At 42.5% G+C, this 144179-nt stretch overlaps 7 protein-coding genes and 1 long non-coding RNA gene across 20 annotated transcripts in view; 3 read left to right on the forward strand and 5 right to left on the reverse strand.

Moving 5' to 3' along the window:
- Window positions 1-1469, reverse strand: part of LOC119018654 — a 4258-nt gene extending 2789 nt beyond the window's left edge. For 2 of the 4 annotated variants that reach the window (XR_005074812.1, XR_005074810.1), the window contains exon 1: window positions 97-1469. This is a non-coding gene — a long non-coding RNA (uncharacterized LOC119018654). The remainder of the gene's footprint in view (window positions 1-96) is intronic. The other 2 variants (XR_005074811.1, XR_005074809.1) reach the window with 2 other exon arrangements.
- A 2309-nt stretch (window positions 1470-3778) lies between these two features.
- Window positions 3779-8661, reverse strand: LOC119018652. Its single transcript, XM_037096490.1, has 6 exons — window positions 7466-8661; window positions 6762-6904; window positions 5732-6658; window positions 5169-5367; window positions 4931-5048; window positions 3779-4621 (listed from the first exon to the last, which is right to left on the reverse strand). Exons 2-6 carry the CDS (start codon window positions 6803-6805, stop codon window positions 4260-4262), a joined length of 1650 nt encoding a protein of 549 aa, XP_036952385.1. The 5' UTR covers window positions 6806-6904; window positions 7466-8661; the 3' UTR covers window positions 3779-4259.
- A 12158-nt stretch (window positions 8662-20819) lies between these two features.
- On the forward strand, window positions 20820-54365 carry LOC119017526 (transmembrane channel-like protein 3). Of its 4 annotated transcripts, XM_037094231.1 has the most exons (23): window positions 20820-21216; window positions 22041-22192; window positions 26131-26277; window positions 29387-29462; window positions 32053-32134; window positions 32468-32574; window positions 35556-35654; window positions 36630-36772; window positions 37280-37427; window positions 37863-37906; window positions 39145-39292; window positions 41187-41296; window positions 41385-41463; window positions 42236-42490; window positions 42926-43054; window positions 44140-44207; window positions 44607-44735; window positions 46869-46979; window positions 48211-48336; window positions 48479-48557; window positions 49043-49085; window positions 49166-49439; window positions 53184-54365. In XM_037094231.1, exons 1-23 carry the CDS (start codon window positions 21214-21216, stop codon window positions 54175-54177), a joined length of 3546 nt encoding a protein of 1181 aa, XP_036950126.1. In that variant the 5' UTR covers window positions 20820-21213; the 3' UTR covers window positions 54178-54365. The 4 variants fall into 4 exon arrangements, with proteins under 4 accessions (XP_036950126.1, XP_036950127.1, XP_036950128.1 ...); XM_037094233.1 differs by lacking the exons at window positions 20820-21216; window positions 22041-22192; window positions 26131-26277; window positions 29387-29462 and adding exons at window positions 29806-29821; window positions 29991-30139; XM_037094232.1 differs by lacking the exons at window positions 20820-21216; window positions 22041-22192; window positions 26131-26277; window positions 29387-29462 and adding an exon at window positions 29782-29821.
- Window positions 54366-54772: 407 nt separating this feature from the next.
- On the forward strand, window positions 54773-65758 carry stard5 (StAR-related lipid transfer (START) domain containing 5). Of its 3 annotated transcripts, none has more exons than XR_005074575.1 (7): window positions 54773-55337; window positions 55867-55916; window positions 59488-59620; window positions 60076-60193; window positions 61338-61444; window positions 61857-61950; window positions 62088-62230. XR_005074575.1 is itself a non-coding variant. In XM_037094932.1 (7 exons), the coding sequence occupies exons 1-7, from the start codon at window positions 55248-55250 to the stop codon at window positions 62236-62238; spliced, it is 717 nt and encodes a 238-aa protein (XP_036950827.1). In that variant the 5' UTR covers window positions 54775-55247; the 3' UTR covers window positions 62239-65758. The 3 variants fall into 3 exon arrangements, 2 of the variants coding, with proteins under 2 accessions (XP_036950827.1, XP_036950828.1); XM_037094932.1 differs by having other exon boundaries at window positions 54775-55337; window positions 61338-61418; window positions 62088-65758; XM_037094933.1 differs by lacking the exon at window positions 61338-61444 and having other exon boundaries at window positions 54778-55337; window positions 62088-65758.
- Window positions 65759-65856: 98 nt separating this feature from the next.
- On the reverse strand, window positions 65857-102288 carry il16 (interleukin 16). Of its 2 annotated transcripts, none has more exons than XM_037094931.1 (26): window positions 102071-102288; window positions 98461-98704; window positions 97963-98242; window positions 93503-93642; window positions 92583-92664; window positions 89349-89486; window positions 89126-89231; window positions 87188-87336; window positions 85861-85971; window positions 85356-85470; window positions 84135-84208; window positions 83553-83802; window positions 82974-83091; window positions 82623-82755; window positions 82233-82329; window positions 80738-80964; window positions 80391-80528; window positions 78774-78920; window positions 75257-75350; window positions 72828-73999; window positions 71403-71551; window positions 71002-71167; window positions 69040-69141; window positions 68563-68794; window positions 68247-68375; window positions 65857-68002 (listed from the first exon to the last, which is right to left on the reverse strand). In XM_037094931.1, the coding sequence occupies exons 1-26, from the start codon at window positions 102081-102083 to the stop codon at window positions 67836-67838; spliced, it is 4773 nt and encodes a 1590-aa protein (XP_036950826.1). In that variant the 5' UTR covers window positions 102084-102288; the 3' UTR covers window positions 65857-67835. The 2 variants fall into 2 exon arrangements, with proteins under 2 accessions (XP_036950826.1, XP_036950825.1); XM_037094930.1 differs by having other exon boundaries at window positions 75257-75353.
- A 16291-nt stretch (window positions 102289-118579) lies between these two features.
- On the reverse strand, window positions 118580-122081 carry tlnrd1 (talin rod domain containing 1). Its single transcript, XM_037096165.1, has one exon. The coding sequence runs from the start codon at window positions 120225-120227 to the stop codon at window positions 119163-119165; it is 1065 nt and encodes a 354-aa protein (XP_036952060.1). The 5' UTR covers window positions 120228-122081; the 3' UTR covers window positions 118580-119162.
- A 2658-nt stretch (window positions 122082-124739) lies between these two features.
- On the forward strand, window positions 124740-128269 carry mesd (mesoderm development LRP chaperone). Its single transcript, XM_037094540.1, has 3 exons — window positions 124740-124918; window positions 126348-126580; window positions 127484-128269. The coding sequence occupies exons 1-3, from the start codon at window positions 124763-124765 to the stop codon at window positions 127749-127751; spliced, it is 657 nt and encodes a 218-aa protein (XP_036950435.1). The 5' UTR covers window positions 124740-124762; the 3' UTR covers window positions 127752-128269.
- Window positions 128270-129737: 1468 nt separating this feature from the next.
- The window catches only part of LOC119017678 (cell migration inducing hyaluronidase 1), a 161323-nt gene continuing 146881 nt past the window's right edge, over window positions 129738-144179 (reverse strand). For all 4 annotated transcript variants that reach the window (XM_037094536.1, XM_037094537.1, XM_037094539.1 and 1 more), the window contains 9 exons: window positions 143307-143487; window positions 142803-143018; window positions 141380-141591; window positions 138186-138371; window positions 136498-136702; window positions 135631-135717; window positions 134868-135025; window positions 134639-134739; window positions 129738-132812 (listed from right to left, as the gene is read on the reverse strand). In XM_037094536.1, the coding sequence (XP_036950431.1) occupies window positions 132685-132812; window positions 134639-134739; window positions 134868-135025; window positions 135631-135717; window positions 136498-136702; window positions 138186-138371; window positions 141380-141591; window positions 142803-143018; window positions 143307-143487 (1474 nt within the window). In that variant the 3' untranslated portion in view covers window positions 129738-132684. The remainder of the gene's footprint in view (window positions 132813-134638; window positions 134740-134867; window positions 135026-135630; window positions 135718-136497; window positions 136703-138185; window positions 138372-141379; window positions 141592-142802; window positions 143019-143306; window positions 143488-144179) is intronic.

Here is a 144179-nt window from a genome sequence, read left to right on the forward strand (position 1 = left end):
TAAATAAAACAGCCATAAAATAAGACCACACACAAAAACTTATATTGTTACAAGCTGCATCAACATTCAAAATTGGGCTGCATCTGTCAAAAGCACCTTTTATTACGTTATGTGAGGCTACACTTTTCGATGTCTGAACTGGGCCTGCAATGTACTGCCTCTGTATGCTCTGAGCTGGTGGTGCTGGTAGACTGGGTCCTTGTGTTTGACTACACCGACTGGCCCGGCTAGCGGGAGGTTCGGAGGTTCTTTGGAAAAGGAGTCTGCAATATCTCCCTTCTCCTTCATTGCCATCTGTCCCTAAACAAAATAACACAGATTGCGCCAGGAACAATCTTAAACCATTTGTCCCCACGGTCGTGCTGTAACTTAGTTTAAAATCAACTACCAGCCCAGCTATTACGAAATTAAACTGGATCGTGTAGGCTAGTCAGCGCCAAGTAACTGGGCATTAATTTCCACCTTCACAACAGCAAACAAGCTACATGGACACCGAGACAATCTCCGAGCTTTCATTACAGTGTACTTTGCGCTTTGGTAAGACATGGGAGCGGACCGAGCTCATTTAAGAAAAGCTAATTATGACGTGGCTTCCCCACACTATCCTAACCTGGTGCGATTAGCTTCAGGCTAACGTCACGTTTGCCACTAACGCTAGGTTATAGCCTTTCATAGCTTTAGCGGCTAACGGTTAGCCCACTCGCACTGTGGAACTACTGGGGACAAAATCTCTTCTCTAAATGTGCAGTAACACTGTCAATATTTGAAAACACGTAGTCATCAGGAAGCCACTTTAAAACCTACTTCAAGATGACGTATTCAAAGTCGGTCCACTCGACCCATGCGTGTTTTTAAAGCCTTCTGCCTCCCGCCTTTGCCTTTCCGTAATGCGGTGCTTTCAACGAGACGTGCAGTGACCTGTCAATCAACTGGGGCACCTGAGGTGTCCAATCAGGTTCCAAGTTCCGCTCGTGTAGCCCCGCCCCGGATGCTCATCACAGCGACATGGAGGCCAATAATGAGCAAAGTACAGCGATTTGAAAAGGGAAACCCGATGGTGGGCGAGGATCTGTTGTGGCTGTGTGTCAGGCACAGTCTTTGGCAAAAAAAGAGAAAAAAAATGAAGTCGGTACCATGAATGCAACGACTACGACGGTGGAGGCCTTTAAATAGTCCCGTAGAACCTTTAGCTTACCGCAGTTGATTCCACATTGGGCGCTTGTCGATCACAGTGTGTGAACCACCCAGCTCGCTGGGAGAGGGAACGCACCACGGCCGCCGTCACATTGTGTCTGTTAGTCGGCTTAGGGTGACACACCCCGCGGTCACCACACAGGTGAACCACCCAGCTCGCTGGGAGAGGGAACGCACCACGGCCGCCGTCACAATGTGTCTGTTCGTCGGCTTAGGGTGACACACCCCGCGGTTCCACACAGGTGGTATGTGCAGGCTTGTGGCCTCAGCTGTGTTTTTAATAGCTACCCAAAGCATCACTGTTGTTGTACATATAAATGTCACCACATTTTCTTAAACAATATTGTATTATGTCAAGACTTTTATCAACAAAAACTAAATTTTTTTTTTTTCACTACACACTACACTTTTTTCACTTTCACTATCATGTATCCATGATTTCAGCTGTAACACCTGTAATTACAGCCTGCAGGCAGGTACCTGATAACTGAGGCAGGTGGACATACCGTCCTTACAGTGTGTTGTTTAATCAGTGCCCTAGGCAATACATTAGCAGGCGCTAAGCTAACTCTGACGCTAGCATGAAAATGGCTATTTTTAAAACATTAAGAAGGCTCGACACAATATTAAACTTTGCTCGCAGAGTGAACAACAAACGTTAATATTCTCGTCTTTAGCTACAGGAACTCAACATAATGTCTGTATTTCATGCTAGAAGACACGCACCTCTGTCCTCCCTCCATTGTTGTTTGTGTTTGTGTTGTTGCGTGGTGTTACACATGAGTTGTGCTCATGCTGAAAACGTGACTTGTGGCACACGTGACATCACTCCCCAAGACAAGAAGAAAGCAGAAATATCTATTTTTAATAAGGAAAATGACAAAAATAATGATAAGTGACTTTAATGTGATTACTGGTGTGTAAATATTGACGTGTTAGATTACTCGTTAGTGAAAAAAGTGGTCAGATATACCGGCATCACAGCGCAGACAGAGTGTTTTTCTGAACATTGGAAAATCTTGAAAATTGGGCTGTTTAAAGATGCAATTTCAACATAGTTTGAGAAGGAAAGGAAGGCCAGTCGTTGGGTCCTCATGGTGATATTTTAATCACAAATAAAGCTAACTGATATTTATGTTAAGTGATGTTTACGTTAAAGATATTATAGCCCATAATAAGACCTGCGCTGTGTGCATAGGCAATTACAGCAGGTGGAACATTCCCTATTATAATTTCTTGGCTTCATTGTCTATCTGCCTACAGGAGGCTTTGAAGGGTATTAAGAGACAAACAATGTCATTTAACATCATCAATAAACAGCATTTAATGTAATAAACCCACAAATGTACATTTTCCACAAAGGTTAGCCGCCGCCGCCTACTACACACGTAACATGCTATTTCCTACACATGTAATAACTATTAGGTTTACAATGATTTATTTTTGGGGACGTGAAAAGCACCTTTATTGTAATAACTTCCCACAAATGTAATAATACAATGAATAATGATGGGGGTGGTTGCTGTTTGTTTGTTTGCCGTAGGTGAAAATCCAGCTGCTGACTCTCCGCTGTCACACAACGGATCCCCCCCCGACCAAAGTGTCCGTTGGACTTCAGAGGGGCCACAATTCAACAGAACGGCCTTAAGCGGTCATTTGGACTGCTAGATTTAAACTCTATAATCTGTCATATAAATACCCAGCTGAGTGATGAAGGCATTCATTGTTTCATGATATTTTTTTGAAAAACAAAAAACGAAATAAAACCACAATGAACATGTTAATAAGTTTAATTACACATTTATCAATATTCACATCATGGCACATAGTAAACCTTAATTACTGCATATTTATACAAGACTTTAATGGAGATAAGTCAGAACAAGAAAATTAACAATTAAAAGTAACTTATTTGACTATGAAACATTTTATTTTAACACTTAATAATATATGATAAACGATTAATAATAATAATGGAAACAGCTTGAAACGAGCTGATCTAAAACAAACAAAGAGCCGCTGTGATCACTGGTCACAGTCTACAGATTTACCAGTTGCCACACACGGGCTTGTGGCATTTCAAGTGTCCGATGTTTGGTTCCGTTTGCAGTTCTTTCGGACAAGCACTGCCTCCGTGTGTGTGTCAGCAAAGATGGCCAGTGTCTTGTATAACATCCTCGACCTGGCTGGGATCAATGCCCGCATCTTATTCAAGAAGTGCTCAAAGTGACCGAAACGGCTCTTTGTTTGTTTGTTTGTTTGTTTGTTTGACATCAGCTCCTTTCCAGTTTTTTCGATTATTATTATTTATTTTATTATATATTAAGTGTTCAAATAAAATGTTTCATAATCAAATAAGTTACATTTAATTGTTGATTTTCTTGTTCTGAGTTTTCTGTATTAAAATCTTGTGTAAATATGCAATAATTACAGTTTACTATGATATCGATAAATGTATAAGTAAACTTAAAATGTACACTTTGGTGTTATTTCGTTTTTTTAAAAAAATATCATGACACAATGAATGCATTCATCACTCAGTTGGGTACAGTGTTGTATAAAGTACCCAAAAGCCATACTTGAGTAAAAGTAAAAGTACCTTACTGGAAAATTACTCAAGAAAAAGTGAAAGTTGCCTGCTAGAATATTACTTGAGTAAAAGTAAAAAAGTAGCTAGTATTTACTGTACTTAAGTATCAAAAGTAAAAAGTGCTGTTAATAAACTGCAATCAGAAATTTGAGTTGTAACATTTTCTTTATTCCTGTTTAATTTAGTTTTTAAGTTTTGTTTAATTTGCAAAGTGTCACAAGACACTTAAACACTCAGAATAAAGGAGCTTCAACGCCTCCTTACATAAACCCAACCATATACAAAAATACACAAACATATCCTTACAGACCCGCATGCATGCATGCCTACCAACGTTCATACCCACTTGCATTCAATATAAAATAATTCCTAATGAACTCTTGGTGCTCGAAGGTGATGCAAACAAACAAAAACTTGATTGGTTGAACTTTAACATGACTTCAGTGCGACAGCACTTGAACTGTCCATCCAGTCATTACTGAACCCTGAGAAACTTTTTGTTCAACCTCAAAAGAAGTTGGTTCTCAAAATGGCGAGAACTCAGTCTCACTCTTCTTGGGCTGAAGACCAGACCAGCAATGCTAAACAGCCTTTCACATGCTGCTGAGGCAGGTAAAGGTGTGTTTAGCTTCAGAGACAGCTTGCACAAGGATGGGAAGGACTTCAGTGATTCCATTCTATCTGATGAGAAGGCCAAATATCCCTCCAGTTCTTTGGAGCTGTCTGTGTGAGGTGACTGCAGTGAGGAAAAGAAGTCTTCCTCATCAGAAGAGCTTGGGTTGCCACCATCAGACTGCAGGGGAGGTGCTTCAAGGTGTTCTCTGATGTAGTCGACTCCTGAATTGTGGTGAGGATGAAAATATGAATGATAAATGATAAATGAAATATAAATAATTTCTAACATGTTATCATAGTTTTGTACAAAATAGTTTGGTTTCGGTTATGACAACTATGTTGCAGTGTGAATTCTATGTTTGACATATGTGAATCATTGTTCATGCCGAAATAAAACACAATCAATTTTATTTTAAGGAATATAAATCACGCATTATTAATGCAACTATAACTGATCATTGAATTGCCAGTATTACAAGTCATACACCCCATACACTGTTATTTTTGGATGTTATTTGGATGTTGCCTTACCCATTCCGATGGTGGCATCATCCTTCGTCCAGGAAGTTCTGAATTTTGGGAGAAGAATCGCGGCTGCAATTAACTCCGGGTCTTGTGTCGTGTGGCCAAAACGAGTCTTCAATCCCGCCTGTATCAGAAATCAGAAACAATTGCATTACCATGTAAGCTTTCTCCTACTAAGGAGCGCAATAAAACAAGCTCTTGTTTTTTGTGATATTCCTTTGGCTGTTTTGCCATCCAGTCTTACCTGTAGAGCATCCACCAGAGGCCTGCAGTATTTCACCGTCAACTTGACTCGGTCAAGTTTAGCAGTCAACAGGTTGCTTGTGGGTAGTAGCCACCCCATCTGGACATTTTCTTCTGCCTGCAAGATGTTGGTGGCCTGGGCAACTGGGCTCATGACAGCGTTATACTCTGCAAGAAATGCAAGTTCAGCTGGATTGAACCTGTAATAAAAAACAAAAACATCACCATTCAATAACACTTCATAATCTGATGCAGAAAAGAATAACAGGATGAGTAAATAACTAAAATGGTAAGTGGAAGTAGGAATACAACTGCGATATAGTTAATATTTGAGCTGGGTAAACAGAAAATTTCACATTTTCAATTTAAAATAGGCTTTATTATTGGACAAACTGATTAATCCAGGTGTGTCTGACCTCACAAAAATAGTCAGACACACCTGGATTATTCAGTTTGTCCAATAATGTATGACAGGAAATATAAAAACTGGCTTAAGTTCAGGAAGTAGTGGAGCTGTGCATAAAGCCTATTATGAAAACAATGATACTGTACATTATTACTTACACTGGAAGTTTGAACTCTGTGCAGATTACTCTGATGGCCCCCTCTCCCTTGTCTTTGATGATCCTTAGTAGTCTCTCCTCTGCCAGAAAGAAGGAATTCCACCTGGTAACATTTGGGCTGAGCAGCTGGAGGGAGCACACATCTGAAACAGTTTCAGCTCCAAGTGTCGACCGGCAAGATTTGTTCCAGAGGGCACTGCACTTGCCAAATGTTGAACGGTGCATTTTCTTGTATGGCTCGTTGGACATTGCTTTTGCAGCATCAACTGTAGCGATGAGGTTGATTAGGTGACAAGCGCAGCGCTGGTGCTTTGGCAGCTCGAACTCCAAACCATCATCTTCGCTCAGAAGTCCTGACACATCCACAAACACCACTTCTTCACTCTCCTCTTCATCCTCTTCAGCCTCTCTTGGTTGAGATCGATCACCATCACTAACTGCTTCCACTGCACTGTTATCTTCACCAAAAACCTGGAAAGCTTTGACAAAATTAGAGCCGTTGTCTGTTGTTGTTCTGACGATCTTTCCTCTAATCCCAAACTCAGAATGGATATCATTGAGGGCATTTGCCAACAACTCGAAATTGTGCGAGCCTCTCAGCTGTTTGCAGGCTAGGGCTACCGAGCATCTTTTGAGAGTGTCTGCGTCGATCCAGTGGGCAGTAACACCAATGAAGCTTCGTCTTCGGACAGACCAGCAGTCAGCGGTGGTGGCGATATACTCAACTCCCCTCATGGCCTCAGTCACCGCTGTCTTCATCTCCTTGGCGGCCTCGTCCATCCTGGAGCCCAGCGTCACTCTTGTCATAATTTTTGCTCTGGCATTAGGCAGCAGATCCTTCATAAACTCTATAAATGGTTCTTGTTCAACCAGAGAGAGGGGCTGGAGTCCATGGACCACATACTTCAAGACAGCTTTATCAAGTGACCTAAGATGAGAGAAGATAAGAAAACCAGGGATTTTTTCTTTTTTTTTTTTGCTACAGCAACAGTGACAGAGGAAGTACTGCAAATAAACAAGATAAAGCTTACCTTTGGGACACAGCAGAACAGGTGGTGGTCAGAAATGTGGTCATCTGCCTGTTGGTGCTGGTGGAGGGAGTCTCAGTTACAGGCCTCTTTCTTTTTGCTGATGTCAGCTCTTCATATTTTTTAAGTTGGTTTGGATGTTTTCTCTGGAGCAGTGAGAGAAACACATTGAGAGAGTGAGGATCTCACTGCCTTTTTGTCAGAGGGGCAGTAAGAAAAAAAAAAAACCAAGCAAACAAACAAAAACGTAATCCTCGACTGTATAGTTTCACCGCGTGGAACAACACACTCTTTGCTTCACCATTAAAGTCTATTGACAGTGTCATGTCAATTTGACACTGACCTTCACACAACAACACTGTTTATTGCACTGACGCTTAATAAATGAATGAATGAATGAGAAGAAAGTCATTAAAAAATGTGACCACTTGGAAAGATCATCACTGATAAATATGTCTAACTCCAGCGTTATATTTTTACAGTTGATTAACATACATGGCTAAATCATTAAATCTCCCTTCCAATCCATCCATGACTAACATTAAGTTACCTTGCACTGGATAACGTTCCTAACGTTACTACTACTAACGTAGCTAAGCTAGTAGCCGTTAGCGTTAGCTAACTAACACTATGAAAAATACAGTCAGTTAACGTTAACTAATAAAAATGAATGTTGCAGGTCACAGGATTAGTCTTTTATAACTTACCTCAACGTGTTTCCTAAGATTGGATGGAGAGTTTTTGTAAGCCAATATCTCACTGTTTTTAGGAAGGCACAGCAGTCATTTCATCCGGTAGGAGGAATCTTTCACTCCGATGTAGCTGAACATTCCCCGCAGGTATGGCCACGGGTGTTCATCGTCATCGTCGTCGTCGTTGTCGTCTATGCTGGTTGTTTCAGCAGCAGGTTCAGGTTCAGTCGCCGATTCAGTCACCTCCATCTCTGACATTTTAGGCTTCTCTGTCTTCCTCCTTCTCTTCAAATAACATTAGAGACCCGACTTGTCTGAGACTACTGACATGATAATGCGACCATTAATTTGAAATGTACCCGCTGGCCGCTGATTTCATCCGCCGCACAACGGGGTAAACCAATGATAACGTCTTGCGGTCTGTATCTCCAGCATCATTGGCTACTAGTCCCACTACAACAAAACGAAGATTGTCCATTGGCTATCACGTTCCTTCTTATTTTGTAACGAGTAACGAGGATGCTCAGATAAATGTAATGGAGTAAAAGTATTGATTTTTTTTTTCGGAAAATGTAGTGAAGTAAAAGTAAAAGTCGTCAGAAATAGAAGTAGTAAAGTAAAGTACAAATATAAAAAAATACTACTTAAGTATAGTAACGAAGTATTTTTACTTCGTTACTATACAACACTGGTTGGGTATTTACACGAGACATTACAGGGTTTACATCCAGCGGGCCAAATGATCGCTTACGGCCCTTATAGTACTGATGAATTCCGGCCCTTCTGAAGTCCAACTGACACTTTGGTCCAATCAGAAACATATAATTTGCCCCGATCTAACCCTAGGGTCGTGGAAAGCCTGCTGTTATCCATCATTGAGATTAACTGAATCAGATCTGACCTGAATTAACATTTTTCAAGGGATCGCGGGATGTTTTTTGTGATGAAATGCTATAAATAAGATCCACAACTGCGACCAATCACAGGTCGGAATTTAAAAAGTGCACGTTCTATAGATACTTTATGAAAATTCTTTTTAGGCCATCTCAGCCAAATGGAGGCCAGTCATTTGAAAAGTAGAGCAATTTCAAATATGAAAACTGTGTGGTGAGGGAGTACCGGTTGTGACTGTGTGCCAGGCGCAGTAACTGGCAAAAAAAAAAAAAGTTGGCACCATGAGTGATACGAGGACGACGGTAGAGGTCTATAAATACGTGTGGAACGCTTTGCTTGTTTGGAGTGAGATGATACTGAGGGCACGTGTCACGCACTGCCCCCAGATGTGTCAATCATGCCCACAGACACAGTGTCTCTCGGGGGATGAACCCAAATACCGTATAACAGACATACCAAACCGCAGCCGAAGAGAAGTCCGGCGTCAACGCTGTCGACACTGAGTGTGCTGACGTCAAAGGATGTCTGCGGATGCAGTCATGCGCATAGAAGGATGCCGGCTCCAGCTGACAGCAGGGTACATGCTGTGCCTCTGACACGAAGTTGATCACTCCCCGCTGAGAGGTGCAGACGTGCACCAATCAGTTGGACCTTTTTTCAATGTTAAGACCTGTATGAGAACTTACTTTTGAAGACTTTGACGACATGAGAAAAATATAATCAATATTTCATTTTTGTTTGTTTCTTTGTTTTTTCTCCCACATCCTGACTTTGAAATAATGCTGGACCATTGAGGTGAACAGGTGCACAAATCTGGCTCTTTAAGACCCCTTTATGTGTAAACGGTTCAGAGGAGCGGATATGTTTTATTGGGACATTACAAAGAAAAAAAAAGAAAAGAAAAAAAAGAAGCATCTGGAGGGAGAAAGCGACGCGAGATCTTCCGTCCCTGAAGTTACAGCTTGTAGGCAAGTAGCTGCTACATGTGGCAGGTGGACATAACGTCGTTACAGTGTGGTGTTTAATCAGTGCCGGCCCTCAGTCATTCGGTGCCCTCGGCAAGATTTTAGCCGGCGCTAAGCTAACTCTGAAAGCATGAACATTTCTATTTTAAAAACATTAAGAAGGCTCCACACAACATTAATCTTTGCTCGCAGTATCACCAGGGTGTCTACACATGAACACGAGCATCGCGTCAGAGTGCCACTGCGCTCCATTGAATATTAGCTTGCTCGAAAACTAAACTAAGATAAATCTTAAAAGTGCCACTTTCGTCGTAATTATGCATTTACAGAAAGGTTTGACTCATATACATTCACAAATAGGACCTACAGGACCTACAAATACCTGGGGCTGCAGCTGGATGACAGGTTGGACTGGACAGCAAACATGGACGCTGTACACAGGAAAGGACAGAGCCATCTGTACTTCCTGAGAAGGCTGGGGTCCTTCAACATGTGCAAAAAACTGCTGCAGATGTTTTACCAGTCCGTGGTGGCCAGTGTCCTCTTCTACGCTGTGGTTTGCTGGGGAGGAAGCAGCAAGAAGAGGGACGCTGCCCGACTGGACAGACTGGTGAGGAGAGCTGGCTCAGTGGTGGGCACAGAGCTGGACTCTCTGGTGACTGTGGCAGAGAGAAGGACCCTGGACAAACTGCTGTCCATACTGGACAACACCCACCACCCTCTGCACAACACCTTCAGCAGGCAGAGGAGCGTGTTCAGTGGCAGACTGCTGTCTCAATCCTGCTCCACCAACAGACACAATAACTCTTTCGTCCCCCTGGCCATCAGGCTGTACAACAGCTCGCAGTGATGTCAGGAAGCACAATAGACAATGGCCAAATGCACTCAGAAGCACTCATCTTTTATAGCCCAATTTAATTTAATTGTACACCGTCCCCTGTCCCCTTAATACTCTTTACCTCTATGTCACTTTATATTTTTAATATCACTTTATATTTTTAATATAGCTGATAGAGGTATTAAATGTATAAAACACTTAATCTTCTACAGTCACTTTATGTAAATAGTTACAGTTGTACAAAACATTTTTATAACATTTTTATTCCACATTTTTATTTCTACTCTTTCTTTGATATTGCATGTATGTTCAATGTTTGTTATTGCTACTGGATGCTTGAATTTCCACCGGGATCAATAAAGTATCTATCTAAATAACGCCTTGGTTGCTTTTTGTTTCACTTTAAGTCTATATTATTCTGGAGAAAACATTTAGCAGCAGAAGCAGTGCAAGCTATCATTTCTGTTTGAGTGCATCAGCCAGCTTCTTTTGATTTTTTCAGCATTGACTAAGACTCTGCTACAAAGTCATGTTGACACTCTCCCATCTTTGTTTTGGGGAAATGTGTGACTGCTTTGTTATTTGAACTGGTCCTCTGTGAACTAACTCTCATCTCACTTGGTCAGTTAGAAGAGATGCTCAGTCAGCAGGTCTGTTGGTGCCTTTAGTCCTGATGCTGTGTCAGTCTGCTGTGCTGAGGTAGAGGGACAGCAGCACCTGATGCTGTGTCAGTCTGCTGTGCTGAGGTAGAGGGACAGCAGCACCTGATGCTGTGTCACTGGGCTGCTGCTGAAATATTTTAAGAGTGCATCTGAAGAGAGGTGTATATGCGACCACTGCATGTTACATTTTAATAAAAAAAATAATTAAAAAACAAAAACACATGCTTGATGTGTGCTATACATAATGCTAATATAGACAAATAATGAAAATGTGGTGAGATTTATTGTCATAGCAATACAGTTCAGTCTAACCAGAGTGCAACTGAAGTATGTTTCACCTATGAATGACATGGGAAAGCTAAGGTGTGGAGTATTAATGTTACACCATTGTACAGGGGAATAATAAATGAGACACATGGACACGATGTTGCTTCAGTCACGTCCAGTGTTGTAATGCACTTTTTCAAAAATACACAATTTTCCCAACATTACATTGCTATCAAATCAGCAACTGTTATAACAACTGTCATCTCCAAAGATTGTTCAGTTAGAAAAATAAAACATTGTACTGGAAACATAAAATATCTTTACAATGGTTTAAATCAGAATTGACAAACTGTGCTTTCAAATGGACAGCAAACTGTCTAGTAACATCAACTCATGTTTTACATCCTGTTCTATTCAAATATAAATGAAAGTACATCACATCTGTTATGTGTAGTAGTCATAACCAAAGTTATATCCTGCAAAATGGAAGCTATTAGCATCACTCTTTTACCCATACAAATAAAAGAATAACAGTGCTACATGGCTATCATCAAGTATTCTCATTAAATGTCAAACATTGCACACAAACGGCACAACTACGCCTCTGAAACAATGTCGTCCGCTCCGCACAACGCAGCTAGCAAGAAAGCTACATTCAAGTGAACAAAACGTGTTAGCTCTCAAAGTTACTGCAAACTCCAGTATTTTACTTCCTATTTATCTTTCACGGCATAGAAAACACAGAAACATGTCAAAACCCGATTATGTTCACTTTTTTTTTTTTTTTTTTACCTGTAAAGAGGAGTAATAAATGAGAAACGTGGATACGACGTTGCTTCCGTCACGTCCAGTGTTGTAATGGACGAGTGAAAACACCGTCTTCCCCTCTACCGTCTGGGCTCAGACACAAGCAATCGAAACCCGAACACCAGAGGTGATTTGAGGATTAGCTTTCAAGAAATAACTTAGAAGAGGCAGCACTTTAGGAAACAATATAAAACAGTAATCAGAGAGCTCTTCCAAAATAACAAGGAATTAGTTATGTTTTAAACACAGATATCCCTTTTAGCTTATCACTCTATGCTTGTTTGTCTAGAAGACCAGAGTAACAGATAACAGATCACTCGATCAGCAGATCACAAAGAATTTCGTCTTAATCCACTTGTTTTAACCTTTATAATTACTTATGATGTTGTGTTTTTAACCATGTACTTTCATGAATTAAAGCATTCTTTTGTTTACTATTCTTAGCAAAATAACACAAGTTTTAAAAGCACTTTAGCATTTTTAACAGCACTTTTTTAACCATTACATTAACAGTAATACACTTTAACTGCACTTTAACACTGATTTAAACTTTAAGAAACATAATCTGTGACACAATGAACTAAAGGCTTACAACGACCCTATTACAAAGGGGATGGAAAACTAATATCATTTTAACTGACAAACAAGCAGGACAGACACCTGCAAAATAACACCTGAACAGGCCAAACGTTAACTTTCCAAATGTCCCTGATGAATTTAGGGTGGAGAAACATTAACACTCGTCGACTTAGCTATTTATTGATTATTAAACAATGCTGCTATCATCCGAAGTAAGCTAGCAAGCTAACACTCTACTCCAACAATAGTAACTATGATGCATTAAACTATTCATTTCCTTTCACTTCATCACATACACGTTACTGTACCTGTATCTTCTTCTTCACGTCTTCCTCTTCGTTCCTTCTTTCCTTTCACTGGTTGCCGGACGGTTGGTCTTGGGGTCTCGGTCCAGTCAGGTTCAGGCAGCTGGCCTCTCGACCCGCCCCCTCACAGAGGACAGGTACAGTGCAACCAGCCAGGAAACCGGAAAAAAAGGCTTCTCCGTTATTCAATAGTCTTTGCTATGACGTTATGTTGCTGCAGTGCACCTAGCATTTGCCCATCCACCTTATTCCTGACTGCGTGAGTTTACCCATGATTCATAGCGGTATTCGGTGATGCTCTTCCGGTTGAACTGGCTGACATCGGTGTTTATGCTAGCGTAGCTGTCATGCTTGTTCTAAAATCCGGCTTTTAACACAAAGAAAGCGACAGAATGGATAAAATCAGAGGTGGATACACAGTACTGATGTTTTAATAAGTTGTGAGGACAGTTCTCACAGTGCTTCACCCGTCACTTCTCAAGGAGTGGGCAGATGACATGAAGCATTAGCCCGACGTTAGCTACATCAACAGTTAATTATCTTATATTTTGTGGAGGTGTTGACGGTGGAGAATTACGCAGTTAGTAAAGCACAGAAGCATACAGCTACCTGCACAGTAACAAAATAGGGAAATTACTGTTGAAGAAGGCAGCGGTAAGGTTAGCGCCCAGCCACAGCGTCAATCAAGCTTAACATACAGCGTGGAAAATGCTGAAGGAAAGTGGAGTCGTGGACACAGGTGGCTGCTCGGACATTGTCGGGTCAGGGAAGTCATGCAGCAGATACATGTGGAAGATATTCACAAACCCAAATATTTATTTTAATGTCAACGCGACGAGCAACGCTAGTCCCCGTTCCTCCTTCCTCAGCATGGCGTTTAGGGCGCAGGGCACGGACATGTTTGTCTAAGTTGTTAATGTACTACACGAGACGTTTCTGAAAAAAACTTCAATTTTCAGGAATTGTTGTGGCAACCAACAACGGCACATATTGTACCTGAGCTCGTCTTAAAAACTATTTAGCACTTATGACCTAACGCTAGTTGTTCAGGGCTGGCTTGGCGGCAGCGGTCCATCATGCAGTTGCAAAGCAACCGGAAACAGAAAACTGCTGGTGGAAGTAGTTATCTGTCATGGCAGCCCTCCGCACTTGTAGTGTGGTGATGAAATCGCTCTTCCATCATTGTCAGTCATGCAAGTTACATGTTAACACCTGTGACTGAGTTACATTCACTTTATAACCGTTTCCACAGATTTTGGCGAAACTGTCTCATCTGGGCGTATACGGAGTTCCTGAACAGATAGTATCATTAATTTGTTCAAATCAGTTAATAAGCAAATCACTGCTATGTTCAATTGCTGTTAGGTCATTAACAAAATTGGGTTCGAGGACAGGGGACGGAGATCAGCCAGATGTCGCAGTGCACTGGAGTTGTCAACAGCTTTATTTGGGGCAGAAACTGCGAGAGTAGGGAAAGTTTGCAGCAGTAAGAAATCAGTATTGAATCCATATTTTCCTCATTAAAGGTGACCTCTTTCACCCACCCACATTCCATCCCTTAATAATTAGAGCACCTGTGCATAACATCATGCATGCCGAGATGCACCACAGCCCTCCTCCTCCAGTTAGACAGAACATTTTGCTCATACACAGTCAAACAGAATTGTTGTTATCATCGTTATTGATTACTGATCACTATCAAAGTCAAATTCCATGTGGTCATGACAGAACTGTCAGCAGCTGTGCTGGGCAGCTTGTATCCACGGTGCCTCCAGCTGATCAGTGAGAAAGGACGCTGCCTCCAGAGGGAGGGCAACTGATTTTTTCCTCTGTACAGCCCCCTGCATTTTAAAATGTTTGATCACAACTTAATCAAATTGTGTACATGAAACATTAATGAAGATTAATCATTACAACGCAATAGTGTTGTCCCCCCCCCATGTGCCAGCAACACACTGCCGTACAAATAACCTGGTTTAACACAGTTTGTTTGTCTATAGAATGAAATATTTTCCATGAGGGGGTAGAGCATCAGGTTTGCACAGATTGCATTCTGGTACTTGTAGGCTGGCTGTGCATGAAGGAAAACACAAAGAACCTGACTTTCTCTGTCAAAACACAACACAGTGGCAAATTTATTGCTTCAATTAACTACATATACCATCAGCATGTGGGTATCCACATAAAACATGGTGAATTTCTTTTAAAGCTGAATAATACACTCTATCTTCAACCCACTGAAACTTCAACTGACTGACAGTTGAACCACCTGAGACCCACCAGAGAGCGCCATATAGCTGCATCACACATTATCATGTTATATCTGCACTGTGGAAGATGCATCCTGGTTTGGTCTGCACACAGTGCACCAAGGGCCAGATCAAATGTAGTGCCTGTTCTAACAGTGTAATGCTTCACTGATTAATTGGTCCTAAAAAATAATATGCACACATAATAATGTTCACTGGTCTGTTTCTTTGATTTGTTTTTACTACCTGATGTGTTTTGACTGACACCTTTGCACAGCTTGGTTGTAGTGTGTCCCAAATCATTTCATAGCTGGGTTTTACTTATATTCAGCATGTTTGCCTTAGACATGAATAATGCAGCAGCATTATTGTCAAGCTAATGGATATTCACAGATCTCCTAGAGTTGAGTTTGTATTATGCATACTGGTTCAAATTGTTTGCAAGTGAGTTGTTGAACAATTGTATTGTTTCTTCACATCCCTACTCAAACAGGATGTTAACAGTTGATGTCAGTGGCCTCTTAATGTTGCATTTGGACTTGGCGACAGGTCCCAAGGTTTCCCAGCAGAACATCGTAACAAGATGGAAAAACATTATTCACATTTACCTGTCAGTGGTTTTAATGATATGTCTGAAAATACAAGTGCACTTTTGCAATTAGGCACACTGATCAAATATGTAACAAAGCATCTGTTTTCATGTCTAAATGTGAGCCTGCTGGTCACATTTTCTTTCAGATACCCCAACAGGAGGCTTACAAACGAGAGGACACAATCCTATTTTTACTGGTCAGTTTAATGCCACCGTTCTATTTTAGAATTTTAGAGATGACAAAAAACCTCAAACAACACTGAGCAAAGCTCTCATTGTATCACTTTCACAAGGAAAATGCAGTTTGAAATGATTGTTAACCTCTCAGGAGAATTGAGCATAACTGTATGACTTACGGTAAAAGTGGTTAATAATCCATTTTAAGTGTAATGGATCTCTAGATAGATGGACACAAGAAAATTGCATAAAACAAGCATCCAATAATAGTAACATGTCACATATCTTCGACAAAAATTCAAATATTGACTATAGTGTTTCCACAATAATAGCAAGGGTAATATAAATCACAGCCGGCAGGACTAATGAGTGCGATTGGCTGGACAACCTTTATTCTTCAACGCAAAGTAAGAAAGGCAAGTCGATTCCGTTTGGTCCTCTGAGCTGAGCAGAGACAGATGTTGTCATCTGTGCCGAGGGTCAGCTTACATGTGTGGGTCAGGACTATAACTCTGTAACACAATCAAGCAAAAAAACAAAAGTGAATCACAAAGCCGTGAGACATGATGGATACTGTCTCCTTGGAAAGTCAACACAGCGTGGTTATTGTTTATTGGTATATACAGGATGATCTTTAGCAGCATGACAACAAGAAGGAAAACTGCTTGACTGTTGCACCATTTTCTATCTGGTCTGTAAATAAGGTACAAAGGCAGAATGGATGGTCATCATAGTTCCACCTCTGAGCTGGCAGCAGAGGTACTAACGGAGCAGACTCATCGCCTACATAACATAGTCAGCAGCATGTGATTTGAACAGCTGCAGTGGAACATTAAGTGCACCAGACATAAAATGACCCTCTGGGTAAGTGAGGATTGTTACATTTGGTGAACTTTTGATGACACCTAGCTGACAGACATTAGAAACACGGGTGGGACTAGCCTTTAGCCCTGTGCTAACCTGGTTGCCTGAGTATACTTCCTCTCACCCATGATGTTCTAACTCCTGCTACCCTGCAAAGGATATGTGTGCTGATTAAAATAAGAAAAAGATAAATATGTTGATAATGTAAGCAATTGCTGTAAATTTACTGCCAATTTTCAACACTAAAATACTGTTTTCATGTTAAACAGATTAGTACTGTAGTTAGCAATGCTTTGTGGGCTGCTTAACTTGGAGCAACAGGCCAGAGGCACTAAACAGCATGCTGATGTTTTAGATTACAGGCACTACAGTATGTTTTGGAAACTGAGTGTTGACTGGAGAATTTGGAGCACAGTCAGAGGTTTGATACAACGTTAGTCTTTTAAATTGAGGCTACTGCTGTTAGTCAGTTTTCTTTAAAAAATACAGAAATAATTTGCCATCAACTCTTGGAGGGACTTCAGGAACCATCATTTGGTTAGGAGATTTTCCAGAAGAGGAAGCACAAGTTAGACGACATGTGCTACACATCATGGAGTGTTCTTCATCAACATACACTGGGTCTTGCATCCATTAATTAATAGCATTAGGCCACTGGAATAATTAGCCTACATCTTGCCTGGTGATTAAGGATTTATTTCAACCAAAACAAAGGATTATTGGAATATTGGCTATCTGAGATGGTTTTGGTGAATTTTATTTTGTTTTTGATGACTTTTAATGAAGTGTGATTTACAAGGAAATTAAGCTCACTGTAGTTTGGTTAAAGAGAGACACTGGAAACCTTAAGGCTTAGGGTTGCATTCTTCTGTTTAAACTTTCTGGACTCTTAGTGAATGCATTTCATTCATTCATCTGTCGCTGTGCACAGCCTACTTCTCCCAACTAATTTAAAGAGGCTTTGTCAAACCGTTTTGCATCATCTGTGGCTTTTCTTTCACACCTTGGTTAAGGTTAAACATTTCTGACTGATACAATGTCACTACAGAGCAGCCAGCAGCTGTACTTAAGATTAATGCATGTTTGTTGATGAAAAGAAACTTACCATTGAGCAGTAACAAAATGTTCCCCGGTCAGATCTGTTGACATAACTGTGCCACAGTATTGACACACGTACAGCACATGGGGATTCATAAAAATACACCTAATTTAACTTTTAAGTGTTTTGCCAGATTGCAGTCAGACTTTTCAAAACTTTTCAACGTTTAAGTGTCACACTTACAGACATAACAAACGTGTAGTTAGGCCTACTTTGTCTGGAGTTGAACTAACATGACATGTTGGTTTCTGCAGTGCAAGGTGTGAGACTGACGGCATTTTACTCTCATTTGAAAACACACATCAGAGAGGGAGAGTTATAAGGAGAGTTAAGTAGTACCTTTGGCCAAATGTCTGCAGTGACTCTGATATAGCTTATTAATTATATGCCCTAATTCTTTTTTTGTTTGTTTTTTAGAAACTGAGATAGTTACATTGGATTTTCAAGTCATTCCAACTTAGTCACCACTGATTAGTGATTAGTACATGTCTGGGTCTTCAACACCATCATTATGCACTCTGCCTAATTCTAGGTTTTATTTGGTGTGATATTTTTGACTTAAGAGAAATGAAATCTTGAATACACACATGCAGTGTCTCTGTGAGTGTATGAACACTGATTGTGAAATTGACTGCGATGCAAGGGGGCGCCAGCTGACATCTCGCCTAGCACACCTCATTGCTCGGGGCCGGCACTGATTCCTACCTCATGTTTGAATATAAGCCTTGTGTTCCAACAAGCGTTCAGCTGTCCTCATGGACAAAGACAGGTTGGTCAAAAGTACTCCTCTGAGTGGAGTCAACCAGCCACCAATTAAAAGGAGACATCTGTCAGGCTTCCATAGTCGCATCCAGCTCGATGAAACTGCCTCTCAGCTTCAACAATAACTGAACAGAGTCAGGAGCCAAGTGAACATAAGGCTCCCACACCTCAGTGTAGCAAAAAGAAGTCATGGATATTCGGTTGAATAAAAACATAAATAACCCCATTCTTTCATTTAGAGAAGGTTTGAAAAGGGATGGATCTGAAATGAAATCTAGAGGAAAATATCTTAGAAGATGATTTCAAGTGTCTTTTCCTGAAGGTCTGTACACTTTGCTCTAGAGATTACATACATACACATTCATGCTCCCCAGAGGATGAACCCTATAGCTTTTGGTGCCACTTGTGGCACTTCAAGCTCTTGCACCACCCATCACATCTCACAAGATTGTTGAACACGATGAAACATGCTGATTGGAATTACAAATGCAAAGCACATTTATAATGCCCTGAAGATCAAAGGTGAAGTGCTGCTGGAGCATATTGGAGTGCTGTCCCGCCACCTCCAGGTGAGGAAATGAAACGTTCACAGTCTGCATAAATCGTCTGAATGTTAAACTATTAAAGTGATGAAATATTAAAACTAGTTTGTTTGATGGCATCTTGTCATCAGCAAAGCTGAACAGCTCTGCATACACAGCATGTTGCATTATGTGACATATATGTAATGAGCATGTATGCATATATTACATATATGTAATGAACTGGACAGGTACAGCATTGTCTTGTCATTCTGGGGCTGTGGCAGGTTGAGGCTGAGGCTGAGGTGGGCTGGGGCTGAGGTGGGCTGAGGCGGGCTGGGGCTGAGGCGGGCTGGGGCTGAGGTGGGCTGAGGCTGAGACGGGCTGGGGCTGAGGTGGGCTGGGGCGGGCTGGGGCTGAGGCTGAGGCTGAGGCTGGGGCTGAGGCGGGCTGGGGCTGGGGCTGAGGCTGAGGCTGAGGCTGAGGCTGAGGCTGGGGCTGAGGCTGAGGCTGAGGCTGAGGCGGGAGGCTGAGGTGGGCTGGGGCTGAGGTGGGCTGAGGCGGGCTGGGGCTGAGGCTGAGGCTGGGGCTGAGGCGGGCTGGGGCTGAGGTGGGCTGAGGCGGGCTGGGGCTGCGGTGGGCTGAGGCGGGCTGGGGCTGAGGCTGAGGCTGGGGCTGAGGCGGGCTGGGGCTGAGGCTGTGGCTGGGGCTGAGGCTGAGGCTGAGGCTGAGGCTGAGGCGGGAGGCTGAGGCTGAGGTGGGCTGGGGCTGAGGCGGGCTGGGGCTGAGGTGGGCTGAGGCGGGGTGGGGCTGCGGGGGGCGGGGGCTGGGGCTGTGGGGGGCTGGGGCTGAGGCGGGCTGGGGCTGAGGTGGGCTGAGGCTGAGGCGGGCTGGGGCTGAGGTGAGCTGAGGCGGGCTGGGGCTGAGGTGGGCTGGGGCTGAGGTGGGCTGGGGCTGAGGCGGGCTGGGGCTGGGGCTAAGGCTGAGGCTGAGGCTGAGGCGGGCTGGGGCTGGGATGGGCTGGGGCTGAGGTGGGCTGGGGCTGAGGCGGGCTGGGGCTGAGGCTGAGGCTGAGGCGGGCTGGGGCTGGGGTGGGCTGGGGCTGAGGTGGGCTGGGGCTGAGGCGGGCTGGGGCTGAGGCGGGCTGGGGCTGAGTTGGGCTGGGGCTGAGGCTGAGGCTGAGGCTGAGGCTGAGGCGGGCTGAGGTGGGCTGGGGCTGAGGCTGAGGCTGAGGCTGAGGCTGAGGCGGGCTGGGGCTGAGGTGGGCTGAGGCGGGCTGGGGCTGAGGCTGAGGCTGAGGCTGAGGCGGGAGGCTGAGGCTGAGGCGGGCTGGGGCTGGGGTGGGCTGGGACTGAGGCGGGCTGAGGTGGGCTGGGGCTGGAGCACTGCCAGCTAGCTGGGAGTCGTTGCTGTTTACTTCCACCCATAGAGCCCCAACCTCAAGCTTCTCAACCTCTAAAATGAGTTCTGCAGCATCTGTAGCTCCCTGCAACCAGGGCCTTGGGACCAGCTTCCCAAAGAAAGAATATAACGTCTCTAGCATATCGCCCCCGCCCCCACCACTAAACACAACCCCAAAATCTTTCCATAAATCCACAAACTGCGTGTAAAGGTCTACTGGGTCCATATTGGTCAGTTTGTTCTGTTATGGTTTTAGGTTATGGTTTTTGCAATGTGAGGACCCAAATGCAGACACACACAGGAGGCAGGAAATGGGGGAACAAAAAGCAAGCTTTATTCTACAAAAGACGTATGAATACAAAAACAAGGGATCCAGGATACACTATTGCTCGAAGGAAGAAACCAAAACTAGAAACATGGAAGACACAAAGAGACACTGGAGGAACAACGGAGCAAGACGGAGCAACATGGATTAAGACAGACAGATGGAACAAACTGACCAGGACTTCAGGGAGAACAGAATATACTCTGACACACTAATGATGGTATGAGGAACAGGTGGAGTGAGGAAGGAAAAGGACAGGTGAGGTAATGACTGGAAAAACACTGAGAGGGAAAAATACACAGGAGGAACTGAAAAGCAAGTAGTGACACAAGAAGGCTTGAAATCAAAATAAAACAGAAAACACATGAACAAGAAAACACTGAATTATACAGATGCCAGACTTTACACCAGGTTCAGGTTCAAGGTGAAAGTTAAGCTTAATGAAAAAATATCCCCATGGTAAGTCATCAGTTTTGAAGACATTTCTGTTTAAAATAGATAAAATGACACAAAATCAGACAATTATGAGATTAAAAACTGAAATTATCAGATTAAAGTCAGAGGTATAGTTTAAAGTCAAAATTAAGGTATAAATTATAATTATAAGGTAAAATGTCAACATTAAATTCATCATTTTGATTTTTTCCCACATAATTCTTTTTTACTATGGGAATGTATAGTTTGTTTGTTTGTTAGGCTTATTTATCATGAAGGTTTTGTCTTTGACTGGCAGATATTGGCTTCCATACGAGGGTCAGACAGATGCCAGGAGGTCAGGGAAGAATAGTTGTCTACATAATGTAACTCAAGATACGTATGCAATATATGTACGCTCTAAACTCAAGTTACTAGAGTAATGGGTTTAAGAAACATTGTGGTTGTGCTTAAATTGCTAATTAGAAACCTTAAGTTAATCCTAACCAAATCGTTTTGTTGCCTAAACTCATTGAAACTGCAAATGTATGAAGGTCCAGCTGTTCTTTGTAATACTGATGTAAATTTCATATTTGCAGCTCATGACTGATGCACTTACAGCATATCACTGTAATGATTACATGATTTTCAAAATAATAACAGTAGCTGTCCGGTCTGCGTCGCGCTGTCCCTTTAAGCAGTCAGTGTGGCTGTGATTGGACTGGTGAGTGTGTGTGTTTCAGTCAGTGCTGCTGTGTGTCAAGCTCCAGTGGGGCTCCAGCTCAGCAGGTAGCTCCAGCGCAGACCCTCCTGTCCAGCCTGATAGCATGTATTGTCTGCTCACACTCTGACCTGCATACACTTTGAAGAACCCTGTCAAGAAGACACACGGAGCCAGCATGAGTACAGTATCTGAGCCTTTGGCTGGCAGCTGCAGGTCTCTGTCTGCAGCCAAGAGACACAAAAGTATCAGGAAGAACTCCAGAAGGATTTATTCAGCCTACCAGCACCACCAGCAGGGGTGAGTGGGCTCACTCTTTCTATTGATCAATGTTACGTTTATCTGAATGTCTGAGCAGACACTTTCTTTCAGTGTCTCTGTGTATCAGTCCATTTCTCTCACACTGTCATCTTTCTCATATTACATCCTGTAGGTTATACAATTAGTCATTTACTATCAGTCAGCTGGGAAGACTACAAACAGTTTCCTGTGTCCTTGGTTACACTTGACTTCCATCTTGACCAATTTGTCATCTTTGTAGTCAGAGCTCATGAACTGGTTATTAAAGAGTTTGGCTCTGTAAATCAATACACTGATCAGTTTAAAATAAATGATTGCTTTAAAAAAAAGAAAGGTAGTGTATCTGCATGAATACCCAGTTTGTTATGCCATCAATCATTTGGTTCAGTTCAGACAATAACTAAACGACAATTAAGGTCATATGTCATCAAAGTTAACGCAGTGATTGTTTGGATGTGGAAACACTAGAAGAAAACATATCGTAAACGCATTATAATGGTTATGTAGTTGAGTTATGGCATGCAACAGAGGAAATGCAAGTATCTCATGTACTTACAGATGAAGTACTCTTAAAATAGCATCCAAATGAAACCTTGATTGACTTATTTCAAAGATATATAACATTATATCAAAAATGTGTCTCAGTGATCTTATTCAAGTCGTAACTCTGTTTAACTCACTTCTAGCAGAAACAGGTTAGAATTCAGTCATCTCTAAATAGGAAGATATGAAGGATATTATGATTGATACATGAAAAGAAATCTTAAACAGGAGACGTAAGAAGTCAAAATGATGAAAGGAGAATGTTCTAGATTCTGACTGTTCTTTTCTTTAGTGTTCCTGTATCTTCTTTAAAACTGTAATTCTAATATTTATATTAATATATAAATATTAATATATATAGTTTATTAATTTTACATACCAATATGCTCCCACTGTAAACAGGTGTAAGTAACTGTTGAGATAGGACTGTATGCATGCTATTTCAAGGGAGAGACTTACATGTGATTCTGCCCTGTCTTATAAGATTAATTGTAAAATAAACAAATGAATGAAATAAAAGGCATGTCGCTCACTTATTGTCTGTCATGTTGTAGTGTTGATGATGTGTAGAAAACAACCTGAAACCTGTCATGTAAATCAGTTGATGTTTGTCTGACTTCCTGTGTCCAGTGGGTGATGCTATGGATATGACACAGTGTTGATGCATAGATGTATTCAGGGTGACACCCTCTACATGTGTGAGCAATTTGTAGATGGGAAATTGTAACCCTAACCCTAGAAAATAGGCTTGGGGCTTAATTAAACTACAAAGCATGGAAAGGGCCAAAATCGCACTAAAATCAAAATGGCGGACGTCCTGTTGGAGTGGTGGTTTTGGTCCTTGGATGTTTTTTGTGCGTCTCATCATGATCCATATGCAACTGAATTTAGTAAATGTATGTGCATGTATGAGTTGGGGATTCCAGCAGGGGCGCTAGAGTCCCCTGGCCACGCCCACACCCAGTGATGTTGGATTATCTAATTTTTTGCCACATGTGACATATAATCCGATTTGATGAGTTTTGGGGTATGTTCAGGCCTCCAAAACTGCGATCAGTGTGCAGAATGCTCAGAACAATCTCAACAGATTCAACAGGTCCTCAGACTGGTCAGTGTTATATCCCACAGCTTTTGGGTGCCATTTCCCTCGGCCTGTTTCTGAAATGATGTTTATATAAAACTAGCTTGCAACAGCAGCTGCATTGAGACCAAAATACTTTTTCTATTAACATAATGAGGAAATTTTAATTAATGTACACACCGAGTGACAAAACTGTTAATACTGAATGTATCAGCAAAATGTTCACGGACAATGCAATTAATTTTTTTCCTGACAAACTTTATACGGTCGTGCGTCGCCACTGGCAGGGCTTGATTAAGATTAGGGAAAACTCATATCTCATATATATGTCATATATGATATGGCCAATGGTATATAAGTGAACCCTGGACCCTAGTGTGACAGTCCTCCATTTTCTACACCTGCCATCCACCAGTGGAGTTGTATATTTCATCCACACATTATTTCATCCAAGGCTTATATGTGAACACATTGAGGGTCCATTTACGTCGTTCAGCACATCATAATTATGAAATTATGAAGTTATATACAAACATAATTGGAAATAGGGTTTAATTTACCATAGAGGATAGAAGTCCTGTCTATATATATATATGAATATATATATATATATATATATATATATATATATATATATATATATATATATATATATATATATATATATATATATATATATATATATATATGTATATGTATGTATATAGATAGATAGATAGATAGATAGATAGATAGATAGATAGATAGATAGATAGATAGATAGATAAGCATCATCAGTAGCAGGTGGAAGTTTTTAAAAAAGTTAGCCCGTTGTATAATTCAGTTCAACATTGAACTATGAATTGAACTATGAACTTGGTAAAAGGAAAATGTTGACTGTGACTGTAAACAGGGTTTTATAAAAAATCTTTCTCCGTCCAGACGAATGATTTGGCACAGTTTCTGAAATATTGTCTGTCCATACAACACAGTTAAGTATGCATACCTCATGGGCCCTGGGCATGCACAGGTTGTAAACAGGAGCTTAGCTACACAAAATACTATGAATGACACAGGGAAACATGAGTGCTCTCAGGTAATTTATCAGCAAAAACTGAATCTCTTTTTTTATCACAGTCAGTGTCAGGGAAGCTACTTTGCAAGCGTAGCTTGTAAAACTACATGTAGCTCAGCCAGGCAGTAGTTTGAACAAACTATTGCTGAAAAAGTAGCTTTAGCAACTACTTCTACTCATTATACTAATTCAGCATTAAATAAATCAACATATGGTGTATATGAAACAAAATATAATAGCCAACAAAACAGTCACATGCCAGCAGAAATATTTCTCTCAACTCAAAATTTATTTTTTGAAGAACAAAAGCTGACATCACAGGAACTTCAGAGGCTCCAATACTGAGGCACGAACACGTGAACACGTCGTGTCTGTAGATGCATCTATATCCAACATGTACATGCTCACATATGGCCGTGGTTGGGCTGCGTTTGGGGGGGTGTCGGTGGTAGAGGGAGGGTTGTCCATGACGTGCTGGTGCCATATGAGCTCCGCCCTCCTTGGCACAAAGACCCGCCCACTCTGTGAGGCATTTGAATGCTGCCAGAGGCAGCGTTAGCTTACCATGTCACAACATGTTTCAGAAAAATAAAATAAAATAATGTCATATAGGTCTTTTTTTTTTCTATAAATAAAAACAATTTCATGTTACTGGCCAAAATCGTAGTTTGTAAACTGAGTGATTAAACTACAAAAAATGACCCAAAATGTAGTTGAACTACTTGATGCAGCACAAAATATGAATGTAGTTTAACTACCAGCAAGTTACAGTAAATTGTAGTTAAGTTATGTAGTTCATCTACATGTAGTTTAACACTGTGTATTACATGTATGTAACATGTACGTAGACACTGTAAAGATTTGATGGATCAGGATTTTTACCATAGACAGAAGCTTCACCGGAGGGAAGCGTCCTCTCTGAGAAACCATCACAGCTGGAAATGTGACTCAGGTCTCATGTTAGTGATCTGATGATGACTGACAGTCAGATATCTGATCTCTAAAACATCATCTGATCTAATTCAGATGTGTTTTTACTTTTTGTAATGGATGGATAAATCTATTAGTAACACTATCTTGATAATGTAACATTTAGTTTAATTCATTTAGCTTTTTTATCAAATAAAATGTAAGGGTGAGTCCCCCCTCGCCTCCCCTCCCACCACATCTTCATACAGTATCTGAGATGACAGTTTATTTATCTTGACAATGTAACAGTTCAAACTATTTTTCATTGTGCCCCTGTGTCTTATCCTACAGCTCCTCTGATGATGAGGACAAAGAGGATGAGCGGGTGGACAGCAATGACCCAGAAGAGATGTTCCAGAACATTCAGTACCAGAAAGAGATCATTGCCAACATTCGGACCAGACCGTGGCCAATGAGACGCAAGCTTAAAGTCCTAAAGTACCCAACTGTTTGTTTGTTCCCTCTATAACTGTGGAGTGCTGGTTTACCCTGCCCCTCCACACACACACACACACACACACACACACACACACACACACACACACACACACACACACACACACACACACACTGTATAGTTGAGATAGGCTACTTTTCCTAATGAAAGTGCTCTGCAAATAAATATGTCACTGACTTTGCAGTGAGTGTGTCCAAACCTCAGCAGCTCCCCCATCAAACCCTCAGGAGGTGTGTGTGCCTGACTGGTTTCCTGTATGGTGAGGTTGAGACCTTAGAGGTTTACCTTAGAATGAGCCTTTATATCTATAAAGTGAGGTCCTCACTTCCTCCGCCTTCATAACTACTGCAGCCGCTGGAGGTTGGCCCCTAACAAGAAGCGTCAGTATTGCTTGTAATAAGCTGTTTCTACAACCACATGGTTGTTTTCTGATAAGGATTGGATGCAGAAAACATAATCTGTGTTACTTTTCTCTCTAAACATATTTGATGTTGTATATGAATAATACAAGACGGAAATATTCTGAAACATTGATGACTGTTGATTGATTGTGTAACTATTGACTGAGTCATTATTTCTTCCTTCTATTTTACTGCTTTCTCCCATTTGTAGTATTCTTTTCACACTTTGGTTTCCAGTCACATGTAACCATTTGCTTGTTTTACCTTGTTACCATTTAGCACAAACAGCTCTGTGGCTAACACAAACTTATCGCAGATGACATTCTTCTATGACCTCGTGGAGGTCCACATCTTTAAAGAAGCTTATTCCTGTGTTATGATCAGACACAAAATGTGTAGGGTGTGTTGTGACAGCCAGCTAAATGTCATTCGACTAGTAGATAGGGAAGAGGCTGAGACAGGGAGAACCCGAGTAGATCGAGAGCCTCTAAGATGTGCTGAGTATGTGCCATGGATAACAGGTTTTATATGGGCAGTTTGTTATTACCGCAGTGGTTTTATTACCATCATCAGGGATGGGATGCAAGTCCGCGTTTTTACACCCTCTTTAATCTCAGGCTGAATGTCTGCGATTACTTCCGCTGCAATAACAGCTTGTATTTCACATCACAAATCAGGGATTTTCTGACTAATTGTAGTTAGAGTTATTGTGATTTGTATCTAATCTCAAGTCTCAGCCTAACTAATGGCATGACATCACAGAATGAATCCATGTATATTCCATTATTGTGAAGTAAAGTAAACTCTACAGTTATCCACTGGAGAGTGTTAAATGCACGTAAAGTCTCTTCACTGACCTGACATGGCTCATAGTTCTCTGAACTGTCCCAGTGACAGGATGAGCTGGTTCCACTCTCTTACAGACTGTAAAGCTCCAGACTCATTCAGTGGTTTATAGTTTTACTGAAGACATCAAAACTATGAAGGAACACATATGGAATTATGTAGTAAACCAAAAGTGTTGAATAAGCCAGAATGTATTTTATATTTTTCAAAGAGAAAGAAGATACCTTTTGTGTTGATGACAGCTTTACACACTCTCTCAGTCAGTTTCATGAGATGGTCACCTGGAATGGTTATTTTCATTTAACAGGTGTGTCTTGTCAAGAGATAATTTGTGGAATTTCTTGCCTTCTTAATGTGTTTCAGACCATCAGTTGTGTTGTGCAGAGGCAGGATTGGTACACAGTTCAATACAGTGAATAGCACTATTCGACTACTCTTCTACTCAATATCATGGCAAGAACCACTCAGCTAAGTAAAGAGAAACAACAGTCCATTCAATTTAATACATGAAGGTCAGTCAGTCTGGACAATATCAAGAACTTCGTACATATCCTCAAGCGCAGTCGTGAAAATCATCAAACACATGATGAAACTGGCTCTCATGAGCACCTGAGTAGGAAAGGAAGACCAAGAGGCGCCTCTGCTGCAGAGGAGAAGTTCATTAGATTTACTGACACAGAACCTGCAAGTGAACAGCACCTCAGATCAGAGCCCGGATGAACGCCACACAGAGTTCTAGTAGCAGACACATCTCTACATCAGCTGTTCAGAGGAGACTGTGTGAATCAGGCCTTTGTGGTCAAATAGCTGCTGAAAAACCACTATAAGGAAAGCAACAAGCAGAAGAGATTTGTTTGGGCCAAGAAACACAAGGAATGGACATTAGACCAGTGGACATCAGTGCTTTGGTCTGATGAGTCCAAATTTGAGATCTCTGGTTCCACCCGCCGTGTCTTTGTGCGATGCAGAAAAGTTGAACGATGGTCTCTACATGCATGGTTCCCACCCTGAAGCACGGAGGAGGGGGTGTGATGGTGTGGGGCGGCTTTTCTGGTGACACTGTTGGGGATATATTCTAAATTGAAGGCACGATGAACCAGCATGGCTACCACAGCATCCTGCAGCCACATGCCAAACACTCCTCCAGGCTGTGTAAGGGCTGCACCAGGTGACCTGGCCTCCACAGTCACCTGACCTAAGCCCAGTCCAGATGGTTTGGGATGAGATGGACTGCAGAGTGAAGACAGAAGGGCCAACAAGTACTCAGCATCTCTGGGAACTCCTTCAAGACTTCAAGACTGCTGGAAAACTATTTCAGGCGACGACCTCATGAAGCTCATCGAGAGAATGCCAAGAGAGTGTAAAGCAGTAATCAGAGCAAAGGGGGGCTATTGTGAAGAATCTAAAATATAAAACATGTTCTGCAGTTTTTAACACTTTTTTGTTCCACATGTTCCCTCACAGTTTTGATGTCTTCAGTACTGATCTACATTGTCGAAAATGCTAAAAAATTAAGACAGACCATTGACTGAGAAGGTGTATCCAAACTTTTGACTGGTAGTGTACAATGATTTTTTTTGCCTAAAAATGTATGGAATTATATAATTATTAATATCTTAAAGGCTCTTTTTCTGATTCTGCCTCAGGGCCAGAATCTCCAGTATACCTCAGACTGTGCAATAACAGTCTGACCACCAATCATCATTAAGTTTCATGTGTACACAAGGGCCAAAAGTCCTCATCATCAAAAATGTAGTGGCGAGGTAACAGAAGTGTAAATGTGAAGATAGCATGTGAGTAAATGTACTTTGTGAGCATCTGTCTGTGTGTGTTGGTTCCCCAGGCAGGCCAGAGAGATTGTTCTGAAGTATGAGGGCCGACTGACCAGAACCAGAGGATACCAGACTGCAGGAGCTGACGTATGTTCACACCAACTCCACTGTCCTTCACAGCACTTCTCTTTGACATGCAGAAACACCAGTCATGGGAGTAACAGCGTTAAAATAAATGGCGTTACTTTTTTCAGTAATGGGTAATCTAACTAATTACTATTTCCATCGTTACAATGCTGTTACTGTTACTAAATATTAATGTGGCGCATTATAAACTGAAGCTGTCGTCATCTGGCTCGGCTCTCAGCCACCTGGGGGGGGAGGAGCCAGACAGCCACACGAGATGATGATTGGCTAAGGTAGAGTGAGAGTTTGTAAGCCAATCAGAGGCAGTGTTCAGTTTACACACAAACCACACAAACTAGCAGAGGTGAGCAGCAGCAATGGTGAGTCTGGAGTGAAAGATGGCGTCTTCAAAGTGGAAGTACAGACATGACTTTACTCTGTTTGACGTAAAAGACAAGAACGTTCATGTGAAGTGTTCGTTATGTCCCAGAGCGAAGTGTTTGTCCACGTCCGCTGTTAGCAGCTCTCATCTAATGAAGCGTCTCTCAGCAGCAGGATGACAGCAGGCCAGGTGTGGCTAACATGAGCTCTGCTAACACAGAAGGACACCGAGCTGTCCGAGCACTTACAGCTGGAGTTTCTGCTGCAGCTTCCCAAAAACTTGTGACACAGACTGAAGTGAATGCAGTGATAGGCAGGTATGTTTCTGAGAACATGTTCCTGTTATCAACAGCTGACTCAGATCTGCTTAGAAAAAAATCCAAATTCTTAGACATATTTAAACATATTAAACTTACTTACGCAATAGTTAGTTTCCCTGGTAACTAGTTATTTTTACAGTGGAGTAATTCAGTTACCTTAATGTGACCTTAATCACCTTTGACTGATGAAAATAGGAATACTAGCAAATCAGAGGGTGAATATTAAATAGTTCCTTCAGTCCAGCGAGTTAGAATATACTTAAGTTTGCGTTTTGGAGATCCATTAAAGGGCAACCACCAATCAACATATTTTAGTGTGGTTATTGCTTGGAGAGTGCTACTAAAATACAGCTTAAAGCCTTTTGTGGCTCCAGTGGAAGTCGTATGTCAACTGATAAATGTCTTCTAGTGATGTTTCTCAGTGGCTAAGTTGCGTTGTGAATTAAGATTTAACCTTTTTATATTCCATGTATACTTCTTTTTCACATAGCCACTCAGTGGTGTCACTGGGGACAAGTTATCGGATGACGTGCAGCGTGCTCTGGAGCCACAGAGACTTTAAATGACCTTTTTCCAAGCAGCAGTAGTGCACCCCAAGACCTGTAAACACACTGTAATGTAAAGCTGAGGGAGTTACCCTTTAAGCATGGTGGAAATTCCCATTCAGTGGTGGACCAAGACACAAGGGTTGAGAGTTAACTTCATGGTGATGTCTTTAGTATAACTCTTTTGCCCCATTGAACTGCAGCACTAGATCATTGACAGTAAAATGTAATAAAAGCAACCCAGCTTCCCAGAGCGCCACAGCTTGAAGTTGAATGTGAAATTAAAACAACTAAAAAGCGCTGTGCTCTGGCTGACTTGACATCCTCTTTCCTCCGGTGTGTCGCTGTGAGCAGATTCAGTGAAATGTGTGCTTCATACTGTACAGCCACAGCTCCATGTATTCTCACTGTGTGCTGCATAGAGCTGCTTTGTGTTATTTCACTGCACTGCAGTAACTTAATGATCAGAGCCAGAATGATAAAACATGGTGGATTTCCTTTTCCTTCCAACAGTGCGTTTCTCCTCCTGCAGGCTGAACACACCTATACTGTCGATTACTACATCTGCTTTATCTGTCCGTCTATATTTCAAACACACATAAACCGAGAGGAAGACAGGCAGAGAGAATGAGAGCCATGCAGCCATGGCACAGCAGCATGAGTGAATTTATAGCCCTGTTGTTATAGCTCAGTTTAATTAAAATGTTCAGGCTGCGCAGGCTCCATTAGAATAAATTGACGTTTAGTGAGCAGCCTGATGATAAGTTATTAATTCTGCAGTTTGGCTCCTGGTTAATTGAAAATCAGATCATTGGTTCAGCTGACCTTATCTTGATTGATAATCGTCATCTCAGCTGTGATTTTATTTTTCATCACATCATCAGTTGCATTGTCTCAGCTGCAACAGCGTTACATTGTGAGTAACACAAACTCCACAAGACCTACAGTTTGCAATGAATGTAATAACATGAAGAAACATTTTTTGGCCAAACACTGGCCTCTCTAAAAAATAGCATGGTTGTTTGGTCAAACATTTAACACACCTATGATTTACATTTACTTCATCAGACTTCTTCTCTTCTGGGCGTTCTGACCACAGTTATGTCTCAACAGCAAAGGCAGAAGTGCTGTTTATTGCTACAACATTACAAAAGGAACAGTCAGCGTTAGTTTCTTTAACCATAACCAGAAGCCTAACCTTAACAGCACAGTCTCTGTACAGTCAGTGGCCCCGTCATCAACATCACAGGTGTTAGATATGGCAGCATGCACCTGAGCCAGCATGGACCTGCTGACTGAGCCTGCTGTGGCAGTGTGTGTCTGTCAGAGTGACTCAGACGTTTCTCAGTGTTTCTGCTCTTGCAGCTTGTGAAGAAACTTTCCCGTGTGCTTTACAACATCGTGGTTCTGTTCGTCCCCTGGGAAGTGAGGATCAAGAAAATCGAAAGTGAGTCATCTGTATTCTCAGGAGAATTAATTCAAGTAATTATATTACTGGATAACGCCCAATATGCTATCATTCATTTAGTTTTATGTCTGTCCTGTCATATCTGAGGATGTAGTGGAGGACAACCTGCCCCACTGCCTCATTACAAACTGTAGGATGTTGGCCTAATTCACATGAGATGAGACCTCTTTGGGTCACAGAAAGATACATTAAACTGCCATGAAAACATAATGGAATAACTTAATATTGGTTATGTGCAGCTGTATAAGTGTGTGTGTGCGTGAGGCGCATGCTTCATGTCATTCAGTCTCAGTCAGTCTCTGTCTTGTTAAGGTCACTTTGGGTCAGGCGTGGCGTCCTACTTCATCTTCCTCCGCTGGTTGTTTGGGATCAACATTGTCCTGACCATCATGACTGGAGCCTTCATCGTCCTGCCAGAGGTCAGCAAGTCTCTGACACTGTTTAATACACCAGTCTGCCTATCATATGTGAATCCTGTGTGAATAGTTACCTAAACTGTGATTCATCGTTGTGTGGTTGGTGTTTACTTTAAAGAGTTTAAAGATACTTTAAAGTATGATATTGTGAAATGATATGAGTGAGGAATCATCAAGAATAATAATTAGCATGACCAAATTACCTCTAAATGAGACAGAATTACATTAATACTGCACAGAATCTGGTCCAATTAGCAGATGGTTGGTAAGTTTGGACCCAATAGTGGACACCAAGACCAGAGAAAAGTTAGGCAGGATAAGGAACTAAGAGTGAGCTTAATGACCAAAGGCTGAAAGTCCAAAAACTAAATAAAGCTAAATAAAGCTAAAAGCAAAGCACAAACAAGCAAAAACACAAGCAGCAAATAAACACGTGACTGACACGGGAGGACGAACTGACGTGTGAGGGAGCACACAGACCACACACTATATGTTACTATACTACCATAGTATGATGCTATTCTAATTACAAACAAGACACAGGTGGACACAGAGAAGAGCCGGAAGTCAAACAATGGGAGGAAATGAAAATTATGAAATATGTAATTATGACACATGAGGGTAAATCTTTAAAATAAAACAGGAAACCACAGAAGCAACAACGTCAAAGTGAGTAGAAATGTGAATTTGAAAATGACAAATTGTTTGTTTGGATAAAAAATGATTTATTGTTTATGATTTATTGTCTGTCACCATTCTGCAACAGCTATTTAAAAATGCAATATGTAAGATTTGGCCACATGTTGATTTATTTATAATCTGAACAAATAGGTACATGTCACCAGAGTAACTGCTTCCTGCTGCTAACTGTATTCTACACACATATGACTGCTGTTAGACTGCTGTTGACTTCATCAGAAAAGGACATTGTGTTGATATTATTATTATTATTATTATTATTATTATTATTATTATTATTATTATTATCATTATTATTATTATTATTATTATTATTATTATTATTATTATTATTATATTTGTATTTGCTTTAAACCAAAAAGTCTTTCATATTACACCTTTAAATGAATACATGTTGTAAAATGATCCTTAGGGTCTCTTAGATGTTCAGGACAAAATAAGCTGTTGGTGAGGTTTAGAATACACGTAGGAAAAAACACAACAATTCTGAGATGTAGCTCAGAGGTTGAAATTTCAAATAAACTTCAATAAAATCATCATCTTATGAAATACTCTCATTTGATGTTTTGTAGATTCAGTCCCCAGATACTCTGTTGACTTCGGCTCCTTTGTCAGTGTGCTGCTCATACAGCAGGTGATATAAGAGGATCCCTTCTCACAGAGCTTGTATCTTGTAGCTGGTGATTCTCCAGCAGCTCAACCAGTCGCAGCACAAACTGTGGACGAGAACAAAAGGAGAAAATGCTGTTGGATTTATGTTTGTCAGTGACCTGCAGATATAAGCAATTTCCCCAGACATGACATCTCCTATAATCCCAACGCCTGACGTTATTCCTGTGTTTCTGTCTCCTAAATCTCTCTAAATGTGTTGGGACAATCCTCCCACTGTCTCCTCACACAGCTCATCTACTGTTCTGCTTATCCTCTGCTTAACAAGTTTTATCATCCAACATGAATCACCGTAGATGTTCTGTCTGATTAGATGTCTCTAACTGTACATTTTCTGACCACTTATGGAACGAAGGATCAGCTCAGTTATTCTTCACTTTTAATTTCTTGAGTCTGCCTACTTTTTTAGGGCAACACTAAAGTGTAGATACACTTTGCTCATTGATATTGTTGTATCAAGTGAGAGGCAGGAGCTCTACATCACTATTTCATTGAACAACTGTGTCTGTATCACACAAAAATATGCTGTTATTTATATTCATTTAAGCAAAGGTCCTAAAGGACATATGTTTCAGTTCAAGTGTCAGCGCCCTCTAGTGGCTTTAGTAATTACTACTCTTGTCTGACAAGTGATGGAGAGATGTTGTGCTGCTCCAGAGTGACACAGTCTGCAGAGCTCCGCTGAGCTTTTTGTTCAGGTCAGGATGGATGGTTGTGTGGACAGAACATCCGTCTGTCACACAGGACATGTTCTGTCCCCTGTCAAAGGACAGAACATGTTTCCTAACCAAACTTTTAGTTAGACCTTTTTGGAGGAGTTACCGTTCATTCTGTGGCTGTTTCATCCTTCTGCCCAGCAAGTGCAAGTTCAAGTTCTTTATTATTATTTGCATATCAATCACACTGACTTGTGTAATCTGAGCTCCGATGGAAATCTAAACAAATAAAATATGAAGTAAAGTACAGTTCTCATGTGGTAATAGTCGAGTGTATTTATTTACAATGCACACAGGTTGTGCCGTATGTAACTGTTCTGTGAAGCATACAGTCAGTTGGGTAATCCAACACAGCTGCAAGAATAAATGTTGGTAATGTATGTTCCTGCAAATCACAGATATGTTGAAACGTAACATTTCTTTCAGCTCAGTTTTCACTCTCATGCTGTGACGGGGCTGTGACTACGGTCTGGTCAGGGTGAGGAGACCATCGAGTTCTTGCTGAAAATACCTGTCTGTTTCATCGTGGATGGAAACAGTCTTCAGGCAGATCTTCTCGCCCAGTTTAACTCCAGCACCACCTCCTCCCAGCACCAGCTCATAAACATGTGTACATGACATATATTACATAAATATCAATATGGTGCACATGGCACAAATATGACCATATACATGGTTTTCTAAATATGTTAACTGCCAACATTTAATTCTGGTAACTTGGCTGGGTGTTTTTAGGTGTTGGTAGCTCTTGTTTTCCTGAGACTTATTCAAAAACACAATTTTTATCTCCAGAAGTACCTGCTATTGTCCTCTCTCTCTTCCTGTACATGTAGTGTCCATGACGGTTTTTATGTATCAGCATCATAATGTTTTGACTTGGTGTGTGTTTGTGTGTACTAGCTGCTGGCGGGAGCTCCGTTTGGAACAACGAGAAGTAAAACTATCCCCAAGGAGCATCTGGCTTCAGCCCAGGACTTGGACACCATCTGGTCTCTTGGGGCAAGCCTCTCTGTCTTTTTACTGCTCTGTCAATAGCACATTACTAACAGACTCAAAGGTCCATTATTCAGACATTACTTTACTGCCTTCCTGACCTCTAATCCAACGCACTACCACTCCATGATTGTCTCCTATGCACAAAGAAAATGAACCTGTGAGCAAACACTCTGAATGAGCCAGTCTGGAGTCATTGTTATATTTTCTCCATAACATATGATCCGGTTTCACTGAAATCAGTAGACGTTGGTGCTGTGTGTGACGCACTGCTGTGATCCTACCGGCTCACTGAAGAGACACAGTTTGAAATAAGTGATGGGGAGGCAGAGAAGACAGACACCAGTCACCCTGGTACAAGTCACCTTAACATTAAGATGATCTGAGGCTGTTATTTTAAGGTAATATAGTTACATGATGTTGTTTCCTTGATATCTATTAGAGACATCACAATTCTACAACTCCCAGATTCAATTAGACTTCGATATTAAGGTCGTAGTTCATTTGATTATCAATTTAAAATTGTTTTCAGCACTGATGGCATATTTATGAGGTGCACATTAGCTCATCATGACATGGAGCTGTCTTATCTAATCCATGCAGTTTGATGGCAGTCTGCCTGTTACATCTGAATATATGAAATGACAGTGGTGCTGGATGAAAGGTCAGGGAGACACCACAAACATAAAAATTCATCCTGTGTGCCATCTATGTCAACCGCATATTAATGGCACTTGGGCTGTAGTGGACCGAGACCCGATCCATCAGAGAGATTTAGCATTAATGATTCTCTCTGCTCTGCTGTTGATTTGTTACTGCATAGCTTTTGTCATGAAGGTTTTTATTTCACGTGCAGTAGTCATGTTCTACACCTCCTTGAGTTTGTTGTGAACATGTATTGTGTGTGTGTGTGTGTGTGTGTGTGTGTGTGTGTGTGTGTGTGTGTGTGTGTGTGTGTGTGTGTGTGTTTGATCTTCACAGGGCTACCTGCAGTACTCTGTGTTATTCTATGGTTATTATGGCAGGGTGAGGAAAATTGGCAGTGCAGGGTACCGGCTGCCCCTCGCCTACTTCCTGGTTGGGATGGCTGTCTTTGCCTACAGTTTCATCATTTTGTTAAGAAAGTAATGATTGCACCACTACAACTCACACTGTTGTGATAACAATTTGATGATTTATTAATGTCATAGTACAATAAGGATGATTGACCAGGTTGGACGATCAGTACTGTGTCATTTCATCAGTGCACTGAAAAGGCATATTAAATCCTCCATCTTTGCTCACTTCATCTGAGCCTTTATTACCATCAGCTGTGCATGAACTACAGATTCAGAGCTTCTCAACAAAATAGAAAAATGTGAAATTGTCACTGCAATCATCATATCCGCTGTGAGAAGCAGCTAGTGATCCATACAGTGCACCCCTAACATTAATCATTTTTGTGTAAGCCACAAATGTATGTGTATCCTGATGTTGAAATCTGGCCAGAGACTGTTTAAAATCTCACTGAGAACCAAAGTGTTGGGCTGCCCGACTGACTAACATCACTATTCTATAATGTTGCTACAATAATATTTTATATGGTTTGATAATATCCTCTGGATGATGATGATGATGATGATACTCTGCAGAATGGCTAAGAACTCTCGTCTGAGTCTGGCCAGCGCCTCTGATGAGAACTTCACGTTCTGCTGGAGGGTGTTCTGTGCCTGGGACTACCTGATCGGAAACCCCGAGGCTGCAGAGAGCAAAGGAGCGGCCATCGTCAACAACATCAGGGTCAGACACACACACTCACACACACACTCACACACACACACACACACACACACACACACACACACACACACACACACACACACACACACACACACACACACACACACACACACACACACACACACACACACACACACGCACACACACATGCACGCACACACACACTCACACACACACACACTCAAACACACACACGCACACACATACATGCACACACACACACACACACACACACACACACACACACACACACACACTCACACACAGACATAAATCATTACAGTAAGATCTGTTGCCTGTTGCCTCTTTTCACCTCATATTTCTGTATTAATGCGGCTCCAACATTTTGCATGTGCAGATACTATGAATTGAAAACTATCTGTCTGATAACATAATGATATTGAATAATAATAATGATAATATTTTTGTTAATAGGAGGCTATTGTGGAGGAGCAGGAGAAGAAGAAGGACACCAGTCTGTAGGACTCTTTGTTATTTGTCTCTTGTTTTCTGTGTTTTACTTGATTCGTCTTCCTCTGTTAGGTCAGCTTAGATAACCAAGTCGTGACTCCATATCCCTCTGTGCTTGTTTTGCCTTTGAATCATTTTACTGCACCCTGCATTTGAAATCAATACACACAGTGATGTGCAGTCATCCTGACATGAGTTACAGAAGCTGTCACATGACTGGAGTGACAGAAGAGATTAGAATGAGATGACTGAGTGCCCTGTATCTCCCTCAATACCTCCCACTGGTTATTCTCCACTCTGACATACTGTACGGGTGTCAGCGCAGGAGGGAAAACAGGTCTATGGTTTAAATCTCTCCTTCTTATACTGGATGACAGAGTCACCTTTTGTGGTGGAGAATGTGCTCAGACCTTGTCACTCCCACACCAAGCTCAGGGAGTGGGCAGCGATGACTTCCCCTGGTGTGGAGGATAGATTCAGAGGGCATACTGTATAAAAGTAAAGTAGAACTGTTCAAATATTAACTTGGTTAAAGTGACAGTCACTTATACAACGAGTACTCAAGTACAAGTAAAAGTATTTGATATTAAATGTACTCGAGCATCAAAAGTAATTTTCTAGCAATAGATTTACTTCAGTAGCAAAAGAACAAGTAGAAGTAAACTTGCATATATTTACATGTCTGAATATGCTATATACTGTGCATTGGCCCGGCCAACTGTATCATCTGATGAGTTAGCATTTTTATGATTACTAGACTGTGTTTTTTTGTTTTGTTTTGTTTTTTAAATCTGATTGTTGGTAAAATAATTTGCATTGCACTCATTTGGCTGAATGAAACATAATCTGAAAATACCCAGTAACTAAATTTATTGAACGTATTGAGTAAAAAAGTACCATATTTGCCTCCAAAGTGTAGTGGATGGATGTATGAAGGAACAGAAAAATACTCAAGTACAGTGCAAGTGCCTCACAATTGTACTTAAGTGCAGCACTTGAGTAAATGTACTTAGTTGAAGTCCAGAGCTGGCTGGAGGTGGAGGTGGATGCTGGTCATGTGATCAGTAACAGTGCAGCAGAGACAGTAAGCAGTGAGTCATGTGAGTGTAGCAGCAGACTCAAGCTGAATGCCTGGACCAGTTTCCAGCTGCCGTTATGTAATGTTTTGGATATCAATACATATATAGAGGAAATCTTCGCTGTCTGGCTGATGAATGTGTCTGTGTGTGTTTGCGCTCTTCTTCAGGGCAGTTCTGATCAGTCTGCGTATTTTAGCTAACATCCTGGTGCTGCTGTCTCTGGCTGGCAGCATCTACATCATCTACTTTGTGGTGGACCGCTCTCAGAAACTAGAGCAGGAGAAGCCGGAGCTGACGCTGTGGGAGAAGAATGAGGTAGCGGAGTGGAGCAGACATCATCAGCAGCAGCAGCAGCAATAGTTTAATCAGATTATCTAACATACAATACAGTTCCAAGGAATCAATGGAAGTGGAGACTGACACTGATGCAGTGTGAGATGTTGACTGTCAGCCTCCATCTGTCAGCGATCATTTCATTCACTCAGCCTACTGAGTTTAGTGCTGGATCCAAATATCGTTTGTGAGTCATGTAGATTAAAACGATCCACCTCTGTCGGTCTGATTTAACTTGCAATATAAAACACAAGTTTCTTTGTAAGTGTAAGACTACATATGGCCATATCAGTTAGAGTAAGCCACAAAATATGTTTTAATTATACAGCACTTTTTAAAACAAAGATTGGTGTGCTTCAAACACAGAGACTGGGTAAATTACCTAAATAATGATAAGAGATGAAAATGTTAAAAATAATAAAATACACAGAAGGAAATTCAAGAACTAATAATAATAATAAAAATGCAGGAAACACAGGGAACAAATGCAGATAAGACATGAGGAGCAAACAGAACGATTGACTACTGAAGGAGGGAAAACACTTGACTAGATACACAGGAAGGTAAACAGAGACAGGTGAATCACACAGAGAGACAGGACAGAAACAACTACAGGAAGTGTGAGGCAAAGCATGACATGAGGAGCATCACCTACAGAATTAATGAACAGCTAAATTAGTGCTGCGTCCAGTCACCGTCAGAGGTCAGAATGTCCCTGTTTACAACTTCTGACCTGACAGTGTTTCAGGTGTACAGCGCCACGAGTAGAAAAGGCTTGTAGATATAAACAAAGTGGAGGAGATGACACACACCACGACACGTGTTACAGCCTCTAACACTCTGAAACATATCCAAACATTTCATAGGCTAACAGCAGTACTGCGTGTACACCTACACCTCCCTCACACGTCATGGAGCAGGGGTGGCTGTTACCTGGTACCTTGTTATTGTGCGAGTGTGTTCCAGTCTACTTATTCTATCAGGAGGTCCATATGTGGAGAATGTGACCTCAATCCAAAACCAATAATACAGGGAGCCAATTTTAATTACATTCAGTTCACTCAAATATAGCACAGACACTCAGAACCCTCCTAACAGCCTCTTGCATCTGTATTTATTATTAATATTAATCAAAACAAATGTTACAAAATAATCAATTTACAATGCTAGCTATTTTAACAGATCCTCACATCTTGTTGCAGTTTTATTGATTTAGCCACTTCTAACACTGTCAGTTTATTTGGATGATGAATGTAACTGACACACACGTGATGGAGTCACAGCTGGTGGTGTGAGGAGAGGCTGGTGGTCCTCTGAATGCTCCAGTACTTTATGGTGAATGAGGCTAAAATGTCAGCTTTGGTTCTGAGCACATTCATAATAATTCATTATGAACCTAAAGAGTTCCTCCTGATGTCTGTGGAGGACGGTGCTGGTCAGAACATTACAACCATTTTAACCATTTTAACACACAGTGTTGGCTCTTTTATGAAAGTGATTTTATACATTTATACATACAACATGGTTGTTTTTTGAGGAGAGGGGAGTGAGAGCAATAAACTTTTCTTGCAATTATCACCTTTAATGACAGTAATGTATATTCTGTTTCTGCTGGTTTCAACACAGTGAGCCTATATGATAATTACAGAGTGAAATATTCAGACTGACAAATCTCCAGAGGTATTATTTGTGTATTATTTTACATTCGCAAACTGACTCTCATTTGTTATCCTTTGAAACTCTGCTCAACATTTGGTTTATGACAAAAAATAAGTGCTGACATGTTCACTGATAAAGGAGAGACGGAGGTTTCAACCGTGTTTCCTTACGAGGAGGACCCTTGATGTCAGTGACGCTCATGTCCTGCTCTTTCCAGGTTAGTGTGGTGGTCTCTCTCATCACCATGATCGCTCCGTCTGCCTTCGAGCTGGTGGCTCAGCTGGAGATGTACCACCCGCGAACCTCACTACGCTTCCAGCTGGCCAGGTGCCTCATCACTGCTGCCTGATGCCTGTACAGTACATCACAGGTCTTACTGCACACTAACATTGTTCCTGTATTTATGTGTTGGCAGGGTGCTTGTTTTATACCTGGGGAATCTCTACAGCCTCATTATTGCCCTCCTTGATAAGGTCAACAGTATGAGCTCTGCTGTGAGTACACACACATGCACGTGATGTTAAGGTGGTTCTTTCCGTCTCCTGGGCCTCATTTTTGTAGCTGGTACCTTTCAGTTATGATAAGATCATTCTACTTTCAGTCTGCATGCCTAAAATCTGGAGTTGCACCTACATTTTCTCTGTGGTGTTTGGCCACAGACAGTTCTGCAGAGGACACTTGTGGCAGCACACCCAGACTTTATACATGTGCTTGAAAAACATCACATCATCTCTGATAATGACCCAGTTCCTTGTGGTAATTATCTGACATCTCTGTGAAGAATTTCTTGTGCACGGCACAATATTAGCAGCTGTGAGGAAAATACTTGTTTCAACATTTAGAGCAGTACAGTTTGCTTGTTTACAGTTGGGTTAGGGTTGTTCTTACTGTGCAACTGCATCCAGGAATTACATGCAGAACAGTCTAAAGCGTCTGTCATTTTTATCTTCAAATGTTTGTTCTCATCTTATTTCAGTTCCAGCTCTTCTTGTTTTAGTTGCTTTGTCTGTTTTGAAGTTTGGATGCTTTGTTGATTTCTAAGATCTTTATGTTTTATGAAAATGGTCTTTCTTGTGTTTGGACCAGACGTGAAAGCATCAGCTGGTATGTTTTCACCTTGTGAGTCTGTTTATGTGGTAAAATGTGTTTGAGACACAGCAGGAACTGTCACACAAGTGATTTACATCATAAAGTAGTGATTAATTATTGGTTGCTCATATGAGAATAGCACAGCAGTGACTGATGGACCGTCTCTTTGTCTTCCAGATCCCAGTGAATCCAGGGAACTGGTCTGACTCCAGCTCCTTCCTGGCCACCATCTCTCAGCCGGATGTAGACAGTCTCTCCACCCTGGTGTCCAACATCTCCGTCTCTGAGCATCGCAACACTACCATAGCGACCATCCCCATGGTCATGAACATTACCAGGAGCGGCTCAGGGACCATCTCCAACCAGACAGCTCTGTTTGAAAAGAACACCCGCTCTCAGCAGGACCAGTGCTGGGAGACCTACGTTGGCCAGGTCCTCTCTTCTGACTGCTGCACATTTCATGGTCACATGGCAGTGGTAGATCCAGTGTAAAATGTGGAAAAAGTCACACAGCTTCTTGTGATTGTTTGGACAGAGATTACATTCACAAGATTCAAAGTATGTGAAAGTCACTCAATGTAGAAATGAAAACGTCAGACTGTGATTATGCTGTGTATAGTGTACAGTATGGGAGCAGAGCAGAGTTGGGTCGCTGTACCTCTGATTTGAATGTGTCTCCTTATGGTCAAAATTGTGTTTCAGTAGCTTTACAGCATTTAATGGGCACGTGCATTATACTGGCAATGCCTTCGCTCCATTCAAGTCCCTGACGGGCCAAACTCGAGACTTCACTGAGACATTGGTGAGCAGGTTTCAGCCTTGTGTGAGTGCTGAGTAATGGAATGAATTGTGTATGTGTGTCTCCAGGAGATGCTGAAGCTGTCCATCATCGACATGATCTTCACAGTGGCCAGCATCCTGCTCATTGACTTCATCAGAGGACTGGTGGTTCGCTACCTGAGTGACTGTTGCTGCTGGGATTTAGAGAGCAAGTTTGTAAGTTGAGCACTAGATTGTGTGTTTGTGTTGTGAAACCTTTGTTTGCTTTGTGCTGTTACTGTTAATGGCTCAGCTCATAACTCCCAAATTCTTGTTTATAAGCTACAGTATTTATCATGAAATGAGACAAAGTAAGTTATCTCTGGACAGGGCGACATTAGCTTCCACTCTGTGCTAAGCTAATCAGTATCTGACTGTAGCCTTGTTTTTTTGACAGACAAATATTAAAGGAATATAGATTTCATCTAACCCTCTGCCAATACAACAGCTACTGATCTGATGTTTCTGATAACTTTGAAACCAGCATTGTGTAGATAAAATCTTTCTTGCTAGAAATGTTCTTCTTCCATTCCTTTTACTGCTGCACTGCTGTTTTTCTTGGCATGTTATCTCCACCTGTGGATCAATGGAATAGAAAGAAACCATTGGCAGGAGCTTGCCAATGGCTTTCTTCCCTCTGGCTTACGTGAATGCATGTTCGTCTTTGTGTCCAACTCATAGAACCATTGCTACTAGCAGTCAGGGGTCAGTTCACTCAAATCTCAAATGAACAAATCGTTTGGTACATTTGGTCATCCTCTGCATGACTGGGATAGTTATGTGTAATGGGGCTTTGTGGATCTCTGTAAATGTTATTTGGAACCTCCACCTGTTGGGACCTCCCGTGTGATTGCAGATAGGTGTTTAAGATTGAAGTTTGATGATCTAACACCTTGAATCTTATTACTCCTTGTTTCTGATGCCAGTTCAGGCAGCAGACTTTTACTCGCTGGCCTCAAGGCTTTTACCAGCTGGGGCAGGAGAAACTTGTTTTCTCTTTGTGTTGTCTTCATAATCAGCAAGGTCAGTGTCACAGAATGGCCTTGGCTGGTGTGGTGGCAGACAACGTGGCACAGTTTGAGATCGGGATAATCAGCACATCTTCTTTTTTATGAGAGATGAGAGGCTGAACGGAGGAGAAGCAGTGCCAAAATATTTGCGCAAGTCTCTGGAAAAAACTGCCTGTTGAAACTTAATTTGACATTTAGAGAGAAAACTAACAACAGAACACCACACCAAAAGATTTTTCTGTCTCTTCTCAGCCTGAATATGGAGAATTTAAGATAGCAGAGAACGTCCTGCATCTGATTTATAACCAAGGAATGATCTGGTGAGTATTACTCTAATAAAAGTGACAAAAATGAAACACTGAGGATATCTTTGTAATTCCACTGTATCACCTTGACCATACCACTGTGAGTGTAATAGAGGATGTAATTCAGAGTTAATAGTCTGGCCAGTGCTGTCCAGTCTGTATGACCCTGTTTAGAGGAATACTGCCCTCTATAACGTCTCCATTACACCTCCGCGGCAGTGTTTCCTCAACTCATTCCAGAAATGTCGCCTTGCAGTGATGAACATAATGAAGTGAATCCATGAGCCACTGGCTGTAATGTCTTTTATATGGGCTGTGACCTCAGTGACTGTGTGTGTGTGTGTGTGTGTGTGTGTGTGTGTGTGTGTGTGTGTGTGTGTGTGTGTTGCGGACTTTCCTCTGTCTCTCCTGCAGGATGGGAGCATTTTTCTCTCCCTGTCTTCCTGCCTTCAACGTGTTGAAGCTGATTGGTTTGATGTATCTGAGAAGCTGGGCCGTCCTCACCTGTAATGTTCCCCATCAGCAGGTGTTCAGAGCCTCCAGGTCAGACACACACACACACACACACACACACACACACACACACACACACACACACACACACACACACACACACTATCAGAACTAAAGGACATGATTTTATGTCTTTCTTTGCTCTTGCGTCACATCCTCCATCCTCCTCACTGAGCTGTGTACGATGTGTGCACGTGATCCTCTGTTTGATAATGATGACACTGCATCAGCACACTGCTGTGATTACACATCATCAACACAGCTTTACAGGTTATTTTTCTCATGATGAGAGAAATCAGTGTGTTGTCCTGAAGTACAGTACGTGCATCTTCCATCCATACACATATACAGACAGGCCCAAGGCGCTCCGCCCACTCTGATTTATGTAAGGAGGCTGTCAGTGATGCTCTCAGTCCTTATCAGTCATTCCCAGATGTGATGTGTGTGTCTACACACACATACACACACACACACACACACACACACACACACACACACACACACACACACACACACACACACACACACACAGAGGCAGTCCAGTATACAGCTGATAGAAGATTTCACATGAGCCATTAAATGAAGGAGGCAGAGAGGGACTGACACTGACACATTGCTGATTGTAAGGAAGACATTTTTATGCCCTCTACTCATAATTACTTTACAGAGTGCTGAGACATCTGAATATGTGCCACACTGACAATAACTCTGTTGGAGATAACATGGATTTTGTTCAAGCATCATTGAAGGGGTTTAGTGCTCTTGGCCTTAAAATAAGCTTTTTGCAGGTTTACTATCACAAGTGGTAATGTATGGTCAACCTAAATATTGTAAAGAATAAAACAAAACTATGAGCACCACACCCAAGGTGATATAATCTAACAGTGTAAATAGTTCATTTTGAGTGTATACCTACAGCAGTGTGGCTATTTATGGAGATTGTGAGGACAAGATTTGAAAATAGAAGCTAAGGCCCTGATGACACAGAAATTCATCGCTACATGCCAACCTGCTTGAAAAAGGGGTATTTTTGGTGTGCTTGTGGAATTGGGACTTGAAGCAACACGACTTTGTGGACTCAGCGGCTAATTCTGAAAATGTTTATCACATATAGTGAAAATGTGTAATTCTCAAAATGTTTAAAGGAGAATTTTGGTGGATTTAATCATGCAGCTTCATTGCTCAAGCTACCCTTGGCTTGCCAGTACCAAAGACACAAACACATTTGGTCCAACCATGGAGAGTTAGCATTGACAGCTAACAGCATGGGGTCAGAACTTCACACTGTGTTTTAAGCGTCTTAACATGCTCCAAATCTCACCCCAAAAGTTATGCAACATCAGCAGACACCTTACAACACAGCGCTGTAGCATGTATGAGTCAAAATGAATAAAAAAGTAGTTGAAACAGTGTGTTTGTGCAAGTAGCCACACACTGGTTTGTTGAAATCTGTGTCCTTGGGTAGCTAGACCAAACTAGTCAAACTGTGCAGAGCTCAGAGCTGCACAGGTCCAGTGAGCACAGCTGCTTTGGGTTTAAAAGTGGTTGATCTGTGTCCGCTCAAGCTCACTTTTCAGCTGGACGCCACTTCAGTCTGTACTGGTTAATACAAAATGTTCTGCTCATAGGGGTTGGATAACACTAATTCCAAGCTGTTTCTTTTGCATTTTTGCTGCAGTTGTAGAAGTCATGTGAGGTTGAGGTTATATGATTTCAGCTCTGCTCAGTACAAATGTTCAGTTTTTCATCAGGATGTCATTAGGAACAATATCTTGTTGGGTCTCCACCTAATGAAGAGAATGTAATAGCTTTGAGAAACAGTGTGTATTATAGGTTGTTTTGCTCTTTTATTCACTATCTCTTTGTTAACCATCAAACTAATTTCACTGGAATACTTGAGTGGATCTAAATGGGGCTTCAGCAGCGTGATTCCCACGTAACTTATGTCCGTTCCAGGTTCTGCACATGTTTTCAGCCTTTCATCACAAGATAGAACACAGCTTATCTGTAGGTGAAAGCAGATTTCCTTCTGTTAACAACATCTTCCACATGGATTTGAATTTCTGCTGCATTTTGCTGAATTGATGAGTAAATCTGTGAAAACGGCAGACATCTGAAAATTGTGTTGATTTAATCACTTCCATGTTGTCTTTGCCTTTTTAGATCAAACAATTTCTACTTGGCTATGCTGCTTTTCATGCTCTTCCTGTGTATGCTGCCCACCATCTTTGCCATAGTGAGGTACAGACCGTCACAGCACTGTGGCCCATTCAGGTACAGTATCAAAGTAATACTACTAATAATAATACTAATAATACTACTAATAATAATGACAATAATAATAATAATAATAATAATAGTATTTAAAGATGTTTGTTGAGCTCTATGATCAGTGTGATATCTATATATATCTATATATATCTATATATCTATATATATATATATATATATCTATATATATATATATATATATATATATATATATATCTCTATATATATATATATACTGAAATGACAAAAGGCAGTACACAACATCTCAGAGGTCCTGTCCCAAACCTTTAGCCAATGTTGACTTCAGCTTAGCATTCAACATATTCTCCTCCATGAAGCCGATTGGATCTGGGCTTCTGTGTGCTCAGCCCCCTCCTGTTCACACTGTACACCCAGGACTGACTCCCAGACATCAGGAGGTCTTTACTGTGAAGTATGAGGATGACAGACCACCATCATCAGCTGCATTATAAACCACAGTGAGACTTCATATCAGGAGGAAATCAACAGTGTTGCAGAGTGGAGCACAGAGACCAATCTACTGCTCAACATCAGCAGAACCATGGAGCTGATGTGGATGTTAGAAAGGAGGAGGCAAAGACACACTCCTGTCTCCATCAGTGGAGCTGAGGTGGAACAGGTCAGCAGCTACAGGTTCCTTTGAATAACTATCACTGAGAACATATCACACATCAACCTTCTGGTTAAAAAGGAAAGAAAATGCTCTACTTCCTATTGAAACTTAGGGAGTGACACTCTGGTCAGCTAGTATCACACAGTACCACCAGACTACAGAACTGCTTCACTCCCCACGCTGTGAGACTCAAACTCCCACCTCAAACCTTGTTAAATGTGCTGCTCAAACAACAATAAAACTGACAACATTTCAGTTATACCAGGAGACAGCTGAACAAAGGATTAAAAGTAAGGTGAGCCACGGATGGTGTAGGAAATGTGGGATGTGAGCAAAATAAATTGTTACACAGAGAATATTATTTTGATGAGAGCTGACATAATTTGAGTGGGCGTCCCCAGCTCAGTCACAACCTGCCTTTAGTTATCACGCAGCTTGAATGTGAATGCAGGTTGAATGTATTGATTGGACTGCAGGTGACAGCGATGGCCTGGACACAGAAGCTAAAGTTGTTGCCAGACATGGTTCTGTCAGTTGCTGCCAGCACCACTGGTGTGTTTGTGTTTATGTTGTTTGTAAATGATAACATTTGTATTTCAGTGGCCAAGAGAAGATTTATGACATCATCTCTGAGACGGTGGCCAGTGATTTCCCTCTGTGGTTCAGCAAAGTGATGAGTTATGTTACCAGCCCTGTGGTGGTGCTGCCAGCACTGCTGCTACTGTTGTAAGACTGCACACACACACACACACACACACACACACACACACACACACACACACACACACACACACACACACACACACACACACACACACACATCTACGTATCAATAAGCCATCTTGACTTTTGCTCCTGTGTGTTTCAGCATGCTGATATATTACCTCCAGGCCATTGCCAGATCACTCAAATTCACTAACAACCAGCTGAGGATGCAGCTCCAGACTGTGAGTCTCTCATGAATCATTATCAGAATGGGTCACCAGTATTTACGTATTTATTCACACTGAATAATATAAATATATTAAATAAATATAAATATATACCTATGCATACCTCTCTCTCTCTCTCTCTCTTATATATAGGTAAATGTGCCCTAAATTTGGGTGTGGACATTTTATGTTCAAAGAATTAAATTCTTAGGTTAATTTAAGTAAATTTTTTTACACATCATTATTAGAATTATATTTTTATAAACCCAACAATTCAGAACTAGTGTCCTTTGACAGACAAACTATCTAATGGCAACATTGTTTTCAAGATGAATCTATTTTTAATTAGTTGATTGACAGAACATCAATTGGGAGCCATTTAAATAACATAATTTCTGATGAAATCACCCTCAGATGCTGTCCTGAACTAAATATTAGAGTCCATGATATTCAGTGGACCAAAGAGTGTCTAAAGTGGGGTTTTCTTTAAATCTCCTCAGGAGCGCACTGATGACAAGAAGAAAGTCTTACAAATGGCTGCAGGTATCTCTGGTGTTTTTCAGCTCTCCACTATTTCTGCTAGTGTCATGACCCTCACCTAATGACATTTAACCCAACCTCAGCTAGACTGCAGGCTCCAGAGGCTGCAGCAGACAAGAAGCCAGATCAGCAGGAGAGTGACATCACAAGCCAGGACACCTCCATCCACACTCCATCGCCCCGACAGAACGGCAGTGTCACAAACTTTCAGTCTCCTAATCGCCGTGGAAACAGCATCCGCACCATCACCCAATCAGCGTCCAGGGCAGACCTGAACAGAGGAAGTGTTGCTGGATCTGTCAGGAGCCCAGCAGTGACCATGCTGCCCAAACACAGGCTGGAGCACGTACCTAACAGGTCTCATACACTGATACATTGGTTGAGACAATCAGGTGGACTTCAGACAATAGGGGACCTCTTACAGCCCATGGGAATGTCCTATTATGCACTTTTATAAGTCGAGTATGCATGTTTTAGTTTGTATTCACATATGTGCTGGAGTTGAACGATTGAACAAAGGATCCAACTATGAGTGTTCTAGACAAATTTGCAATTGTAATTATAATCATTACCATTTTTTATTACAAAAGCAGTAGACTAACAATGGAAAGGTTACAAGGTCACTTTATTATAACTTATTATAACACGGATTTAAATTATGTTTAACTATGTTTGAGTCTTTTGTTCCACATCTAATTTAGAACATGAGTGTTGCCTGGGGAATGCCTGTGTCTGGGTGGGTGTTGTCTTGTAGTATCTTTGGGCTCTGTGCAGACATCTCACTTCACTGATGTCACTGACGCTCTGTAGGTGCTACCAGTGATGTCCTAGTGGTTTTAATCACCCCCTGTAGAGCCTTCCTGTCCTGGCCTGTGATGAACCATTCCACTGTGTGATGTTTCCAGTCGGGATGTTTTCTATTGTTCCTCTGTAAAAGTTGACCAGAGTCTTGCACTGGAATTTAGCCTTCCTAAGTTTCTATAGGAAGTAGAGCCTCTTCTTCTTCTGTGTGTTTGAGGGATGCCCAAAATATGTTCTCAGTGATAGTTATTCAAAGGAACCTGTAGCTGCTGACCTGTTCCACCTCAGCTCCACTGATGGAGACAGGAGTGTGTCTTTGCCTCCTCCTTTCTTTTTTTTTTTTTTAAAGTATTTTTTTGGCCTTTCTGGCTTTATTTGATAGTACAGCTGAAGAGATAGACAGGAAACAGGGTAAGAGACGGGGAGTGACACGCAGCAAAGGGACCCGGGCCGGGAGTCGAACCCGGGTCCGCTGCAGAGCCTCGGCACATGGGTCGCGCGCTACCGACTGAGCTATGCGGCGCCCCTGCCTCCTCCTTTCTAACATCCACATCAGCTCCATGGTTCTGCTGATGTTGAGCAGTAGATTGGTCTCTGTGCTCCACTCTGCAACACTGTTGATTTCCTCCTGATATGAACTCTCACTGTGGTTTATAATGCAGCTGATGATGGTGGTCTGTCATCCTCATACTTCACAGTAAAGACCTCCTGATGTCTGCGAGTCAGTCCTGGGTGTACAGTGTGAACAGGAGGGGGCTGAGCACACAGCCCTGGGGGGCTCCACTGCTGAAGGTCTGACTGCCAATCAGAACTCTCTGGGGTCTGCTTATTAAGAAGTCCAATATCCAGTTGCAAAGTGTTGAGCTCAAGTCCAGAGTGTTATGTTTTCCACTAACTTCATGGTGAGATTGTGCTGAACGCTGATCTGAAGTCAGCAAACAGCGTCCTGAGTGAAGGGCAGTAGAAATGACTTTGTCTGTGGGTCTGTTGGTTCTGACTGTGTACTGGTGAGGGTCCAGACTGGCAGGAGTGTTGTCTCTGATGTGCTGGAGAACCTGTTTCTCGAAGCACTTCCACAGGATGGGGGTGAGAGCCACGGGGTGGTAGTTATTAAGACTAGACTTGTTAGGTACAGGAATGCTGACAGCTGTGTACCTGTCTCAGGTAACAGTCTCCGGTGAGAGTGAGATAACATGGAAATCAGCTAGCCGATCATCACACGTTTTTAGTACATGGCCAGGAATATTATCTCTTAACTTTATTGCACTCATGGTCCATGTAGCTACACTGATCCAATTAATTAATGGCCACACTTCATACAGATGTCTTTTCATTTGCTCTCTCTTTCTGTGTTTCAGCAGACACCCTGACACAAACTACAACAAAATAAAAGACACAAATGTTTCACATATCAATTACAAATTCCACCCACTGCCACAGTCCCTCAAGCCAGTGTCCATTAAACAGTCAGAAACACATTAGCATAACCAAAATGTGCTAAGGTGAAATAAATAACTTAAAATGTCCATCCAAAGGTTTGTTAACAACATTACACATAAGATATAAATAAAATGACATGTAGAATAACATCACTGTGGAGTTGCTTGTTCTTCATCCACAGCCGCTCTGTTCTGACCCATAATGCCACTGAGGTGACCTCACCATATGACATCACATTTCCCAAAATGCTACTCAGCTAAACTGCAGTGGCATCACATTCTGCAATATATTCTTAAACCGATATGTTTAAGTACCTTTTAGACATATTTCTTATCAACTTTTGATGACTTTATGAAGTTAAATAATAATGCAGGTGTATCAGAAACATCCACAAAAAACACATCAATGAAACGGTCTCCGAGACGGTTACAGTCCAGATAGAAGACAAGACATTCCATAAAGTAAAGTACATACAAACTCAAAATAAAAGATCATCATATAAAAACAATATAAATTAGTAACTTAATAAGAGAAGTGGAAGTGGAAGTAGTAGCATTTATTCTAATGCTTGTGTTTGATAAAGCCATGCTGATTTCATTTTCAGAGCCATTAAGGCGGCGTCCATGACGTGTGTGTGCCATATGAGCACTGCCTTCATGGCACAAAGACCCTCTGTGAAGCATCTGAGTGCTGCCAGGGCGAGCCAGTCTGAGGCAGCGCTGGCTTAGCATGTCATGACATGTTTCATGCCATTTTTCAAAGAAAAATAAAATAAAATTTATAGTATATGGGTCTTTTTTTAATAAAAAAAATATTTTATGTTATTGGCCAAAATTGTAGTTTGTAAATTGAGTAGTTAAACTACAAAAAAGTAGTTGGATTACTTGACACAGCACAAAATATGAGTGTAGTTTAACTACCAGCAAGTTACAGTAAATTGTAGTTAAGTTATGTAGTTCATCTACATGTAGTTTAACACTGTGTATTACATGTATGTAACATGTACGTAGACACTGTATGCCTTAGTGTGAATAATACATACAGAACATTCGTATTAACATTATTGAACTTTTGTGACTACCCACTCACAACAGAACTCCAACTATGGCCGCCAAAACTTTACTGACTCATTAACTCTGACAGCTTAATAATCTCTATAGCACTTTTCCAGTCTACTGATCGCTCATAGCTGCTTTACAACAATTCATTCTGATGGCAAACAGCTGAAGGTGCCAGATGCTCATCAGGAGTAATTTGGTGTTCAGTATCTTGCTCAAGGACACCTCGACATGCATCTAGAAGGAGCTGGGATTCGAACCAGCAACATTCCGATTACCAGACAACCCACTCTACCTCCTACAGCCGCCCAGATTATTATACATACTGTGAATGTATCATTAACCTGGGTTTCACTGGGGAGTTCTCAGTTTCTTTTCCATCCTGCCAAGAAGCACTAAATACTTGTAAGTCATTGGAGCTCTTCTGGCATGAAAGGATGATTTCAAACCTGCTGAGTATTGGCTTGTAAGGATCATCCTACCACTACTTTTTCTTTTTTAAGGCTGCTTTTGTACATACTCGAATAAACATTACATCACGGCTGAACAACATACAAATCATACATCATTATTATTATTTTTTTTGTTGTGTTTCAATTTTCCATGCAGTCATTGGTTGCATTCATTTCATCACTGAGCCCTGTTCCAATATCCATGAGAGTGAACACCATTCCCTTTTTAGTTTTGTCAAAAGAAAAAATCATTATGCAGCAATGCAGTGCAGTTTCATGCTTTTGCAACAAATAATACTACATAGTGATAAAACAGGCTGAATCTTATGTGTTGTCCTTTCTCACAACAGGCCTCCACCATTTCTTGGTGGTCCTAGTGGTACCTGCAGGTCCAAGTCCTACCACCACATGGCATACAATCACCCAGCTCGCTATTCTGACAACATCCACTCTGACCCCCTGTGCAGGAAGACCGTACGCTCCTTACATCCTGTTGAAGCCGCAGGGATCATCACTGCACAGAGTTATGGAGGACGACGCGGTCACACCACCCGCTATGTGATTGTCAACGAGCACGAGCCCAGGAAGAAGCTGTTGCGCTCAGCTACACGGATCCCACGGCATTACCTCATGGAAGAGTCTGCAGAGATCCTGGAGCTGTACCCGCGCAACATCAAACGCTACACACCCCGCACAACTCATCACCAACCGCATCCTCACCGGTCCCACCCTTCACAGCAGCACCTGAGTGAAGAGGAAGAGGAGGAGGAAGAGGGAAAAGGCAGGAGAAGGACGTCCTTGGGGAAGGCACATCGGCCCCGTTCGCTGTCTGACCTCCACCAGCCAGCACACTTCTACATTGGTGAGCGTGTGGAGAGCCACGTGTCCATGGCCAAAGATGGCCGCACTGCTCGAGGAAGACGTGGAGCACCAGAAGAGGATGAAGAGGAGGATTGTGAAGGTGAAATGGACTGGGAAGACTTGGAGGCACACTCCCGGTTCCAGGCCACAGCAGACCCTCTTCTTGTGCGAACCAGGCGTCATATCCATTCACCAGGTAGACACTATCAGTCGCCGGCCAGGGTCAGGCACATGGAGTCTCATGTGAAGCCCAAGACGAGACCTAAACTGGAGACCCCTGTGACTGAGTCTGACTCAGCCTCCCTGGCCTCGAGCAGTGACCAGCAGAACAGCAGCACTGACCAGTACATTCAGGTCATCCACAACAAGGAGCGCTACCTCAAGTCTGATGCCAGGCAAGGAAAGCTGCCCAAAAAGAGGTCCAAACCCTGCTTTGATCTAAATGTTACAGAGTCAAATGATCTGGTTTCTTCCAATGTTTGACAGCTTTAACGTGTATTCTGTTCAAATGTTTCTCAGATTATCATAGATAAACATATCATGCTACTGGGTGTTAGTAGATAGCACGGCTCATTATAAATGTGATTTCTTTCTCCTATGTGTGTGGCCTTGTGTCATTTTAAAACAGCAGTGTTTCTATTGTGGCATGTGTGAAACAATAAAACCACATTACAGTGATACTGTTTGATGGAACATCAATATGCAGCTCACACAATCACCTGCTTCTCCTGCAACCACAAGAAAACAGTTGCATCACACGTTGATCCCTCCTGGCCTGTGCACCGAGTAACAGCGTCTCATCTGGAATTAAATGACCACTACAATTCCCAGCATGCTTTGCTGCAACAGCGAGGACTCCAGCTGCAGGTGCGTGAAGTCAACCGGAGTAGAAGAAGAAGAGTCGGCCTTCAAATTAAAATATGTGGCACTTCACCCTCGGTTAAATATTGAATTGTATGCAGACCAAAGGAACGAGACTTTGTTAAATGATCGAGTACTATTGTTAATATACTGAAAGTGTTTTCACAGCGCATGTTACGTTTTCTTATACGCTGGAGTTTCTGAATAGGGTTTTATTTTGAAAGCGATCAGCGGAAGTCATTGTTGGGTCGAGCCGCTGCTAACCGTCCCGTCCTGTTTATTCATTCAACTGTCCGGATTTTAACGTGTTAACCGAGACAGTCGTCGGCCGCAGTGAGGCAGTTGTATACCCTGCAGTGGCTGACCGAGTTGTTGTCGTTTTATTTCCGTCCACACGAGTCGTAACTGCGAGCTAGCTGCGAGCTAGTTAACGATGCTGGCAGCGCGCAGCACGTTTCATTCATTTTGGCTAACGTTAGCTGTGTAGTGGCGGCTAACGCTCACCTGAGCAGGTCTGGTTGTACTGACGTTAGGTAATGCTACTTCTGCCATAGTCCGGCTGCAGTGTGACTGGCTGGCCTTGAGTTCAGAGATAACAGTGTCGTGTGTAAACCTTTCGGCCGCTGTAACGTCAGATAGTCGTCAAAGCGAATTAGGTTAAGAATCATCTTCATCACTCTTCATCAGATATTATGGATTATGAGCACAAAGCCAATGCAGCGGCGGACTGCCTGATGAGCTACAAAAGGGATGAGTCCGGATGGAAAGTCTGCAAGAAGTCGGTAAATGATTGCTTGTCACTGTCTGACATGATGCCACTGAGTGACATGTCGCTGGTGTCCGTGCTGACACACCTGTCTGAAATGTGGTGTTAGAGATTCTCCAGGTAGCTTCTCTGGTACATGTCTCACAGACTCCTGACAGGAAAGGGTTAACAACTTTTACAGAACTTGAGGCTTAACCCTCCCATTTGGCAAGCAAGTGTAAAAATATGCACAGTGTGAACTCTTGGTCTGTTGTTGGTCCGAGCAGTGATGCAGTTCACAGTGTTGCTAAGTGTTTGGAGGAGTGTGTCCAGGTAAAAAATGGAACCCTGTCAGATAAATGTGCACCTTGTCTGACTCACCACAGAATCAGTGGCTGGTGGACAGAGGTCAGGATGGTTAACCTGAAACAGGAAATACAGAAAGATATCATGTGTATTCTGTGTTGTTTTGAAGTGTGCAGAGTCTGAGGAACAGCATGTACCAGGGCAGCTGATGACACAAAGGCAAATGTTGCTCACTATAAATGTACTCTTCTCTTTGACAGAATGACGTGGTTGTGTCGTGGCGTCCCTCATCTGAGTTCCCCGGGAATGTGTGAGAGAACTCATCTTCTGTTTTTCTTTCTCATCTAGTTTGATTTCAGTTCAGCTCAATGTTGAAATAAAAGAATGCTTTGCTGCTGTTCAGGTCTATGGTATATGGTCTTATGCCCACAACTAAGAAAAACATTTTTAATGCTATCTGCAAGATACCCATCAGGAGTGATACTGTGACAGTAGTGGTGAGTGTTGTGAGTTTTGCAGTCAGCTCCCGGCTCTCTGCCACCACATGAACACACAGCGGTACGACTCAGGAGCAAACGGAGGACTCTGTGCAGTCACCAACACACAGGACTGCTTCTGTATGAAGTCCAGTTGTTGACTGGATAAAGTGGGATACCAGGACATTTGATTTCTCTTTTACTACATGAGCAGGAGGAGAGCCATGGGTTACTTACCAAACACTCCATAACAGTGATTACTTTTGGAATATAGAGCTATTTAACACTTAATTTCATAAAAATGTAGAACTTCCAGCAACTTTAAAAAAGTAATCTGCTGCTGTTCATTTAGATGGCAGGGCGCCTTGTGCAGTACTTTAGATACCTGTGAATGAATCTGAAATAACATGACATATATTTCAGAATTATGTTTAATTAAAACTAACTAACTGGAACTAATAACTGTTATGCTTTCATTGCCTTAGACTGAATCACTTCTGTCTATAGAGGGAGAAAAACCTTTTGGAAGGGTCTGCCATGCAGCACCACCATGTTTACTAGAGATGCATCCACTGAGATTTTCTTGGCCAATTTCTGTTTTTAAAGGTTTTTCTTTCTAACAACTGTAAATGATGCCATACACAAACATGTTGTAACATTCTTTAATGGAAAATTCAGTTGTATAATGAAACGGTGACTATTAGATAACATAAATGGTATTTTATTAAAAAGTGCACCAGGTTACAGAAACTTCTCTCACTCTAACAAATCTCAGACTAGTGCTCAGTCACCAACTTTTTTGTTCAAATAAAATCTGACCCTAAATGAATTCAAGTACATCTCACTTTGTCATAACATTTTGTGAGCTATTATTATTGTAACCTGTTGGTGAAAGAGGTGTTCAGTCAGCATACTGCTGCCCCAACCTTTACACCTAAACACTGGATCTTTAAGGAAGATGTGGTCTATAATCATTAACTGATTGGTAGCAGAAATTAATGGGGATGTTATAGGGACCAAAGGATCACAGTACGATACCTTCACAATGTGCAGTGTGTACAGTATTTATTATTTGTATACAGTTTATGTTTCTGCTTTATGGGCGACTCATCTACTCACTAGTCCGTCTTTACAGGCCACTTTAGTTCCACACTGCTCTAACTCTGACTTTACAACTTGGACATTGATCAGTTTATAGAAATCCTGGATAGTAATTGTGCAGTAAGACTCTTAGTGGTGGAGACGTTTCAGTCATGTGACCGTGATCTTGTCTGTTTATAGCCTAACATTCGATTTGTATTGCTTGAGATTTAAGTTAAATTTTAAAGATCTCAAAGTGATGTTCATACGTGAAGATTAACCTGATGAACAAAACATGGAAGTATCATCAGTTTTTGTTTGTCACAGAGATAATTTATCAGCGATATTCCTAATCCAATTAAAGAAAATCCCACAGGCTTGTTGACGATGGAACCAGATGCTTATACCGCTGTTAAGAATGAAACCAGTGAAGCCAACCAGTCACTGGCAGAGTAGGTCAGGTCTTATGAGAACAAATCTGCTTTCTTGATCGGTGTGATTGCATCTTCTGCTGTTCAAACAACTATGTGATCACAGGGAGAAAGAGGAGAATGCATTCATACTGACTTCCCTCGTGAGATCCATGAACTTTACAAGCAAAAGATCAGCATGATGGATATTGTCCCAGTCCTGCCGCAGTACCGCAGCATTTTGTTATAGTAATATCGTGACACTGGGTGTATCGTTACATCTGAGATTATGTAGAGAAGAAGGTGTGTACTGGTTATCTGGGGTTAAATCTGGGCTCTCAAAATCAAATTAGCTTGGGGCCACTGCTGGTATTGTCATCTGGTAGAAGTGCCTCTACAACACTGTGTATTACAAGAAAGCACAATATTACTGAAGACTCAGGTTTACCTCCATTATTTACACATTAATCCAAAATTGCAAACAGCCATTGGTATACATTTTTAAATGTCAAGCGTTTAACAATTAGTGCAGATTTTTTATTCCCTGCTCTTAAAAAATGTGTCAGATTTGCACTGAACTAACTAACTAAATTCTTACCAGACAGCAAGTAAACATCTTTATGCACATTAGCTTTAAAATTTCAGTTTTCTACCAACATACATTTGTAAACATATTATATTAAACCTTGCACTGGGCTTGCCAAGGTAATCAGTGTTCCCGGTGTTACACAGTGGTTGGGCTGACATTGGTTACATTACTTGCTCACTGTCATTTTACTTTAAAAAACTAAAAAATAAATAAAAAGTCTACGACAGACGCTCTGATTACAAACTCATGGAGGCATCTACTCCAGCAGCAGGTGAAGCAGCCGAGCCAGCAGCAGAGTCACATTTAACTTTTTGCGTGGAGAGTTAGGAGAGCTGAATGCAATCAGAATCAGAATCAGAATCAGAATCAGAAAAAGCTTTATTGCCAAGTACGATTTTACACATACGAGGAATTTGTTGTGGTGATATTGGTGCATGCATCAAATAACTATTAAGTGAAAATATAACAAATTAACAATATAAACTATTTAAAGAATAGAAAATATAACAAATTAACAATATAAACTATTTAAAGAATAGAAAATATAACAAATTAACAATATAAACTATTTTAAAAAGTAGAAAATATAACTATACAATATAAATATATATACACAATCTGTTTTTTGGGTAAAAGGATAAAAGGAGCAGACCGGCTGGCAGTGAACAATTACAAGAATGATGTGCAAATGAAAATGTGCAAATGAACAGGATGTTCAAGCTGAGTGTTAATGTAACGCATAGAGTTACAGAGGCGACTGTCGAGGATTTGATGTCAAAGCAAAAAGGAAAAGTTTCTGTTTGGCCATATGTCAGTAATAAACTCAGTCACAATAGAGAACCTGATTATGTTGATGAAGGAAATGGAGTTGTTAGCTCACTGAGAAGTTGGAGGTGTGCAGCCTGTCGCCTGCAGCTCTTCATCAAACGCTTCCTTCTTGTTCTTTTTTTCCCACAGACTGAATGAAACTAGTTTGAGACTCGTGGTTTAAATCATCGTCCTGTAGTCCCTCAGTAATCCACCCTCCTGACTGCTCTGAATATCAGTACATCTCACTTTGTCATAACATTTTGTGAGCTATTATTATTGTAACCTGTTGGTGAAAGAAGTGTTCAGTCAGCTGCATACTGCTGCCTCAACCTTTAATGCCTCAGAATCCTACACACTGGATCTTTAAGGATGATGTGGTCTAAAATCATTAACTGATTGGTATCAGAAATGAACAGGGATGTAACAATACTGAAGGATCATGGTACGATACCTTTATGATGTGCAGTGTGTACAGTATTTATTAACTGACTGCTCTATCGTCTGACTCCTCTGCAGGTATAAGGGCGAGGGTATTGTCAGTGGCACCCCAGAGAAAGTGTGGGAGTGTCTGAAACCAGTGCCCAATGGGCTCAGGGTCAAGTGGGACAACAATGTCAAAAGGTTTGAGCTTTTGGAACAAATCACAGAGGTATGTAACTGATCGTTGATGATCCTTCTGTAATGGTTAACCCAGTTTTAACTGCATATAGTTGTCAGATTTAATTTGATTTCCATCAGAGATTGTGTGAATTATTTCTAGAGCTGCACTGGGTTTCTTGACATGTCGCTGGCTTCTGAAACTGCAATATCCCAAATCAACCTCAGGTACACAGTAAGGTTATCAAACCATGAGGCATGTGTATGTACAAAGCACATCAAAGGAAGACAAGGGGCAACTTTCACTTGTCTCTGCTTGTGATTACATTCTGCTAGTTACCATTGCCAGCCTGATCTACGAGGACGAAACCACATCTTTTAAAACTAAGAACTGTCCAGTGCAGCTTTAGATGCATACATGTGATACCAGAGGTAACATCCATTTTTGATTTTGCTTTGTTCCAATCAGTCTTTGAGTACATTCCTCTGTCTCCGATTCTTGTGCAGGACATCTCTATCTGCCGAACAGTCACGCCTTCAGCAGCTATGGGGATCATAGCACCCCGAGACTTTGTCGATGTTATTTTAGTTAAGCAATACGAAGATGGCACCATTTCATCAAATGGTGCGTAATGACTCATTCTTATTTCTTCTACTGTCTGTTCTTGATTCTTTTGTACTGTCTCAGATTTATTGTGTCATGGAGCAGGGACCGGACTGTTTTATTTACAGGAGGGAAGTTGGATTTAAGTTTTAACGTTTAACTCAGCTGAGGATTCACTGAAGGTCTGAAAAAACAAACAGATTACACATCACATGCATTAATGTTATTCCATCCTTCAGTGGTATCACTCAGGGCTGTTCCACATGGCCTGCAAATTTAATCTCTGATTTATTTACACCAAACAATTTATGATTTATGAACAAATTACAAATGACAAAGAAATTATTAAAAGCGTTTATTTGAATGCTTTTATTGTGAACAGAGTTGCTCTGCCATTTTAAACAGTGCACCTTCGAACTCACCTGAAATAAAATGTGTCCTTTTGATAAAATGCTTTTGTAAACATAAGTTTAAGATGTGTGAACAGAACTTTCATTAAATACTTTTTTACAACAGGTGCCTTTTGTTAACAGACAGTCTGTTGTATCCCTGCAGATGTGTGGACATAATGAAACATCTGCATGCTGCACAGTGAACATGACATGTTGTAGGTGTTCAGGACATGAGCTGTCTGCTTGATGTCTGTTTTACACATTCTCAGCCAGGAAGACGAGCCTTTCTGCTTCCTCTGGTTTGAAACGTGGCCTGTTGTGGCCTCGCAGCACAAACCTGGGTGGAACATTTCCAGCATGTGGATGAACCTCCGGCTTCTCCTCTGTATATACAGGCAGTATATCTTTAACCATATGCAACCGGGCCCCTTTCTTCTTCTGAACACAATGATTAAATGGTTCCACTAATGTCGGCTGCTTCATAGCGGGTGTTTGTGGGCTGCAGCGGTCTGTACATCTCGTAGTGAACAACAAGTGTCCCACTCTGACACATGCTTCTGTTTGAGATGCTGAAACAAATGTGTTGGTCTGCTGTCTTTAGTTACAACAGCCTTTAAATAAACTGTGGATGTTTGAGGTCTGACGCTACAGAACCAAACTGTGTGATGAGACTGTGACTTTTTAGGGGAGAGAGAGAATATTTTAGATCTGACTTCTTTGTCTTCACTTGCCTCTCAGGGCCTCTGAACATTACCTTTCAATGTTCTGTGCAGGTGAATCACCACAGTGTTCCTGGCTTGCTCAGACTGAAGTGTTGAGGAGAGAGCTAAGGATAAACAGAGGAAGGACAATCTGTCAGTCTCTCAGTCTAACCATGAATGTACTGTCTGTTAATCTCACTTTTGCTTTAGTTCAGCCCATTTTGTCTGGCAGTGGCCAAACACTAGTGGTTTTCCGTATTGTAGAATAAATATTTTGGTGCTTTTTCGGATTCCTGGCATAGAGTTAGATTAGATGATTTATACACATTACACATCTGTCCATTCACTATGGGACTACAGCCAGGAGACGGTTATTGTAGTTTAGCTGAAGCTTCATGGTGAACAGACACACAAGAGAAAAATATTGGTCTTCTCATCTATTTCCCAACCTCAAAGTAAATACACATATTTACCAAAAGACCAGATGTTTTCTGTGCTGAAAGGAAACCCAGCAGCCCTGGTTAGACTGCAGCCCCTCACTAGATCAATATCATGTAGAGGGTCATATGTTCTCTGTGTCATGTCAAACAGCCGTCAACGTGAGTCACCCTGGCTGTCCTCCCCAGTCCGGCTACGTGAGAGGATTCAACCATCGATGTGGCTGTGTTTGTGTCCCCATCTCAGGGTGAGTACAGTCACTCAACATGTGCACTGTGTGTTTGTAGAGGATCTGCTGGCTTTAGTCCATCTCAGCTGGGTTACTTTTGCTTCTCTTCTGTGTATCACGTTTAATATTGCATGTTTCTTTCACTTCATTTGCAGAGAGCCCAACAAAACCCAGGTGTTCAGTTTCTTTCAGACAGATCTGGGTGGCCTCCTCCCTCGCTCCGTCGTCGACTCGTTCTTCCCATCCAGCATGGCTGAGTTCTACGGCAACCTGGCCAAGGCCGTCAAATCACTCAAGGACCTTTGACGACAAGAGCTAAGAAATCTACCTTCAGACTTAAGGCCTGCGGACTGATCAGGCCACGTGTTCATTCCATTTTACACTGAGATTAGCAAACAATTGCATCTTTTAGATAGATCCAATCCACAATTCTGTGTAATGTGCCCTCCTCTGTTACTGCAGCAGGAATCCAGTAAATCTCCAGTAGTCAGCCTCCTTATTTAAAAGCAGTTTAAACACTTGAAAATCCCACAGTAAGAATTGAAATTTAAACTGAGTCTCTTTGTATCCCAGTCAGTTGGATGAATTTAAAGATGTAAAATCTATATTTGTACATGTGCTTAACATACAGAATATGTTTACTTTCTACCCGAATCACGAGACAACAGACATTTTCTCTCCTTATAATTGCATACTTCAGTGTGTACTGTAAACATGCATGTTGCATGGACCTTATTTACCCTATGCTGGTATCAGATTATTGGTTTGGACGTCTGACTCATACCTCATATTTAGTTGTTTGTGTTGTACTTGAAATGCCATAGTTCTCACCCGCTCACCTGTAACCCATGAAGATCTTGTATCAGCTAACTGAAGCACAGGTGGGAAGGCACAGGTGGCCTTTCCAAACAAAGGCAGCTTTTTTATTTCTTAAAGAACGCCTTTGAACAGGACAAATTTTATTCTGCACTACTGAGCAGAAAAGTGTCTTCCCTTTTTTCATGGCACTAGTTTCTAAAGGACATTTCCCCCTTTTTTTCTTCATGTACAAAACCTAAAACTCCTCATTCAGTTTTAAGATTAGAATCAAACCAGCTTTCTGTAGTTTGTCTCACTATTCTAGAGACTGTTTTAGCTAGCTTCTCCAAACCTTTCTGACCATGTTTGCTTACAAAGGAAGATGACAGCTGACTTTGGATTTTCCAGGTCTGCTGCTGGACCTTTCTCAATCAGTGGCATGTGATGTGGGATAAAATCCCATGTAACATGGACAAATGGCAATCATGTTTTAAGATTAATTAGATACAATAGTTGTAGTGAAATTAAAGTAAAATGACATGATTTAGGATTTTAAATAATTTAGTAGGCATTTTTCGATAGCTGATACTGTAAAAGTGAGCACTGGTTTGATATCATTGGTCCTGTGTGCTGTGAGGTTCAGAGATGGTTGTTGGCGCTCTCGTTACCATCTGATATTCTACGTATGTCAGACTTGATGTCGCTCTCAGGTTGATGTCATGTAGACTGCTGAAACTGCTGAAATCTCACATACTGTAGGCTATATAAAGCAGGTGAGATGGACAGGTATGTCATGTGCTGGAATATGTTGTAGATGTATTCCATTTGTCCAGATCAAGTACATACAGTATTTATCTAGTTCAGTTTCTTCTGAACCTGACGTGGCCTCATGTCTGCATGTTGATAGTTTTGTATGGGATAAAGAAATGGGGAGATGCACTTGTGAGAGCAGGTGTAGATTAGAGTATTTTTACTTGTCCAGATAAGAGCAGTTTATTTGTTCTGTAACACGTACAGACACTCAGAGGTCCCTCCACACTGTATTCTGCTGTGTTTCAGGTCAGACAGTCTCTCCTCTGTAGCCGCGCACTAAAACCAGTCTAACAGCTCTTGATAGAAAATCATGTCAATTAAATAACTTAACAACATGCCAGTTGCTACTGCAGCATATTTACATAAATGTTATATACAAATGTTTGTTAATCCACAACTGCCAGAATCCTCATCAGGTACTCAGAAAAAACACAAAAGTACTGTAACACCAGTTTTAATGTTCTGTAGGCTGGAAAACTTCATGTTGGTGGTTTGAAGGACACTGTGTGAGCCTCCCTTTATTCATCAAGGTTCAAGTGGACACTTCCTTACTGATGAGCTGTGGGTTTTCTCACTGAACTGACTGTTTAAGATATATAATGCTTTAGCATATACAGAACTTTATTAAGAAATCTCTGGTATGAAATGAGTGAAGATGAGTATCTGAGTCAGGGACTGCTGGATGAAGGATCTGATTTTGAACTGTTGGCCTACCCACCTTCTCCAGAGCCTCTGTGTGTATGATAAGCCATACAGGGTGACATGTTTTAACTAGACTTTTTTGGTATTGCCGTTCCTTTTAAAATACTTTGGCGCTTTACCTGTAACATTGTTTTACCTCACAGTGCAGCCAGTAATCTTTATTAAAGACCTCTCAAATGCATTCCACAAGTTCCAAGTTGTAAGAGATTGCAGGATTATTGCTTATATGTGGATGTAAAAGCATTTAAATCTGTGTAATGTTTGAATGGACCCAGATGTTTTATTTTATTACGTTGTTTTAGGTTGTCTGGATGTAAATACAGGTAGCTGCTTGGTAGAAGAAACACCCAGTCACATGAGGAAAACAAAGTGAATCAGTGCTGATCACCTCTTTGACTTCTGAGCCCATTTCTCCCTTCAACATGTGATCTGTATCTAATCACATGATCTGGATAAAGACGTGTTGCATCCTGCATGCATTACACTTACACACAAATACAGATACACATGGCATCCTTAAAAGGGAGTGCCGATATTTTTAATCTCACGTTCCCAATGTTGACATATTTTGTACTGTTAATTATTTATACTTACCAAATGTTTTGGAATCAGTCCAGTTGACTTTGACAGTCAGCGTTGTCCCAAGTGATTATCTTGCGGCTGTTGGTCTAGGCAGTCTACTTGACCGATTCCAACACTTCTGGTTTGTATGAATCATTTACACACCAAAGCTTGGTATAAGGCCCATGATTAAAAATACTGGAATTGCCCTTTAATACTCGATGGAAATTGGGTCCTCATCCAGCTCACAGGGACCGCCTGCTGGGTCGTCTCTGTGAGGACTGCTGCTGAAAGTTGTGACTGACTGTATCTGCAGAATCATCAGCACCTCCGTCACTGTATTCCCTCTAGTTTTTCATCCTCAACTCCACAGTCCACTGACAGAAAATACAACTTCTCATCAGTGGGCCAATATAAAATGTCTGTAAACTGGTAGCATGTGGTCCTGTATTGATTTTCACTTTGTGTATTGTCTGACCTCAGTGAACATTGGCCAACAATGTGCTGTATCCACAATGACAAGCTGGTGAAAGAGCATGTAAACTATGGTGAAGCCAGTCCTGGTTGAACCCTTTAAGCATTAAATAGTGACTGTGGTGGACTTTTTGACCACTAATGAGACCAAACCTTGTGTTTTGTGATTGAGATTCAGATACCGATCCAAAGTTTCCTTATGTGGATCGATCTGACTGCTTGTGCTTCAACAATCACTTCAGATATTTCTTGTGTCCTGTGTCACACGGATCAAACGTCGTCCTGGCTAATTTAATAACAAGAATATATTTAAAATGATACATGCCAAATGTTGATCATTTACTGCTCGTATGAGATCTGCTGTTGCTCTCAACATGGAGTTTTACATGTTTTGTCAGACCACATGAAACTGTTTATATTGTACTATTCTGCACCCAGTTAATTTGTATTTCACCAGCATTAAAGTGATTACTAGGAACATCATGTTGTCCACCACTACTTCTTCTAGCAGTAGATCTCACACATTTAAAACCATCTACAGTTGTGGAGAAAGAAATCAGAATCACTCAGATTTTGTCTCAGTTTTCAACAGTTTTATTCAAGTTTTTGAGCTCTTACAACAGATGAAACACTTCTGTGACTCTGACATCTGTTCTGTAAGCATAGAAAAACATTTGTTTTGTGGTTGCATACAAAGACATTCCTACTGCACAACAGGACATTTCTCGCACAAAAAATGAACACAAGTTACACTGTGTAGCGAAATTATTCTCACCTAGAATACTTTGAGCAACAGACGTGTTAAAGGCAGGATCATTCGCCCTTTGCTTACAGTCTCATTGATAATCATGCAGATACATCCACAGTGTTGAACGCAGAAAGCAGAGAATTTAATTCATCCATGTGCTTAAATTGTCCCATTGTGTGCTCAGATTCAGACAGAAAATCAAACATGGTAGTTGAGTTTGGTTTGACAGACAACTTTGTTAAAAGGCAGGAGAGTCAAACTCGAAGCTGCTCAGTCAACCAAAGTGCTTTCTACGGTTTGATCGTCTGGTTTTACATATACAATACCACTGCTAAGAAAAATATACCTGTTACTGTGCAATACTCTTCTTTTAGATGCAACTCTGTGTTTTTGTACCATCATAGGCTGAAAGTACAGGAGCATCAAAACAGAACTAGTGAACGTCTGGACTTCACATGCACGTCAGCCTTCATCAGTCCAGTTTGATCCAGTCCAGTCTGGTTGCTGGGCGTCTGTGTTGAGCTGCGCTGGTATCTCCTGTAGTTCCTCCATTTCCTTTGAGTGTGCAGATGTCTGATTTAAATCAGACAGAACCATTCTGTGGACTGATTTGTAGCGAGGGGACAATAATCAGGGACATCCTGCATCTCATTAGCTAAAGTCAGGCGATCATAGAGGCTCACATGGTTCATTTGTGTCTTGTTGTTGGCCAGTCATGTAAAGAGAGGATACAACTGCTTTACATCATCACTGTGGTATCAGATAAGGTCTGAAATACGTTTCCTCCAGTGTAAGATTTTCAGAGTTTTTTACTAATATTTTTAAAATAATGTTTTACATTGGAAGTGTCACTGCCTTTTTACTCAACCAAGTTTTTACTGTTATACACTTAAAATAAAAAGTCAAACTATATACTGACCAGTTTGCACAATTGAGCTATTGAATCAATTCATATGTATTACTTTTTGCTACTTTATGCTCATGACAGAACATAGCGATTTCACGTGTTAATATAATTTTTAAAGGTTGTTAAAGGTGACACAGGCAGTGGGAACCAGTCTACCCACATGTCTCTGTAAAATCAAAACAAGAGCAGATATGGTGTCCATGTCCTGACCGTCTGATCAGCCTGTAGCAGTGAGCAGATGTATTTGGTAATTAGGCCATGAAAATATTTGGATACACTTTGGACTTAAATCTTTTTGCAGTTGAACGCCATTGTTTATGTTTGAGAACACAATTTTAGTAATACAAGGACAGCAGTTAGTTATTTGTGAGAGTATGATTTATTTATTTGTATGCACAGATTTTCTCTGAACCACTTTGTCTAATGTGGGCTGGTCCCTGATTTCTGTGTTCAAGGTGCACTATGTAAGAATTTTAGTTGAACCATTTAAAAATGTATTAAAATGAACAGAATGTCCTCAGAATAATAGTTGTGATATGTTGTGTTGCAGAGATATCTATTGATCAGCTAGCCCTGAGCCACTGCGTACCTCATGAGCTGAAGGTCTGATAGTAACGACCACAATCTGAAAGTCTGAACTTCCAGTCCAGGCAGAGTCACTAGCTGCCCGGCTAACTGAGCTAAGTAGCTAATGCCAATTAAATTAAATCATTTCCCAGTCTGGGATCAATAAAGTAATTCTTTTCTGTTCTATTGCAGTTAGCAGTTACTCTGGTGCTGTGGTGCCCTAAGTTTGGAGTATGAATTCTACTTGTGGCCAAATCCTTTTCAACAAATGTGGACATTGGTGAGCCTCTAGTGCCACTGTTTGTTTTGCCCGCTTCATTCTTCAGCGGCCGTTCATTCTGCCTTGTCCTGCCGCTTCCTGATCGTCAGTGTGACCGGTCCTTCAGGTAAACTCTTGATCAGGTTCCAGGCCTCAAAGCGAGTCATGTCTTGCAGATTGATACCCTGGACCTGCAGCAGTGCATCTCCCTGCTGCAGACCGCTCTGCTCTGCTGCGCCACCTGACACACACACACACACACACACCAGTATTAGCTCCTGCTATCCAGCAGTGAAATGTTCCTACAGACCTCTTTGTTCAGTTCACAGCCAAATGAATCAGAGTTTCAGTAGTTTACAGTTTCACATAGTTGCAGGTAAATGTATTAGTGATGGTCAATATGAAATCTCAAACTTATTAATTGACTGGAATTTTATTTAGTAAATGTAGTGAGATCACGATGTATAGTGTTGGCATAATCATACCTGTAAAGATCCTGTTGATGACTAAAGGTTTGTCTCCATGGATTGAACCTTTTCCTCCCTCGAGAGTGAACCCAACTCCTGCAGCTCCTTTCTCCAGCTCCACACTCACTGGAGCTCCCTGCTCCTCCTCTGCAACACAGTTTCAAATAGGGCAAGTGTAGCCAGCATACCTTCACTTAAAAATGTGTTGAGGTACTTGCTAGTATAAATTATATATGTGCAGTGTGAACCACAGGGCTTATTTACTGCGTTCACCGAGAAGCTGTGTTGTGGAGAGGCTGAGACTCTGGAGGCGTTGTGTTGTGGTGTGACTCACCTGCAGGGTTGGGCTCTGTGCTCCTGCAGCCTCCTCCCTCTCTGCCCTCCTCCTCTGCTCTCTTGCAGACCACCACCACAGCCAGCTTCAGGTCGCGGGCCTGACGCAGAGCGCCGGTTGCATCAGCATGTGTGACGCCACGCAGCGTTTGTCCATTTATAGACAACACCTCATCTCCTTTCTGAATGGTGCCCTCCTGAGCTGCCAGGCCGCTGGGAAACACTCTGTGGACCTGGATGGAAGACAGTCAGAGTCAGAGCAGCAGAGTGGTGGTGGACACAGTGCAAGTAGAAGCAAAACTGATGCAGTGAACTTCAGTCACCATCCCTCTGCCTTGTATTCCAGTATAGGAAGTTTTAGAGTAGCATAAAATCAAATGTACGTACAGTATATGAGATTAAGATCTTAGACAGACAGACCTGTCAGTCTAACTCTGGTTCTTATGTGATCAATATGAATCTGTCCAGTGCTGCTTACTGTAGGAGCTTTGCTCTCCAGGTCAGACCCTCCAGCAATGCTGAAGCCCAGCCCCGCTCCCTCCTCTTTATGCAGGATCACAACGTGGATGTCAACCAGTTGCTGTGGAAACAATGAGTCCTTGTCACAATGACAGCACATGCTACACAATCAAGCACCAAACCAACACCCAGAGAGGGACTGAGGTGTAAAGAACAGTGCTGCTGCTCTGTGAGGCTACATCGCTGCTTTGAGCTCAGTGCTAACAGTAGCATGTTAACATATTCACAGTGACAATGCTGATGTTAAGCAGATCTGATATGTGCCATGTTCACCATCTTAGCTTAGCATGTTAGCATTCTAACATATGTTGATGAGTACTAAATTGAAAGGAGGGTTGAGGCTGACCAGAATGTCACAAATGTAGTTGTTAGGTCATAAACCGAAATACTGGACAAATTAAAAGGAGCTGATGATGACACTAGAAGAAAGGTCAAAGATCACTGAAGTTATTAGCTTCATCCTGATGTGGACCTGATCCAGTCTGTAGAGATCTTTCACAAAAAGCCCCAACTGTAAGCCTCCAGGTGGCAGTGAGGAGTCAGGTGATCAGAGTTCATTGTGTAGAGCACATGGATGTCAATGAATGAACCATATATTGTGCCAGTCTGTGAAGTAGGTAAGACAACATGGAAACTTTGACCTGCCATTGGCACTACAGGAGAGGTCAGCAGATCGGCCTCTGGAGGAGGATGAATGTACAACCTGACTGACGTCCCTCGATACTGCTGAATCCCAATAACACACCAGCTGCTGGAAAACAAATCAGGCTACTCAGACATGTCCACTACTTGAATGTTGAATAATGAACACTGTACATTAATTACTTTTACAAATGTCTTGGTAAACTTGGTACGGAAGAATAAATTAAATCTGTGCAGTTCTACATCTGAAGTAATGGAGCTTGACTTCATGAGGTCTGAATGTGAGAGGTAAAGAGTTTAACATGTTGAATCCTTTCAGACAGGCACCGTGTGCTCACATCAGCTGTAGTCACAGAGGAGCTCAGTGTGGAGTCTAATACACAGCAGATGTTCAGCACGTGACGACTCTCAGGTGGCCAGTAGACATGTAAAGTTTCCATCAGGCCGCACACACACACACACACACACACACACACCAAAATTAACAGCACAAAACTCACCAATCACAAGCTGTTTGAGCCAGATAACATTATTCAAATGTACAAAGAAGGCGTGGTCTTTTTTAGTTTGGCCTGCACAGTATATTAGTATATTAGTGTCCTATACAAGAGCACTGCAGCATCTTTAATGTAAAAATATAGGTCATGACAGTTTGCAGTGGATACAGTCGTTTTCCTGATACGATCCTTAAGTGTCTGACTGTGCCTTCAGTCACCAGGGGGCACAAGATTCACCCACACACTGTGCTTAACAACATGAGTGTGGCGCCATCATCTGTTTATGAGCTGATCAACACCTGCTTTATACAGATGATGTTCTGCTGAAGGCTGCTACACACTTCTCTGTGGCATGAGGAGATAATCCTTGTATAAAGAAATGAGACTTTGTAGGAATAGTTCAGTGTTTTCAAACACGACATTTTCTTTCCAGATTGTGATGTCGTTCAGACTGATATCATTTACCATTAATTTAATAACATTACATTCATTAAGCATTCTATCCAGTAAAGACTGATACCTAACATAATGATGACAAAATGTGCATCTTAACATTTAAAATTCAAAATTATGTTTTTCAGTTTGTGTGGGGATCTATAATGTGTTTGCAGTATGTCACAGTGTTGTAAATGTCATAAGACTGAATGACCAAAGTAAGAACTGATTAATACAGTGTGAGGTCAAATGGAGCATTTTCCCCTCAGTGGAGTTAGTTTGTAGCTCTGACTTTAAACACACGTGTCCATGTGTTACTGGCGGCTTGTCTCTGAGGTTTTCTTTACCTTCAGCGTCTCTTCGTCCAGAGTTTTGACTTCCTGCACCATCCTCTGTATTTCCTGTGACGGGATGGCTGAGATGACAGAGTGAACAGAGACAGAAGTGACTGCTGCCTCGTCGTGAGATCCACCCTCCCCTCGCTCGATGGTACACTCCCTCAGTGTCGCCAGGCTGTGTTTGAAAAGACAGAACATGTCAGAGATGAGGACGTAGTGCCAGTGTGACACCTCTGAGCGCAGTGCACACTGCTACTGTGCTGTATTTAACATGTTTAGATTAAAGACTTGTTGCTGCCTCTCAGATAAAACAGGAAGTTTTTTTTTTAACCTGAACCCACTTCCTTATGAATATAAAACAGGGTGGGGGAGGTGTCATGTCTACGCAGACCCATGTGCAGCAGTCTTACCTGACAGAGAATCCCCTGTCTGAGCTCTCCTGGGTGGAATCAGTCTCCCGTGGGTTTGTTAAGTCCACTGCAGGTTCCTGCAGGTCTGAGGAGTCTGAGGTGCCACGGCAGGGGTGAATGGGGAGAGAACGCATCAGTGCTTGAGAAACCTGGCAAAAACAACAGCTCGATTTAGATAAAACTCTGGTTATTGTTGGACCAAACAGGAAGAGGATACTGCATACCCAGTCAGATTAGATATAAATAATATATGAATATTGTAGCAAGCAGCAATTATTAGTAGGCAGGAGCTTACATTGAAAAGCTCCAGCACCGACACCAGGTCACTTATTTAACACACACTGAACACTGACTTATTCAACCTGTGAGAACCACACACTCAACCCACCCCCACTGATCCTGAACCATCACAGGCTTTCCCCAAACCATTATAGTATATAATGTTTGTACATTTATACAAACTGAGCTGTTAAACATCATTTCCATGTTTTCTGGGTACATATGTGTAGTGTTGTGTGGGGAGGGCCGGGCGGGGTGGACGGGCAGAGCCGCTGCTCAGAGCTGGACAGCTCTGGAGGAGGGCACTCCTTAAAAACGTGGTGATTCGCCTGAATGGGTGTGATTTCTGTGAGCTCCATGAACGTCTCAGGTTGTGCTCTGAGTGCACATTGTTTTCCTCAAATGTGTGTATGGAAGGTAATATCCTGCATTGTAAGAACATGGTAAGTATTCTGCTGGAAACCCTTGGACGGATTTAGATGATGTATTATACAACTGATGATGGAAAATTTGGTTGAGCAATTTGGTCAGATAACTTTTATGTGACTGACCAAAGTTTGTGATGCTCATGCTCTGAATTTAAATTATAAGTCAGCATTCACAGGAACGTGCATCAGGCACACAGTGCTCTTGGTGCTGCAGGACGTAAGGCGCCGCCCGTGGACAAAATGTACGTCTTTATTAGGGACTCCCTCTGGAGGACAGAGTCAGGTGAAGAGCCAGACGTCATGGAGGAATAAACACCCAGAGTCACGTCAGATTTTGCTCAATCCAGAGCTGTTTACAGATGGGAGGGGAGCTCAGATATCACAAATTTTGGGATTAAAAAGTGGAGTTACAGTATCTTCACTCCTGTTTATCGACCTGACTGCAGCAGTGATCCCGGGAGGTGTCCTCCATTGTCGGGTGTTAATATGCTGTAATGCTGACTGGAGCTGGAGAGGAAATGTTCTTTACTTCATGAATGTAATGTTACAGGGGCGAGAGGGGAAAGAGAAGAACCAGAGTCTCCGCTGAGTGATCGACCTGAACTTTAACAGACAGACAGACATCTCAGTGTATGTCAGTGCTTAAATCAGATGATCTCCTGTTCAAAGTCAATCACGAACAAAGTACAGTAGCATAGTTCCTCACATGACAGATTACCTGGTTACTGAAGGCGATGATCTTCCCTAAACTCTCTTCCTCCGGGCCTCTGAGGGGGTGAGTGTCAGGCAGTGGAGCAGCCCTCAGAGTCGTGCTCGCCAGCTGTGCTTGGCTCTGTGCTGCGTCCTCCTCCATCCCCTCCGCAGGACTTGAACCTTCAGCCTGACTGATTTTCACAGGTGTCTCGGGAGGTAGGACCACGGACTCTGTGGTCCTGCTAAGATTTTCTCTGTCTCTCTCAGACTCTTGCTGCGATGGTAAGACATTCCTGTCATCATAAGAATCCTGTATGCCTGAGACCAGAGCAGTGCTTGTTCTGTCAGAGAGGGGGACTTCTGTGGGGGACTGGGCTGGAGGAGGTTCATCTTCAGAGGACTCGGCCGTTGGACCACCAGCTTCAGACGGGGAGGAGGTGACAGCAGAGGGTGCAGCAGACACAGCTGTGTTGTCTGTCATCCTTACACTTGCCGATTGGTTTGGCTGGATCTCTTTGGGTATTTCCTCTTTGCCCTTCCTGTTATCTACATGTGGGGCTGTGTGACTCCTGGACTCCTTCTCCACCGGAGGAAGGGAGGTAGATGGAGCCACAGGCCTCCTGGTGTCCCCCTTCTCTGGACCCTCTGGACTGGAGAAAGTCTCAAATGAGTGAATCTTTTGTTTGATTGACAAGTTGGCTGTTGATGAGGCAGACCTGCCCCCAAAGCTTCTGGTAAAGCCTCCAGTCGGCCTCTGCTCTGCTGTTTTATTATGTTGTATGTCTTGCTTCTTCTGGTCCTGCTCATTCCGAATTTTCCTTAGACTCTGTCGAAACCAGGTAGGCTTGGGTGCCACCGGGGGCCCCTTCTTTGTTTCTGGAGGAGTTTCAGATGTGTTTTCAGAACTTTTGTCACCAGGAGGATCTGAAGCTACGTCTGTTGTTGTGCCATTGAGCTCGGTGGTGTTCTCTTCGTCACTCATGATGGCGGGCTGGCTGTGGACGGTTGTAGGCGGCGACCTGTCTGCAGGGTTGTGGTGCCGGTGATGGTGGTGGATCTCAGACAGCTCTTCAGGGGAGCTTTCTGAAAGGGGAACCCAGGGATCCTGAAGCTGCTCTTGGGTATGTTGGTCAATATGAGCCTGTCTCCTCAGGGCTCCTCTCTTTGGCTGTGAGCAGAACACAGCTGATGAATCTCCTGTTGACACAGCACGGAGCAGAGCACACAAATCAGACATGTGTGTTTCAAACATTGTTATGTAACTTCTAACATACTCAGATCTCTTTCTCAGGTCTCCCTTGAAAAATAGGTTTAATTTCATGGAAGTTCCTGGTTAAATAAATGGTAAATAAAAAATGAAATAAAGTTAAAACATGTTACTTTGTATCAACAATGTGTAGTCATCATTCAGGCCTCTGCCACTATTAATACTCTTATCATGAACGTGATCTCATGATACATTTAAATCTAACAAGCAAAAACCAAAGCATCAACACAAAAGTCTTCATCTGTTCCTGTGTGAGGATTTATAATCCCACTGGATTCATTTAGTATTTGATGGAAAATCGTAGACTAGAAGACTATTAATATAAAACTGTGTGTATTTTACTCCCGGTTTGCTCCGATACTTGATTTTACAACAGACTGCAATCCAAGAAGGCAAGTAACTGTACACACTGCAGAATGGATCAGTCCTGCTGTCTGACTTTAAACTTCGAAGCTGTTACACAACATGTTCATTTAATGTTGTCATACTGTTATTTTGCAAGTTAGCCAAATGAATTGGGTGTTAGCGTGTTTTTGACTCTGTAGAGTTGTGTGGTGATATTCAGGATAGTTAATAGCTTTACAGGAAATTAAAACGCTGGACGAGCTGACTGGAGACAAAGAGCGGTGCCTGCTCAGGCCTGTGTGAGTTGGCCAATCAGAGCTGACTTCTGGACAGGTGGTTATTAAGGAGGATTGGGCTAAATCGTAGCGTAAAAATTACACTAGAACACTAGAAATCACCAAAATCATAATGTAAATGTGATACACTGTTGGCTGTGGTGTCTAACTTTACTGCCTTTAAACATGTGATGCTACAGTTGGTCTTTGGAGGACAGTATATACACCTCGGATCGTTTCAAGTAAATAAATTAAATCACAGTAAAGCTGAACTCTTGTGCTTCTGCTCGAGGATCCCTGACAGTCCTGGTGCAACTAAAGCAGGTGATTATCAGCATCACATGTTCACCCCAGTTCAACTCAGTCATTATATCCTGAAGCATTTTATGTACTGACACACAGAAACTCTGCCTCACACAGGAAATGGAACCTCAGTTACTTTCCAGCCAAATACTGATAACCACAGCACCAGGTGCATTTGTTGTCACACTGCTGGAATAACTACAACACTAGTCCTGATGTTGCATTCAGGTGCTTAAATGAAAGGCACTAGCACTTGTCTCCTACCTGGGTGTAGTCTGTCGGTCGTGCAGGCTGCAGTGTCTGGATGAGTGAAACCTTCTTTGCACTCCTCTGACTGTTCTCTTTTTCGTTCTCCTTCCTGCTACACAAACAGGAAGTATTGTGTCACAACAGTTTCTCTAGCAGCAACCACAGAGAGGTGCAATAATGTACCCTGCTTCCGCTCAGACATTCATCCACATTGGTGCTGCTGTGTTCATACTGTGTCGTTCAGTCAGTAACAGGCCTGTATCCTAACCAGCAACAAGCGTGACGCATGCAGACAGACAGGGGTTGAACTGGGATTCATGTGGAGGGGGTTCCTTGTGCAGTGATATGTTTCACAGACCACACAGTCTGCAGTTTTCATAGGGGATATTTCTTCACTTGCAAGTATGAGAACTGTAGAAACTGTGTTGTTTGGATATGAATTGTTTAGAGTTACAATGGCACTGTTTCTGAAAAGAGACGCTGAATTTCAAAGATGTTGCATAATCTAAATTTCATTCACCTTCATTATACTGGTTAAATTTCACTTAACATCCCACTGGAGGAGACTGAGCCTCAACAGGCTGGAATTTGCCCAGTTTAACTCCTGCATACGGGCACAAGCCATGCTTTGCTTGCATGCTGAAATGCACACACACACACACACACACACACACACACACACACACACACACACACACACACACACACACACACATAGATACAGCAGTAAAAAGCAGACATAACATGCGTGATGGGGACATCACATGGGTATTATCTATATACACTCAGAAGTATGTGCAAGTGTGTAAGTTTACCCAGGAACTACAGTCCAACTGATAATATCACAATACACAGTGAATCTAGTACCAATGTTCACAGCATCTGCAGGACCTGGTTTGATTGTTAAGTAGGTAAGTGGACAATGAGAAGACCAGAGTTTACAGTCTGTCTCAGACCTGCAGCTGATGTTTACCTGAAGAAAAGTTTAAAAATGTGACCACAATGTTTCTTTATATAATTAATAAATATATAATAATAAACTTATCCCTTATCACTGAGCATCATGGGTGCAGAGAATCAGAATCTTCAGATTACATTGTTGGCTGAACAACGATCTGCTGCTCAAACTGTCTGGATTATGAGATAGAAAGCAGCTCCAGAACAAAATCATTGGACAGCAGTCTCCACATAATTTTGATCGTAGAATTTAGTATTCTGGGCAGTACTTCTTATATTACAGTTCAGTACTAATGTATAGATGAATTATTATTATTATTATTATTATTATTATTATTATTATTATTATTATTATTATTATTATTATTATTATTATTCATACTGAGAGATGTGCCTAATCACTGGACCGGTAACTCCTCCGTTTAAAGAAATCCCCTGTGGGGATTGATAAAGTATTCTGAATCTGAACCTCGTCTGAATGCAGACTGTAATGACGTCATGTATTGTGAACAGATACGTAGGCAGAGAACGGATCAGTAACGCTGGTTTACTGCCCCCAACTGATGAAACTGTGATCATAATCTCATAACTCTTCGGTTGACTCTCGTACTCACCCTGTATTGAGCTGAGTATTAAACAATTCTGTAAAACAACTATTTGTCCCATGACCCAATATTTCAGTCCTGTGATAGTCTGGCAACTTTCCCCTGATGTACTGCGTGTGTTTCCCAGTGAACAATGGATTGGGGTCCAGCCCTGATGACTCTGTACAGGACACATGGAACTAGAGAATGGAGAGACTTTAAAGATGGACATTGTGGGTCTCAGAACTCTATCGTCGATTAGTCATTTGTGATTTGATACCTTAAGGTACCTGATCATTTATCCATTAAGTCCAAATGGCATTAAGCCATAATAAGTCCCGTGGTTACAGCTTGTCAGTCCTTTGTAGCAATTGGTTTTAAAGAGTAAACTGATTAAACACTGTACTGTCAAAGTAATGTGATTAAAACTATGACCCCATTTTGTGACTCTGAAGCTGACAGCTTAACATTTCACTCATACAGTTATACATGCTCAGCATGCTTTTACCAGCAAAACACTGCAAGCCACATCACTTCACATACATTCCTTAAGAGTGACCTGAGGATGTTTCGCAAGGCCTTGTATATACCGATGAAAAGCTACAGGCCATGGAAGGAGAGGAGAGAGTTACATATGACTCTTTCATAAGAACAAGGTTAATACAATGAGGGAAGCATGATTAGTACCAACAGGAACAGCAGACAGTGGGGGAGGTGGTAACAGTCCAGCAGAGTGAAAGTGAGACTGACTGTGATACAGAGAGAGTGGCAGCTCCTGCAGTCTCAGACACTAAACTAAGTTCAGTGAATAAGAAACATCTACACAAATGACACACTTTCAAGTTTAAAATGATGTGATGGAAGGATGACTGTGAGCAGTGATAGAACACAACCTGACAGCTCCTGACTCACTTTGCTGTGCCTAACTTTGGGCTCTGCTTTGGTCATTTTCAACAACATCATTTAAAACATGAATGAAAAAAGCTGTTATATATGGATTCAATCTGGTGACTGCTACCACTTATGTCATTAGTTTTGTAACTTAAACAGCAAGTATATTGATACTATTGAGTCAAGTTAGATAGTTAGTGTGGGCATCAATTTGCATCATGAAAAGTCATGCTGCATTCATTTCTTTACGATGCTGTTTGCCCTAAAACAGTGTCAGCAGTCAGCTACCATCAGGTTAATGTGTAAAAATCATTTATTTGACCTTTGCTTGCAGTAAGACGAGTATCTGCATCGATTTTAGAACCAAAGATCATTTAAAGTAAAACAAAATACAGGATGAACAAACACTAAGCAGTCATTCTGTTCTTTGTTTTTCTTCTCTACTAGCATGCACATGTCGTTGCACAATCACAGAGGTGATATAAAAACACTGTTTGACAACAGCTTCACACTATTTCACTGAACAGTGTTGTGGCAGAATTGTAGCAGTGCTCAGCATAACTGTGGATCTTTTCTTGCAAGTTGTGCATAAATCCGCCTCTGATTAGTTTGTTCGTTGGTCACTTTCTGTACCCTTGACTCAACCTGCTAACTTATAGTGTAGCGTGGTTATGTCTGTTTTTCTTGTGGTTCTAACATGGTGGTTTATGAGCTCTACTTTCCCCAGTAAACAAATTGACCTCTTCAGCCTCCTTACTGGTCCTCTGCTGCTCCTCCCAGGGTCATTCATCCCCTGGAAACACTCATCACTGCCACTGTGTCGCTGGAATTATCATAACTTACATGAAAATAATAGATGCAAACCAATCAGAGGCAGAGTGTGGCAGGGTGTGCCTTGCAAGAAAAGCACTGGAATCCATAATAATGCCAGTTTAGAAGCAAAAGGTACAAATTGTAATAACAAATATTTGTCTGTACCTGAAATAATAGATAAGCACACAAGAAATATGAAAACAAAAGTTTGCTTTTTCTACCACAGACTTGTCTATAACCTTTCCCTCTGTAGCTCAGCAGCTGTATTGAGAGTGGTGTGCTGGCACCTGGCAGCTGCTCGGTGATAAGGCCTCCAGTCCTTCATCTCTCACTGGAGATCCTCTACTGGAGCCGCTGGAGTCTCCATTATAACCCTCCTCACTGGTCACATCCTGAGGCCAGCAGTACCGACGTGGAGCAGCTCGCATCCTGGACTACACACACACACACACAGGCACACAGAGATATATCAGGACAGTATCTAAAACTTTATGACGTCATGTATTGTGAACAGATACGTAGGCAGAGAACAGATCAGAAATGCTGGTTTACTGCCCACAACTGATATCTCAGTATTCACCCTGTATTCAGCTGAGTCTTAAACAATTCTGTAAAACAACTATTTGTCCCATGACCCAATATTTCAGTCCAGTAGGAGAGCTGTGATAGCCTGGCAACTTTCCCCTGATGTACCACGTATGTTTCCCAGAGAACAATGGACTAGGGTCCAGCCCTGTCCCACACTGACAGGCCATTATATTACAGACTGCACCCAGGGGACTCCTCAAGAGTCACCTCACCATTTACATGCACAGGTGAGACAGTCTGCTCTTTGTGGACTGTGCAGTACTCATTGAAGAAGACACAATATTAATAACACACAGATCAAATGCTTGGTGTTTGACTCTCATCACCCACTGGAGCACAAGCTGTGCTAAACCACTGGGCTCATGCTGTTCAGTGCAGCCTGGACTGCAGAGATGTGTACATCAGGGAGACAGAACAACCTCTCCACGAACGAATGGCACAACACCGGAGGCCAAACTCCTCAGGTCAAGACTCTGCTGTCCACTTACAGTATCAGAAAAGTGAGAACACCCCTCACATTTTTGTAAATATTTCATTACACATTTTCATGGGACAACACTGAAGAAATGACACTTTGCTGCAATGTATTGTAGTCAGTGTACAGCTTGTATAACAGTGTAAATTAACTGTCCCCTCAAAATAACTCAACACACAGCCAACTAATGTCTGACGAGCGCAAGGTCTCTAACATCAGATGTCGTCATGGAGGAGTGGAAGAGGATTCCAGTGGCAGCCTGTGAAGCTCTGGTGAACTCCAGGCCCAAGAGTCTTTAGGGAGTGCCGGAGAATAATGGCCACACAAAATATCAACACTTTGGGCAGTTTCACTTGGGGTGTACTCAGTTCTGTTGCCAGCGGTTCAGACATTAATGGCTGTGTGTTGAGTTATTTCGAGGTGACAGTAAATTTAAGCTGTTATTCAAGCTGTACACTGACTACTGCAAAGTGTCACTTCTTCTTTAGGTTCCATTATGTTAGTGTATGTTTTGTCAACACTGTGCTTATGCTGTGCTTAGCTTTCAAGAAAACATCATGTTTTAAACTACGATTCCTGATCTGGTGGCGATGAACAGCAGGAGGGGTCAGAACTTCCTATCAAAGACATGTTTTGTGTTGCCATAAACGTGTCAGGCTTACAAATATTGAAATGCTGTTGTCCCTCTCCAAATATATCCAGTGGTTGTGAACATGTCCACAATATGCAGAAACATTAAGTACCTACATTTCATCATAGCAGCTGGGGGAGTAATGAATTTCATTTCAGTTTCAGCACATTTTGTTAAATGTATATGCTCTCATCAAAGAAGAAGAGATACCTTGGTGCCCCTGAAGGCCAGATCCAGTGTCTGTTGACTGGACAGGTTGGCAGCAGGAGAGTTGTACGGGATATTGTAGTCTTCATCAGGATACACGGGCACTGACAGCCTGTTGTCAGACCATGTCTCTGTCATAGACTACACAACACGAGGGTGACATGACAGGATGAGACATCAGAGGAGGAGATAACTTGGACACACTAAGAGATTATTTTCTTTAATTAAGTAGAATTCACATGCAGTAGTAGCAGCTGTATCTAACTCTTTGAAAACAGACATACAACTATGTTTTGAAGCGCTTCCTAATGGTTTTCGCTCTCCATACAGCCTGAGGTATGTTTGGTCACCTTGGGTGTGTCTAAGCTGTGGACGCGGGCTGAAGGGTTATGGTGTGAGTTGTGGTGGAGACTGTGGATGGTGAAGCAGTGGTTGTGGTGGTGGCCATTGGTGTTGTCGCTGCAGGAGCGGGTCATGGTCTTCTGTGGTCGTCGAACCGTCAGCTGACTGAAACTCCTTTCCATACAACGCTCACATCTCTGCCGGCTGTGACAGGAGGGCTCCAGCCTTCGCAAGCCTGGGACATTTTTAAAAAAAGTAATACATTTATAAATTATGAACAAATCTAGCAATGTGTTTCTGAGTGAAAATGCACGAGACAGTAACCATTTGAAATGTAATCAGAGTTTTCACTGTATACTGGTGCTGCGTGATCCGTTAATACAATGGGACTAAAACATTTTGAGGTATGAATGGAATATGTACAGTATACAATCACTGGTAGTGATAATAGGTAGTGCAACTGATGGAATGTTTTTAAAAGTCAAAGGGGCGCTCCACTGATTTTACACATGAGGTTTACTCTTCATAAGCAGTAGTACTCATGAACAGCTGGACTTTGTCTTTGAAGTGTTGTTGTGGGGAGCCTGAGAAGATAACCCAGATGATGTCATCACGCTTGTCTTGGACTGGGCTGTTAAATGGGTTTTATATATATATATATATAAAAACATAACTGAGTTGAATTCTCTGTATTCTACAATCCAGATGAGCGTATTTAATGCAGATCTGTTTTCACTGTGGTCACTCTGCTGCGTATTCCCACAGTTCACTGAAAACCCAGAAGTGTAGTCTTCCATTAGTCTTCATGAAGTCTGTGTATCACGTTGACATCCTGTTTTTAATCAGCTGCTGGTTTTTATAATGCCTGTCAGGTGGTGCTGCTGTTCCTCAGCAGAGCAGTATTGTTCTCCAGGTTGGAATGTTCATAGAGCCTTGATAACACTGAGCACAATAAGAACGTATGGAGCGTATGATCAAAAATGAACTTTTAGCGGTCCATCCTCAGAACTCTGTTGTTTCACCATCCATGTCGTCACATAACTTAATTATGAGGCTTAGTGTGCGTGGAGTCAGATTCTCTCAGCACAGCAACAGTTTTCTTTAGTTAGTCCTTTTGAAATGTCCGTTCTCCTTCTCCATGATCTAATGATGTTCTCCAGCTGGGTTAAGGAAAAGAAGTTAGGAGAGGACTTGTGAGGTGACTATTGGTCTGCAGCCCAGGCCTGTCTGCTCTCCATAGCCCAGAGACACAGCTGCAGCAGCTGATGAGGCTGGTGTGTTTACTGGGTGAGCTACAGCTGCCTGTTCATTTCACAAATCAACCATGGGAAAAAATTCACAAGTCTGAAAAAATAATGTTTTGGAGAATCTCCCCAAATCTGCAAATGATTGCAAATTTAATGATGACTGCATAAACATGGAATTTTGACAGTAAATTCAGGATAATAAAAATTCAGGATAAAAAATTCAGGAATGCAGTATGTGACTGTGCAAAATGATTACATTTTTCCCCATCAATGCTCCACTGGCTCTTGTCTTTCCTCAGTTTGCTGTTCTCCACTGCCTGAGCGATCGCATCATTCAGCTGCTGCTCTGATACCTGTGACACAAACGGTGCAGAGGACGGGAATGTCAGTATCAAGAGCATAAAGCATGTTTAGCTAACACACACACACACACACACACACACACACACACACACACACACACACACACACACACACACACACACACACACACAGTTAGAGCCTCCAGTCCAACTCTTGGAGTCTGGAGTGATGAAAGGAGCAGAGCAGCTAACAGTACAGGACCCACAGTTAGAGCCATGAGCCAACATTAACTCTGAGCCAGCGGAGGCGTTGCCCTAGTTAATTAGGTGGAGGTGTTGCATACTTTGGGATCTGAATGTCGGCTGATGATGATGTGGACTGGACCTGGTGTGCACTGGCTCAGGACTGTGTAGACGTCATTCAGCGCCATGTTGTAAACCACAGTGTCGTTAATCTCCATGATCTCATCACCACACCTGAAGGTAAGGAGGAAGTTCAGGAAAAGGTTTTGGAAAGAAAAGTGCAACAGAAGTGTGTAAAGTGTTGATCTGGGCATCTCTAAGACGCTTATGACAGTTTGTGGAGAAATGTTTTGGTCGTGCAAACCAGGCACCGATGTATATACAGAATCTAAAAACTATTATTTTGTTCTCTTTCTGACCCTGTTTACACCACTGTAATAAGGTCTCCTTACCTGAGTCTACCGTCCATGTGTGCTACAGATCCAGGAGAGAGGGTGTGGATGTAGATCCCAGGGCATCCATCAGCAGATGGAACACAGCACAGTCCAATACCGAGACCAACACCAGCCTCTGGGAGATAACACACACATTCTAACCTTGATAATGATACATTAATACTGATATTAATCATGCATTTAAACTCATTAAACCACAGCAGAGCAATAGAAATCAAGTAACGATTGGCTTTAAGAGCAGCAGCTAACATATGCTACATTATTCATTGATAAATCAATAAAATATGAAAAATATTGACAAATGATCATCACAAGTTACCAGAGCCAGAAGTGGTTTGTAAAATGGAACTCATTCAGTTTTAGTATCCATGTGGCGACTGTCAGAACATAATACCACTAAAAGAAACCCAGAATTATACTAAATATACTACTTACGGCAAATGTAGGATTCAACCTTTGAACATTTTGTAAAATCTTTTTCATCTTTTTTGATTGCAAAAATATCAACAAGACTTAAATGATCAAACAGCTGTCATAATCAGTAACTACAGTGTCCATTCTTTCCCCGCGGCTGACCTTTCTGCAGGATGATCTCTATCATGATGCGGTCTCTGGGTTTAGCAGGCTGACCCGAGATGCTCATTGTGTTGCTGCAGTTGTTGGTCAGGTAGTTGCAGTCGCCCATGTCAGCGCTGACCCTGGCCATGCCTGTGGTGGAGCTGAGGGAGCGTGACCTGCACAGCTGAGCCACCTGCGTCTGCCCACACAGAGCTCCCACCCGCAGGCTGGTCCGCACCACCAGAGTCAGCAGGCCCTTCTTGATTTGCTGCACAAGCAAGAACCACAGTTCATTTGTCATAACAATGTTAAATGCATACAGTACAAATGTTTGCTGACCCTGGACTCCAAGTATCAATAAGGAATAAAAAGGTAGTTTGTGATTATTTCATTAACCTCACACATTTATTTTGGAATATGGGCAATCTCAGCACAGGCTACATGGACATAACAAAGTAAAAAAATGTAAACTTGTGAGAGTATAAAACTCTCTCTATCTATGTCTGTGCCATGGATGTGCCGCCACCTCTTTATTCTGATCATAGAACCCAGTGAACTCAGAGGAGCAGCGCGGTTACTATCATAATGTAGTTGCCTTACTTTGAACTTGTGCAGCGCTTCATCATGAGACAGACCATGTAGTGACTCTCCATTGAGCTCCAGGATCTCATCACCTACACACACACACACACACACACACACACACACACACACACACACACACACACACACACACACACACAGGAGTGTGAGAGTCCGCATGTCAGCTGACACAATACACAATATGTGGATGAGACTGATCAGTATTAACACTGACACCTCTAACTCCTCAGACGACATGTCAGTACCTGCACACCAGCTGTTACTGCTGTAAGTGTGCACGCTACAGCTACATCCACCTCAACTCACATTTCAACTGCTTTCATTGCTTACACAACTTCAACTGCTCTAATCCTGTGCTGTTTAAATAAGAGCTCACTTTATAGAAAAAATAAAAATGCAGCATAAAGTGTTTGACTGATTGATTGATTAATATCAAATAAACACCAGAGATAAAGTCATGGAAACAACAGTTGTTAAAAGTTTAAAAATTAAGGCTATAAAATTGCTTTGAATTAAAAGCCAGATTGAAAACATATAAAGTCATATAATATATAGAGTTAGTTTAGGAGCCTAAACACACACTGTCACTTCACTTCTTCAGTGCTGACACAGAAACTGACATCTCTTATTGAGGGACAATAGTATCCATCAACTATATATATTCAAATATACTATACTATATCCAAATATTACACAAGTCTTGACATGGTTAGTACATTGAATTTTGCGAAATTGCAAAACAGCTCCACTATACAGTTTTCTTATTTGAAAAAGAAATGTCACATCAGAGAGCAATAGCAAAATAAAAGCACTTAGGGACAGGTGTTTTATAGCAAGTAGTAACAGAAATTGCTAACACACTAAAATGACATGTATAGCACAAATATCTAAACTGACACACAGAGATAAAACCTCTTCTCAAGTCTCAAAACTTTAAACACATTTTCTGTTTTACACACATTTTGCAATTTAAAACTGCCATCTCCAATACACACAGTGTCCTCCAACATATGTAGTTTGGTTGCAGGGCTTCATATTGCAGGATATATGAGGTGTTTTGCAGTTTGGGTCTGTGGTTTTGTGAATTGTGTATTTTGTGTTAAGCATTTTGATGAAACCAGCCTAGTTTGCAAAATTATGTTTTAGCAAATGGAAAAAACTGTAATCAAACACTTAAAGTGTGTACATGAGCTTCATGTGCTGTATGTCGTCTCTCACCCTCCTGCAGCCGTCCGTCAGCAGCTGCTGCCCCTCCTGGGAAAATGGTCTTCACATAGATCCCCATTGGTCCATACATGCTGTCCCTCCCGCCCACTATACTGAAGCCCAGACCCTGAGACAGCAGCACAATGATTAGTAATAATGTAAGCAGTGATTAACACCTTTAAACAAGATGTACTGTAAGTAAAATCATTATTTCAATCAGAACAGCTTGGAATAAGATATACATAGACTAGAACAGTCAACTGAGACTATATTACCAGTCGAGTGTCACGTTTAGAGCAGTTTATGTAGGGAGGAGAAGCTGATGCAGTCTGCTCAGACTCACACACACCGTAAGACCAGTTGCTATAAAAGGCTAGCAAGTAGATTTTGACTTGAGTACATTTTGCGACAATGAGTATTATGAGCATATATTTTATAAGATAGAGTCATAATTACAACTAAATATTTTACTGAAAGCGATAAAGTGAGAAATCACAAGAACCAATAACCTTCCTACCTTGCCGTGGCCCTTCATCAGCACAATGTTACAGATTATGAAGGCCTGCACGTTGCTGCAGGAGTGTACAAGCTGGGCTGAGCTGAGAGAGCGTGAGGGACGAGGCACAGGCTGCAGAGACACACACACACACACACACACACACACACACACACACACACACACACACTGTAGTGAATTATGTCACAGTTGAATTCTTCGCCAAATCAATCATGATTTGATCATGGTAGTTTAAAGCAGTGGTCCCCAACCACCAGGCTGCACACCGGTAACGGTCCGTGGGTCGTTTGGTACCGGGCCGCAGAGAAAGAATAAATACCTTATTTTATTTCCATTATATAGATGATCATACTTGGAATGTTGTTTTATTTTGAAAAACGGATTCTCTTTTAACAACATCTGTCTGTTCCTCTTGGTGCACTTGGCATGTACCTGTTTCAGTCACGGTATACCCTAAAAATAACCCTTCAAGCTGGATGAGATTAGTGGGAAAAAATGTCTTCGGAGAGCTACTTTGCAGAGAAAAAAGGAATTATGATGAGAAGGAAGAAGAGGGAGATGGACAACTGTATTCGAGTTGGCTGATAAAGTGGCTGAACTGTAGCTGTGGGGACGGTGAGTGGACAACTGCTGGAGACTGCAAATGACAGTGGCCTTACAGTATGTTATCTTAGTAAGTTACAGAGTAGACTGGAGAAAGGAACACACTCTGAGTGTTTATGCACTTTGTTGTATAATTGTATTTTATTCCCAAGTAATCAAGCAAAAATTATGTGTTACATGAAACTGGTCTGTGATGCAAAAAAGGTTGGGGACCACTGGATTAAAGGAAGTTAGGAAGTTTTAACTTTACTTGATAAAGCACCTGTAAACTGTCACACGGTGTTTGTCTTTGACTGCTGGACAGTCCTGAGCTCACCTTGTCAGGAAGCTGGATTCATGAGACCACATGAGCTCACACATCCATCAACCATTCATGGCAGCTACAGGTGTGTGTTTTGGCAGCTACAGGTGTGTTTTGGCAGGTACAGGTGTGTGTTTTGGCAGCTACAGGTGTGTTTTGGCAGGTACAGGTGTGTGTTTTGGCAGGTACTGGATTTTAACTTTGACAGGAAGCAAGATAGGCGAAATTGCAATGGCTGCTGCTAAAGAAGTTAGCGTAGCTGCGGCTACAGCATCAGTTATGAGATTTCTCATCGAAACAATAACTTTTTGCTCTTCCTAGTGACTTTGGTGAGAGTTTGATTTATCAGCCGGCTCTGGTGATCACTGTGATCGTGTGATCCTCGATGTTTGTTCTGTTTGGAGTGTCAGCTAAACAACATACCTGTGTGGCGGTGTGGGGAAACTCCAGCTGCTGGGACAGAGACTTCCTGTTTCCATATAAACCACCAGGCCCGTGAGGATGATTTGTGTACAGCTCTGGGGTCTTCATGATGATGCTGTCCAGATCCCCAATCCAATAAGGATGAACACCTGGTTACACACACACACACACACACACACACACACACACACACACACACACACACACACAGGGAGTGTAAAAGTCCTGTCTGTACTTTGCTTTCATTCAACTCTTCTAAACTAAATGGGCCGAGTTTAATTCAACATCTCTGTTTCTCTGTCTAATTATACACACAGAGGATCCAGCTACACCGTGCTACAATGTAACGCTGCAGCCTTGAGCTGTATCACTTCAAATGTTACTAGCAGTAATCTGTTCACTCAGATTAGTGGTACATTTCATATCATCAGTTTTGTTTGATTTATTACTATTAGTATATCTAACTTTTAATAATAACATTAGTTTGGTCCAGCAGCTCGGCACAGGTGCTAAAACTGCAGCATATTGTAAACTGATCCTCTATAATCTCTCCCAGGATCTATAATCTCTCCCAGGCTCTATTATCTCTCCCAGGACCTTTAATCTCTCCCAGGCTCTATAATCTCTCCCAGGATCTATAATCTCTCCCAGGCTCTATTATCTCTCCCAGGACCTTTAATCTCTCCCAGGCTCTATAATCTCTCCCAGGATCTATAATCTCTCCCAGGCTCTATTATCTTTCCCAGGCTGTATAATCTCTCCCAGGCTCTATTATCTCTCCCAGGATCTTTAATCTCTCCCAGGCTCTATCATCTCTCCCAGGATCTATAATCTCTCCCAGGATCTATAATCTCTCCCAGGCTCTATAATCTCTCCCAGGATCTTTAATCTCTCCCAGGCTCTATAATCTCTCCCAGGATCTTTAATCTCTCCCAGGCTCTATAATCTCTCCCAGGATCTTTAATCTCTCCCAGGATCTATAATCTCTCCCAGGATCTATAATCTCTCCCAGGATCTATAATCTCTCCCAGGCTCTATAATCTCTCCCAGGATCTTTAATCTCTCCCAGGATCTATAATCGCTCCCAGGATCTATAATCTCTCCCAGGATCTATAATCTCTCCCAGGCTCTATAATCACTCCCAGGCTCTATTATCTCTCCCAGGATCTATAATCTCTCCCAGGATCTTTAATCTCTCCCAGGATCTATAATCTCTCCCAGGATCTTTAATCTCTCCCAGGATCTATAATCTCTCCCAGGATCTATAATCGCTCCCAGGATCTATAATCTCTCCCAGGATCTATAATCTCTCCCAGGATCTATAATCTCTCCCAGGCTCTATTATCTCTCCCAGGATCTATAATCTCTCCCAGGATCTATAATCTCTCCCAGGCTCTATAGTCTCTCCCAGGATCTTTAATCTCTCCCAGGCTCTATAATCTCAATCTTAAACTGGACTCAATCTGGACTCTATTAAATGATAACTGTGGATATAAAGTCTTAGTCAAACGAGCTGTGGTACTCTGGATCATTACAAACAAACATTATTATCTGAAATCGGTCCACTTGCATCTCACACCAGTGGACGGTTGAGCGCAGCACTTCTCACAATTAGGACCACATTTCCCAGAAGCAGTGTGGCTTCCCAGTGCTAAAAGGATTTGCTCCCTGGCTTCACACCTCCCTGAAGACAATAAACATATTAGAAACACTTTCCCATCCCCCGTCTCTCTCCTTGCAACATGTGTTATTACCATGCACTCTGAAAGCTTTATCTGCACACAGCAGCAGCATCCTGCTGTGTGCAGCTCTCTGCTCGAATCTGATTTGTGTATTGTACATGCTAAATGAAACGCAGTAGATCTAATGGTGCTCACTGCTCTTGATGGAGGCCAGATGACTGGTAATGTAAGTGAGTGATAGCTGTAAGATACACACTGGTTGAACTGGAGCGGGTCCAGTTGCTGGCCACCTGTCCTGGTGGGCTCTGCTCTGTCTTCTCCATTTCCCAGCATCTCTCCTCGTTTACCTCTGGGATGGGTAACTACACACACACACACACACACACACACACACACACACACACATGGACACACATTTATGTAGGGGGAACAGGGATTCCCTTGAAAAAAAAAGTTGCTTGGCAGAAGTATTAGTTTACCTTCAGATGGTTGTTGTTGGCCATGAGCTCCTCGTCTGTGTATCCAGGCAGTGACAGATGATCAGGTGTGAGAGCTGGATGCTGTGGGCCTGTTGTCAGACTGTGTGAATGGAGATTGTCTTCACATGTGGAGAAGTCCTGAAGTACACAACACACCAGCATAAGAAACACTCAACTGCAGCCCAACATGAGGCACACCAATGGCGGTATATACATTTAGACCTCACTTCTGCCTTACCTGCCCTGAGGGGCAAGTGAAGCCTTTTTTCTCTGGTGGTCCATTTCTAAGTCTTATTAAAGCTGTTTTCTCGCCTGTGTTCAGGATTTGGAAACTGGTAGAAAATAACTTCTGCTAGAATGATCTCTCCAAGTTCCCTAATTTGTGAAACCACAAGATTTTATCTGTATTTTTGTTAAATTTCTGTTTTGCATTTGTTTTTGAGATCATCACTGTGCCCACGAGAGGCTGAGGTGCACCACTACCGAATAATAGGACCGAAGCATTCATGTGTTTCTGTCAGGGCAGTTGTAATTACTCTGTGCACTCTTAACACAAACTATAGCTATTGTATGTTAGCAGGTTGTATAACATTACAAACATTACAGATGTATTTGTTTCTGGCAGGGAATGTGTTATGATTGGTGTTAATCTGCCATCAGTGCGGGTGGAATATTGTGTATTATCAGCAAGTCGGACTGACCAGGATCATTTCACAGCCTCATGCTGATATGTGAGCCTCTCATGGTCCTCATCCTAGTTAATGGTTATGATGGTAACTGTAGTTACCAGGAGGCTCCAGGAGGGGAGCATACAACTGCTGAGCTCACATGGAAAGGGAGTGTTTTAAAAAAAGATGAGGGACACAAATTTTCCTCAGATCATGTGTATAAGGACTGAAAGGATTAAGCCCTTTCCACAACATAGCTCAACAGCTGAACCCCCTGCTGGAGGCCCCTGGTAACTACTAACCACCTACTACTGGTGTTATAATGGCACTGTGAACACTTCATTATGTTAGCATAACATCTGAGAACCTACGCCATCATTGTCGTTAAATGCACTGTATGTAATTTCTGTGCTAAACGGCAGAAGATTGTCTATCAAAAACAAGAGCCATATAAGTAGCATGGGATCATGGGAGTTGTTGTTTTCACTGCTGCTGATGAAAATCAAACTGTGTGACTCAGGCAGAAACGCTCGCTGACGAGATGTTTCAGATTCTTGTTCATGTTACGTTAAGTCAGTTTCCTCCCTCACTAACTTCCTGGAAGTAAGAGTGACAGGCGACCAATGAAACGCACCGTCACCTTGAGTAAAAGTATAGATTTGACTGGTTTGAATATTGTTGGAAACATTTTGGATCTGGTCATATTTAGAAGTTTAAATGCTGAAATGTTAAGTATTACATTAATATATTGCTCTTTTACCTCTAAGATGAGTACTGAGAGTTTGTCTTGGTATGGGTATTTGTCTTTTGTATGTACTTTATACCTTTCTGATGATGAATGATTGACAGATGAGACAGGTTGTCAGTGATGATGACTACTGCTTCCCATTCCCTGTTGTTGCCAGTGTCATGGCTGCTGGCTGAGGCAGTTTACTAACATTTCCAAAGACTTTTTGTCTATCAATTTATGTAGATGAAGGGCCAAGATCAAAATACTGGAATTCTCCTTTAAGTCCAATCCTCAACTTTTCAGCCCTGCGTCTGATGAAAACATGGTTCATTCTCTTTATTATCATCAACTAGTCTTTGAAACCACAGTAAAGGGGCGTTTTCTGGCTGAAGGAGCACTTATGAAAAAAAAAGGAGACTGAAACAGACACAGTGTTGAAAACAGAATCAGCTGAGCCCAGACGTCACATGTTAAACATTCTTTCCTACTGCTCCTTTTCTCCATCTTTACTTCATTCTGCTGTTCAGGTTTCCACAGCCTCTTAAAAGTGACTCAAATAGACTTGGCATGATGACAGGGTGTTATACCGCCCAGCAGGAAAGCGACCACAGCTACAGAAATACAAATACCTGAAAAAAACACTCAAACTCTGCCTCTGTGGCTGCTAGGGAGCAATGAAAACACACCATGGTGGTTCAGTATGAACTCCTGTGCTCACGCTGACACATCCACACATCCAGCATGTGCTGCTCATTCCTGGTGATGCAGTTCCCTGTGTAAAGGTAAGAGTCTCTGGATATATGAACTGAGAATGAGTTTTCTCACAATAACGTTTGCCATTTTTAAGATTTTACCTGGAACTGGATGAACAATTACATAACACTTCCCTGGATTTCCATGACCAGCTGATGAGCTTCCCAAAGCGTGCTCTGCTTTGTCGATGATGTCAGAGTGTATCACATTTCAGGACGGTCCCTGTCTGGAATATCCTCCTCCATGTTTTTCCAGAAATTCCACCAGCATTGTGAAGCCGACAGATTATATAAAATTAATGAATTTCCCTCTCACATTCCTCTTTTGTGTTGACCAAACTCAAATTCTCTAAATTCCTTTCTGTGCATTACATTTCTGACCGGATTACAAAGAGCCTTGTTTGTCAGTTTTTGTGGGAGGACCTGGAATGTGATTGCTGCATAGAAAACACACCATGCCCACTCAGAAACAGAGAGGAGACTCAACACTTGGACTGTTGAGCCATGCAGGGCACACATCTGCTAGTTAAGGACTTTATCTTTAACTGTTTTTTATCTACATATTTGATATGTAAAATGTAAATGGGTGTATCATAAGGATGAGTACTCAGGAAATGTATTCATGCATGTATGACCTCTCTTCTTTCTAATCATGTGTATAAATAATTGTATATTTTTAAATACCCCTGACTTGCTCAAAGTCCAGCAGTCAGGCTTTTAACACATTATTGACCTTTTAAAGCCTTATGTTTATTTTTTTCATAATACAACATATTGCTAAGAATAGAGTGAACAATACGTATTGAAGATGATGTGCCATAAAACTATGGTACACCCTGGTATGAAGGTGTAGAGGCTGCAATAAGACACAGTGAAGTTCAAGACACATCAGTGCAACCCGTAACAAATTATACAAGCCGCCCAGATGTGCACACAGTACTGTATCTGCAGATGAGTTGTCATTGTAGAAACTATTTTTTTTGTTGTTGTTATGAAAAGCAGGACCAGAGTGACACACGAGTCAGCTTCACGTGTCCACCTCTGTCTCCTCACTATAGGCTGTAATGTGAATGCTTCGTGTTACCTCCCCCGCCATCCGAGCACTGCCGTTTAGAATCTGTCCGTTAAAGGGTGCCAGCTTGTCTGGGCTCAGGAAGCTGCAGCCTCTGAAGAAAAACACACAGAGACAGCTGAGAAACCACAACCTGCATGACTCATTGAAAAATACATTATATTAGTAGAGTTAGATGGATGTGCCAGAAGTTTCACACTAAGTATCAGCATATCATTACAGGTATCCTGCAGAACTCTGGACCTGTAGTACTGATACAGAGCAACATTCATAAGGTGGGTAAATTTACAGTCAAACATAAATTCCTGCCACCAGTTTTGGGTTATTCCACTGACTGACAGTTCAACTTTACAATGCATTATCATTGCAAGCTACCCAACCTCAAACTGGGAGGAAATGACTCGAGCGGTATTGACTACCAGTGAGTATCAGCTGGCCATGAAATCAGACAAACACAACATCAACTCTTTTTTTAAGCTCTTTTTTCAGGCTGATTCTGTTCCTCACTGAGCAGTGTGATTACCAAAACATGATGCATGATCTGGATCTCGTGCTTTTCACCAGGGCCACCTTCCATCATTCTCCAAATTATTTTGTTGGCATTTGGGATCCTTACATATTTGAAACTTAATTTCATAAAATATTATTATAATTGTACATAACATATATAATATATACCCTGCAGCCAATCAGAATCTCCATGACCATGGTAGATAATCACAGACTGCTGTGTGTTAAAGCTGAATGTGTCATCACAAGACAATCAGTTTACCAGATTAGACAATATGCAGCTGTGACACCAAAAAGCAAGGCTTCATTGGAGTGGACGTGCTGAAACTCTCATCAATGAGTAGCACGTGATGACTACGTTAATTTCATGTATTTTTATTTCACCTTTCTTCAAGCACTTAGAGCTGGTACTGTTTCACTACCTGTGAACGTTCCCTCCATTCCTTCCTGGCTCCACATTAGCTTCTTTGTCCTCTGTCTGGACGCTGTTATCAGCCTTTTGTGGTCCACACACGTCCTCAGCAGGCGCTGTGGCTACACACATCCTCCAGATACTACTCTCCTATAGACACACACACACACACACACACACAGAGTGAACGAGCATAAGAGAGCCTCTATACTTGGGGGTAGAAAGAAAGCTTTATGAGCATATCAACCATCTGGCTGAACGAGGTGACAGGCGAGGAGAGAGAAAACAGCAGTAAGGTTTATAGGTGTGTGAACTGGCCAACTGTGTTTGGAGGTCATGTCATTTATGTCTCAGTTTCCCTGAAGACATATGTGACCAGATTATTAAATAAAATGTAACACAGACAGAGAATGGTTGTGCTCTTTTGGTCTGTACTGAGGTATCTCCTGTATCACACTCAAACACATAATCCAACAGCTGATGAGCGTGATAATACTCTGAATGGGTTATTGTTAGTATTTTGATTATGACAACTTTATTGACATGTACTTCATTCCTAAACCTCTGTTTGACTCTAACAGGTTTAGACTCAACATGTACACCAAAAGGACATGGTTATGATATTGTTTCTGTCTGGAAGGTGATTAACAGTGACTGATGTTCAACCTGGCATGAATCACTCCCACAGGAAAATCTGCTCCATCAAATTACTGTTGAGCTCAACCTTGGCCAGGTTTGTTGAGCAGCACAGGCTTGAGTCCATGAGATAAGACTGCAGCCAGCTGAGTCTTCACTGTGATTGACATGAAATCTCTTTTGATGATGGTTAAATTCATGAAGCCTTGTTTCGGTGCTGAAAGAGCTCTGTTGGTCAGTGCATCACTTTACTGAAACATATCAAAAACTAGAAGTTGGTTCAGTATTGTGTCTTAACCTCAAGATGTTGAATCACCATCATCAGGTCATAAAAAAAATGGATGATTTAAAAAAAAAAAACTTGCAAAAAATACTTCACAGAAAGCTGTTCCTGTAACATTCCCACAGCAGTGCCGGTCCTGACCAACGTGTCTTTGTCCATGAGGACAGCTGAACGCTTGTTGGAGCACAAGGCCTATATTTAAACACGAGGTAGGAATCAGTGCCGGCCCCGAGCAATGAGGTGTGCTAGGCGAGATGTTAGCCGGCGCCCTCTTGCATCGCAGTCAGTTTCACAATCAATGTTCATACACTCACAGAGACTGCATGTACGAATTCAAGATTTTATTTATTTCAAGTCAAAAATATCACATCAAATAAAAACTGAAGAAAGAAACAAGTGATAAAAATACAATATAAATAAGGCATTACTCAAACATATTATCTCTCAGCCTCAGAGTGCCATCTCTCACTTATCTACTGTCAGCTGCTTTGCAAAATGACCTCCAGCTCCTTCCATGTTGCCATGTGGGTATTGTGCTGCTATCTATCCTCATGAACCTTCAGCAAGTGGCCTGCATGTCTCCAGTCCTTTAGTCCTTCTTTATTTAGTTTGTATTCTGTTGGAGAAAACATTTAGCAGCAGAAGCAGTGCAAGCTATCATTTCTGCAAGACTCTGTGACAAAAGTCATGTTGACACTCTCCCATCTTTGTTTTGGGGAAATGTGTGACTGCTGTTATTTGAACTGGTCCTCTGTGAACTAACTCTCATCTCACTTTGTCAGTTAGAAGAGATGCTCAGTCAGCAGGTCTACTGGTGCCTTTAGTCCTGATGCTGTGTCAGTCTGCTGTGCTGAGGTAGAGGGACAGCAGCACCTGATGCTGTGTCAGTCTGCTGTGCTGAGGTAGAGGGACAGCAGCACCTGATGCTGTGTCAGTCTGCTGTGCTGAGGTAGAGGGACAGCAGCACCTGATGCTGTGTCACTGAGCTGGTGGTGGTGAAATATGTTTGAAAGTTAAAGTGCATCTGAAGAGAGAAGAGAGGAATATGTGACCACTGCATGTTACATTTTAATACAAAAACACATGCTTGATGTGTGCTATATATAAGAGTAATATAGACTAAAAATGAAAATGTGATGAGATTCATTCAACTGTACCTGTATCTTCTTCACGTCTTCCCCTCCGTTCCTTCTTTTCCTTCACTGGGTACCGGATGGTTTCAGTCTTTTGGACCTTGTAATTCTGCTACGGTATCAGTAAATCTCCCCTGGTCTTGGGGTCTCGGTCCAGTCAGATTCAGGCAGCTCACCTCTCGACCCGCCCCCCTCACAGAGGACAGGTACTGTGCACTGAGCCAGAACCCAGAAAAAAGGCCTCTCCATTATTTTTTAGTAGTCTTTGCTATGATGTTATGTTGCTGTGGGCTTATATAATATTTCACTGGCACTGGTAAAAAAAATATATATATCATTATTATTATTATTTTTGATTATAATTGATTTTATTTCTTTCCTCCCCATGTGGCTCTGCCCACCAGCCACAGTTATGCTTTGTATTTTGTGTTAATTAGCAAATGTTAGCATGCTAAGATTAGATTAAGCAGTTAGCATGGTAAAAGTAATGTAAACATGTCAGCATGTCACAGAGGTTATAATCATGAGAGCATTATAAACTGTAACAGCATTACCTGTATTAAGTAGGAGGGAGTTGCTTCATTTTCATTTATTATATTTATATCATGTCTAATCTGTAAATGACTAACTTTACAAACAAAGAGGTGAGTCAGAGACATGAAATGTCACGTGTGATTGTTTCAGGGTGGATCAGACGAGACCAGTTCAGAAGTGTGTATCATACATGTGTAACATCTACTGGAAACAAACCTCACTGATCATGTTGCTCATTAGTCGAGAGTTAAATGTTAGAGTAAACTCAGTATTGTCCATTGTCAGTATCAGACATGGTAGTGTTAGTGCTGTGCAGTGTGGATCACTCATGTATGTGAGGTGACCCACAGTCTACTGGAGTCTGATATCAGCAGATTGAAGCCGAGCAGCAGAGACAGAACAGCACAACAAGCCCGTCTTTGTCTGGATGTTTGACATTCAGGCCGACGCAGCTCTCAGTCTACCAACACACTAATGCAGGGCATGTGATTATCATTACATGTAGACAAGAAGCATTCCCCACAGTGTATAACACAGTGTGATCAGTATGATGACACCATGTTCAGGCTTGGGATGTACTAACAGTAAACAGTCATGTCCAGTTGTTGAACACATCAGTTTTCTGTGTGTCAGTCATGAATCTGACCACAGGCTGCATGTTTCCCTTACAGGGAGGATGCAGGAGCCATGTGTGCTGTCATGAGCACGTTCAGCACGTGTCAGCACATGTGACTTATTATTACTATAAAACGAACACGACAATTCATTCCTGTATCAGCTGCAGTCAGTCAAATGACTGTAGCTGAAGGCTGCGACACACTGACAGCGAATGCCTCGTGATTACGAAGTGCTAAACTTGTTCTCACTCGTTCGTTCAAAGAAATATAAATCAAACGTATCACTGTGTCAAAAAAAAAATGTTTTGGATCTCATCCATGCTGTCAAACCCAGGTCACTCACTGTTTAGTGAGTTACAGAGAAATGCCTCATTGGCTTGTCATTATGAATAACACTGGCTCTCTACGACCTGTCTGACTCTGTTTTCAGTGATTAGATTTGGACGGACTATTTAGGAACATATTGTAACATATCTTGCTGTCCAGCGGACTACCAGACCCCTGAAAGTGTCTTAGTTGGAAAGAAAGCATCTATCAGTCGAACTTCCTGTTGAAAAACATGGTGTACTCACAGTGTATTTAGCAGAGAGTCCTGTGATCAGGACCACAAGGCCGGCAGACTTTCATCGCATGAAAGCAATGGACACCAACTAACCAGAGGCTGAATGGGACAAGTCTCTGAGGAAAACTCTCTTGTCTCAGGTGTTTTTATGACATCATCATTAAGCAATGTAACTGTAAGTAATGCTGCTTTCACACCAGTGGGATGGATGGTACAGCAGGTTCACGCAAACATGACCTCTTAATCTGAAAACAACATTCAATCAAATTCAACATCGACTACTCCCGACGTCTGATTTACACTTTGATTATCACGCTGTCAAGTTGTTCAAAGACTTCCAGCAGCTTTGTTGACAATGTCAAGAGAAATATCACATAATGCATCAGGCGCAGCTCAGTGTCACTGTCTGGTAACAACGATCACCAAGCTGCTGGTGGAGCTCGCGGAGGGAAGGGATCACCACAGTCGACAGAGCTGGTCTGGTGGGGACCATGAATGTATGCACAAGGCTGAAACACATTTTTTGTAATATTTCAGGCAGGACAAAGGTGGCGGACCAACTAATCCACTGTTATTGTCATCTCCAGAGCAATGCTCCTACAGAGACCAAACTGTAACCAGAAAGGTGAACATCTGTCAAAGACGTTGCGTCTGTCATTTCTATATGCCAAGGATCAGGTTTATGGGTTACTGCTGCAGTCGTACCTTGATGCTGAAGGACCTCCTCATGCTCCTTTTACTCTCCCTGAGTGTGGTGGAATGATGCTCCAGGTTATCTGCCTCACTGCCCCCTCTTTTCTCCAGGATTGACTGCTGGCTCGTCCTCCAGTGCTTGCTGTCTGTGTCTCTGTACTGTGTTTGATCCCCAGCGGTCACGTCTGTTGTCCAGCCTGGACTCCATGTCCTGCACCCGTCTGACACTTTCCCAGCATGCCTCTCTTCTGGACAGTCATCATTAGTCTTAGAGTGACACAGGATCAGGGACCTGGACAAAATCAGTTTCAGACATTCAAAATTACATTACATTACAGTGAAAGTAATGTTGATAAAAAAAAGACTAAATGTGTCTATTTTAGTCTATGAAATTACATAACCAGATTGACATGAGTTTGTAGAGAAGGTTTGATGCTAATGAAACCCAACTTTATGTGCCTTGAGCTCCCCGTACAGCTCTAGTTGTAAGCCTTCGAGTGGCGCTTGTACCTGGAGAGCATGGCCAGCTTCTTGGAGCGGTGATTGTGGCTGCTGGTTGGGTTGCTGTTGCTGCTTTTCCCCTGATCCCTGCGTCTCCTCTCCATCCTCCTAGCAGCCGCTGTGCTGGCTTTCCTCCTCTGGTGGGAGTATCTCTGAGGCATGGCAGTCAGCATGTGCGTATGTGTGTGCAGCGGGATCTCAGGAACCAACACACTCCTCCCAGCCGGCCCGAAGCCTAATGGAGAGGGACGCTCTGGAGGGCAATTAGAAAATTCAGTTAGGACAGTCAGACTGCATCCGAGTGTGTAAGTGCTCCGAGAAACTGCTGAGGCAATTGTGGAGGCAAGCAGAGATAAAAGCGCTTTTCTTTCCCTGCTTTGAAAAATTTTTCCTCAGTCCACATGCTGCTGCTTAATCAGACTGCTGCCGAGAGAAACATACTACACACACAAACACACACAAACACACACACGGTGACATGCAAAGTCTGGAATGGAACACTGACAAACGGCATCTGAAGAGGCTCGAGGTTCACACTGAGCTCACTTTCTCTTCTAATGGACACATAGTGTGCAGAGAACAGATAATGGTGTTAGCGATGTCGGACTGGTCCCATCACTGAGTTAATGCTGGTCTGTACTCTTCAACGCCTCACACTCCAGAGAGCCCTGTCGGATGACCCTCAAATGCATTATACATGCTGGTGAAGATGGCTTCTCACATTTACCATGAACACTTAGGAAACCATGTGCAGATGCTCTTTAACTGAAGCCCATAAGGCCTCTGGTCTGACATCATTATCTTGCTACCCTCCCTCCCAAACCTCAGTCACACAGAGCCTGACTGCCAGGCTAGCTGTTTCTCTGTGTTTCTTATGCTAAGCTAAGCTAAGCATCACCAGGCTCCAGCTGCATACTGAACATACACACACATAAGAGCGGGATGTCTTCTCATTTCACTCTCCAGAAGAAAACAAACAGCACATCTCCATGTTAACCTCAATCTTCTCACAAGACTTTGGATAAGGCAGAGAAAGTGATCTCTTGCAGTCAGACCCGAGTGCTCGCTGGCTGCTGCTGTGTTGCAGAGATGTGGCAGCTCATGCTGACAAATGTCTCTCTGTGCTGTGAATATTACAGCATGCAGGTGGAATATAACAGCCCTCTTCAAACAGTGAACACTGTATAAAGGGAGTGAGGTGGAGTCACAACTCTCAGTCTCAGCAACTGAAAATTAAAATAAGTAAGTAAATGTGAGACATTCAAAACTATATTTGGATGAATGAATCACATACATTTGGACTCTTTCAATAAGATGAATGTGTTAAAATGTCTGTCCATCTCTTCAGTTCTTTTGATTTAAACAGATTAATATCTGAATATCCCTCCTGAAAAAGAGAAAGGAACATGTGGTGAATGTGTGGAAGACAGGCTTTCTTTTCTGGTGAATCTGATCCTGGAAATGTGTTAGCAATTATGGAGCATTAGTCTGCTTGTTGTGTTGGCCAGATAGACAGGAAACAGAGACATGGATCTCTATGCTGGAGGCCTGCAAGCCCCACAGACTCCATATCTCCTCTCTTTTCATACGCTTATACACTCTGCAGCTGGATGTATGCCAGCACAGTGGGAACACTTACAGCAGTATGGAAATGAATCTTAGCTACTAACTACTGAAGCATCATATTCATTCTGAGCTCTTGGTAAATATAAATGCCAAGGTGCATTTAGAAAAAGCCGTGTCACACCTGCAGCTGAAGGACCTGCTTGTGCTCCTACACTGCAGCTGAGCATATTCAGCACATACTGTGCATCTATATCCAAGCAGGCATCTGTGGGGAGAAACTGCACACAGTTAGAAATGTACTGAAGTCTGGGAGATATTTGCAATAGAGCAATTCAGTCGCTGAAGAGAAAACGTATCATTTCTGACCTTTAGCAGCCTTTCTCCAGGCACAAGCCAGCAGACTGATGCTGTTCAGCAGAGGGCTGTGCTCTGAGAAGGCTCAACACTCCACTCGCTTTACCAGTGTTTTTATTACTTATTGCTGTTTCATTTGAACTTGTATTCTGGTTACGATATGTGACTGCCAACTAATCTGATTGTTTTTATTTTAATGACTTAACTTGGATTCTGTTTTTGTGCTTTGCTGTTCATGTTTGTTCCTGACACAGTTTGTGCTGTGTAGATAATTATTCACAAAAAAGAAAATATCAGACATTCTGAGTTCCATAATATGACATTAAAGTAGCACAGGCTTGTTGCATTCAGCTCACTGTTTTTACTGCATTCACTTCCTGCCAGTGTTAGCAGTAACTGAACCTCTGCTTACTCTCTTGTCATCACAGTTTGAGTTTAGCTTGTGACTTATCGTGGCTGAGACAAAAATATTTAGACAAAAATGTTTTGAATTACATTTTTTTTTTAAATTCTGCAGCACTTTGATAGTGACAAATCTGTCTGAATTAACTTAATGTTGGTTTGTTTGCACAGTTTAGGCACAGCCTCATAAAAAGCACTTGTTTCTGAGCCTTGAAGATGTTGACTGCCTCCTGTGATGTTAGCTGAAGTCCAGAGTCCAACTTTCCTCTGACACACTCAGCTCTACTGATGTAAGCACAGCAGTCACTCTGTTCAGTAGGAAAACGGAGAGGAAAAAAGGGAGGAGGGGAGTGAGTCGGGCAGGTCATGTTGAAAGGTGTGTTTAGGAGGCTGAATAGGGTGAACAGTGTGTGTACGTGTGTGTGTGTGTGTGTGTGTGTGTGTGTGTGTGTGTGTGTGTGTGCATGCGCTCACAGAACCACACTCTTTGCCTCTAGCATTAGCGGGACAGGAACTCCAGCCTAACAGAGGCTGATTGAGGGAAGGCAGAGGGCGGGGTCGCCACTCGGCTGAACAACGTGTGTGTTGTTGGGAGTTTTCACTGGGGTTTTCTAGTCTATGAGACGAAGCAGGACCAACAGAGGACAGCCAAGAGAGCCACCTGAAGAAAGTCAAACCAATAATTCTCAGCTTTTACAATGTGTACATTCAGAGATTCACTTTGATTTAAGTCCGTAAGAGGACACAGCTGATCTTGGATTCTCTCACAAGAGGACGATTGTCAACTTTGGCATCTTTGGTGTCAGTGTGGAACGTCAGCTTGGTGCGCTGCGTGGCCATGTGGCTGTATATAAGCCTGGTCCTCTGTTTACATGCAGGCTGTGGAGAGAGCAGGAAGCCATGCCCCTCTACAGCTGGCTTCAGGGGCTATTTGTACTCCAAAGGTCGCCTTAAAATGGACAGACATTATGTAATTTGTGTTTTCATAAAGAGCCTCTGTGTGTAAGTACACACACACACACGCACACACACACGCACACACAGGCTGTTACACAAATCCAGCCCTCAGGCCAACAAGTGCATCATTTAACTTTGCTGCTCTGCAACTAATTTGATAGTTACACAAGACTCACTGACAGACCGAAGAACTAACATGTTTTTCTCTTTCTTTCCTCTCATATAATCCTTTAGTCATATGTCAACTTGGATACCAGTCTGTGAGACACATGGTTCAGATTATTATAGACTTGCACTGATAAACATCCTCTTAAGCGATGGGAGTGGAAGTCTTACTCACCGTAGTCGATCATGTTGCCTTCGTTCCAGCATCTACAGCTTCTACTGAAGGTGCAAACACAAGATCCCAAGGATGGATTCACTCCAGACGGACGGGCAGAAGTCTGGATGAATGTCAGGTCAAAAACCGAGGTATTGCTCAGAGCATGGCTCCGTCTCTGTGATTCATCTGGGGTAACACGCCTGTACCTCTTCTCCTCGACCGTCCTCCTCCTCCTCCCTCCTCTTCCTCCCCGTCTGTCTGGAGAACACAACAGTCTCAGTAAGGCACGGCTCCCCAAAATCACTGCCCCTTTCCTGTGAGAGAAAAAACACACCGCACTTAACAGGGCCTGACCTCACACCTACTTTGCATCACACACTGGTCTTTTACAAGCTTCTGGGTGTGTGTGTGCGTGTGTGTGTGTGTGTGTGTGTGTGTGTGCCCACAGTATGTGTAGGTACATTCTGTATGCTGCAGAGGATGAATAGATTCTCTGTTTCCCCATTTACACATAAACACACCACCCTCATTTAAGTGTCTATGTGTGTGTGTGTGTGTGTGTGTGTGTGTGTGGTGTGAATCTACTTTTTTCAGCCTGGTTCAGTGTTGTTTGACCTGTAGCACTGGGCAGTAAATATAACTGGTCTGGTTTTAGTGGAGAGGAGCACTCTGGGAGGGAGGGAGAGGAAGAAAACGAGGGTGGCGCGGAGGACAAACTGCCTTCACCTGTTGTGTGTGTTCTCTTCATGTCACACATACAGCATGTCCAACCTGGTAGATCCTTCCTGTCTGTTGACATTTACACTGACTTCTAGAGTAATTGCATAAAATAATCAAAACAGACTTAATTTCACATACAACAAGCTTCCTGTAAGCAGGATTTACATCACAAACACAGTTTGCAGTATACTTTGTCACTGTGCAGCTGAGAGGAAATGATGCACTATTTGTAATTCCACAGTTGCTTAAACTCCACAAAGACTAAAGCTTTCACCACCTGCACTCTGTTTTACTGTCATGCAGCATATTGAATGATGAGCAGAGAGCAGCATCCTTCCTCACAGGCCAGTGATCAGTGATCGTTCAGGGCTTCCACCACCACAGACACTGTCGGTGTTTCAGCCTGGTCCTCGGCCTGCCCAGCATGTTGTACATGTTTCTCTGCTGCAACACTTCTGATGAAAAGCTCGTCATCAGGCTTCAGCAGAGCTTGATGATGAGCTGATCATTTGAATCAGGAGAGCTGGAGCAGGGAAACATCTTCAGGACCACGACTGACCCTGACGCTGACACTGAAATACTACAGTATTTGTACAGCAGATGCTGTCAGTGGACAGAGTTTCCATCTCTATGAATTTTATTGTGCCTCCCTCTAGTGGCTCATCCATGTCACTGTGGTAAGGAGGCTACAACAATGAATTCATACAGAGATGTCCCTCAGTTGACCAGCAGAGGACTTAGATTTTGTGAGGACACGATTCTTACAGCATGAAATGTGTTGGGGACACAAGGGGATGTGAAAACAATGGATGAACATGCCACTGAAATGAATCAGAAAAGCCAGAAAGCATCATCCTCCCCTGACAATCTTCTGCAGATACGTCCAGACATCCAGCACTCATGGCATCCAAGATGAACATCTGATCATGTGGCTGGTGGCCATAAACTCTCCACCTCTACAAAGATAATCAGTTCTTTATGGGAGTGAGGTGAAGAAAAAGAGACACTGTTCTGTCCTCTCCTCACCCAACACAGATCTGTCACAGAGGGCATCAATGTAAAGTCCCGGTCAGGAGTCTAGTGTTATACTGGAACCTTGACAGCTTTAACAACATCATGTAACCATACAGAGTGAGTCTGAGTAAGAAAACAGCTGAACTGAAATATGAAAGATGTGCTGATTAATTCTATTCATCACACCTGTTCGCTGAAAACTCGACAGTCACAGGCCTGCCTCTTCACATCAGATTTCACTCAGCACAGAGAACATTTACACTCACATTCATGTTTCAAACTCTGCACACACATCACTCTGTACAATGAAGCTCACACATTCACCTGCACTGATTATTTATAACTCTTCACTCGCTGACAGAGTCGGTTAGTTCTTCACGAGAACCTGATGCCTGTTCTGTGTTCTTCTACACATCTCCAGAATCAGACAGTAAAACAGTTCAGAGTGAAGCAGCATGAAGCAGGGACACATCTAAAATAAGTGAGAGCAGCTTCTCAAACCATAAAATCAGAGTGTAAGTATGTAGTGAACCCGCCTGTGTAGGAGCATCACACTGTCCTTTAAATAGCTGACCTCAGACCAGCTTATTGTTGGTCGACAGCGCTGTCACTTTCTGCTGCCTCAAGATAACAAATCGACCATCTCACACCAACACCAACACACCCAGGGGAGCACAGCTGGGCGCAGGTTCATTTACTATTTACACCACATGGGTGCTGGGTGTGAAAATGACAACTGCGTCAGTCTGAAACAAGAAATGATACTCGCACCGTGCCCCCTCAGTCTCTGACATCATCTGCCTCAGTGACAGAACTGAGTACTAGTCAAGTGAGTAACTAGCTGCTGTCTGCTGACACGTCTGTCTGCTCCTGGTTATGGTTTTGAAGTAAAACTGAAAGCTTGAAATGACAAAACGTGCTTCCATCCTTCTCTTGAGGATGAATGTAGAGTTTGTCTGTCAATGTTGACAACAAACAGGCCATAATAGTTCATATGACACTAAGGGGGGAGGGGCTGCTCATAAGTTCATGTGAAATATACCTGGAAAATATTGTTGTTGTTGCTGTAGTGCGAACACTGCTTGTGTATCTGTCCATATATGTATTCATATTAATCAACTCTCCTCACCCTCAACACCCTCAGTCACTCCTGCTGACCTTCTCTGAAGAACAGGTAGGTGTGCTACCTCTGTGACACCTGAGCTCTGGCTCAGTCCAGCTGATCCTCCACAGAGCATGATCCATGCAGGTCAACACGTAGCTGGTAAATAAGTCACAATCCCCTGAACACCCAGGAGTCATGAAGCAGTGAGGCACTGCACTGGGCAGTTCAGATGTGAAACACTGTGGTCAGTACTCTCTGCTCAGCAGGGCCTGACCTTTTGTTAAAGATGAAGATGTAACTGAGCTTATAATCACGTTCTCTCTCCACTGATATACAGTTACTTTGTCACACGTCATGGATGTCACCAGTGACTCCCTGTAACTCTGACCTGCACAGTCCCTCTGTCTCTCTCGCCTTCATTTGGATCTGTACACTGATGTGAGTGTGCATGCCCATCTCATATGGACGGCCTCACTGTGAGGAAAGCCCTGTTAGCACATTCACTGCACGGTTCATGTATCCTGAGTCTTTATGGTTACATTATGGCAATCAATACAGAAGCCTTGACATTATGCCAGAAAAAGCTAAAAACAAGATGGTTCAATATTTGAACCCCTCTCTCTCAAGATACATGAGATTTTCAAATGTGTGCAAACAGTTTGAAATATGTATTTGTTAAACGGGTGAAAATCAATTTTAACCATAATTGATTAAGATTGGAGAGTGTGATGTGTTGACTGTTCCCACTGGTAGCAGAGGTGAAGAACTCTTAATAACAGCTGGTTAGTGTGCTGAGTTTTCAGTTTCAGAGACCACTGTGACAGTCTGGTCTTTATCCACATACTGAGGTGCTCATTAGATTGGACTAATTCATACAAATTCAACATAGCCCTTGTAGCATCCTCACTGTGCATCAAAACTAAAACTCGCAACATCTACACAAACCTGCAATAATACAAATAAAATGGGCAGATATGCTGATAATGCTGATAATTTCATATGGTCATATTCAAGCCTGGGTTCTGGTAATGCTGCTGAGTTGTTTCACAAAGAAAGAAAGAAAGAAAGACATCCCCCGGGACAGAAATGACCCTTTTTAGTTTGTAACCTTTTAAACCTTTCCTGTGTATGACAGGACCACACACAGCATGCACCGCCTGATGCTAGCGCTAACATTAGCTCCCTTCTTCAGCTGACCTTACATCTGATCAGCTTCATTAAACTTCAGTTAAATCTTGTGTAATATGTCTAAATAATAAGTAAATACTGAACACTTACCCAGTTCCACATGTTCCTGTGTCTCAGTCCTGTTTCTCCTCAACACTTCCTGATACGTACGTGGCTATGACATCTTTCTCACTCAGCATCTTCTTCACTGTTGTCCACTGCCACCGCTCCTCTCCTCAACTGCACAGTGTATGTACAGCTCGCTCACAGCACTGGAGAAACAATGCAGAGTGTTCTGCGGTGACTGCCTGTGTTTTGGACAGATGTGCTGCACAGTAGGTTTTGTTTTTTCTACCTGGGTAGTGACGATGACATTAGGCTTTACTGGGTTATTCCTCAACTGCACAATAGCAGTTGACTAAAATATTTACAGAGCATTACAACTAAACCAGCCATATCACTGAAGTGCTGTTTACCTGCATGCATCACTGACAGTGGTCCAGTAATAAAATTATATAACACTGATGGGGCTTATTATGTCTAATACTTGTACTTTGGATACTTTCAGTCTGTTTTTGCTGATAATACTTGTGTACTTTTACCTGCAATTAAGTATTTGTTATGCAGGAGAATCACAACTTTTTTTTTAATTGAGTGATTTTAATAATAATTTTTCCAGTCCACCTGTCTTGCAAAACTGAGGGGGACTCTCTGTCTGGGAGTTACAGAGAAAGGCACAGGATGAACTGCAAAGAGTCCAGTAAAACTAAAAGCTCGCAATTTCTATCGCTAACACTACCAGCGTGCAAAGGGAGATTAAATGGAAAACGCAGTTCTTATTTAGACAGCAGAGGGGGCTCAAAATACAGTGAGCACGAACTGAACTATGGTCAAGAGATTTACACAAAATCCTCAGTTATGATCAGTCTGAGTTAGATCTCTGCTGTGAACAGTTTTTCTATAACAAACACACATATATGGTAAGTGTAGAGCATCCAGCTGACTTGCTGCTTGTCCCCCTACACACACTTTGCATTTCAGAGAGACCCCATACCAGTATGTTACAGCAAAACTGTAATCCTGAATGTGTTGGGACTTACAGTAAGCAAAGTGGTACTAGAGTTTGTTTTTCAAAACGTGTTTGCCAAGACGTCATGTGTTACGTGTGACACTATAGTGTCATGGTTTGGTTTGCTACACGTCCTGTAGGTGTTTGTACTCAGCACACTCTCGAACAAACTGGACCATTTGTACATAGAAGATCAGAAATATGCTAACTCAGAGACTCAAAAGTCCTGAGTTAGAGTGGATGTATTGACACAGTCCAAGGATGACCTACCTTTTTGTCCATGTTTAACAACCAACAGGGCTCAACTGGTTTAGCAGCTGACACTGAACAGTACAGAGGTGATTTACAGCGGCTCTCACTTCAAGTCTGAATGAAGTGTGTTTACAATGAGTTAACAAGGCAATCTAATGCTGAACAATTTTTGCTATACAAATGAATATTAGGAGTTGGGACTAGCTGGTTAGCATTCTAACTTCAGCAGCCATCTCTGCAACACGCTTCATAAACATCTGTGACATCTCAGCGCTGATGTTTCTTCACATCCTGTTGATACAGTGTTAGCTGAATGTTTTAAAAACAAATCTGACAGTATCTTGTAAATGTCTCCATTAATATGCTGAGGAATGAAGTGGGAAATACTTCTTCGAATTTGCAAGATGCTATCTGTAAAACAGTATGAGAAGGTGGGGCTCAGACATTGTGTAGTGGGCAGCACAGCTAGGTTTGATGACCAGCTCCCAGCTTGATGAGTCCCAGTGAACACAACCTGTGTTGTGAGGGTCCATTACTTATCAATGGAGATAACACTGGATATTGGAAACATAGCTGTTGGTAGGTCACCCGCACCGTAATCAAAGACTCCTCTTTAATTTTTTAAATCATGAAGACTTTCTGACCTGGTCTGCACAGCCCCAGCTCAACAGTGGGGTTCACCTGGAAGAGCACAGATCACTGGTGACTGGTGACACCGTCATCATCCTCTGTCTGCAAACAGAAAGTGAGAACAACCTTTACCAAAGACTGATGCTGCACACAGTCTGACGTGTTCTGAGATGAGAAAGAATCAGAGGACTGTGTTATTGTTTGAATATGGCCGACTGTGCCGACTCAGCGCAGAGATGGAGGTGGGCAGTGTTAGTGAGGGCTTCCTGCTCTCAGGCTGTTTACGGAGGATGTTTTTCATCCTGTTTTCCCTCTGAGGTGTGGTCCGTTTGACTCACACAGCAGAGACTGTCGACTATGAGCTGTTAGATTCCCAACCAGCATTGTTACATACTTTACAGGTAGAATAACTCTTACAAACCACGCTTTTACTTCATTTACCCACACAATATTATATCAGAGTACATAATAGAAGATAAAACAATAACTGCCACCTAACCTATAATGTTTTAACCTAGCAATGTGAAACAGAGTGACATCACTTCACTTCACTTCACTTTAGCATCATTTTACCTGAGACTAACTGTCTGATGGGGTGTCTGCAGTTTGTTTTGTCCTCCTGGATGGTCACTGGGAGATTTGACGGTGAATTACAACAACAGCTGGACCTGTTTCAGTTTCTTGAAGCTGTCAAACTGGAACAACCTCCTTTGAACAGAGGAGGACATTAATTATCATCCACCTACAATGCAGTAATGAGTTCCCTCCCCGGACAGATAACACCATTCACACCTGGGTTCACCTAGACTCAGCAGCCCATATGATGGCTGGATTAGTCAGCGACCCACAAGTGGCCCTGACTCAGTGTTCACAAGTGTCCGTAGTGACTGGAGAAACGAAAGGACCTGTCTGTAAGGAAAGCTGGTTTTTGAGTCTCACTCCCAACTCGTCAACAAACTGACACTTTGCAGTGATGGCTGACCTGTCCTACTATCCAGAACTGTCACTTTTTGTAAAAGGTGATGTATAAGACCACATCATAAGTCTGGATAAGGCAAAGCCATAGTAGAAGCACAACAAAGTAGGAAAATGCCCGAACAAACCAAATTAGAGCAAATCAACAATGATCTGCCTCCTGGTGAGGTCTGAGGACGAACCACCCTGCAGATGCAGCGTCATAGCCTGGCTGGCTGGAAGTGAGCTGCTGTTCAAGCAGCTAGCAGGAAAAACTGCAGCAGCTACCAGCTTTTATCAAGAGCTGCTGTTATCTTGTTTCCATACCCAATTGGCAGTAATATCACACACCCTCCACCTGGCTTTAAGACAAGAGGAAGTTACAAATGACCTCCTGGTAGAGGCAGGATACATTAACCATGTTCACATCACAGGGAAATCCCACAGGGACACACACTCTGGGCTGATCACTAAGGTGATCGCTCATAAAGTCTAAACTGTGTGTGCAGAGGTAGACTGAGACACGGCCCAGTGTCAGTGTTTGTGTTTATGGGTGAGGACAATGGTGAGCAGGGCGGGTCGGGACAGGATATGAAGTGTGTGTGTGGGGAGTGGGTTTGACTTAACAATGTGTACACTGTTCATCAGGAGGAAGTTCTCCAATGACTGCAAGTCCAAAAAAAGACCCTGAAACATTGTGGCTCAAAGGTCAGTGTGTGGGTGTGAAAGCATCCAGCCGACCGTCTCTTCCCTGCAGGCAGGTCCAAAACAAAAACAGGGTCTGAACATGGCTAAGGTAAAAGGTCAGTCATGTGCTGTGGTGGGAGCCAAAGAAGGGCTGGGCCTGGAATTAAAAATGGACTTGAGAGACAGCCAAGTTTCCACATTCTGCGGCTGAATGTGAACGGAGGGTGTTTTCAGTAAAACAGAGCAGATGTCAAGGCAGGGGAACAACTGTTTAGTTCCATCACCTGCAATAACAGCAGAGATCACCTCCCATCACTGCACGACACCCATCTGACTGGATCCTGAGTGGGCCCTAATTAGATATTAAGCCTGTCAGCACATCTCTTTACAGTTTGTTCTGTGTTACACATCAGTCTCTCAGGTATGTTTGATGTTCCATGTGTCTGCTTTTTCTTGATTCATGTGAAAATATGTATTTCAGGATGTTTAAGGTGGCACCTGCTTCGCTGAAAAGTCAACTGGACTATTAAAGTTTTTACTTCAGTTTAGTAGTAGTTGGCACTGGACAGTGGTGATTTTGAATATCCTCTTTACATCCATAAATTGAGCACAGAGAATATCACATGCTGTTTTCAGTGATTCAACTGTTAAAAGTATGCCGTGCTAGATTTATTTAGGGCTGGCTGGATTGATCCCAAAACATCCATACTACCAAAACTACGGGTGCACGATCACTTATCATCATTTATTCATATCATATTAATATTCCATCGACAGGTAGAAGTGTCTAAAACCATTCAGCGTACAGGCTGGACACACTGGATACATGTGTAGAGCTGCTGCATAGCGTTTCCTTTTCCTTCAGTGTCCATGTCAACAGGTTAGTGAAGTGTGTCAAGTGACACGCTGCGATCCGTCATCCAGAGATTCAGAGTCTCGCCTGTTTCTACTGAGACACACGCAGTTCTCTACAAAAATCCACCTGGAAACGACCTGCAGACAGTCATACGGACATCATGCCAGTATTTCACTACAGTTTTAATGCCTGTATGTACAGAATATGTCACAGACGTGCAGTGAATACACACAACAGGTGAGGGGCAGTTTATTTCCTGTGCACTCTCTTTCTTTCTCTCCCTTCCTCTCTCAGAAGCAAAACTCTCGTCATGACAAGGAAAAAAGCCAAATACTTACAGGAGCATCTTTCAGATAGACTGAAGTGTTTCATGATATAACCTCTCACCAGATCTGAGTGTTGTGTGTTTTCTCATGCCATTTAAATGCCACTATGTTTTAATCTCAGCCCCACAGAGTGTGTTAGGAGGCTGGGACTCATGGCCTCAGTATATCTAAAATCTTGGTTACGCCCCTGCTGCTGCCATTAGTGGTGGTAATGGTAAGAATTACAGCTTTAAATGCACTGCATTTGCACTGCATTTTGTCTTTCTCTCTAAGTGTTTGCAAGGTTCACTGTGTCTGAGCCTTAGCACTGTCATTTAATCAGCCATCAATAATGTACACGGGATCAGTTTGCTCCTCTCAGGTTACTACAACCAACCTGGAAACCTAACCTAGTGCTATCCTGCATGACAAACGGGAAGGACAGCCACCTCATGCAGTGCTAGACTTGGGAGTTTAAGATAAAACCAATATTACAATACAGCACAGCTACAGTGCAGCTGGCACCCAGACCAGGTTAGCATGACTGCATGTATGACAGTCAGAGTAACGCCTCCGGCCTCGTCTCGTCCACAGGCAGCCTTCTTCTCCTCAGAGATGGGTGTCGTCAGTGTTGCGGGGATGGGAGCTGCCCTGGGGAAAAGGATAGGCAAGTGTTTCCCTCCTGCAGCAGGAAATGGGCGAAACCTTGCCTGAAATTATGACTCCAGCATGTTGTCGTGTGAAGGAAGCCACTCCTGATAGCACCGGCTATAGGTTTCCTGTTGTGGGCCAAGAACTGTTGAGAGCCTTCCCAGCTTTGTATCATGCCACGAAAAGGCTAAAGAGCTGAAATTACAAGCGGTTAACTGTTTGATGCCGTTTCATTGTTAGATTATTGCCACTGTAATACAGTAACTGCATGCAGGAACGACTTAACTGCAATTCAAGCTTCACTTTTGTCTTATTGTTCTAGTTGTAAATTCATTTTTCATTGAGATTGACAGCAGACTCATCTCAGTTCAGACTAATTTAGTATTTGTATAGAATTTTCAATCTTGTTATTGCATAACTGATAACATTTGAATAAAGGAGATGGTAAGAGTTGCGAGATGGTTTAACATTTCATTAGTATTCATTTAACACTGAAACAAAGGGAACATCACCATTTTTCCACATCCAAGCTCAACTACACAGATGTTTTTGAGGAGGACCATCAGATGCTGAAGGCTCTGGAAGTGGACATCATGACTCTGAACCACACAGAAGGGATGCTGGTTATAACAGAATCACCTCTTTATTAAGGCATGATTTCATCTGATTTGATTTATAGAAATGTTGTTTAAATCCATATGATCCTCCATTTTATCAGACATCCTAAATAATGTGGTCACACCTTCCATAAGTAGGGCGGCTGCGACAGAGACATTCACCCTATTTCAAGTCAATGTAACATTAAAATGGTTCTTTTATTTTAAAGAAATGAATTACATTTAACTCTGTTATTACGATTTTTCTCCCATTCAAGCCGTTTTCCTTTTGTTTGATTTGATGCAGTATGATTACAGACTGGTTGCTGTTATCTAGTAAGTTGTATTCCTTATTTTAGTTTTACTTTTATGTATTTTCTTGTATCCTTATTGGGAGGAGGCCCACTGTGGAAGTTTACCATTTTTCCGATCTCCTCCATCATGTCTATAGACACATTTAGTAAACTGAGCAGAATTAATCATTAAATAACAAGATCATTCACAGCCGGAGTAGAGCCATTTGTTCAGTTGGTTTCTCAGTGAGAAGACTGTGTGCAAACTCAATCTCTAACAACACCTAGAATGCTAAACTTGGCAGACTCTATCCAGAGTCATACCAGGGTTACCTGACCTGTGCTATAAAAGGATTCAGCTCAGATCCATCTTACAATGCTGCATGGAGGACATCACTATCTAATACATTTCATTAAAAGAGGATTTAGGTTCTGTGAGATTACAACAACCCAGACCTTAGGACAGCTTTCCTCCAGAGTTTGACCTGCGTTGAACTGGAGAGGGCAGGAGGTGTATGGCCAAGACCAAAGCTGAGATAAGAGGTACTGACGGGAAAGATTCACATGTTTTTTAATCACAAGACAACTTACAGTAAGATGGCAGCTGGCTCACAGAGATGGCTGTATGAGGGGTTATAATATGCACTGTGCACTGTGAAAGTGTAACACTATACTTAAACTGGGTTTAAATGACTAGATAATTCTGTGTTTCAGTCATATTTACAACTTGGAAGTGAACACTATGAACCTGTCCAGGACAGACTTGACACTGGACCTTTACTTATGTTATAATCTGAGGTGTTGAGAAATACATTGTAATATTAAAATGTGTGATATTCTGAGAGAAGTGGTCATTTTTGGAGACAACAGGTTGATTGGAATATATAGCAATGTATTCAATGTGTTTACAGGTATATGTGTTTAGTGATAAGTTTACTGTGATCAAAACCATCTCTCATCAGTTGGAAGTATGTCCTCTGCAAGGCTGTCTGCAGCTATTTGTTTTTCTAAAATGTCCCACATGTTGTAGCAGCTCAGAATTATTTGTTGTACCACAGTTCTGCCCCGCTCAACTGTGACAAAAACTTTTTGAACAAAGTTGATGTAATAACTTGTGTTTCATTGTATTTGTCTTTGTTATTCACTTGAAAAGTCTGATCTATGATTGATGGAGTAATGTGGGTTTCTTAACCTGATAAATTGCATTGTTATCCCAGCAGTAAGGCCTGTGGTGTGATCTGTTCGCTGCGACCCCCCGAGAGCAGAAACAGTTTTGTTTATGTGTCTTTAAATCGTATTACGTGTCTAAAACTGCACTCAAGAGGCCACTAAACTGCAGAAGAGCGATGCAGGACCACAAGCCTGCCATCACAGTCTACCTCTGGGACTTACAGGGAAACTCTCGCCAAAATGCAACCTAGGCTTTATCTGTGAATGTATATGAGTCAAACCTTCATGTAAAAGCATAATTACGATGAAAGAGGCACTTTTAAGATTTACCATGGTTTTGTTTTCGGGCAAGCTAATTTTCAATGGAGTGCTACAGGCACGTTTACGATAGCATCAAAATCTGTATTTCTGTAAGAAGTCTCGACACAACATGAAACTTTGCTGGTAGCATCACCAGGGTCTCTACACATGAACACCAGCACTGAGAACATTGTGTACACAGAGTTTACTAAAAAGAAAGTTTTGAACAACTCACGTTAGCAGCTGTATCTTCGGTGCGCCGCCATCATGGCAGACAAGAAGTGTTGATCTCCGAGTGCGACCTATGAGGCAGGCCTCCCTGCCCGATGTGCTGAACGTGTTCTGCGCTCGGTTTGAAGCAGAAAACGATTTGGTGGAAGCGAGAGGTGAGACAGACTCTGCACAGAGTCAACCTGAGTGTGCTGAAAGGATGTGCAGACCAACTGGCGGATGTTCTCATGGACGTCTTCAACATCTCTCTGAGCAGTGCCACCTTCCCATCATGCTTTGAAACCACCACAGTTGTCCCTGTGCCCAAACAGTCACCTGTGTCCTGCCTCAACGACCTCCGCCCCATCACCCCTACCATCATGAAGCGCTCTGAGAGGCTGATCCTGAGGCACATGAAGAACATTCTGCCCCCCCAGACCCCCTGCAGTTCAGTTCCAATAACTCCACTGATGACGTCATCACCACCACCCTCCACCTAGCACTCACCCACCTGGATAAAAAGGACACTTAGGACAGACCGATCGGGAGCAACACCTCCAGCACCACCACAGTGCGCACAGGGCCACCTCAAGGCTGTGAGCTCAGTCCACTGCTGTTCACACTCCTGACCCATGACTGCACAGCACTACATGACTCAAAGCTCGGTGAGTCATCACACAGAGAGGAGGTGGAACAACTGATAACCTGGTGCAAAGTCACAACCTGTCCCTGAATATAGACAAAACCAAAGAGATGCTTGTTGACCTCTGGAGAACTCAGAGGGACCACGAGCCACTGATCATCCACGGCTCCCCGGTGGAGATCATGAAGAACATAAAGTTCCTCTGTGTCCACCTGGTGGAGAACATTACCTGGTCCCTCAACACCGCCTCCATTGTGAAGAAAGCCCAGCAGTGTCTCCACTTCCTGAGAAGGCTGAGGACCACAAGAGCCTGCAGCGAGTGGTGAGGATGGCTGAAACCATCATCGGAGTCACTCTCCCCTCCATCTCAGACACTTACACCACACACCGCATCCATAAGGCGGCCAGCATTGTGAAAGACCCCACCCACCCCTCACACAGACTGTTCTCCACCCTTCCATCTGGCAGAGGGTACTGTGGTATACGGTCCGTCAGTACCAGACTACAGAACAGCTTCTTCCTCCAGGCCCACGACTCCTCCACGCTCAGGGTCAGATCTCATCACCTGTTACCTGCTGTATGCTGTCCTGTGTCGCTGTTTTTGTATTTGTCTGATGCATTATTGCACCTCATGTCAATAATAATAATGATCACACACAGTCACTTTTCAACTATTGTTGCACTATACTAAGCAGTTGTAGTATTTTGGTATTGTTGTTCTATGTTGCTGTTGTTTGTTTGCACTGAAGCTTCTGGGGAAACATTTCATTGCACTGTGTACTGAGTATATGGCTGGAATGACAAGGAACCCTCTAGAATCTTGAATAATAAAATTAGAGGAATTAGTTTTAGTAATTAATAACAGAGCAACATGCTTACATATATTTTTACATTTAAGACTTAATGTGTACAACACCATAATGTTGATGTGGCCCAGGTGAAAATGAGTGTGACCTCCCTGGACTATGTTACCCTGACATGCATTTAGCTGTGAACCCCTGTATTGTAGACTGGCAAATAAATGAACCTTGAGAAGTTTAGGGAAGCAGAGCTCTGCACTTTATCGTAGGTGGTGAAGTTAACATTTGTGTGGGGAATACGCCATACAGTGGTGACATTTATGCGTGATCAGTTCACTTTATTACCTCAGATAAAGAGTACTGCACACCTGCTTCCCTGGATTTTGTCTCATTCACAGACCCAACGTATGTCTGCCAGATGGTTCACTGTACTGCAGTGCTGTGCACATGGATAAACTGTTCAGAGATTACAGGACAGAACTTCCCCACCTACAAATTTTTACACTTCTGTTTTTGTGCAGATTAAACATTTAAAAGCAGATACACATTAGTGAGCTTTAGAGGTCTCTAACTACGCCCTGTCTCCAGAGCTGTTCGAAACAGGCAGACTAATATTGATCTTTCACTGTTGTAAAGAAAACAAGTTGGCATATTTTCCAAAATACTGAACTATTAATTTTGGTGCATTTCAGTATTTCATTTTTAAATTTCAAGGTCACGATGTCTTTTTCACAAGAGCGTTTGAAGAAAAGAAACATAAACAATGTTTGTTTTTCTATGTAAGTGCCCGTCTCGGCCATGAAGGTGTCGCAGTGAGACAGCATGGTTCAGCCATCATCCCAGTATTATTTACACCTACAAGTTACTGCTGTGACATGTCAAAATGTGCTCTGTGAAAAAGGCCTGGCACAACCTGAGGTCTCTGACATGACCTGAGACTGTAAATATAACCCACACAGCCTAACTGAGCACATGCTGCTGAACAGCCATTCTGATTCAGCCTGAAACATGTCTGATATACAGTGGATGACATGCAGATGAGAACTACCTGAAACACAAACCTGCAAACTAAACAGATCTAAAAGTCAGTTACAGAGAAAATCATGCAGGGTGTGATACTACTCTGATCTATATTTCCTCTTCCACAGGGAGGTCAAAGGTCAGGTCAGCCACAGAGTAACTGCCTGGAGCTGGTCTGGACTCAACAACACTTCAGCCCAGGTCCAGGTGAGGCATGTAGCACTAAAGCACATAACTGTAATTTGACTACATTGCTTAATTAACTACAATTATTTAAAGGAGAACTTCGGTCGATTTAATCATGCAGCTTCATTGCTCAAGCTACCCTTGACTTGCGAGTACCGAAGATGCGAACACATTTGGTCCAACCATTACAGGGCTCTGTGAACGAGAGTTAGCATTGACAGCTAACAGCATGGGGTCAGAACTTTACACTGTGTTTTAGGCTTCTTAACATGCTCCACATCTCTCAAATCTCAAATATCAGCAGACACCTTACAACACAGCACTGTAGCCTGTGTGACTCAAAATAAATTAAAAAGTAGTTGAAACAGTTTGTTTGTGCAAGTAGCCACATACCAGTTTGTTGACATCCGTGTAGACCAAACTAGTCAATCTGTCGAGCGTGTGCTCACTCCCTCACTGGCAGAGACAGAAACGTATTCCAGCATTTTCGTTTTTTTTTTTATAATGTACATGTGCATGTTACAGCCTGTCATGAGCCATGAGCCTTACAATAGCCTGTTAAGCCTGTTGAGCACACGCTCGACGGACTCGACTAGTTTGATCTAACTACCGGAGGACATGGATGTCAACAAACCGGTATGTGGCTACTTGCACACACTGTTTTAACTACTTTTTTTATTCATTTTGAGTCATACACGCTGCAGTGCTGTGTTGTAAGGTGTCTGCTGATGTTGCATGACTTTTGGGGTGAGATTTGGAGCATGTTAAGAAGCTTAAAACACAGTGTAAAGCTCTGACTCTATGCTGTTAGCTGTCAATGCTAACTCTCTGTTCACGGAGCCCTGTAATGGTTGGACCAAATGTGTTCTCGTCTGCGGCACTGGCAAGTCAAGGGTAGCTTGAGCAATGAAGATGCATGATTAAATCGACCCAAGTTGTCCTTTAAGTATAGGTTACCCCCAAAATGAAAATAATTGCATTTTATATTTCATAATGTACAAGTCTACACTCAGAGATTAATGTCATACTTTTACTCCACTTCCTTAATGTGACAACTATGGTCACTAGTTACTTTACTTGTGATTTTACACACAAAACCTATATTAACCTATTACATAAAGTTGTTAACATCAGCTGCACCCCAACCTGCCGTCACTAAACAGAAACAGATTGGAAGATTAACAAAACTAGTTATTTAGCGACACGTGTGTCCCTGTTTGACCATTTCTTTCATTCTACACATTTAGCAGCAGAACGAAACTGAACTTTCCACCATCATCACTTGAACTGAAATGATTAAATGACAACAAAGTGTTCATATTTACAATCCTCTCTAGCCAAGCAGATAGTTCTGGGTTACGTTAGTCGAGGTTTTGAGATACATGTCTCCACATCAAAATAATGGTCATTCAGCTGTTTTTTTCACAGAAGAAGGAGTAAAACTGCTGACAATATGTTGTACCACATAGAGATACTGATATTCCTGAAAAGTACAGATATCCTGAGGTCCTGATAGGTGATTATATCGTCTGATTAAGTTAGCCTCACAAGATTGAAAAGAAATATTATATTCTAATATTCATTAGAACTGAAGAAGCCTCTTTCATGAGAGGAAACATTTTTTTACTGAATCATTAGTTATATCTTTAAAAAGAACATGTATACAGGGTGCCATATTAGAACATGATGTTTTAAAAGTATATTTTAATGCTATGAATACCACAAAGTTAATTTAACCTCCATTTTGGGGGTGGATGCAGGACTCTCATGGACAGATGTCACCAGATCATCAGCATGACAGATCACCTGAGCTGACAGACATATGAGTTTTTGTCACTTGTATGAATAGATCATTTAACTAAATATGAATTTGGCATTTAAAGCACATTAGCCCAAAAACAGCATATCAGAAACAACATTTTTAATAGTTGAAATAAATACTCCATTACATGCACGATCAAAACACTTTAAAATACTATGGGAAGTCTGGTAAATAGTGTAAAACCTATGGCACACACTCACAGCAGCTTTTACCAAATAAGAATTCACACATTGAAAAAAAAAAAAAAAAAAACAAGCATTGAGACACTCAGATCACTCTTTCCAATCTCACAAAGCACATGTCAGCCAACCATAGGTTCACACAGCGAGGCTACATCCATCATCAAGGCTGGTGTTTTCACCGGAGCTGAAAACTGAGGTAAACTTTTCAGGTTTGAAGGCTGCTGTCTGCTGGTGAGAGCGGGCTGTCAGCTGAGCCCGGGTCAGTTTCTAACAAGGTCTGCGTCACATCCAGCGCGACACTAAACCCTGCAGTGGTTGTGTTAGTGCTCCTCTTCAACCACACGAACAGACCCACAGACAGCCTTCTTCTGATGTTACTCTGACTCTACACCTGATGAACAGGGACAACCCAGGTGAGTCTCTTTGGTACGTCAGGATAGGACAGAGGCGACTGGAGCTCGTGCCGCCTCTTCCTAAACTAATTCACAGAATGAGAGTTGACTGGCGGCAGCGTCCTTGGAGAGGAGCGTTCTCTGAGTGCCTGAGTGAGCAGAGTGCAGCCGTCTGACACGGCACACGCTGAGTTACGCAGGCGCTCGCGGTAGTCTGCCATTTTGGAGCTACTCTCAGGATGCTGTGCGACATCCCTGAGGCCCTGAGTGAGGAGGACACAGGCTGAAACCACACTCATGGCCCCCCCTAACACTGCAGTCTGTACCCCCTTCCCTTCAGTGGAGATACTTGCAGCTCTTCCAAGGAACTGGGGCTCTGTGGCGAACCCGACCAGGGCGCTGACAGCCTGGACCAGAGCAGCACTGAAGAGGACGCAGCGGTTCCTGGTCAGCTCACTGGGCTGGGTTTTCACCTCTTTGACACACGCCAGGAAGGCTGTGCCGCTCGTGCTCATGCTCTTGACGCTCAGTTTGAACTGCTCTTTTGCAAAGCGATCCCTGGACCTCTCGCTAGCCAGTGACGAGATGTCTGTCAGATTCTTGAGGTTGGTGGAGATGTTCTGAGAGAGCTCGAGGAGGAGCTGTGGAGTGAGGTCTGGCAAGGGCGTGACTCGGAGGAGGCCGCAGCTCTGCTCCACTTCGTGCCGGCAGCGGGTCACCTTGTAGCGGTCCACCAGACCCGGCAGACAGGGCTGCGAGCCGGGGGTCTCCACGGCTGCTAAGTAAGCAGCGTGGGCTGAGCACTCCGTCAAAGACACCACCAAGTCTGCCATCTCCAGGAGGCGGTCCCCCACCTCTGTGAAGCGGCCCATGTTGAGCTGGCTCTGAATGTCGTGGGTGAGAATGGAGAGCTCTTTAGTCCTGGCGATGACCGTGTCGCGGCACTGGTCGAAGGTGTCGGCCACTGCCACGCCCTCAGAGGTCATGACCGGCCTGGTCTCGCTGGACAGCAGCAGGAGGTCGGCCACCAGCTGCATCTTGCCCTTACATGTGTCACAGACGGAGGAGAGACGCTTCCTCTGCTGCAAACTGCCAGTGGGTGTGCTGGTTGATCCCTCGCTAGCTGATTTGCCAGAACCACCACTAGCCATAATAAGGAGGGAGGTGGGGGAGAGAGGGTCAAACTGCTCTTCTGGAGGGGTTCACTTATCTATATTTGACTGCTGCTGCTGCTGCATTGTACTGTTCAAGACATGTCTAAATTCCCATGAAGCCTCAGCACACTGCGTTTTTACAGACGTGTTTAAATAACAACTGGCCAAACAGTCTTCTTCAAATTCCTTCAGAGTATAGGAAATCAGCTGTACATTATATGCTGATACACAGGACATGTATTCTCAATGTAAACATGTAGAAAGAGCAAAACTCAATTACTGCATTTACTTGTGTTTGAATGACATCCCCATCATCAATGTGTGTGTCTCTAAAGTATATCAAAATAAAAGTCGAAACTATGATCTGGCATGTTCCCAGTTATTGGCCTTGGTTATTAGTGATTTTACAATGACAACACAATTTCTGCGTGATCAGTGTAATAAGCTACAGGCTCTTATCTTGACAAGTTAATTTAAATGCCCTGAACATCATAATCCAAAAAGTCAATATTCTCATTGTAGTCCCAGAAGAATTCACAGGTTGTTGAGTTAAAAAAGAAAAATTAAAAAATCACACACAAACTGCAGTGCCACCAAGGTGCCTTCTAAAAGGCAAAGTGCAGACTGAGAATTATAAAAAATAATGTCAAAATCTCCTTATCTTTGCAATCAGGACCACATTCCCAACTGGAATTACATCTGCTGAACTGCCTGTGTACTACTGATGACGTTAGATGCCTTTTTACAACTACGTTCAACAGGATGTCATTTTGTGTCCACTCGCATCACAGCAAGTAGCCTGAAACAGCACCGAGATCTCGTCCAACGTGTTCCCGATGAGTGTGTCCGGCCTGGTGTACTCATGCTGGTAACAAACAGGGCACCACCCGGGCAGCTCTTCTGGACAGCGGGAAGACTTGTGTTTCCCTCCAGCACCATCATTTCATGAGTCCTCCCAAGTAAAATCCACCGAGAAGCCGACTCTTCCCTCAACACAGCCCCCTCAGTCCACTTTCAACCTCTTCTTCTTCAGACACAGCCCTGGGTGAGAAGCTAGCAGTTGCTCCGGTCGCAGCGACTCCATATGCATCGTCCGCCCGTCCGCCCTCCCGCTCCTCCGCGGCTTAACTCGGGACCACAGACTGTGTGGCCCCGCATATCCTCTGTGGGGACTCGCCGCTCACAGCCATGCCAGTCGGTCCTCTTAGCGAGTTAAAGTCACTTGTCTCGGCAGGTTGACGGCCACCAAACCGTGAGCGAAGCTGGAAGTAGCGTCCGTTATTCCCACAGATTCAAAGTCGAGCTGCGCGCTCCCGCTGCAGGACTATGAGGAAGCGGGGAGGGTGTGGTCGGCTGAACGGCTGCTGGACTCGGCCAAGTTGTAGCAACGGAACAACACAAGGAGCCCATCGCTGAAAGTTAGCTTCCCACCATGTCTGTCGGCTGCTTGTTGTCTCACGTTCACGACGACGCTGGGGAAGATTCCAGTCACACGGCGGCTACAGAGGTGCGGGGAGTTTGACGACTGGTTTTACTTTCAGGACTGGCTGCGGATCTGCCATGAGACATCGCTGCTGCGGCAAGTCTGCGCACAGCACGGCGGGCTGCGGCGGGGCCGGAAGCGCGCCTTTCACAATAAAAGTCGAGCTGTAGTCGTCCCAGCTGCAACCAGCCACTGGTTGACCACAGAGGTCCCCCATCAAGCTATAATAAAGTAGACAGATAGATGGCTGAATAGATATTTTATAAACCGTTTACGGCATTTTTGAATCTCAATTTCAGTTATACTACCTTTACAATTTAAATGAATGACTCAGCATCCATACCTGAGTTGTATTCCCAGCAACACAAGAAGCATAAAACTGAATGTAGACTTTTTTTTGTCAGGAAACAAATGCCTTATGTAAAATATGAAACATTCATGTTTTCCAAAAGGTTTTGAAAATTCTAATTTAGAGTATAGTGTGGTGTAGGGATGATTTTTGTAGGTTAACCCTGTAATTAGCATTGCCCTGGTTCCCTCGACAAAAAGCGATTTCTGAATATTACAGAAATTAATCTCTGTGTCAAAAACAAGGTCATGACACCTTCAGGTATAGTTCATCAAGATAATCTTCACAGAAGAACACCACTGTGTTATTTATGAAGCTACATTAACTGTGTAGCAGTAAGAAACTAATGTTAGGCTACAAACAGACGACATCACGGTCACATGACTGAAACGTCTCCACCACTAAGAGTCTTACTGCACAATTACTATCCAGGTTTTCTATAAACTGATCAATGTACAAGTTGTAAAGTCAGAGTTAGAACAGTGTGTAAGTAAAGTGGCCTGTAAAGACGGACTAGTGAGTAGATGTGAGGACGTTTAATGTCCCCGAGGTCACTGGTCAGATTCCTCTGGTCAGCATACTGGTCAGAGTGTTCTTGGGTTAGATACTGATCCCAGAACTGCCCCTGATGTGGTGGTCAGCACCTTGCATGGCAGCCACCACCACTGTGCTTTATGTTCCTTTATGCCTCTGTTTAAGTATATGTCTATTTTCGTGAAGCACTTTGGTGCAAAACATGTCTGCTTTTAAATTGCGATGTAATAGAAATAAACTTGAAACTTTACTGGATCGACTATTTCTCATTAGTGTTCACAATCTTTCAGGATATCTATTTAACATTTGTGAGGTTGCATCACTCATTTTAACATTTTTATGTGTTGCTTTGTGAGGAAACAACAGTAGACATTTTCTAAATGTAAAAAATCTTGGCAGATTTGGCTCTTAACTGTATGAAATGGCACATAATTGATTAAAATATATATGTATACTTGCAGGGGTTGGTACATCACTGCTCCATAACTGCACATTGTGGTGTGTCTCTTGGCAGTGAAATGTGAAACCTGTATCTGTTGAGAATAATGCTGTCAGAGACGTCATCCAGTCACCAGACACAGATGTGGGTGATATGAGCTGATAATAAAGGAAGCCAGTCCAGTTTTACTATGGCTCTATGTTGTGTTTAGTGGAGCACTGAGGGACAATGAGTCAGCGTGGAGGCCAAAATGTTGTGTGTGTTTTTCTTTCTTAATTCTTCAAACAAGGACGCAGACACAAAATATCACTGGACACTAATACATGTGTCAGCAGGAACAGATGTTTACATGACGCTCTTGTGCATTTTACAGGATTGTCAACTTATTGAAGTCTGCAAAACTAATCCAGTTACTGTGAACTGTCATGGTCCTGAATTTATTTAATTTGTTCTGAATGGAATGAATTAGCAGACAAAGGTTTGTAGTAAAGACATTATCTTTGTTTTACATGTTAAAAGATGATGTGAAAGCATTCACCACTGTTTACCTAGTAGGGTGAATGGACTGGTTCACATTTAAACAGATATGTTACTTAACTTGGAGCTTTTGGTGAACATTACATTGGTACATGTGTTCTGAGTGTACTGGGTATGTGTAAATCATTGAATATCTTGTGTATCTTTAAAGAGTCACAGATTCTATAGTTTGTACATAGGGAATGATGAAGCTCAGGTATTTGCACAGTATCAAACCCCCTTTTCTTGTTGGTAAGAGGCTATGACGAACACACTGTGAGTGAATGTGAGGGCTGTTGTACTGTCAGTGGGGCTGCAGCTGCACAGGGCACAGTGCCATTGGGTGGAGTCGGCCAGAGAGGAAACAGCTCCACAGTTTGTCAGCTAGACTGATCTCTGATCTGCACGACCCTGCGCTCTGGTGACCTGCTCACACAGCTCTCTAACCGTCTCAATAATACAGCCACATTTTTTTTTTACCTTTATTTTATCATCCACTGTGTTTCCTGCCTCTGAACTTCCTCCCTCACTCTTACTAATGGACATATTTCTATTATTGTGCTTCCTGACCATATTAACATTTAAGTGCAAAAAAGTGCTGTAAATCAAAAAAGCACCTTTCTTCAAAACTAAAGACCTGGTAAATTTCTACTGATCCTACCAACAAGTCTATGTATCTAAAGCCTGATACACACTCTCTCTGTGCCACAGAGCTCCATTGTTGTCCAAAAACTAATAAATATATGCCAGACCACCATCCTATAGAGCAGCTTCATCCCCAGGCTCCTCAATTCATCATCAACACTTAGTTTTTTCAAAATAGATGAAGCTGGACTCAAAGGACTATTCGGGTCATTCAGATCATAAAGTGGGCCACACTTACAAACGTTTTTATCTGAAAGATATATGTTTAAAACCTTCACAATCAGCATAATATGCACTTTGTAAACTATGTTTTTCAAAGGTGCTATGAGAAATGTATGAGTAAAGTAGTATATAGTGTGTATACTATTAGTATAGCATCAGGAAGATAAATATAAGCAGTGCAGCTGAAGTAGAGCAAGATGTTAGAATGAATTAATTCTAGTTTTATTTTGAAAATCCCTCAAGTGGTCTTCGTGCTACCGGTTGGCATTTTACTGCTCTGACACGCCCCTCCCGTCTCGTGACCGGCATACTCCGGAGCCAATGAGAACGCTCCATCTGTAAACATGGCGTCCGACTTCAGGTGGAGATGTGCGGTGCTCCTGCTCTCCACGCTCCTGCTTTGCATTTTAGCGGCCGAAAGCAAAGATAAGCCCAAGAAAAAGAAGGATATCCGAGACTACAACGATGCAGACATGGCGCGGCTGCTGGAACAGTGGGAGGTGCGTTCACGTGTTGGTTCAGTCAGTCAGACTTGAGCTAGCTGCTAGCCTAGCCGTTAGCAAGATAAGCACTGTTAGCTAACAACACATCATCAGTAACCTGAGCGTCTCAGTGTCTAACAGCAATATCTCATCAGTCAGTAGTTTGTTGAAATAAGTGTCTATCGTTAGACCTGCAGTGTTAATGTTAGTTGTGTGTCAGATAGCAACCACTGTGTTAAACACTCTGCCACAACTACTGCACTCAAAATGTCACACAAGTGTCAGAACAGACGAGCCATCAGTGAAGAGCAGCCAGCCACTGACCTGGAGTCAGAGGTGTAGTTCAGGATGAAAAGGTCACATCATTTCACAGTCTCGTATACAGTCTCTGATACATTAAAGTAGAAGTGCGTTTTAATAGATATTAAGATTATTTTGTAAGTCAACATGTTTCTCATCGAGTTCACTTTGAAACTCTTCCCACTCAACTGAAACTCAAGCACCTCAACAGTGCTGATACTGCTGACTCAGCAGGAAGAGCGGGTTGTCTACTGATTACAAGGTTGGTGGTTTGAAACCCACCACTTCCTGTCCACATGTCGAGGGTGTCCTTGAATCAGACACTGATCCCCAGGGCAGTGCTGCATTCCTAACTGCCTCTCCCAAGCCTGGGTGAAAGGGGAGGGTGGCGTCAGGAAGGTCATGTAACGGGTGTATAACAGGCCTGTGGTGAAGCAGCATCAAAAGAAGAAGACAGTAATACCACCTAATGTCAGTGCTCTGTGTTATAATGAAGTGTTCAGTGAATGATTAAGTTCACTCACTGAAAGACAAATTCAGTTTGGATGTGAGAAGTAATTTGCTTCTCAGACAAGAAAACAAAACAGCCAAAGCAATAAATGAAAGGGAGCCTTCAGCTCTGCTAACAAAACCTGAACTTGAATAGATATTACACATTTGACAGTGATGAAGAGTCATTTCCTTCCTCACCAGGCAGTAACTGGCTGACCACGTCCTGCCTCGTTTTCTCTGCCACTGATTTGAAACAAAGACACACTGGCTGGTTGAGTCCAGGTTTAATACAACAAGTCGATAACATCATTATTGTGACAGGCCTGAGGACCATGGAATGGTAATACAGGTATCTTAAAATCAACTCAAGTACACCACCTGAGTAAACACATTTTCATCATTGTATTCCACTGCCGGATTGTATTAATGCCTTGCTGAAGAGTGGTGTATGTAAAGGTAGAAATGTTGTGAGTGCATACTTGAAGAGGTCTGAACAGTGTGCTAGGCCACAGTATTTTGAATGGGTTTGGTACAACACTAGCAGCTATGTGAACTACAGCCAGGATCTGTCAGTGTGATGCAGTGGTTCATCATGTACCAGCCGTCTCAACCTCTCATGACTCATCGTACAAAATTTGTCCTCTTTGTTCCACAGGAGGATGATGACATTGAAGAAGGTGACCTCCCAGAGCACAAGAGGTCTCCTCCCCCCATCGATTTCTCCAAAGTGGACGCCTCCAAGCCAGAGGAGCTGCTCAAGATGTCCAAGAAGGGCAGGACTCTGATGGTGTTTGCTACAGTGTCAGGAGATCCCACAGAGAAAGAGACGGAGGAGATCACAGGCCTGTGGCAGGGCAGCCTCTTCAACGCCAACTATGATATTCAGAGGTAGTCACTCACTGAACTCATTCAGAGACAGCCTGAGCACACCAGCATGGCTCTCCGGAGTGTAGCTTGTAAACCACAGGTCACCGCAGGTTTTCTGATAAACTACAACTGTGTGAAGCAGCTTTTCAAAAGGGCTTACTTCAGACCAGCTTGGCCTGCAGTCAGTGTCTGTTGCAAGTTTCTGTCAGCTGGATTAGCCAATAAATCATCATCTATCACAAATAAGTAGCTATGTGAGAACAAAACCAGAATAAGCTTCAGTACTTTTGAAATGTGAGGCTTTGAAACATGAAACACTGTGAGCACAGTGACACCTGGTGGTTTGTAGACACTATAGCAGCTGTTCAACATATTAGTTTTACATCACATCTCATTGTCTTCATCAGCAGAAAGATCAGGTGCAAAATGATTTAACTTTGGATAAATGGCAGTATGCAACTATTACTTTCAACTACCTCCATCACATCATAGCGTCTGTTACTAACTATGGACCTCATTACAGACATTTTAAAATCAGTGGGGATGTTTTGTGTGAGGTCCCTTAACAGTTATAATTGGATTTATTCATCTTTTCCTGTAGAACTTGTTAAAAATGATGGTCAACACAACCCCCTTTTTAATGCAGTGCAGATGACCGAAACAGGTCTAGAACTTAATAATCCAAAGTGCAATACTGGTCACACTTTCATCTTTCAAAAACACACTGTCAGAATCACAACACTCTCAGATCCTTATCAGAGCAACTATGGGCTCCTTATCTCAGGCAACTCTTTGTATGTTCTGTTATAGTAAGTTTGAATTGAAGTTGAATTACTTGTAATGAATTCAGCTGAAATAAACAGCAATGAAGAGCAGTCTAGCAGTGAACATGACCACCTGGTTTCCTCCCGTGTCCTCCTGCAGGTTCGTGGTGGGCTCCAACAGGGTGATCTTCATGCTGCGGGATGGCAGCATGGCCTGGGAGGTCAAAGATTTCCTCGTGTCACAGGACCGCTGCGTGGAAGTCACTGTAGAGGGACAGGTGTTCCCCGGGAAGGCTGCCAAGAAGGACGACGCCAAACACAAGCAGCAGAATGAAGTCAACTCCAAGAAGAAGAGCAAGAAGAAGAGTGAGGGCAAGAAGCCCGACGTGGAAGGGAACAGTGCCAGCCATCTGAAACAGGAGCTGTGATGGAGTGATGCTGAGGGAGAGGAGGAACAGCAGGTCCCCTTTCTTAAACGTGTTAATGTAACAGCCAGTCTGTGAGCAGTGAACTCATGAGGGCCTGCAGGACCATATGAAGGTCCACTGGTTCAGAGTCAGTTAGTGGCATGAGAAAACTCATTAATTGTGTTGAGTACACTCACGTCAGCTGCTGATATACGATCTTCTCTCTGCCTCGCCCTCACTGGAACATGTTTCACTTTGTCACAGAGTGAGAACAAGCTCTTCAAATCAGTCGTAAAGTCTGGTTTCTTTAGTTATGTTCTCTTGTTTGATTATCACCCAATGAAAAAGATATGTGCACACATTGTTTGACTGGTACTCAAAGTAAAAATGATTAACATTTCTCTTCTTTTCTGTTTTTCTGGAACAAACATGGAGTCTGTGTACCGAGCACGTCATGATTTGGTTCAAAAGCAGCACCCACGTTTTCTGTCTGATTTTTTACTGAACATAGAAATAAACTTTTGTATATAATTGAGTGAGATATCTGTCACTGCTTCGATTTGAATCACATGTCTTCTGGAGCTCCAGTGTGAGGACATCACACCTCTCACCCCACTGGTCCTTAGAGCACAGATACTGGCTTTACTGGAGTAGTGTCAGTGTCATCACCTGAACACAAAATCAGATTTCTTTATATCCCAGACTAAGCAGTATTAACATAAGAGAAGCATGCTTATGGGATTACACAATGCAGGCAAAATATGTTGCTGCTTTGATCTGAAGCATGACTTTGTTCCCTCATTGTTGATTTGATCAGTTTTCATGTCGTTGTGACCAGCGTATGAGCATGCAGCAGCCCTGCAGGACTCACATCAGTAAGCCAGCAGCGATCATTTGTGATGTCAGACTAGAATCTGTTATTGGTTGGGGGGCATTTTAGGGAGAAATATGAATAAAGTATAATAACTTGTTAAACTTCTTCAGACTGCTGACTGTGTGTGTGCTGAGCAATAAAGCTCATCACGCTTGTAACACAGAGGCCAGTTCAGACCACAGCTGATGGAGGAAATCCAGAGAGGTCGCTGACAACATGGTGAAACTGTTTACACCGCTGCCTTTTCACTCATTTCATCACTGAGCAGTCAGAGTCTCTTTATGTGGGTGGAATAAAAGAAAGACTACATTTCCCTCACAGTGGCAACAACCACTGGGTTACTCTGCTGCACCTCTCTATGCTCACATCAGTAAGGATATAGAGCTCTGTATGTGTGTGTGTATGTAAAACACTGTCATTAACACACATGATCTTACCTCACGATGGATTATCTGCACGTAGTCCTGATGATAAATACAGTCTTTATCCAGGTCTGTGGAAAACTATGTGATAACGACTGTGAACTCACTGAAGAAAAATTCCCACTTTAGTGATATTGACGGATCGAGTAAGTTCTGTTCAACTGTGCTCAAATCTGATGATCCAACATAATCTGAAATTACATACCAATCACCATTTCACCAGGTACGTCACAGGCATGTGGAGAAACTCACTAAACAAATAACTGAATATCTTGAATATTATAATTGAGGTCAACTTTGTGAGGCTGGTCTTTGTGTTTTAAAACAAGTCCCAGCGACTGCAGCTGCTGGGGAGAACGCTGGTTTCACTGTTGAAGTGCAGGAAATGTTTGTGGACGATGAAACATCACCTGACTTCCCACCAGCATGGAGGGAGGAGATGGTGACTGAACTTTACTTTTTGGGTGAACTGTTCCTTTAAGCCATGTCTGAGTTTAGTGTTAAGTTTACAGTTAACACCCCGTAATACTCTCTTGTGACCTGTGTTATTTCTTCCTGGTCATGTGGAGGGCAGCTGACTTGGAGGAGACAGGAAGTGACATTTGAATCTTTGCTACACAAACATCAGCGTCACACACAGTGTTGTGAGGACGATCCACTCCTGGATGTTGCGGCAGGATGATGTGTGACCTTCACATTGACACACAGACAAACTGTTCAGCATTATTTATTTCTGTACAAAAGTCGTCAAAGAAATTCAAAGTCATGGAGCTTCATTACTTTACAAGCCCAAGCCACATATACAACAAATCCATTTGGTGTACAGTTAAAACAAGCCAACTATACCGAGAGTCATGTGCATGTATGCAGCGAGTGTCTGGTACAAATCTTTTCATATGGAGCTATAATGGTTTCTTACGTACAGTACACACAGAGGACAGTAACATCATTACAACTCAAAAGATGTCCCTTGTAGATTTGGGTAAACTGTGTCTGTACAATAAATAAGTAGAAAATATATCTCTTAGCAATCTGTGGATTTTTAAAAACACATTAAACATACAAAACACTAAATTACTGCTACAACTTCCGAAAAAAGACCAGCTATTTCGGTAAAGGAAGGAGGAATTCTTTTCTTAATTTAAATTTTTCGCCAGATTGAAACGAAGATTACTCCGTCACTTTGAAATGGGGGACATTGCACATTGAAAACCTCCCTGATTTAACATTCAGTTGATCATTTAATTGTGTCTTTTATATTACTATGGGCTTCCTGCTGGTTCACTCCAACAACACAGATGGATGGATCACAAACACTGGTATGAAAACAAACATGGCAGTAAAACATCACAATATCAAATGAGCGAGTGCTCACAGTGAAGCGGAGCACGTTAACAACCACAGGTCTGACTGCAGAACAAGGAATGTTTCTGTTTTCTTCTTCTCCTTTTCTTTCTTTAGACACTTTAGTCAAATGAAGCAGGACATAAAATCACTCTACTTTTACACAATCTGTTGCACATCACAGAGACCCGCAGAGGAGGGATGATACACATACATTATACATGCGTTTGATTAGCTGACCCACACTTTAAGTATTTGCTCCCTCTGTTGGTAGAAATGCTGCGCATTTACATCATGAATCACCTGGCAACTGTGGCTGACATCATGGAGGTCCACTGGACAATCGAGCAGTAGAGATAATAAAATCAATCAGGCTGAAAACAGACTGTTGGAAAAGATCAACGTAAAAGTGACTCATTTAAAACCTCTAACATTGGTGATGGTGATTTTACAGGTGGACCGAAACTCTCCGAGAGACAGAAACAACTGAGGGAAGTCGACTAAAGCCGCTCTGTTTCTTCTTGAAGTGATTTTGTGTCTCTTAGTGGTTGCTTTGTGTGGCTTTGTAGTTGTTGTGCATCTCTGCACAGAATATTATCATTATTATTATTATACCTTAATCTGCTTGGCAACATGTTCTCTGCTAATACCAAATACTTGTGTATGACTGTCACTGGCAGGAGGTCAGAGTCATTTATAACTGTTAGCCACTGTAATAGACTTCACTGTTGGTTGCAGACCCTGGTGACGGAGGAGGAACCCTCTGCAGAGAATTCTAACCAGCTGGCTGTACTCTGCTCACTGGTGCTTACAGCCTTCCCTCTGTCTGTTTCCTGAAAGGCCTCAGCTGAGCTGGTTCAGGCGTCTGATCCGGAAGTTATTTCAGGCATTAGGAACTCCAGGATGAAGTCAGAATAAACGCAAAGGTTTACATGTCCCATCTGACCTGGGAGAGCTGTGGGATTAATGGGAAGTATTGGAGGATGTGACTGTGATGGGGCACCTTCCTACTTTACCTGAACCCTACAAGGTGATGACACTAAACGCTCAGCTCTCTAGGCCAGGCCGTATTTGGGATGGTTAGCGTTCGTGACTAAGGAGAACTTAATTTCTGTGCTGTAAACTAGTGACACAGCTGCAGAAGTGCTGTCAGGGTATGGGGCACATAATGCTCTGAGGGCATCAGTATGCTTCAGAAGTGTTTAGCAGATTGTCAAACAGCATTTGAGAGCTTTCGAAACAGCTACACTTGTGCTTTTAGATGTGTTAGACAAAGTCATTTGTGTTGACGCAGTAGCCTCACTGGGTGACAGAGACAAACCAGACCCAACAAAGATCCGTCTTCATGCTCAGAGTTGGTAAAATGAGACCTGCTTTGTACCACTGTGTCCAAGAGAGGCTGTCTGTCAATGGACCACTGCTGCTTTTCTTTCTGAAGAGAGAGCGTGGGTCAGGAGACAAGGCCTTTCACCCTGCCTTCACCCGTGACTCTTCTTCTCTTTTCATGCGTTTAGACAACAGTGAATGATTCCAGGGCCTTAACAGCATCATCTGTCTAACACTGTTATCTAATGGCAGAGGGTACTGACATGCTTTGCTGTAAAGGTTACAGTGCCTGTGGAAACCAGTAGTGAAGTCCATTAGAGGACAGACTAAGTACCATACAAGACTGAACTGTCCGTTCTAAAAGCTTTACCTTGTATAGCTCAAGAAGAGTCAGTTCATGCTTTTGGCCTCAGAGAGCAAACGAGTCTGCTGAGTAATGTTACTGTTAACACGAGACTGAGTTCATGTTCACGTCAGCTGGTGCACCAGGACGGGTTTTAACGGCACAGTTTGCTGACCAAATCAATGATCAGTTAAGTGATAAACTAACTTGTAAACAGATTAATGATGTTAGTGACACAATGACAAGTCAGAAACAGAACAAATATCAGTCATGCTGTCTGTGGAGACTGCCAGTTTTGCAAACACCACTAGCTGACACCACTGTTGTGAAAGAGCTGAGGACCTCCAATATGGCCGCCAGAGGATGTGTTGTTACCTTAAGGCCTTCTGCTGAGGGGTTGGCCATGATGGCTAGTGCTAGCCCTGGTCTTCCCCTCTATAACCCACTGAATAACATCTTTTCTTTTCACCGCCAAACTGACAAAAAAACACCAGTTGATCCTGGACCAGTGGCTTGGAGCACTGACTCTGTAGTGCTGGCAGTGTGTATGTGTGTGTCTGTACATGTTATTTAGGGGGGAGTGTATGTGAGTCAGTATCTGAGGCTACATAGTCTCTTGGCTGTCCTCCCCACTCTGCCCACAACTCATAGCTTCATCTTATGGACCACAGGGACAGGCAGGACCTGATGGACCTTGGCTCGGTCAGCGTCTACCTCCAGATGGACCCAGTCAGGGTGGAAGGAGCCCTTGAAGCCTACAAACGCCAGTTTATCTGCAGGGAGGACATGACATGAGGTTAAACATCACTCATTCACCTGTTTCAATGAGTATAACAGGGATCCAGATCTGAACTGGTAGAACTGTAGTCATGACATTCTTCACAAGCAGAACTCTGAGAGACGGGCCTCCATCTCCATCTGTCTCCAACCATGGACACATACAACTATCTGTGTGACTGTATGCTCTGTAGGTGAGAGAGTTTGTATAATATGGAGGAATCAGTCCTGCATGTATGATGCACATCTGCTTATTCAGAAATCTGGAACTGCAACCACATGATGGTCTGTTGTGTCCTCTGTTGTATATGGAGCTCTAAATGTGCCATAATTAAACAAATAAATACACCATTAAATCATTAACTGTCATTCATTAATTAGAATTGGAATTAAATGTCATTAATTCATTAATATACCAATTCATTTTATGTAAAAAAACATATATGATTATTTCACTATTTAATTAATTGTTTCATGGTGTTTAAGTGCTTCTTGAATTTATTTTATCTGTCAAACTCGTCCATCAATCATAATCTGCTCATCAAGTCAAGGCAAACTGATTCCAGATAATGGACTGATGCACTCAAACAAAACTATATTGTCAACTGCTAAACATCAGTGGAAGGCTCGTTCCCCTGCCAGCCCTGATGGTGATACAGCATGTGAGCTGCAGGGCAAAATGTCAAAAACTCGCCCTCACTACAAAATTCATGGGGAGCCTCATCAACACAGCCGCCATTTTTGAAAGACTTCTTCTTTTGGTTTCAAGACTTCAGACCAAAGCAATGGATCAGACTAAATTTGCATTAGCCCCGCCCACTGACTTTGATGGGCAACTAAACGATACATCTGCATGCTGCACAGTGAACATGACGTGTTGTAGGTGTTCAGGACATGAGCTGTCTGCTTGATGTCTGTTTTACACATTCTCAGCCAGGAAGACGAGCCTGTCTGCTTCCTCTGGTTTGAAACGTGGCCTGTTGTGGCCTCGCAGCACAAACCTGGGTGGAACATTTCCAGCATGTGGATGAACCTCCGGCTTCTCCTCTGTATATACAGGCAGTATATCTTTAACCATATGCAACCGGGCCCCTTTCTTCTTCTGAACACAATGATTAAATGGTTCCACTAATGTCGGCTGCTTCATAGCGGGTGTTTGTGGGCTGCAGCGGTCTGTACATCTCGTAGTGAACAACAAGTGTCCCACTCTGACACATGCTTCTGTTTGAGATGCTGAAACAAATGTGTTGGTCTGCTGTCTTTAGTTACAACAGCCTTTAAATAAACTGTGGATGTTTGAGGTCTGACGCTACAGAACCAAACTGCTGATGAGACTGTGACTTTTTAAGAACGAACTCTTGGCTTACTGCACGTTGTTGTGTTTGTTTCTGTGTGTGAAGTAAATGCAGGTGGAGGGCGGAGCCTGCTGGGAACTACAGGAGTCCATGTGGAGCAGGCGGAGCAAGTTAAAGAGAAAATCCATGTTTTCATTTTTTAAAATAAACCACAAACTCAAATTATTTGATTTTACTGATTTATCGGCCGGCCCTCCTGTGTTGCCTTTTACGACTGGTGTGTGCTTGTAATTCAATGAACGGACGGAGCAGCCAGGATGGCTTGTTTTACATTTGTTGGTTTAAAACCAATTAACATTTGGTCCAAATAAACTGGAATATTTCATATAAATGAGCATTGGCAAGTTTTACAATAAAATTGCTCAATTTGTACATAATTGTACACGAAACATCATTACTGGACACTGAAGATGATGTTGTGGTGCTCACTGATCTCAGTAGACCTCAGGACAGATACAGTGAGTTACCTTTTAGTTTGAAGCCTTTTTCTGCCCCAAGTCTCTCCAGGACTTTGGTCCAGGGTCCTCTGGTAATCAGACGGCCCTTGGACGTCATCAGGACGATGGAACTAAAGAGAGAGTCAGACACAGCAGCTCATTATAGACTTCACATTTGGCTGATACAAACAAGGAGAACAATTTGCTGCGACAGGAACAAGTCTGACAGAGTGTTAGGAGCAGAGGAGCAGCTTCGTACCCGTCTCTCAGCCCACTGACGTAGTTGTCTATCTGTGCAGGGATGCCCTGCAGGATGGAGTTCCTGAAGTCTTTGCTCTCCACCACCTTCCCATCATGCCCGTCAATGACTGTCAGCTGCACCCCGTCCTCTGGTTGGTACAACTTCCTTCCGTTCACCTGCAAAAACATGGGCAGCCAATCACACGGCAGCTCTGGAGCAAAAACACTCTTTACTGCACTTTAAAAACAAACTGAGAAACAAATGATTTAATTCAAATAGAATACAGTATCAGTTCATCTGAAGTAAACTAGAGCAACAACTTCAATCAAGCAGCAGAGTAGTATGAAGCAGGATTTGGTGTAAACAGGTTAAGATGAAGCAGATTTCTCAGCTCAGCTTTAGTTTCCATGAGTACACTGACTCTCTGCCTCGTCCTGCTGAGATCAGCCAACAACTGGGCTCGTCTCTGTAGTTCACATCTCACTATCTGAGACTGGACTGAGTCCGCTAGAACCACCCACACATGAATACTGCCACTGAATACTGTAACGACGACTGCCACTTCCAAAACAACATATATATGACTGTTCACTAACACGTGTAACTTATTATATTCATATATATATTTATTCATTTTCAATCAGCACTTTTCTTTGTGGGACATGTTTTTGTCAAAGTCTCAGTTTCTGTCAGTAAGCCATAACCCAAGTGGAGGTCTAAGCTCCGTGCAAAGTGACAGCGACAGGACACCAGTTTACTGCCCGTGTGAGACGAAGGATACCTCAGTAAAAGCAAAGTCCTCCTTGATGTGGAAGAAGCGAGTGTTGTAGGACTCCAGTTTGACCTCCAGGAAGTGCTCTGGTGAGTGCTGAGACGACACATGCGAACAAAGAAGAGGATGGAATGAACACACAGTGTTTGGCATTTCTCAGACACAAAATGTTTTTCAGATTTACAAGTCAGTTTTCATTCCCCACACAAAGCTCAGAGATAAAAAATGACATGATCACAGATGCAGTTATGGCTTGAATATTAGGAAGAGATTACATTTATAATGGTCGCTGTGGGTAAATTGAGATTCAGCAGCAGAGAAAAGGGGATGAAAGTAAGGATGAATTAAAAGGTTGCACTATCACAGTGGGATGTATTTCTTAGAAAGACAACGGGTACAAGCCTTTAATGTTTGACACCAGAAATAAAAAATCCCAGTCCCGGTTTTGTCATCTGATTTTTGTTAATTGTTTTTTTTTTTTTTTAATTTCTGCGCTTTTTAAACATTTTCACATTTTCAAGTTTGTTCTTGTATTTGTTGGTCAGATTTTCCTAAACCGTGTAATGTTTTTTAATCGTTGTTATTTTTAAAGTTATTTGTCTTGTAATGTTTTTGTGCCTTTAATAAGTTGATTAGATGAAAATCCCACACGGTTAAGTTCTGCCTGGGTGTTTTCCAGTGCACATTGTTGGAATGCGGCCCCACCAGGCAGCCTCGCTCCTGACTGTGATCTGAACTTGATACCAACATGATAAGAGTGTTCAGACTTTATACCTCACTGACTCACAATCTTCCCTCCTGGTGTGAACAGTTTCACTTTCGACAACAGTCCATAGACATTTTTAAATCACAGAATTGCTCCTGCCCTCTTCTCACCAGCCTGGCGTTGGGTATCTTTCTGGGCATGGGAACATCCACGACGGGCAGCTCAGCATGTTTCGGGTAGGCCTGGGCCATGCAGTTGCTGGGTGGACTGCCTTTGGGAATGACGGCTGTGATCTTCACCCTCTCACAGCCTTTGACGGAGCAGAAGGCAAACTGCTCCCTGTCGTTATGGGCCTTTACCTTCAGGAAGAGAAGGCTGCAACACACACAGGAAAGCTTCAGACATCATACGCCTCCTCTAAAACTTTGCCCCCACGCAGAAAATGAACACTGTGAAATGCAGATTTGTCTTTGTTAACATCAAATTACAGCACGGTGGATTAATGGGACCATTTTCTATCTGGTTATCTTCCACATTATTTGTCTCCTGAATCCATCTCCGTGAAAGTGTGTTGCATTCACCAAATACAGAAACAATTAGAGGCCTTATCCATAATTATGACTTCCACATCTCATATTTACAGGATATGAAAATAAACACTTTGGTACCATTTAGTAACAACTTGCAATAAAGTATTTAAAAATGTGTGGATTGGCAATACAAATGAGATTCCTGATGACAGTTATTTCCTAATTATGACATCATTTCCCATAATTATTAGACAGTAAGTCATAAGATAAGATAATATAAGTCAAGATTAGATAAAATATGGAAGTCATAATTATGAGATAAGGTCCCTAAAGGGTCATTCCACGGCAACTCACACTGAATTCAGTCATTCTTCCCAGTTCTTGTAATGGATTTATGGAGAAAAAAGAAAAGAAATGCTGTGTGTGTGTGTGTGTGTGTGTGTGTGTGTGTGTGTGAGATGTGTCTGTGTGTGAGATGTGTGTGTGTGTGAGATGTGTGTGTGTGTGTGTGTGTGTGTGTGTGTGTGTGTGTGTGTGTGTGAGATGTGTGTGTGTGTGAGATGTGTGTGTGTGTGTGTGTGTGTGTGTGTGTGTCTGTGTGTGAGATGTGTGTGTGTGAGATGTGTGTGTGTGTGAGATGTGTGTGTGTGAGATGTGTGTGTGTGTGTGAGATGTGTGTGTGAGATGTGTGTGTGAGATGTGTGTGTGTGTGTGTGTGTGTGTGTGTGTGAGATGTGTGTGTGTGTGTGTGATATGTGTGTGTGTGTGTGTGTGTGTGTCTGTGTGTGAGATGTGTGTGTGTGTGTGTGTGTGTGTGTGTGTGTGAGATGTGTGTGTGTGTGTGAGATGTGTGTGTGAGATGTGTGTGTGTGTGCATGTCTCTGTCTCTGTGTGTGTGTGTGTGTGTGTGTGTGTGTGTGTGTGTGTGTGAGATGTGTGTGTGTGTGTGTGTGTGTGTGTGTTTTGTGTGTGTGTGTGTTTGTGTGTGTGTGTGTGTGAGATGTGTGTGTGTGATGTGTGTGTGTGTGTGTGTGTGAGATGTGTGTGTGTGTGTGTGTGCTTGTCTCTGTCTCTGTGTGTGTGTGTGTGTGTGTGTGTGTGTGTGTGTCTGTGTGTGAGATGTGTGTGTGTGTGTGTGTGTGTGTGTGTGTGAGATGTGTGTGTGTGATGTGTGTGTGTGTGTGTGTGAGATGTGTGTGTGTGTGTGTGTGTGAGATGTGTGTGTGTGTGTGTGTGTCTGTGTGTGAGATGTGTGTGTGTGTGTGTGTGTGTGAGATGTGTGTGTGTGTGTGTGTGCATGTCTCTGTCTCTGTGTGTGTGTGTCTGACCCAGTGTCTTCCTCCCAGTAGTAGTATCCTCTGGCCAGGTGCGAGTGGTTGATCTTCTCCCTCTGCGTCGTCCTCATGAAGACGCCGGTCTTGCGGGTCTGTTTGGTCAGGCGGTTGTGGATGTCGGAGATGACGGTGAAGGTGGTGCCTTGTGGGTAGCAGATGCCAACATTGATCCAGTCATTTCTAGGACACAACAAAAAGCACAATGTAGACACAGTACTGGTTTCATCTCCGGTCCTCACAGCCACTGTAACAGTATCTGCTCAGGTCAGCAGCACATTCTCTGTGAATGGAGCAGAACAAACAGGTAACCAGTCATGCATTGGCCATCAGATAGGCCTTGCAGAGCCTTTACTCCGCTCTATGCATGCACATATTTGTACTGAACCTCCAGTTGGATAACTCAGTGTCTTACTTCTTGTATCCAATCTATGGGTTTCACCATTGTGGCTCGTGGTTGCAGCTTTAATCATAAGTCCAAATAAGCTGAGTCAGCACAAAACAGAAAAGTCCAAATGAATGAAGTTAAAAATCTACTGAACAAATTCAACAATTCATTAACGAGACAGAAAATGAAAAGATGGTAATCTATCTGGCTCAGCAGCTTTCCACTGAGACCCTCATCACAGCTTAAAATCAGCATGAGGTGGCAACATCTGAATATATCTTCCTGCACAAAGCAGCCTCATTAAAACACGATCGCTAATTTCCCCTTAAAAGAGAGCAGTTGTGTTCTGAATCAAGTCAGACATTAACAGTTCATATTTCAGCTCCATCTGCACACAATCAACCTCGCCTGCTGTATTTCTCTGAACTGTAGATGGGGCCATTGGTACAGTATATGTATGGTCCATGAGACTGTGCTGCCTCTGTACTGTCCGCATCAGGGTGGACTCCACTATGGGGAATAGATGGCATGCTTGAAATGACAACGAGCCTTTGAGTGGCCTAAATATCTGCAGACCTCACTGTCAACACCATCTGAAGGAGGAGTCTTGTTAAACAGCAGCTTACTTCACTTGCCATGTATTATCTGAGTGAACTCATTTACATTTAGCAGAAGCTTTTACAATAAGTACATTTGTCACAAGAGAGAAACACGACATCACCGTCGATGGAGAAAAAGAAATATAGAAACAGCTGTCAAGCCGTCATCTGAGGAGCTGCTATTTGTCAAAGATTCTTTTAGTGCATAAGTGCTGTGATTGAAGTGCTGATGATACGAACATACAAGTGCATGATTATGTATGGGTGGGGGGGTAGGAGGGAGTCACGCTCTAAGTCAAGGTGAAGTCTGGAGTCTGATGCTGAAGACAGAGAATGACTCTGCTGTCCTGACACTGGTCGGGAGTTTATTCCACCTGAGGCGCTCAAAAAAAAGAGTTGTGACTTCTCTGAGCGACTTTTGTTTGCTCTCAGTGATGGCGGTACCAGCCGGCCCGCTGATGTAGCAGAGTGCAGTGCTCTCTCTGGGCCGTGTGGTCTGACCAGGGTTTGGAGGTAGATGGGTGTAGTTCTGCTGACAGGCTTGAAGGCCAGCACCATCGTCTGGAATCGGATGTGAGCCATCTCAGAGCTGGCCTGCCTTCCACACAGAGACAGAGACGAGCTTCCCGTGTCATCATCCACAACATTTTCCTGCGTTTGCCTCCTCACATACATACTGGACCTTCACCTCTGAAGGGTCGTCAGTACACTTGAGACGCACACTCTCTCACAGTCTCTCCTCTGTGGCTCTCAGTTCAACACATGAGAAGTGACAGAGGTGTGTGTCTGAACATCTTAACAGTGTCAGTGATGGAAAGTTGTTTCACAGACGAGCACTGTGTTTGAGTTTCTTTTAGACTTTGGTACATCCTCACAAGACAACAGCCAAGGACAGGAAGATACCAAAATGCAGCCACTCACAGCTGTGGAGAGAGGTCAAAGGTCATCCAGCAGGAGGCAGCGTACGGCTGGATCAGATCACGTCGGACTCACAGAGACTTCTGTTCACCTGCTGTCACATGACCAGAGGAGCTTCTTCCTCCTCCTCTCTCTGGCTGTTTGCTTCAGTGCCGCTCCAGTAACAGTGTGATGGGGGAGTTACAAGTAAAATTCAGGCTAAACTTCAGTTCATGCATTGCTGAGCGCACCAGATGAAGCCCTCAGGCTGCCTGGTGAAGCCAAAGAGCCGGGCTTGTAAACAGATCAGATGCAGCTCTGGCAGATTTTCACTTGATCAGAAAGGTGACTTTGTTTCTCTGGGAGATTCTTTTGTCTGTTCAGACATGTATCATCCTTCTCTTTTAAAGCAACAATATCTTTCTGAAATTTTACATTTACAATTTGGTTATATAGCGTCAGAATACAGATCATGACCCGCGACTCCACCACCACATTTACTTCTGTTTGTCCCAGTCCAAAATAATAAAGTGCCTCTGACAAGAGATAAGTATGGAGCTCTGAAAGGTCTCATCGTCTGCTGCAGGGCGGCTGGAGATCAGCATGGAGCTCTTAGCTGTAATTTACTCGTTGTAGTACTCAGAGGTTATCTTCACTGATAATGTGAGCACCAGATATTTTCATGCCTCTTGACAGCGATAGTCGTGCCCAGAGGCACCGTGTGTTCAGGTTGTCTGCCCGTCCGTCCGTCCCATTCTTGTGAGCGTGTTATCTCAGGACCACCTCGGGGGGTTTCTCTGAAGTTAGCACAAACGTCCGCATACAGGAACTGATTCGAATACGGTGGTCAAAGATCACTTTGATGCTCATCGAGACAACGTTTCCCATAAATGTCTGCTTGGATCAAATGATAAGTGATGACATTTAATATCCAGCAGGATATCACTGTGACCTCGCACCATAACTTGAGGCCATATTTCACATTTGGTGAGACACTGATAAGAGACAGTAATGTTGTTGTCCACCTTCACACTGTGCTGAGGACACAGATCTTATGAGCTGCTGGTTCTACACGTGTGTTTGATTGTCCTTCTGTTTTTGACAGTGAACTCATGGGCTAACAGACAAACAGCAGCAGTCCAACACAATCACATTCATTTTTGCTGCAGTTGAGCTTCAGGTGATTGTCAGCTCACCATGAGATGAACAGTATATCTGGAGTCTACATGCTGCAGGTAAGTTCTGATGTTGATTGTCTGGTGTGTAAGGTGTGTGTTGTCTCAAGTGCAGCTCATGTGTCCACTGACCTGTTGAAGTTGATGAGCCAGATGGTGACCTCAGCAGGTGCCGCCTGGTCCCAGTGGATGGTGTAGCCTTTGGCCAGTGTGATGACGGGCTGGAACTGCTGGTAGTGTTTCCTCTTACCCAGGGCGCCCTCTAGTGTCAGGGGCCGATCAGGGTACTCATCCCTCACTATGTGCATGTTCAGGTTGGCAGGGTTACGTGTCTGGACATAGATCTGAAGAAAACAAGACCACAGAGTCAGAAGGCTGATTCCAATAGTGTGTTGAGAAACAGGCTTATCCAACATCAATGTCATTACGTGTTTCATCTCATTCTGTTTGACTAAAATGGCCCCTGGACCCCCTTGGTGTGGGGGGTAACCTAATGTTTTATAACATTATGCTTAACATCCTCTGTGTAGGTATTTCACTCATTTTATCCAGTTACAGGCCCAACAGACCCTTTAATTCAATCAAGTCCAGTCCAACATCAAACCCAGCAGCCCTGTATCGTTACAAATTTAAACCAAACATAACTGCTTAACCATAATTCAGGCTGAGCATGAAACTGTACTCACTCAGACAGCAGCCTTTTCCCCATAAACATCCATTCATTATTCCCTTAAACTAATGTTAAATGTTAAAGTTTAACAAAATGTCCTGGATCTGCACCAAAAGTTTTTGGACTGAGACCAGCATAGACCCCGGAAATCTGTTCAGTGGTTTTTGCGTAAACCTGCTGACAAAAGAACAAATAAATGGATATGGGTGAAAAGATATGCTTCTTGGTAAAAGTCAGGTGACCTCGTGTCTCTTCTCTCCTTGTTGTGCTGTTATGTAAGATGATCCCCACACAGTGGCAGCTGCTCAGCTAAGTTAAATATTCTAAGTCATCCAACGGCACCCTTGAGAGAGCCATGCTAGCAGATTCAGCCTGCTTCTAGTCTTTGTGCTGTGATAAGCAGACCATGTCCTGTGTCAGTCTGTGCTGTACTGGACACTGAGGTAAATCTCAACTACACCACAGGCTGATCACCTCCACGCTACGCTGCACTGATGCAGTAATTCATGCAAAAGGAGCCCCAACCCAGCATCTACTGCATAAATGAACATACTTTTCAGAAGGTCAACTTTTCTGAATTATAACTCTTTTGGTCGATTGGTCCTATCTAATGTTTAATATTTTGAGATACTGGATTTAGATTTTGATGAGCTAGAAATATTTGACTTTCTGTAATGAATCTAGAAAAGTTTCACTTTTTGAATTAAATTAGGGGAAAAAAGATTTGAGATGTTCCTGTACATTAACACACATTTGAACAACTTTAATTGGGACATGAAAATGCATGTGATCATTGAATGGCACATAGGGTGTGACATGAAGTAGACTTTGTGAAGGCTCATTTCTGAGAATAAATGTGTGGAGGTGTGACATGCACTGACCCACCTGTGCATAGTGGCCGCTGCAGATAGCAGCCCTCCAGTCGGGCACGTCGATGCAGTCGGGGTGACGGAGCAGCCAGTTGTCCTCTTTCACCAGGAAGGATCCGGGATATTCACTGACCGAGCCGTCTTTGTCGTGGAAGATGGTCGTCTTGTCCCCGTCCATCTGCATCTTATTAAACCAGGGACCCGGCTCCCCGAAGAACACCCGAGAGGTGATCTGCAGCAGAGAGATGGAGTGATGTAGGCATTCATTTGATGCTGCTCATATATGCTTCTATTTTGTTCTCTTATACGTCACTGATGATTATATTCAGAATGCCAAAGCTCCCAAACGTTCTGCACTGATCCAGTTTTTACTCTTGTCAAGGTGGAAAAGATCCGAAACAAATTGAAAACAAGACCAATGCTGACAGATTGATCATCCCTGTTACTGGTGAGGAGAGCTCAGAATTATTCAAATCAAGCTGCAGTTTGCTTTTTGTATTTCACGCAGAAGTGGACTCACAGGTACGTGGTCGAAGGTGATGTCAGTGACGTTATTGTTGGGGCAGCTCTGCCACGAGTTATTGAGCCTGAAGCCAAAGGCGCTGGTGTGTCGCCCCTCCAGCGCTGTGTACTTCCGAAATGTGCAGTTCTGCATGTTGATGGGCCCGTCATAGATCTGCATGCCCCGGATAGGAAAATCACTGCAGAGACACACACACACACACACACACACACACACACACACACACACACACACACACACACACACACACACACACACACACACACACACAAAACCCAGTTACAACCCATTAGTGATTTTCCTTTATTTAGTGGCAATGCAAACAGTGATGCTCATACAGTTCAGTTCAGTTCAGTTCAGTTCAGTTCAGTTCAGCATGGGCTCAAGTCCCATCTCATTCATTTACTATTCAGTATTTTGTAGTCGGCTCATGTTAACCTGGTTATCCATAGCAGATTAAGATTAGCACTGATCCAGGATTAGAGTCCATGCCTTATTGCCTGACTTTGGTGCACTTTCATCCCTGACTGAAGGCAGTGTGAAGGATTAAAGACTATTTTCCACAGCTGCTCTGTTTAACACATTTAGTCTAACAAGCATGTTTTCAACCAAACTTCCAACTTGGAAACACTTAACTTCCTTTAATCATTTGAACATTTCTCATTTCTCATTATCGTGTCTATCCACAACAGTGTGACAAGTGGGATGAGAACAAGCTCTTGGTGACCTGGACAGTGTGAAGGGTGGAATCAGACTGAAGTTGAAGAGTACAGATTGTAAAAACAGCATCACTCAAATATTAAAAATACGAGTCAGTGAAGGTTGCAGAGTTGCTAATAGAAACTGTGTGGTGTTTTTCACTACTTGATC

The sequence above is a fragment of the Acanthopagrus latus genome, chromosome 4 (genome assembly GCF_904848185.1).
Source record: "Acanthopagrus latus isolate v.2019 chromosome 4, fAcaLat1.1, whole genome shotgun sequence".
Classification (NCBI taxonomy): Eukaryota; Metazoa; Chordata; class Actinopteri; order Spariformes; family Sparidae; genus Acanthopagrus; species Acanthopagrus latus.

What these genes read in the sequence shown, in the direction of transcription:
- LOC119018652 (XM_037096490.1), bottom strand. Translation starts at nt 6,805, where the DNA reads ATGACCACATTTCTGACCACCACCTGTTCTGCTGTGTCCCAAAG. An exon ending in ACAGAGTTCAAACTTCCAGT is followed by an intron (nt 5,368 to 5,731) that starts GTAAGTAATAAT and finishes TTTTTATTACAG; the next exon opens with GTTCAATCCAGCTGAACTTG. An exon ending in TGATGCCACCATCGGAATGG is followed by an intron (nt 4,622 to 4,930) that starts GTAAGGCAACAT and finishes ACCACAATTCAG; the next exon opens with GAGTCGACTACATCAGAGAA.
- LOC119017526 (XM_037094231.1), top strand. An exon ending in CCATCGTCAACAACATCAGG is followed by an intron (nt 37,428 to 37,862) that starts GTCAGACACACA and finishes TTTTGTTAATAG; the next exon opens with GAGGCTATTGTGGAGGAGCA. An exon ending in AGTCTTACAAATGGCTGCAG is followed by an intron (nt 49,086 to 49,165) that starts GTATCTCTGGTG and finishes ACCCAACCTCAG; the next exon opens with CTAGACTGCAGGCTCCAGAG.
- stard5 (XM_037094932.1), top strand. Translation starts at nt 55,248, where the DNA reads ATGGATTATGAGCACAAAGCCAATGCAGCGGCGGACTGCCTGATGAGC. An exon ending in GGAAAGTCTGCAAGAAGTCG is followed by an intron (nt 55,338 to 55,866) that starts GTAAATGATTGC and finishes TCTCTTTGACAG; the next exon opens with AATGACGTGGTTGTGTCGTG. An exon ending in TTTTGGAACAAATCACAGAG is followed by an intron (nt 59,621 to 60,075) that starts GTATGTAACTGA and finishes ATTCTTGTGCAG; the next exon opens with GACATCTCTATCTGCCGAAC.
- il16 (XM_037094930.1), bottom strand. An exon ending in AAGCGCTGCACAAGTTCAAA is followed by an intron (nt 83,803 to 84,134) that starts GTAAGGCAACTA and finishes TTGCTTGTGCAG; the next exon opens with CAAATCAAGAAGGGCCTGCT. An exon ending in CACATGGACGGTAGACTCAG is followed by an intron (nt 82,756 to 82,973) that starts GTAAGGAGACCT and finishes CCTTACCTTCAG; the next exon opens with GTGTGGTGATGAGATCATGG.
- tlnrd1 (XM_037096165.1), bottom strand. Translation starts at nt 120,227, where the DNA reads ATGGCTAGTGGTGGTTCTGGCAAATCAGCTAGCGAGGGATCAACCAGC.
- mesd (XM_037094540.1), top strand. Translation starts at nt 124,763, where the DNA reads ATGGCGTCCGACTTCAGGTGGAGATGTGCGGTGCTCCTGCTCTCCACG. An exon ending in GGCTGCTGGAACAGTGGGAG is followed by an intron (nt 124,919 to 126,347) that starts GTGCGTTCACGT and finishes TTTGTTCCACAG; the next exon opens with GAGGATGATGACATTGAAGA. An exon ending in GCCAACTATGATATTCAGAG is followed by an intron (nt 126,581 to 127,483) that starts GTAGTCACTCAC and finishes GTCCTCCTGCAG; the next exon opens with GTTCGTGGTGGGCTCCAACA.